This window comes from Motacilla alba, chromosome 23, assembly GCF_015832195.1.
Source record: "Motacilla alba alba isolate MOTALB_02 chromosome 23, Motacilla_alba_V1.0_pri, whole genome shotgun sequence".
In the NCBI taxonomy this organism is placed as follows: Eukaryota; Metazoa; Chordata; class Aves; order Passeriformes; family Motacillidae; genus Motacilla; species Motacilla alba.
This window is the reverse complement of record NC_052038.1, coordinates 6,386,344-6,519,294: the sequence shown is the minus strand read 5'-3', so window position 1 is coordinate 6,519,294 and position 132,951 is coordinate 6,386,344. Positions and strand designations below refer to the sequence as shown.

The window sequence follows — 132,951 nt, the reverse complement described above, 5'->3', positions numbered from 1 at the left end:
GAAAGCAGTAGGGGAGGAGGAGAGGTGCCAAAACCAACCTTTGCAAGAGAGAGCAGCTGTGCTGGAAGTGCAGGGCTGCCCTACCACCTTTGCCCTCGTGCTGGGGGCTCTTTGTCCTTGCTCCCCTTTGGTGGGGCTGGGGCTCGGGCATTTCCCAAAGCCCAGCTGTGCTCCCCCCAGCAGCTCCCCCCTTGCAGCCATTTCACCCATCCTGCGAGCGGCTGGCTGGGGGCTGCGAGTCCAGGCAGGCACAGCCACCTTCCCTTCCCTTCCCTTCCCTTCCCTTCCCTTCCCTTCCCTTCCCTTCCCTTCCCTTCCCTTCCCTTCCCTTCCCTTCCCTTCCCTTCCCTTCCCTTCCCTTCCCTTCCTTCCCTTCCCTTCCCTTCCCTTCCCTTCCCTTCCCTTCCCTTCCCTTCCCTTCCCTTCCCTTCCCTTCCCTTCCCTTCCCTCCCCTCCCCTCCCCTCCCCTCCCTCCCCTCCCTGGTTAAACATTCTCCCGGTGTCCTCGCCCGCAGCGCTTGGCTGCTGCTCCCGGCAGCCTCTCCCTCCCCCGCCGCCCTCCCCAGCCGGGGAAGCCTGGTCCCGCTCCCCGGCTCAGCCCGGAGCCGCAGCCGGTGACCTTCACTGCTTCTCCTCTGCTTATCAGAGCCCGAGCGCCGCGCCAGGGCCGGGCAAGGGGCTCCCCGAGGCCCCAGATGGCTGAGGGACCGTGCAGAGTGTCATTTCAGGGAAAGGGTAGATTGGATTTTAATTTTTTTTTTTTTTTCAGAAGGTGAACTTATTTAACGTGTTTCTTTTGCAAGTCCCTGCCCTGGAGGGGCTCTGGGACGGAGCTGCCTGGCAGGGCAGATGCAGCTGCCCCGGGTCAGGTTTCACTGCTGTTGGATTTCGGGGGTGCTTTCTTCTCTTCCTTTTTAAACAAAGCCTTGAAGTGGAAGTGGATCCGATGTTTTTATTACTGTATTAACATTCATTTTAATTCACTTCAGAAACTAACCCATTTTTCTTCCTGATTAGAATGTCATAGAATTAGACAAGCTGTAACCCCTCCTGAAGTGCCTTATTTTCCTACATGATATAAATATATTTATAAGAGTAATTATTCCACTTATATCTTAGGGGTTTATTGCTGAGCAGGAGATAAGGTGGGAGAGGAGGGATGGGAAGTGCCCTCCACGGACCCAGCCAGGCTGGGGGTGGAAGGGCGACGTTTGATGGATACTCTCAGGGTGCAGGGGGTTCCTCACTTCAGACCAAAGGAGTTTCAGCAGTGAAACTCTGCTTAGAAAGAAGAAAAAAGGACGAAAAACCCCAAACATGTGAGCAAAATACTGTAGGTTTGTCAGGTTTTTTTTTACCCCTGCAGAACAAACACTGATGGCCGGGCTCTGCGGGGAGGCAGTGGGTGCGGGGGACCGGAGCCCGCCCTGCTCCATCCTCACGTCCCAGTGCAGCCTCCCTGCCTCCTGTGTTCCCGTGTGATGTCTGTGCTTTTCCCTGTCACTTGCTGTATAAGCCAGATTTCCTGCTGCTTTGTTTTGTTGTTTTTAATAATCAGCTCAGTAACCCCTGGATGAAGATCCCAACTGCAAATATTTTGTAATGTACGTGTATAAAAGTAATAATTTTTTTGATTCTTTTTTAAAACTTGATAAAGTCTTTCTATCCGCTCGGTGCCCGTGTGTGTCACTGTGGGGGCTGTGTGCCTGGGCCTGGCATGGGGGCTGCTGTGGCTTCGTGTGTGTGGAGCCATGGGAAGGTTTGGGCTGGAAGGGACCTTAAAGCTCATCTCATTCTGGGGCAGGGACACCTCCCACTGTCCCAGGCTGCTCCGAGCCCCGTCCAGCCTGGCCTGGGATGGGGCAGCCACAGCTGCTCTGGGCACACCTGGCTCACTGCTGGGAGCGTGGGAGGTGCAGGGCCCCTGAGCCCATCGTGCCTGTCCTTGTGGCCTCGGTGCAGCCTCGGGGGAGCCCAGTGTCCTGCAGGCGCTGGCTGCCTCCTCCCAGGGAGGCTGGTGCATCCCGAGCTGTCTGGCAAGCACCGTCGGCACAGACACCTTTTCCCTGCCGAGGTGGCCTGAGGCTGTCACCGGTGGGAATTTGGGGGTCACAGCGCCAAGGAAGCCCCAGCCAGGAGCAGCCTCCGGCCTCCCTGCCGTAGGAAATGGGCCCAGCTCCATCTTGCAGAGCAGAGTGGCTGCAGCTGGGCTGGGAAGGGGCTGCAGCAGCTTTTTGCCTCCATTTCACAGCTCCAGCTCCCTCGTGCAGTGAATGTGCCTGGCAGCGGTGGCTGCTGGCCCCGAGCTCAGGTGCCTCGTCTGGCCTCGCTCCGTGGGGCTCTGTTTTCTTGCTGGTTGGTGAAAAGCAACAAAAGGCTCTGTCCCTGCTGCTCCTCGTCCCTGCTTTTACCGCGGGCTTTGCTCTGCCAAATTCCCTTGGCTTTAGGAGACACCGGTGCCTCGCTCCGCAGCGCTGTGCCTTTCTTGGCTGACAATGGTCCCTGGCTGCAAAACCTCATTAGATTAATTGGCCTTGCCAGCTCCTGAACAAGCAAGGCCTTTAGTCGTGCAGGGGCGCGGAGGGCAGGGGAAGGAGGGAGCTCTGGGGCTTCCACACTCCCTGGAGCTGCATGTCCCAGCTCTTGGCTCCCGCTGGAGCCAGGGAGGAGCAACTGGAGCTCCTGGCTGCCTTTGGACGGGCGTGGCTGTGGCCAGGTGGTGCCTTTGCTTTTCTGGGGTGCAGGACAACACGTAGCCTTGCGCTTTTGGAGCGGCAGCCCTTGGAAGTCGTCGTCAGAGTTTGGGGGGTGTTGGTGAGTTTTGTGCTGGTTTAACCCCCTGAACAGCAGGGAAATCTAAGGATCTGCCTTCCTGGGTAGCCCACAGAGCCGGGAAGCTCCTGGAGGCTGAGGTTGGCTGGGTGCAGGGAGGAGGAGGCTGGCAGTGATTGATTGTGTGAGCCCCAGCCCTGCCGGTGAGCAGCACTTTGCTGCCGCAGCTGGGGCAGCGTCTCCACAGCTCCGCAGCCTTGGCACACCCACCTTGGCCCCGGCCTTTGATCCCTCTCCGTGCCCGTGCCCGTCTGTCTCTTCCACATGACTCGGCGCAGGATCACAGCTGGCCAGGCTGCGCCTTCACAGGAGCCCCCGTCTCCAAAGACCTATTTAATTTTCTCCTTCAAGGTGGTGTTAGCAACACCCAGAAGATGCTGCCGGCTGCCTTGGACGAGTGGGCTGTGTGTCCTTTCCACCACTGACGTCAGCTTCTCTCCCTTAATTCCCCCCTCTGGGACCGAGGCGAGTGCAGGCGCTGCCAGCTCGGATCAGCGTTAGCAGCCTGCTCTCCCGGTGTGTGGCAGCGCTCCGCCGTGCCAATGTCACCCCCCGGCTCGCGCTGCCGTCCCTGGCCAAGCAGCCATGGGTGGTGGGAGAGCACTGCCCTCTCCCAGCACCCTGGGAAGGGCCCGGCGCCAGCAGAAAGTCCCCGTTCCTCGCACGTAGGTGTGCTGAGATGGCAGCTCAGCCCCTCAGAAATGGCTGACTCCTCTCTGGCGCTCTCGCTGCCTGGTGGGTTTTTTCTCTCCTCCTCCTGCCTTTGCCGTTGCCTACGCGGTTGTGTGGGGAAGGCAATCGGCTCCCGTGCTGCGGATGGCTTTATCTGTAACTCTTCCATCTGCTCACAGCAGCTCACAAATAACCACGGGGTGCCAGAGGAATTATGTTATTTGGAGCTCAAGTTTCTGCAGTCTGGCAGGGCAGCAGCTCTGCGCCGGGCTCAGCCGCTCTGCAAAGGCCAGCGCCGGCACGGCCAGGGCTCGGGGCAGGAGCTGGGGAGGTGGCCAGGGCTGCATTGCTCCCCCATTCCCCCAGACAAAGCCCCAGCCCTGAGCCAGCGCGGCAGCCTGGTCCTCGGGAGCTGCCTGGGGGAGCAGAGGGTCCTGCTGGCCCCGGCTCCCCGCGCAGCCGCGGGCTTGCTGCATGGCACGGGGCATCAATGGGATGAAACGGGAGGCTGCTGAGCCCCTCTCCTGGAACTCTGCTGTTTCCCAGCAAGCACAGCCCTTTCGGACAGCCTTCCCTCCCCGGGAAGCGCCACGGATGCCCCCAGAGCCGTGCCGGTGGTGGTGGCCGGGGATGATGCTCGAGGCCGAGCCGTGCCGGGAAATGCCTCCCGCTGCCTCCGGCATTTGGTAAAACACTTACAGCAGGGCCGTGTTTTCTTCATTTCCTGCCTGCTGCCGCTTCCAAGGAAACAAAATCCCCCAAGCTAGGGCTGAGCTTTCTCATTTAAATGTAACCCAGGCCCATAGCTGGAGCTGCCAGCGCTCCCCAAGGCCCGGCGGTCCCAGGGTGCTGCAGGGGAGGTACCTCAGGACTCGAGGTCCCATCACGGGCACTCCAGTGAGGCACCGAGGGCACAGCCCCATCCCTGGGATGGGTGTGGGAAGGGCAGCTCTCAGCTGCGCCCCAGGCAGGGCGCTTGGGGTGCGGGGTGCCAGGGGGAGGTTTTGCAGTAGCAGGAGCCTCCTTCCCCCTCCCGTCTGGCAAAACCCCGGCGGTTTTGGCACCAGGGCTGCAGCAGGGTGGTTTGGGAGCAGCCCTGGCTCTGTTGCGGGTGCTGCCAGCTCTCTCACCTGCACGGTGGCCAAGGGCAAGTGCTTGGAGCCAGCCCTGGGCTGCGCTGCTGCCAGCGGGACCGGGGCTGCTCACACCAGAGAGGGGGAGCGACCCCCAACCCGCCCCCTGCCTGCCCTGCAGCACGGGCAGCCCTGGGAGGCAAGAGCCGCCTGTGCTTGCAGCAGCTGCTGGGAGCCTGGGAAGGGCTGGCCCTGCCAGATGTGCAAGCACAGCTGGGGTGAGGCCGTGCCCATGTCTCTTAGCTCATATTTTAACCCCAAAGTTGGGCTGTTGGTCCCCCCCGAGCCTCTCCTGCACCTCCCTGGCGTGGGGGTGGCTGCTCAGCACTCTGGCACCTTTTTGGATGGATTTGACTCTTTTTTACAGCTTCATTTTCTGCATCTTCCTCCACCCAAAAGGGGAGCAGGCTGGGCCCTGCTGCATCTCCCCGCCTGCTCCGTCATCCCCCGAAGGCCTGGAGCAGCCAGGAGGGGCTCTGGGCTCGCTGCAGGGCTGCAGAGGGACCGGCGGGGCCGGGGCCGGGGATTCCTGCAGCCCAGGAACTTCCCCCATCCGTCCTGAAGCGGGGAACCGGCACAGGTAGGAGCCAAAGGTGCCTCTCCCGCCCGGGAAGGGGGCACACGGAGCTGGGCAATGGCCCCGTGGTGGCAGCAGGGGACGGGGCTGAGGGTGACATTGTCGGGGTGACAAGGATTCAGCGAGGGCTCAGCTCCCACAGCTCCCGGATTTCTGGTGCTGGGGAAACGCCTCGGGCTGAGCGGCGATGGCTTTCGATGCCACTGTGGGTCACCGCAGCCCCTGAGCCCTCTGCCTGCCCCCGGGCGGCCGGGGAAGCTCCGCAGCAGCAGCCCAGCCCTGCCAGGCGTGGGGAGGGGGCCGCAGCCCTGAGCCCGCCCCACCGCTGGCTGTGGCGGTGGGAGCTGAGGAGGGGCTCCGGCAGACCCGAACGGCGCTGCCTTTGTGCCTCGCACTCTCCGGTGCGCCACCGTGTCCCCAGGGGAAGCGACAGGGACCCCAGGCAGTGGGAGGAACGGGATGGGCTTGCGCGCCTGGAGAAGCTCTCTCTGCAGCCATCAGCAGGGGAGGCACGAGGGAGGGAAAAGCAGTTTCAGCTGCCATGTGATGTTGACATAAGAATCACCAGGTAAAAACTGCCCCTGAGCACGGCAGAGCTGGGAATTGCGGGGTTTTTCACTGCTGGGGGAGGCAGGCTTGGGAATTATCTCCGGAGGGATCTCGGCTGAGCCCTGGGGTAGAACGAACACCTCCAGCCTCTGGCTGAGCCTCACTGGGCACAGAGGGAGCCCAAAATTGACCATCCCCGGCGCTGAGCCCAGCCCCGGGAGAGCAGGGGACAACCTGTGTGTCCTTCAGCCCTCCGGCCCCATCTCCCCCCATCCCTTGCCAGCGCAGCCCCCGCCAGCGCTCAGCCGAGGGAGATCTCCCTTTCCCCTGCAATAAACAGCCCCAGCCCTCGGGGCTGCCGCCCGGCCCCCGGGCCGAGGGGCACGGGAGCCCGGGGGCCGCGCCCGTCCCTGGGCACCGAGCCGGGGACGGCTCCCGGCCCCGGGGGCTCTGCCGCATCCCGGCCCGCCGAGCACAAAGGCTGGGAGAGCCCGGCTGCCCCCGGCCGGGGCGGGCAGGGGCACGGGGGGCTCCGGGGGCGCTGCTCCCGGAGGGGCTGAGCTGCCCTAATTATCTCTGCCGTCATTAACCCGCCTTCCCTGCCACCAGCGGGCAGCCGGGGGGTGTTCAGAGCCCGTGTGAGCAGTGGCTTTTGGAATCGCAGTGAGGGGGTGCGGGGCACGGCCCCCCTGTGCCCCCTTCAGCGGAGAGGGGCTGGGGGGCAGAGGTGGAGGCAGGGACGGCGCTCCTGCTGGATGGACGCCCTCGGTGGGAGTGAGTCCTGCCATCCCTGGCCGGGGGGACATGTCAGATGTCACCAGCAGAGCTGGATGCAGCCCCGGTGCCTGCTGGGGCTGTGAGGATGAGGATGGTCCGGGGCCTCCGTGCTGCTCCCCCCGGGCCGGCTCCTGCTAACAGGATGTGATGGGCGCGGGCAGCGCTGTCACTCGGCATCTCTCACCCGGGAGCAGGGACACGGGCAGGGGGACGGCCCCGATGGGACCCGGGAACCTCCCCCTTCTCTGCCCCTCGGGAAACACCGGCCCGCCCCCTCCCCAGCATCCAACAGCCGCACCTCGTACCACAAATTAATTTATTCCCCAACCAGGGTTGTAAACAAGAAGCAGCCCCCCCACCCTGACCCACCGAGAGGTCCCCATCCCAGGGGTCCCCATCCCAGGGGTCCCCATCCCAGGGGTCCCCATCCCAGGGGTCCCCATCCCAGGGGCCCTTCACACCCATCTCCCCAGAAATGTGCAAATCCAATCCCAGTGCAAAGAAAGGCTTTGGCAGGGGAGCCCTGGGGGCCGTGAGGGGGGGTGGCAGCGCACAGAGGACCCCAAAACTTGTGGGTTTGGGGGTGCAGAGCCTCCCGAAGGCAGCGAGCACTAGAGGGCAGCAGGGCCCAGCGCTGGGCGGCGGGAGGGAGGCATAGAAATCAAATTAAATAATAATTCAAATACCAATAAATAAATAAATGGACGGCTGGGAGAAGGGGGGGAGGGGGTTGAGTCCCTCCTCCTCTGGCAACGAGTCTCTCCTCCCCTTCCCCAAATGTATAAAATATATTTTGACCATCTGAGGTAAATAACAAGGTTGTAAAAAGAACAAGAGGGGGGTGAACGTTCCTGGCGTTTCCCCACCCTTAAAAAAATAAAGCATCGTAAATAGTTTTAAAGAAAATATGAGGATCAGCCCCCTCTCTCTCACGCATAAATATAGATTACATTATGGATAAAAAATACGTCTTTCTCTCTATTCAAAAAGTGGAAAAATAGAGGAAAAGAAGGGGTTGTGCCCAAAAGAGGCCGAGGCCGGGAAGAGCCGCCTGTTCCCAAGAGCTCCTGCAGTGTGCCTCTGGGGACGAAAAGGGGGAATCGGGGCAGATCCCCCGTGGGTGCGCGAGGCCGGGGGTCAGACGTCGCTGGGGGAGCGGGCGCGGCAGGGCGGCGCGGGGCAGCAGCCGCAGCACGCGGCCCACAGCCCCTTCTGCAGCTCCTGGTTGCGGAAGGCGTAGAGCACGGGGTTCAGCAGCGAGTTGTAGGCGGCGGGCAGCAGCGCGGCGTAGGCGCACAGGCCCGGCCGGCCGCAGTCCCCCAGCAGCCCGTAGACGGCGAAGGGCAGCCAGCAGGACGCGAAGGTGCCCAGCATGACGGCCAGGGTGGCGATGCCCTTGCGGGTGGTGACGTACTGCGAGCTGGCCAGGAAGTGCCTCTGCACGGCGATCTGCTGGGCGTGCCGGCACACGATGCGGCAGATCTGCACGTACAGCTGGAGCATCACCAGCAGCACCGCCAGGAAGGAGGCGGAGAGGACGGTGAGGTGGCTCTTGGTCAGCGGTTTGACGACGCTGCAGGCGGACGGCTCCTTCAGGCAGTTCCAGCCCACGACGGGCAGCAGCCCGTGGCAGACGGAGGCTCCCCAGGCGAGGATCAGCATGATGTAAGTCCTGGTGACCGTCCTCTCCGAGTAGTAGGTCAGGGCGTTGCAGAGGGACAGGTAGCGGTCGATGGTGATGGCCAGCAGGCTGCTGACGCTGGCCGTGAAGGAGGTGACCAGCAGCCCCACGGTGAGCAGGCTGACCGCTCCTGACGGGATGAAGTACACGAAGGCGAAGTGCAGGATCAGCCCCAAGCCCGCCAGGAGGTCGGCGGTGGCCAAGCTGCCGATCAGGAGGAAGGTGGGGGCGCGGAAAGCCGGCGTGTGGAAGATGAGCACCACCACGATGGCGTTCTCGCAGGAGATGATGGTCCCCGAGATGCAGAGGACAACGTCCCACGGGTTCAAGGCCAGCGGTTGCACCACAGACTCCAGATCCAAGGAGCTGCCGCTGCCGTTCCTGGCTGAGAACCAGCCTTGCTGGCCCTCGCTGGAGTTGGGGGGCCCTTTCTCCATCATGATGGCAGAGGGCGGCCTGCGAGAGCAGCCCCTCAGCACCTGCTGCCCACGAGCTGCCCCTGTGCCACCCGCACGGGACAGCGCTGCCTGCCCCCAGGAGTTGTCCTCAGCAGGGTGGGCAGAGCGGTGGAGGTTGAGGGTGTGCTCGCTGCGGGCTCCGAGGGGATTTTTCTGGATGAGATGGTTTAGTTTTAAAACAAATAGGTGAATAAAGGGAAGGGCACACACACACACACACACACTCACACACACCACCCTGCTCCTGCCCGCCTTCGCTGCTGGGGGCTGGGCACCGCGCGATCGTGATGGTCAATCCAGGGGAGCAGGACTGGCAGTGGAAAACACCCTCCCCGGCCAAAGGGGGCCACAGCGAGGGGATCCCCAGCAGCAGGTAAAGGGGGTGACCCTGCCCCCCCGATCAGCCCCCCAGCGGGAGCAGCCGCCCTCCCCTCCCCACCGCGGCACCCCTCCTTGCCCCGGGGGTCTCCCCGTCCCCGGGCGGGCACCACAGCCCCTGCACGGGCTCTGGGGGGGCACGGCCGCCCCTCGCCCCCCTCCCCACGGCGCGGCGCTGCCCGGAGCGGGCTCCCCCCGTCCGCCGGAGCCGGGACTCACCTGCCGGGGCTGCGGGCCGGGGCTGCCGGGCCATGGGCGCCGCCGGGTTATAGCGGCCGCGGGGGCCGGGGGCCGGGGGGGCCCGGGGGTGACTCACGGCCCCCCCCCGCCCCCCCAGCCCCGCCGTGACGTCAATGGCGCGCCGGAGCCAATCAGCGCCCGCGCGGGCAGCGCGGGAGCGCGCGCGCCGCATAGTAATCGCTGCTCATTCATAAAAACAGTCAGCAACCCCCCCCCCAGCCCGGCCCCCGCCCCCCCAAACCCCCCCGAGCCCGGCCCCCGCTCCCCGCCCCCCCAAACCCACGGGACCCCCGAGCCCGGCCCCCGCCACCCCAAACCCCCGCGGGACCCCCGGACCCGGCCCCCGCCACCCCAAACCCCCGCGGGACCCCCGGACCCGGCCCCCACCCGCCTGCGATCCCCAAAACCCCCGCAGGACCCCCCGAGCCCGGCCCCCGCCCGTCTGCCACCCCCAAAGCCCCGCGGGACCCCCGAGCCCGGGCACCCCCTGCTCCAGGCAGGGACGGGGGCTGTCTCGCCCCTCTCCCCGCAATGCGGAGGTTGGGGGGCTCCTCTGGAGGGGGCGGCCCGAGCTGGGGGGACGCGGGGCGGTCGAGGATGGGTCCTGCCCGGCCCCCGCAGCCGGGGCTGCGCCGCGCCCCCCGCTCTCCCCCGCGGGACGTTCCCAGAGCGGAATCATCCCGGCCCGGAGCAGGGGAATGCCCGCCCGGGGGCTGCGGGGAGCGCTGCCCCGAGAGGAGGAGGAGGGGAGGAAGGAGAGGGCTGCGCTCCTGCGGACTCGCCCCCCGCCGGTTCCTCGAAGCCGACGCGCTTCGCCGGCGATCTGTCCCCGCCGAGGAGAGAGGGGGTCCCGGGGAGCCCGGGCACGGCCGCGCCGGCCCCTCGGAGCCCGGGGGGCTCGGTTCGGCTCGGCCCAGCCTGACTGGAGCTTTTCGCGCTGCTGAACGGCAGGACCCGGCCCCGGGGGGGTGGTCAGAGTGTCCCGGGCAGGGCCTGGACCGGGCAGGGGGCGCGGGCAGAGCGGGCTGGGGGCGCGGGGAGGGCGGTGCGCCAGGCACAGGCCGGCTGCGGGCACACGGTGCGTGCAGGTGCGTGCAGGGCGTGCAGGTGTGCAGGTGTGTGCAGTGTACACTGTGTGTACAGGTGTGTATAGCTGTGTTCAGGTGTGTGCAGGTGTGTGCAGGTGTGTACAGGTGTGTGCAGGTGTGTTCACTTGCAGTCAGGTGTGTATAGCTGTGTACAGGTGTGTGCAGGTGTGTTCAGGTGTGTTCACTTGCGTTCAGGTGTGTGCAGGTGTGTGCAGGTGTGTACAGGTGTGTTCACTTGCATTCAGGTGTGTACAGGTGTGTACACTGTGTGTTCAGGTGTGTTCAGGTGTGTACAGGTGTGTACAGGTGTGTACAGGTGTGTACAGGTGTGCGCAGCTTAGCACGGGGGGTGCGGTGTGTGCACAGGTGTGCACAGGTGTGCGCAGGTGAGCCCAGGCGGTGCAGCCCGCGCAGCCCCGGCTTTCCCACGGCCCACGGGCGGGTGCGTGGGTGCGAGGGGGGGCGCACCCCATGAGAGACCCCCGCTCCCCCAGCCGGGCCCGCCGGGGCGGGGCGGGGCGGGACGAGGCGGGGCCGCCCCCCTCCCCCGCCGCCGCCGGGGCCGCCTCCCGCGGGCGCGCATCCGCTCCGCTCTCCCGGGAGATCCGCGGACACACCTCCGCTGGGACCGTGCCGAGCCGGGCCGAGCCGAGCCGGGCCGGGCCATGGCCCCGCCGGGCCGCGGGGCGCTGCGCTGCGCGCTGCTGTGCGCGCTGCTGTGCGCGCAGGGACCCGCGCCCACCCGCGCAGGTACGGCCGGGGGCGGGAGGGGAGCTCGGGCCGCCGCAGCTTCGGGCAGCTGAACTTTTTTGTGCGGGTTGGTTTCTTTTTCCCAGGGGCTCTCTCGGCCCCGCGGGACTCGGGGGCCCGGCCTTGGCGCGGGGGAGCGGGACCCCTGCTCCGCTCGCAGCCGGGCTCGGGGCGCCGGGACCCCCGAGGGCCGGGCTGCAGCGGGTGAGCGGCGAGCAGGGTCCGGGCTGCTCCCCAGAAAGTGTGGGGATGCCGTGGAGCGGCGGGGAGAGGGGAACGGAGCCGTCCCCTCCTTCCCGAGGCGCCGCAACTCCGGGCATTAATTATGCAAACCCCGGGCTTCCTTCTGCTCCCCCTCTCCCATCCCCCGGCCGCTGCAGGGAGGCGCTTCCACCCCGGCTCACCCCACGCGTGCTCCCGGAGCGGCCCTGGGCGGGGGGCTGCCCTCAGGTGCCCCCTTCTCCCCTCCCCTCCCTCCCCACACCTGACGGCAGCAGCGGGAGCTGGCAGCGCTGGGCTCCGACGCCTGCTCCTGCGCCTGCCGCGATAAAAATAAATTATAAACCTGCCTAAACCCTTGCGAACAAAGTCCTACTTTCCCATTGGCTCCCGGCAGGTCTCCAAATGCTGGGGGGGCAGCGGCGTGCCCACCCCCCTCCCGTAGCCATGGCGATGGGGCCGCAGCATCTCCACCTCCCGCCTCACGCCGCCAGCTGCCCCCTCGGCTTCTCCGGGGAAGGAGGGAAGGAAGGGGCTTTTCTGCAGCCGCGCGTGGTTTTAGGGAGCCCCCAAAGCTGGGGGGCCGCAGTGCTGGCTCCAAAGGGAAGCGCTGCCGGCAGGGCTGCCCGGGGCCGGGTCCGTCCCCCGGGGAACGCCAGCCCGCAGCCTCTGCGAGCCCCGCCAGGAGCGATTGCCCCGGGAGCCTGCAGCACGCCCAGCGTGGGGAACGGCCCCGGCTCTGTCCCGGGACGGGGCCCAGGCGGGCAGGGCCCGGCCGCCCTCCCCGGCAGCCAGCGCTGTAAATTAACGATGAGCGTGCGGGGGAAGAGCGGCTCCGCCGGCAGCGCAGGGGCTCGCCGCCTCCCGGCCGGCGTCCCGCGGGGTGGCCTGGGCGGGCAGAGGGGCGACGCTGCTCGGTAACCCCCCCAGGCTGCTGCCGCCTCCTCTCATCCCAGCCTCCACCGAAGGATCCCTACGCCGGGGCCGGGGGAGTTTCCTGCGGTGTGGGTGATGGGGGAGCCGGGGGTGGGCTGGGGGTGCTGGCGGCTGTGGTGTCCCCTCGCTGGAGGGCTGGTGATGCTGCCAGCCCCCCTCGGGGACGGGGCCGCGGGGCTTGGTGCTGTGGGATGCGCCTTCATCCCTCCTGCTGCACCACCAGAACTGCCCCTCCGTGGGGCTGGGGGTCCAGCCCCCTCCCCAGTGCCGCGGGGGGGTGCTGGCCCTGCCCCCACGGCCTTTGCTGGCTTTGGCAGGAGAGTGTGGCTCGCTGAGGTCCTGCGAGGGGTGCACGGCCAGCAGCCGCTCCCACAACGGCACCGACTGCGTCTGGGTGGGCTGCGGGACCCCCGAGGAGCCAGGTGAGGGGCTCGGCTGGGTGGGCACAGAGAGGGGCTCTCACCAGCCCTGCCCTGCCCTGTCACTGCGCCGGGGCCGTGCCCGAGGGGGTGGTGGCTCTCGGATGCCCGGTCCCAGCTGCTTTCAGCATCCAGGCCCCGCTCAGCTGCTCAGAGGCCCTGCCTGGGGCTCTGCCCTGCGGGGTGCAGCTCTGAGCCCCCACTCCCAGACCCTCAGGTGGATGAAACCTCCTCACCCCAGCCCCTCCGGTGCCCCGGGCAGCCCTGGGCCTGGCTGCCCTGCTTTGGGATCCTGGAAAACTCTGTCCCCTCTTCCCGCAGGAGCCGGGAGCTGCGTGCCGAGGGGCTCAGCCGTGCAGGGGACCTGTGCCCTCTACAACAGCAGCGCCCTGTGCCGAGGTAACCCCCGGCCCAAAGCCCCCAGGCCCTCTGGCCTTCGGGGCAGGGGGGCTGCGGCGGGTGCCAGGGGTGAAATCCCACCATCGGGACAGGGACAGGTTGCAGGGGTGTGGCAATGTCCCCTGGCACCCCTGTTACCCCCTTCCCTCTGTCCCTGCCTGTTCCAGTGCTGAAGTCCCACACGGAAGAGCCCCCACGATCCCATAGCAAGGAGCCAGTGACACACTCCACAGGTGAGTGGGTCTGGGGAGGGGTGGGGGGCAGAGGGATGGGGGTCCTCATGCCCCGAGGACTTGTCCCAGCAAGGCTCTTCCCTCTCTGGTTCACATCCCTGCGGGAGGGATGAGCGGAGCTGACCTCGGTGTGACCGATGGATGTCCCCACTGTCCCCGGTCACAGCCCTGTCCCTGTCCCCCTCTGCAGTGGGCAATGCAGTGGCTCGTGACGCCCCCCAGCCCTCCAGGAAGGAGCCCTGATCCCACCCTAGCTGGGAACGGCCAGCTCCAGCCTGGCTGGGCGTGGGGCAGGAGCCTCTGCCAGCGAGGGGAACTGGAGAGCGCCGGGCTCATCAGCGGGAAACCGGAGCCTGGAGCCTGCTGAATTATTGATCCGCTGGGATCTTCTTGCTGCTGGCTGCTTTCCTGCGGCTCCAGCTGCTCTGCCATGGGAAGGGGCTCAGCCCATCCCCACAGCCCCTGGGGAGTGGTGGGGACATCCCAGCCCCAAGCTGGGAGCTGCCGTTCCTCCCTGAGCAGCCACTCTCTCTTCAGGACCCCAAATCCCCTCTCTTTGGTGGACACCTCTGTGGGTGGACACAAATCCCCTCTCTGGGTGGAGCCTCAGGGGTGCCAAGAGCCCCCACGGCTCCCCAAACCCCCCATTTTCCACCAGGGACCACCACCACCAGTGCCCCGCTGACGGGCAGCCCCGAGTTCCGCCCGCCCGGCTTCGACACGGCGAGCTTCGTCGGGGGCATGGTGCTGGTGCTGTGCGTGCAGGCCGTCGCCTTCTTCGTCATCAAGTTCATCAAGTCCAAGGACAGCACCTACCAAACGCTGTAAGAGCCCCGCGCTCCGGGAGGGAGGGAGGGGGGCCCGCCCGAGCCCCCCCTGCAGCCGGGGTCACCCCGCTGTGTCCCGTGGCTCTCCGTGCCGGTCTGGCCCCACGCTGCAGGGGACGATTTGGGAGATGGAGGGATTTTGGAGCTGTCCCCTTGTCCAGCTGTCCTGCCCCCTCTGTCTGTCTCTGTCTGGCCGGGTCCTGGCTCTGAGCCCCGCTGGGAGGGCCCCAGATGTGTCCCCCACGAGTGCCCCGATGTGTCCCCCAGAGCAGGAGTGCCCCGATGTGTCCCCCAGATCAGGAGTGCCCCGATGTGTCCCCCAGAGCGGGAGTGCCCAGATGTGTCCCCCAGAGCAGGAGGGCCCAGATGTGTCCCCCAGAGCAGGAGGGCCCAGATGTGTCCCCCAGAGCGGGAGTGCCCCGATGTGTCCCCCAGAGCAGGAGGCCCCCGATGTGTCCCCCAGAGCAGGAGTGCCCAGATGTGTCCCCCAGAGCAGGAGGGCCCCGATGTGTCCCCCAGAGCTGCCAGGTGATGCTGTCCCCGTGCCCCGGATCGCGGTGTCTGACGCGGGGGCCGTGCCCCTCTCTCTTTCCTTGCACGCTGCCAGAGAGGACAACCAGTAGGTGCTGGGTGTCGGCAGTGGGGAGGGGGTGTCCCCCCCACCCCCAGAGCTTCACCCTCGCCTCGCACCTCCCCGGGCAGGGGGGCGTGGGCCCTCCCTCTGCTCTGCATGACGGGTGTTTCCCAGCTGGTTCTGCTGTTTCCTGCCCGTTGTCAGGGAGGGAGAGGAAGGGGGTCCCCCCTGGCCCCCTGTCTGGCATGGAGCCCCTCAGGGGGGCAGCCCCGTACAGCCCCTTCTGCCACCCGGGGGAGGGGTCTCCAGTGCCCCCAGCCTCACCCTGAGCCTCCTTGACAGCACGGGAACCACAGGGGCCCCAGTTTGGCCCCAGTTTGGCCCCAGCAGCCCCCTTCCCACTCTCGGCACCCCCTGCCCCACTGCCTCCCCACACTCGTGGGCCCGGGGGGTCCCATTTTCCCCTCGTGGGCTCCTGGGTGCTGTTCCCTGCAGCATTTTGGCTGGAGCACCCAACCACGCCCTGCCACCCGTGCCGCCAGAGGAGCGGAGCCAGGGCCCTGCTGTGTGCTTTTGCTGTGCCTCTGTGTGCTCTGGGGGGGCTGGGGGGGTCCCTGTCCCCCACCCTCTTTCTGTGTGCTGTTTTGGGGAGGGGGCTGCGTGTCGTGTGCTGTGGGGTGACACTTGTAGCTCGGGCTGCCCCCCATTAAACTCTGCCAGGTGGCGTCTGTGTTGTTGCTGTGCCTGGGGGGGTGCAGGGGGTCCCCCCTCCCTCCATGGCGTGGGTGGGCACTGGGACACCCCCAGCGCCCCTCCCTGGGGGGCTCCAGGGGCTGGGACCCCCAGGGTGAAGCCCCCAGGACGTTTCCTGCTGCATCTCCTCTCTGTCACACACGCCAGGATCTGAGCTCCCTCCAGGCCGGGGGGTGGCTGTCCCCGCGCTCCCCCGGTGAAGAGGCCACCGCTGTGTCCCCCTCCCACGGCTGGACTGTCCCCCCTGCACGGCCCCCCACCACGACTATGCAACGCCAGGACCCCAGGGTGGGACAGTCCCCCCCCGCACGGTGCCGGGGGAGGCTCCGGGGGTTTGGGGCCCCCCGGCTGCTCCAGGGGGGGCAGCTGGGCTGGGGGGACCCCTCCAGCCCCGAATTCCTCCGTCAGCCCACCCCGTGCCCGCGGGACGCCCAGGGCACGCAGGGATCGAGGACACGGGGCCGTGGGTGGCAGTGGGGACGCTCTGCTGGCCCCAGCCCCGCACGGGCAGAGCCCCAGCCGGAACGGGGCGACAGAAACCAATAAAGGCTTTTCCTGTAGTTTCTGGTGTCCGTGTCATTGTCACCCAGCAGTGACAGCCAGCAGTGGGGCTGTCCTGGGAGATTCTGGCTGCAAAAACACCGCTGGGGATTTGGCCCCAGGTGACTCCGGTCCTCCCAGTGACCAGGGACTGGGAACCAGTCTGGGTGTCCCAGGGGGACAGGGCAGCCCCGTGGGGGGAACCCCAGTAAGAAAAGGGGCAGAGCGGCGCCCCTGTGACACTGGTGACAAGGCCACATCCAGGGGCTGGAGGGACGGCGATGGAGGGCACAGCCCCACACCGGGAGGGCACAGCCCCACCCTGGGGACAGCGGGACCCGGCTGCAGGGTGATGGAGGGCACAGCCCCACACTGGGAGCAGTGGGACGCAGCAGCTCCAGCCCCACAGCGCAGGGAGAAGTCAGGGTATGGTGGCCGGTGCAATAAACAGCCACCAGATGTGCCCACGAGAACAAAAAGCTGCCAGATGTGCCCTCTGGTGCCACTTCATTGCTGCTGGAAGGGGAGGGCACAGACCCCAGCCCGCGCGGTGACGCCCCAGGCCCCACGGTCCCGCTGGCACCAGCTCTCCCGGGGGCTCGGGGCTACCCCCGGGGCACCAGGTTGGTCCGCAGGGGCAGCAGAGCCTCCACCCAGCGCCCGGGCTGCTGCAGCAGCTGCTTCCACACGCCCTGCTCCTCGGCCGTGGAGTCCATCCAGCCCACGGGCAGCCCGTAGCTGCTCCCTGCAGAGAGAGCCCCCCGTCAGCCCCGCCGCTGGGGCCCCCCCGGGCGCTGGGGACCCCCGCTCTCACCCGTGCCCAGGCTGAGCCGGATGCCGCCCAGCTGGCGCTTGGAGAAGGCTTCGTGGTGCCAGAGGGTGAACTCGGCGCAGGCCTCGGCCAGGTCCTTGGCCTGGAAGCCGTCGTACACCATGGTGTGGTTGAAGAGGGGGTTCAGGCTCCGCTTCACCACCCGCGTCTTCTGCCGGCTGGCCTTGCTGTCATCCGGCAGCACGTAGCTGGGGGACACCGCGGTCAGGGGGCACCCCGGCTGCCCCTCCGGGTGCCCCCAGAGTCACCCCCACCCTTACCACTGCACGAAGGCGTCCACGGTGCCGCTCTGCAGCGGGACGAGGCTCTGAGCATCCTTCACCCAGATGTGCAGCTCGCCCGTGGGCGGCATCCCCGCTCCTGCGGGCCGCAAGGGTCAGGGGCACCCAGCCACGCCAGCCCCCCGCGGCCGCCCGGGGCCCCTCTCACCTTCCGAGCCCGCGGGGATGAACTTCAGCGCCAGGTTGAGGCTGCCGCGGCTGGCCAGGCCGTCCCAGGGGATGGGCATCTGCGGAGCACAGGGCGTTACGGGGGCAGCGCGCCCGCGGCGGGCTGGGGAGGCGAGGAGCTCACCCGTGGCTGCAGGCTGAACCACTCGGGCCGTGTGTTGGCCCAGTCCCAGGTGCCCAGCGCCACCTCCACCTCCCCCAGGAAGAGGTTCCTGCCCAGGCTGTCGTGGTGCCACACGGAGAGGTTCAGGGTCCGGCCCTGCAGGTCCCTCTTCTCCAGCTTGTACTGGTGGGGAGGGGACACAGGGTGAGATCACCCACGCCCCCATCCAGTCTGAACCCTCCAAACCCACCCCAAAGGAGGGCTGGAAACCTTGAGGGTCTCGTTGAAGACGGGATCCAAGCTCCTCTTCCTCACCGCCGTCTTGCGCTTGCTGCGGTTGGACTTGTCGGGCAGCAGGTAGGTCTTGATGTACCTGGGGCCAAAACACGAGGTGGGGGCAGCGGGGCCGGGGGCACCCCTGGGCAGTGCCGCGGGGGGGGGCACTCACGGGTCCGAGCGCTGCTTCTTGGCCTCGGCCAGCTGCCGGCAGCGCAGGACGTGCACCTGCAGCTCCTTCTCGGCCGCCTGGTAGCGCAGGGAGAACTGCACGCAGCCCCGCACGGGCACCCTGCCCAGCTCCCCCTCGCTGTACAGGCTCATCAGGCTCCCGCTCAGCTGCGGGGAAACGGGCAGCAGAGCTGGGGAGGTGCCCCCTGCCCGCCCAGCCCCAGCCCGAACCCCAGCCCGAACCCCAGCCCCAGCCCAAACCCAGGCCCAGCCCGAACCCCAGCCCGAACCCAGGCCCAGCCCCAGTGACCCAGCCCCAGCCCCATTCCCATTCCCATTCCCAGTCCAGCCCCATTCCCATTCCCATTACCAGTTCCATTCCCAATCCCATCCCCATTCCCAGTCCCATTCCCATCCCCATTCCCATTCCCATTCTCATTCCCATTCCCATTCCCATTCCCATTCCCAGTCCCATCCCCATCCCCATCCCCAGCCCCATTCCCAGCCCGTACCGTGGAGGAGCTGAGGCTGGACACGGAGGAGCTGGTGCTCAGCAGGCTCGGGGGCGTGTGGCCGTTCCGTGGGGACAGTGGGTCTGGGGGGCTCTGATCCGTCTGGGGGGTTTCTGGTCTCTGGAAACACAAAGAGGGGTCAGCACCCCCCTTGGGCCCCCAGACCCACCGGGGACACCCAGCTCCCAGCAGCGCCTGGTGCTGGGGTACAGCCCACGCTGTGCTGGCTTTGTCCAGAGCCCCAGACCCCCAAAACCCCACACACCCCCTCCAAAACTCCTTACAACCCTCTCCAGCCCCCCCAATCCCATACAGACCCACCGACCCCCAGAGCACCCCCAGCCCCATCCCACCTGCCCAGCGCTGTGGCTGCTGAGCGCCGAGTCCTGCTCCTCCTCCTCATCCTCCTCCTCATCCTCCTCATCCTCCTCCCTGCTGCAGGAGCCGAGGGAGGGACCTCCCGTGTCACCTGCAAGGACAAGTGTGGGAGGGGGTCCAAGCCAGCAAGGGTGGGCAGGAGGGGGATCCCTTGAAGGGCCGCAGCTGTGGGGGCAGGAGGAGGCTGGCGAGCGGTGCTGGGGGGCTCCAGCAGCCCCTCACAGCCCTGACCCCCATCCATCCCACTGACCTGGCTGTGCTGGACTGTCCCGCTCCCTCGCTGGGATGTCACCCTGCAGCACGGTCTGTGACCTCGGGGGCCCCTCTACAGCCGGGCCGGGGGGGCTGGGCTGTGAGGGAAAGGGTCAGAAGGGGACCCCGGGCACCCCCAGCTGCTCCCCCAGCCCAGCCCTCTGTGCTGCTGGGGACAGGATGAGGGACGGCCCAAGGGACACCCCGTGGGACCTTCTGGGGGACATTTCCCATCACTGAGTGCAGCACAACCTTGGGGTGGCACTGGGGATGCTGCAGCTGAACCCCACCCATCGCCGGGGTTCAGGTACTGCCCAGCCCCCAGCAGGGACCCACCTGGGGCTCAGCGGCCTCCTGCACCTCCTCGGGGGGGGAGCTGCGGGAAGAGACCACCATCAGTCTGGCCTGGGTGGTGGACAGACAGACACCAGGACAGGGGACACACTGGGATAAGGGACAGATGGACACTGGGGTGGTGGACAGACAGATGCTGGGATGGTGGGAGACAGTGGCGGACAGATGGTGGAAAGCCAGGCCCTGGAAGGACGGACAGATGGACAGATGGGCAGACAGCAGCCCTGACTGCACCATCCCCTCCGCCAGCGCTTGTGCCCCGCTCCAGCCCCCTTGTGCCACCCCAGTGGGTACCAGCGAGATGCCACCAGCCGCGGGGCACTGCGGGGTGACACCCTTCCTTCCTGCCTTCCTGCCTTCCTCCCCTCACCTCTCGTCCGTCTCCAAGGCACCATCCTCATCCTCCTTCTCTGCCAGCGGCTCATCAATGGTCTCCAGGCTGGGGCTGTGCTCCAGCTCTGCCGTTCCTGGGGACATGGGGGGCTCAGCGGGCCGACCCCGGCCCCCGTTCCTGGGGACATGGGGGGCTCAGCGGGCCGACCCCGGCCCCCCGTTCCCGGTCCCCCCGCGGCGCCCCCCCCCGCGTACCCCGGGGCCGCCTCCTGCGGCGGATGGAGGCTCGGACCAGGTCGGAGCCCAGCTGGAGCTGGTGCCGCTGGGCCCGGGCGTCGCAGAACCAGTCCCCGGTGAGGCTCCGCAGCCGCGCCGGGTCCGACACCGACTTGCGGAGTTCGCTGGTGGGCGGGAGGGGACACTGGGACCCCCGCGCTGGCACCGCCATCGGCCCCCGTGCCCCGCCCCAGAGCCTCCCCAGGGGATGGAGCCGCCCCAGCAGGGCTGGGGGATAGCAGACCCCCCCCCCCCCCCCAGGGCCGCTGGGACCCTCGGTGCCGGTGTGACACCCCTGGTGTGACACCCCTGGTGCGACAACCCTGGTGTGACATCCCGGGGGCTCCTCCCTGGCTGAGCTCGGGGTGACCCCATCCCCGGGTGAGCAGGGGTGACCCCCCCGGCTGCTCTGTACCCGGGGGGCTGACAGAGCCCAGGGGACTGCTGCTGGGGGCTCCACGCTGTCCCCAAGGGCGACACCGACAGGGACCCCCAGCGCACCTGATGCGGCCCTCCTCCCGCCGGCGGAGCTGCCAGTCCCGCTGCAGCACCCGGGCGATGCAGCTCCGCTCCTGCTCCGTCAGGAAGCTCAGGTCCAGCAGCGCCTCGGGCTGCAGCGCCATGGGCAGCGGCGGGGACAGCGCGGGGACAGCCCGCGGGGCCGGGGACAGCGCGGGGACAGCCCGCGGGGCCGGGGACACGGGCTGCTCAGCGCGCCGGGCGTGCACCAGCGAGGCCAGCATCTGCAGAGGCACCTGGGGGCCGCCGGGGGGGATCCCCCCCGCTCATCCCGCTGCAAGGACCGGCGGGGGGAGCTCAGCCCGCGCCCCCTGCGCGCCCCCGCCACCCCCGGCGCGACAGACGAGGAGCGGGCCGGTGCCCAGGGTGCCCGGAGGGGGCAGAGCCAGCCCGGGGCAGGGCTCGGGGTGCCCAGGGTGCCCGGAGAGGGCAGAGCCAGCCCGGGGCAGGGCTCGGGGACACCGGCCGCTCCTCCCGCTGCCGGCTCCGTGCCAGGCCAGCCCTGCCCGCGGCCGCTGTTTGCCCAGCGTGTTTGCTCAGGGCTGGCTCTGCCCCTGCCCGCTTTCCCAGGGATTCACCGGCTGCCAGGGCACACGGACAGATGGTAGAAGGGGCTTGGCCGCCCCCACGATGGGCTGAGCCCGAACCGGGCTGAGCCCGTGCTCCGCTCATCACAGCTCCCAGAGGGGTCTTGCCCCATGCCCGGCGCTGCCTCACCGCGGCCCTTCCTGTCCCCGGTGTTGGGAAAGCGCTGCCGGCTGTCACCGAGGGCAGGAAATTGCAGCAGCCGTGGGGCAGGACCAGCCTGAACCCCCCGGCACCCCCCGGGCACCCCCAGGTTCCTGGGCACCCACAGAGCCAAGCCCTGGGGCGTCCCACCTCCACCAGAGGCCCCGTCCCCAGCCCCAAAGGTGACTCTGACCCCGCCCCACAGGTGGCCCTGTCCCAGCCTGTCCCCAGCCCCTCCGAGGGTCCTTTCCCTGCCCCACAAGTGCCCCTGTCCCAGCCCCGGGGGTGTCAGACACTCCCCAGGGTTGGGGACCCCAGCCCAGGACCTGAGCACAGTGGGTGCCAACCCCGCAGCAAACCAGGGACCCCCCCAGGAGACGCAGGGCACCCCAACACCCCCTGCCCCCCTCGGGACAACCTGGGACACCCACCAACCCCCCGTGCCCGGCATCGCCCTGGGAGGGTCTGGGGGGCACGGACCGGCTCTCCCCGGGGCCGGGAGGGGTCTGGGGGGCACGGACCGGCTCTCCCCGGGGCCGGGAGGGGTCTGGGGGGCACGGACCGGCTCTCCCCGGGGCTGGGTGATGCTGCCGCTGTCTCCCCGCCGCAGCCGCTCGTATCCTGTTTACTGCCGGCACACGGGGGGGTCCCCCCGCCCCGGAACAGAGCCACCACCTAAAAATGTCACCTAAGCGTGAGCCGGGCGCTGCTGCGGTGCCCCGCTCCCGGCGGGCTCCCCAGGACCGAGCGAAGCCCGCGCAGGGGGGTGCTGGGCACCGGCCCCCCACCCCGCGCGGGGCACCAGTCAAACCAGTTAAACCTCCCCAGCGAGCCGCAGCTGGGGGTTGCGCGTCCCCCTTTTCTCGCTGCAGGCAGCCCGACAAGATAAAGGGGGGCTGCAGACTGCGTGACACCCCCCCCACGCCCCCTCCCCAAAATTCACCCACGGCCAGCGCCTGCCGGGTGACCCCCCAGAGCCCAGCGGCGCCAGGGCTGCCCCCCAACCCGGGCCACCCTCGCCTCCCCCCTGCACCAGGGACCCCATCCCGGGGCCTCAGAGCCCGGCCAGCCCCAGGCCTCTGTCACAGCGTGGGGACAACAAAAATCCCCTCAAAGGGGAGCCCCGGGCCCCGCTCCTCACCGGGCAGAGGGAGGGGGGTGTGCGCAGCCCCCCGAGCGGGGCCAGCCCCCCAGGCGCCCCCGCCGCGGGTTCCGCCCCACGCCCCCCTTACCTGCCCAGCTGGGGGGGTCTCCGCGGCTCGGCGCCCCCCAGCAGCCCTCGGGGACCCGATGGGTGCGCGGCGCCCCCGGCCCGGCCCGGCTGGGTGCTGCGCCCGGGGTGAGTCAAGCGCAGCCCTGCGAGCGCCTCCGCGCCCGGCGGCACGAAAGCAGGGACTGGAGCCAGCAGCACCCGCCGGACGGGACTGAACTGGGCTGAACTGGGCTGAACTGGGCTGAACTGGGAGGCGTCAGCGCCTGCGAAGGGGTGGCGCGGTGGGGGTGCGCCCCGGGACAGGGGGACCCCAAGCCCGGTGCAGACTCCGAGGGGGTGGGAAAGGGGATGGGGCGGGAGATGTCCCGGCCGGGCGCCACACGGGGGGCTGGGGGCAGGATGCGCCTCTGGGGCGCCTGGGAGAGCGCCTGGGCTGCCCTGGGGGAGCTGGGGGGGCTGGTCTGTGCTGGCCATGGGGGAGCAGCCCCTGCCCCCTGCGGCACCTGAAGCCCCCACCCCAAAAGCCCAGCGTGAGCCCCGGGTCCCTGGGGCTTTGCGGGACCCCCTCCCCCGGGGCGTCCTCGGCTCCACGGCCCCCATCCCTTAACGCATTCCCAGCCCCCTCCCCAAACCGTGGTGCCCCCCATCCCCTCCCACGGCTCCCCCAGCCCCCCATTCCCTGTGCCACGGCTCCCCCAGCCCCACATTCCCTGCCCCACGGCTCCCCCAGCCCCAAAAGCCCCACCCTGCTCTGAAGGGCCGGGGGTTCTGAGCAGCCAGGACCACCCCGGGTGCTCAGCCCCACGCAGGATGGGGCCATCAGTGCCAGGCAGGGATAAACCCCGGGCAGGAGCACCACAGCGGGACCCGTGCCTCAGTTTCCCTCGATGCCAGAGGGCGAGCCACTGGCTGGGGGTGGGGGACAGGCTCCCCCCAGCTCTAATGTGAGATGGCAGCACCTAACGAGCACAGGACCGCAAGAAAGGGGGATTATTTTTAGCCTGGTTTCTCAGGAAATGAGACTTCAGCAGTGGCTTCGTGTGTCTGTCCGTGGGCCACTCCCTCCTTCTCCCCTTGCAGGGCGCTCGCTGCTCAGCTCTGGGGGGTCCCAGAGGAGTGGGCTCCCCTCAGTCCCGGGGTGTCCCGGGAAGCAGCCAGGCCTCTGCAGAGGGACAGTGATGTGAGGACACCTGAGTCCCCACAGGGCTTCTGCGGGCTGGGGCTCAGCTCTGGGTCAGCCCGGGGGGGCACCAAGCCCTTGCTGGACCCTTTGCTCCTGCAGCACCCGGAGTGAGGAGCACCTACGGGATGGAGAAGGGCGTGAGGAGAGGCGGGACACATCCCGCAGTGTGTCCCGCGCCATCCCTGCACCCAGGGGTGCAGCTAGTGTGCTGGGCCTCAGCCACGGCCTCGGGTGCTGGGGACGGAGGCTGCACCAGCCTGGTGACAGCCAGGAGCAGCCAGGAGCAGCCAGGAACACCCTGGCCACCAGCACACCCGAGCCAGGTGCCGGGCCAGCCCCCGGGGATGGTTTTCCTTGCAGGCAGCTGGCGGGGCACAGGCACGGGGCAGGTTCTGTCTCAGCCCCGAGCCAGCGCTGGCCAGGAGCAGGTCCCGGCCTGTCCCAGCCCTCCTCCCCTGCAGGACTTGCTCCTCAGGTCCGGGAGGTACAGGCAAGTCTGGTTCTCCTGGGGGGAAACTGAGGCAGGAGCAGGGCGGAGACCCAGCGGTGGATTTTGGGCGGTGGGGAAGCCCTTGCAGCACAGCACCCCGGCTTTGACACTGCCACGTGTCCCCCAAGGCATGGGGCCACCTGGCCCCTTCCTCTCCTGGGATCTCAGCCTCCCGTGCCCTGTGCCCTCCCAGCCCGTTGATGCGGCACCAAGCGCTGCCTGGAATGGTGCCACACACAGAGGAATGGTGCCACACACAGGAACGGTGCCACACACACAGGAACGGTGTCACACACAGGAATGGTGCCACACACAGGAACGGTGTCACACACAGGAACGGTGTCACACACAGGAATGGTGTCACACACAGGAACGGTGTCACACACAGGAACGGTGCCACACACAGGAACGGTGTCACACACAGGAATGGTGCCACACACACAGGAACGGTATCACACACAGGAATGGTGTCACACACAGGAACGGTGCCACACACAGGAATGGTGTCACACACAGGAACGGTGTCACACACAGGAACGGTGCCACACACAGGAACGGTGTCACACACAGGAATGGTGCCACACACAGGAACGGTGTCACACACAGGAACGGTGCCACACACACAGGAACGGTGCCGCATCCCCCTGGGACAGACCCCAGTTCCCACAGGGATGGACCCCAGATCTCATGGTGGGGGTCTCATCTCTCTCTCCCTGGGGCTGGGGGCCCTTTGCTTGCTCCTACTTTCAGTTTTTCATTTCAAATCCCACACCGGAGCCGGGACCTGGAGGCGTTTCCAGCTGTGGCTCTGGCTGGGAATGACATCCAAGGCCGGGCTGGGAGGCCAGCGCGGGGTCTCGCCCCCCTGCCCTGCCCGGGAAACAACGGCGTGAGGATGAGGAGGGACCCGCAGCCTGGAGGCGCCGCAGCCCCCGCAGCTCCCAGCGCCACGGATTCGCTCCTGGGGAGCCTTTGATGCCCCCCCAAAGGGGGCGACCCCTGGGACCCCTCCGCTCCGGCCAGCTGCCGGAAAGTGACCCCACTTCAAAGGCGGGGACATTCCCGGCTCCCCGCGGGGACAGGGTCGGGGTCCCCAGCCCTGCCGCAGCGGGGGTCGGTCACCCCAGGCCAGGAGGGTGCGGGGGAGCAGCGGGGTCACCCCGGTTTGGGGGCTCAGGCCATGCGGCAGCCGGGACAGATCCCGACATTCCATCCTGCAGCACCGCCGGCTGCCGGGGCCGCGCTGCGAGCCCGCAGGAGCCGAGCCTGCCTGCCTGGAGGGGCTGAGCAGGAGGAGCCGGGTGGCTTTCCATGAAATGGCTGCACCACGAACGCCCCTGGCCTCGGACACAACCCGATTCTAAGGCTGATGTACTCCCTCCCCGCAGCTCCGGCCTCTGGCTGTCAGATGAACAGAAAATCAGCGGCTGCATCTGCAGGCAGCAGGCAGAGCCCTCCTGCTCCCAGCTCAGGCAGCAGACCCTGCCGGGAGAGGGGAAACGAGTCTGGCTCCTTGCTCCTGGCAGCCCCAGGGCCAGGACAGGCGTCCCCTCCCCTGGGAAGAGGGGGCTGCGGGCTGGGAAAGCAGCGCCTCCCGGAAAAAGGACACAGCACAGACAAAAGGGAAGCTGTTCACAGCTGAAGGGAATCAGCCTTGGAAAAAAGCAGCTCCCACCCCAGAACCCTTGGCTGCCCCTGCCCAGGCCTCGAGACCCGGCATTGAATCCCACGAACTCTTCCTGCACTGCAGGGACGGGGAATCCTCCTGCCCCCAAAGCTCCTTGCCAGCAGCAGGGCTGTGAGTTTCCCCTGGAGCAGGGAAGAGGGAGAGTTCATAAAGCCAAAAGTGTGGGAGCCTCAGGACCCGGCTCCCTTGGGCAGGAGAGGGGCCGGGGTTCAGCGGGGCACAGAGATCCCCACCCCAACCCCGCTCCTGGCTGAGGGCTGGGAGAGAGGAGATGCAGCACTTGGAGATACCCACAGAAATCAGTTTATTTCCCTGCCGTCGGGATTATGAAACCACAGAAGCAGAGTTTAAATATTTACAAAGAAATCCAGCGCCCCGCAGAGATGAAGGGAACAAAGGATGAGGGATGGGGGCTCGCCCTCGCCATTCCAAACTCCGCTCTGGTAAAAAGCATCAGGAGCAAACGAGAGGGGATTTCACAGTGGGGTTTGGGAGTCAGGGGCCCTCTGACACCCCCAAGTCTCAGCTTTGGCAATTCTCCTGGATAAAACACGGACGGGGTGGGCAGAGGAGCTCGAGGTTATTGCTGAGGGTGGATCCAGCCCCGCGGCCAGGGGGTCACTCTGAAGCCAGCACAAGGGAAGCACTCCTCTCTCCCGGCGGCTGCCTCGCCCCGGGCACGCTGGGCAGCGGCTCTGGGGGGAGAGCAGAGCCGGGAACGCTCCGTCCTTCCCGCCAGGCTCGCTCCGATCGGGATTCCAGCGCCCCGGCAGCCTCCATCCCCTGCTCTGCACACGGGAAGGGAAGCACTGCACACAGTTCCAGCTCCTGGCTGACGGGGAAGGCCACCACGGGGTGACAGAGGGACAGCAATGAGCAGGAGGTGCAAGGGGTGGTTTAAAAGTGACTGAGGAAAAGGGGAAAGCACAGAAACGAGCTCAAGAGGAGGGTCCGACCCTCCCACGTGGCTGGAGGAGTCGGGGAAGCGGCAGAGGCACATGGGGAGGGGTCTGAAACCAGCAGGCTGACAGTGAGTGGGCTCTGCAGTCACAGGAGGCTGCAGACATGGCAGGGACCCCAGAAAAGCTTTCCTGCTGGCCACAAGAACTCCTTGAAATGGATTCCTCAGAACCTGTCAGGTGCTGGAGTGAAGGTGTGAGTGGAAAAGCCCTTCTCCCCCCTTCACAGTCAGCAGGGACCTGCTCAGACCCTCCAGCCAGGCTGGGTTTACAATTCCCCTGGCTCAGAGCCCTCCAAAATCAGCCCCTGCAGAGCAGACCCAGCTGCAGAGGGGGTTCCAGGTCACATCCAAACTCCCTTCCTGCCTGGCACTCCGGGACCACCCCCCCACAGCCCACCCTGCCCGGGCTGCTGCCACCCTGCCCGCAGCAGTCCCTGCACAGCACCTGTGCCCAGGTGTGCTCTCCAAAGCCCCCTGAACCGTCCCTCAGCCACCACCCGGGACCAGCCCGGAGAAAGCCACGGCCCCGGTTTGCTGCTGCGACGCCCAGCCAGACAGGCAATTCCCAGGGCCTCCCCTCCCCAGCTCCAGGCTCGGGTGCTGCTCCCACAGAGGCTCTCCAGCCCCGGGCTCAGGCTCCCTGCCCCAGCTGCTGCCTGCTGGGAGCGCGGGGATCAAAGGGAAACGAGTGGCTTGTGAGCACTGCAGTGCCAGATTTAGCAACAGAGAGCCCAGGCAGGAGCAGGGAAGCGATATTTTCTCTGGCACAAGCTGAAAGGGATGAAGGGCTGCCTCCCCAAGCTGCTGCAGGCTCCTGAAGGGTGCACCCTGCCATGAGCTGTTCCCCAGCCAGCCCTCCAGCTCTCCTGCCTTGCCAGGCTCACCAGCAGGACCAGGGCAGCTGGCCCTGCCCCGGAGCGTCCCTCGGGAGCGTCCCACCTCGACGCCTCCTGCTGCTGCTGCTGGGGGCCAGCGCCGAGTGCTGGGGCACCCCACCCTGCCAGGAGAACCCCACAGCTCCCCTCTGGAACGCGTGGTGCTGGAGAGATGTGCCACAGGGAAAACTCCTAACTGGAGAGCCAGGGAATCTGAGGAAGCATCTGGTGAGGAGGAGGAAAGCAGGAGATCAGAGAGAGCCTCCCAAGGTGTGTCTGCTGGTGCCACTGCAGGAGGCAGAGCTCGCCTTGAGGCTTTGCTTGGCACTGAAAGCAGAGGTGCCCACCCCTCTCCTTCCTGGTCCCATCCCCACCTCCCCAGCTGCAGAGAGGGAGAGGGCAGAAGCTTCCCTGACAGCGGGAGACGGCACCGACAGGACAGAAACAGGAGGAAAAGAAGCCAACTCCAGGAGACGAAGACGAGCTGTCACGATGGAGTGGGGCTGCCACCTTCCCTGGAACAGGCTCCCAGAGTCCCACACCTCCATCCTGCTGGATCAGTCACAGTTTCTTCCTTGGTGTGCTCAGGCATTGGGAGGCCAGGGCTGCCATCACCGCAGGTGCAGGGTGAGAACCACGGTGACAATCACCCCCAGGAAGAGGACAAAGGGCAGCCAGGTCTTCACAAACCCCCCTACGCTGCAGGAGGAAAGGGGAAGGTTTAAACGTGAGAAACCAGCAGAGGCAAAAGGAGGGGAGAACAACTGGGGAAATCAGAGGGGGACAGATGCCTGACTGCTACTGCTGCTGGCGCTGCCACACACCCCATCCTGGGAATTTGGTGTTAAAAACTGAGACTCAGTCAGGACCACAACAAACACATCACAAACAGGGCTGGAGTCTCCTTCCAGCTTAAATGAAGTTGAAGACAAGCCCATGTCATCCCTGCACAGACAGGAATGTGACAGGGGGCCACAAAAAATGAAACCCCATTACCACAGGGCTTGTTATTCCGACTGCTGGTGGATTTAACCAAGACAGCTGGAGCTGTCCTTGCCCAAGAGCAGGTAAAGAGGCTCCTCCAGATCAGGGAAGACTCCACAGAAGTGGAGCTTCATGAGCCTTTCCTTAAGGAAAGCTCGGGGTTTCCCTCCCCACTGCATGGGAAGCTCCACAGCAGCTGGAAACCAGACCAGTTTTTATGTAAACAGGAGTCCAGAGAGGGGAGGGAAACCAGCAATCCTTGGAGAGAAGCCATCCTGTGACCTTCTGTTCTGACCTAACCCAGCCAGAAGACAACACAGAGTGAGATTTGCTGTAGCCAGCATTTCCCAAATTCCAGGCACTCCAAATCTGCAGCCAGAAACAGAATTTTGGGAGCAGCATCCTGCAACCCAGCAGGCACTCCTGCTTCCCTTGCTGAGCACAGGCAGTGACAGCACCACCCACCAGCAGCACACCCACGGCTCGGGGGGATGCTTCTCCCTTCTCCATGGCCAGGTGATGCTTCAGAGGGCTCAGGGGAAGGGAAGAGCCCCTTCTGCTGCCGAATCCAGGCCGTCCCTCAGCTCACCTGACATATTTCCCATAGAGGAGTGTGAAGAAGCACAGTTTCACCATGTTCCAGGAGGTGCTGTTGTCGTATCTCATCAGGTTTAAGGCCAGAGCCACGTGGGAATGGCAGTTGTCACAGCAAAGGTTGTGCTGGAACACAAAAAGGGATTAGAAATCCCGTCCCTGAGGTTTCCCAGTCCTGGTGGAGAGCCCCAGCTCTCACCCCCGTGGCAAGGAGCCCAGCGCTGGGGAGGGATCCCTTCCAACCACTGTGGAGATACGGAACCGTGGGACGGTTTGGGGTGGATGGACCTTGAAGCTCCTTGCTCCCACCTGGCCTTGAACACCTGCGGGGCTGGGGTATCCAGACTGTCTCTGGGAACCCCCTGGAGCCCCTGGGGGACCCTCCCTCCCTCCCTCCCAGGCAGGCCAGGCGCTGTACCATGCGGTGCTTGTACTCCTCGGAGGCGTCGTGCACGGCCGTGTCCCACGCGTTGGGGCCAGAGGCACAGACCTTGCTGGGGTCCAGCTTCCAGTACCTGCGAGGATGGGAACGGCCTCAGGAGGATGGGAACGGCCTCAGGAGGATGGGAACAGCCTCAGGAGGATGGGAACGGCCTCAGGAGGATGGGAACGGCCTCAGGAGGATGGGAACAGCCCCAGGAGGATGGGAACAGTCCCAGGAGGATGGGAACAGCCTCAGGAGGATGGGAACAGCCCCAGGAGGATGGGAACAGTCTCTGAAGGACGGGAACAGTCTCTGAAGGACAGGAACAGTCTCAGGAGGATGGGAACAGTCTCAGGAGGATGGGAACAGTCCCAGGAGGATGGGAACAGTCCCAGGAGGATGGGAATAGTTTCCTTGGCATGGTTCTACTGCTGCACCTGCCCCAGTGCTTGGAATCACAGTCTCAAAGGAGCCACGAGGGTCATCGAGCCCAACTCCTGGCCCTGCACACTCTTAAAGGACTTGGACAAATCCAGTGCCCCTGAAACGCCAGGAGCCCAGCTCTCTGAGACAAGCAGAGGCAGCAGAACGGCTGCTCAGCACCCCCAGCACCCCAGACAGAAATCACAGAGCTCAGGGGACAGCCCTGAGCTGCTCCCACATCCCAAAGGAGCTCCCCAGCCAGTGTGAACACACAGCTGAGCTGGGAGACACAAACCCAGCCCCTTCTGACAGGGCGGGAGTGACCAGCTCAGCTCACCAGCACAGCCAGGCAGTGTTTGCTCAGGGCACTTGCTAACATCACCCTAGAACGGTTTAGCCTTTTCTTTTCCTTTTCCCTAACAAAGGCTCCACACAGCTCTGGTTATTAACACCACCACGTTGCTGTCATGCTGCTAAAAAGATTTAAATTAATGTGGTTTCCTGGAAAGCAGAGACACAGCGGCCACCAAGGCGACTGAGGGCAGCTGAGCACCAGGAAAAGCAGTGCCACGGCACACCTGTCCCCAGGAGCTCAGGGCAGCTGCTCAGTTCAACACAAACACGCAGCACTTACTTCACAGGCTTCCCAAACGCCATGTTGTCTTCCTAGAAAACAAAAGGAGAACTGTCTCAGCAGGCTGAAGGCAACATTCAGGGCATGGATGGTGCTGGAGGTCCCACAGTGGCTGGCTGAGTGATCCAAGTGCCCCAGACGCCGGCCCTGGGGGCGCCTGGCTCTGGATTCCCCTTGCTCCCTGCTCTGCTCTGGGCTTGGCAGTTCACCCTCCACACACAGTGACAGCACTCACCTACTGACAGCACTCACCTACAAGTGCCTTGTCCCCCCCCCCTTTTTTTTAGTGTTAATATTTTTGTTAACTCTTGGTTGCAAATGTCCTGGTCTATTAGGAGCATTGTTTATCCCAAATTAAAACTGTCCTTACTTTCAGAATCCCCTGGCCCCTCAGCAGCTTAAGAGGCCTGGCACACACCCCACGCTGAGCAGCGCGACAGGAACAACGCGCTGAGGCAGCCGAAGGCACTCTGCTGCTCAGAATCAGCAGGCTTTACCTCCTGGACTCCCCATTTAGAGCCTGGAACACACGGCTGCTCCCCCTTCTCACCACCACAGCAGCCAATATTTACCAGGCCCCAGATGAGCTCCAGAGGAGCAGCAGCCAGGAGCCCAGAGCCGGAGAGGGCCCTGGGGGTGTCCTTTGGGCAGGGGGGCAGGGGAGGGCAGGGGAGGGAGGGGAGGGGAGGCCAGGGAGGGCAGGGAGGGAGGGCAGGGGAGGGCAGGGGAGGGCAGGGAGGGCAGGGAGGGCAGAGAGGGCAGGGTACTCACGGACACGAAGTAGGGCCCCGCGAAGTCGCGGATGACGCCGGCCGAGGTGCAGATGCCCATGTGGCCGATGATGGGGAACAGCCACCTGCGAGGGACAGGGACCTGTCAGGGACACCCGGCCCTGCCCTCAGCACGGGCAGCTGGGACACAGCGCCAGGCACGGGCTGGGCAGGGCCGGAGCACAGCGAGAACCCCGAGGGAGCAGGCTGGGAGGGAACAGCCCAGCCCGAAGCACCCTCACACCAGGGCAGGGCAGGGCAGGGCGAGCCCCAGCTGCCAGGCAAACCCCTCTGTGCAGCCAAGCACAAAGATCAGATCCTGCAGGGACTGCCTGGGCACAGAACCAGACTTTCCACTCCAGCAACCAAAAACCAGGTCGCCCTGCCCACCTTCCCACGGCGCTGCAGCTCCCCACAGCAAGCCATGCTCCAGCTCTCCAGGCAGAAAGCAGAGCTCCTGGCTCGGGGAAGAGCACTCCCTCCTCTAAAAGATCCCAGTTTCACAGACCTTCTCCCTGCTGGGCGCCTACAGCCCCAGGGAGCAGCAGGCCAATATCCCAGCCTCCATCACAGATCTACATCCAAACCCTTTCCCTCATCAGACTTACACCCCAGCCCCCTTCCATCACCAGACCTATATCCCAAACCCTTTCCCTTTCCCTCAGACCTCCATCCCAACCCCTTTCCCTCATCACACCTGCATGCCAGCCTCCTCCATCACCATCCTGCAGGAGGGAATCCTCCAGGCCCCGTTCCAGCCCTCTCCCGCCTGCTCCTGCACCCTCAGCTTTGCTGATCTCCCTGAGTCCCCTCTCCTCTCTCCCTGAGGGCCCCGGTGGCTCTGGCAGCTCCCCTCGGCACTCCCAGCCGGAGTTAGGAATGTTAAAAAGCTCTGCAAAATCCTCCAGGAAAAGGCGGAGGTGCAGGTTTTAAGCAATCAAAAAAGAAAAGAGATAAAAAGGATAAAAGAGACGGCGGGAGGGGAGGCGCAGCCTCTGCCGGGCCGTTCCGATCCCGGCACACCCCACCCCACATCTTCCGCCTGACTCTGGCCCGGCTCAGCAAACATCACCTGACGGGAACCCGGGGCAGGAGGAAGGTGGAAAAACAAGCCTGGCTGTGCCCACGCAACCCCGCAGGCACAGCTCCCGAGCTCCCACGAAAGGAGCTCCCGAGCTCTCCGGGTTCCCAGGAGCGGAGCGGAGCTCCCGAGCTCTCCGCGCTCCCGAGCTCTCCGCGCTGGGCGGGCAAGGCGAGGCCGGTCCCGGTGAGCGCACCGAGCCTCCCGCGGGGGGCACAGGCCAAACCTGCGCTCCGCCACCGCTGCCCGCGCTCCCCGGGCCGCTCCGCCCCCGCAGGGACCGACCGGGCCCTGCCCCGCCGCCCGCCGAGCCCGGCCCGGGCCGGGGCCCCGCGGCTGCCGAGCGCCCGGGAGGGCGAGCGGGGCTCGGGAGGGGCAGCGGGAACCGGGGCGGGTGAGGGGCGGCCCCGGCGCGGCCCCGGCGCCTCGCTCACGTCAGCACGGGGATCGGGGTCCACACCACGCAGTGCGGGAAGCGGCCGCGCTCCGCGTCCGGCGCGGCGCCGCCGCCGCCATTGAACTGCTTCATGCCGGGCTCCGCCGCCGCCATGCCCGGGCGCGCCCGCAGCGCGTCACTTCCGGCGGGGCCGCCGCGCTTCCGGCACCGGGAACCGGGACAGGGAACGGGATAGGGAACCGGGAATGGGAACGGGATAGGGAACGGGAACCGGGACAGGGAACGGGATAGGGAACGGGAACCGGACAGGGAACGGGATAGGGAACCGGGAATGGGAACGGGAACCGGGACAGGGAACGGGATAGGGAACGGGAACCGGACAGGGAACGGGATAGGGAACCGGGAATGGGAACGGGAACCGGGACAGGGAACGGGATAGGGAACGGGAACGGGAACCGGACAGGGAACGGGAAAACCGGGAACGGGATAGGGAATGGGAACCGGATAGGGAACGGGACAGGGAACGGGATAGGGACAGGGAACGGGATAGGGATAGGGAACGGGAACCGGACAGGGAACGGGAACGGGAACCGGGATAGGGAACGGGAACGGGACAGGGACAGGGAACGGGACAGGGAACGGGAATGGGATAGGGAACGGGAACCGGACAGGGAATGGGACAGGGACAGGGAACGGGAATGGGAACTGGACAGGGAACGGGACAGGGAACGGGACAGGACCAGGAGCGGACCCGCACCAGGAACAGGACAGGGACAGGAATGGGAACGGGACAGGGCCGGGAACGGGAGCGGGCCCCAGCCCCAGGACCAGAGCCCGGCTCCAGGCCTGGGCCCCCATCCCAGCCCGAGCCCCCCCGGCCGCACCCTGCACCCAGAGCCCCGGGCTGCCCCCAGGGCAGGAGCTGGAGGAGCCCCTAAAGCCCCGGGGGGAGCACAGGGGCAGAAATAACCTGAAATAATCTGAAATAACCTGAAATAATCTGAAATAATCATAAATAACCTGAAATAATCATAAATAATCATCCCACGGAGCCTCCGGGACGGGGCAGGAACTGCCAGAGCAGCAAGAGCCGAGGGGAAGCAGCGGCTTAGAAAAATGACAGTTGCTTTATTGGGAAATTAAATTCAGACTACAGGAGGAAGCTGCAGAAGTGTGTTTATTCCAGATTTGCACCCAGCACAGCACCCTCGGGGCACAGTGAGACCCTCGGGCTGGGGGAGCACAGGGGGCTCGGGCTGCCCCAGGGCTGCAGTGCCCACCTTCCAGCGCTGCTCCTTCCCCGTTTCCCTGGAGCTGCTGCTCCCCCTCACCCCGGGGCTGCAGCCGGGGCTCCCCAGCAGAGCTGGGGTGTCGCTGCTGCGCCAGGGCCTGGCAGTGGAAACAAACACTGCTGGCCATCGCGTGGCACAGAGGAGATGCAGGGCCCAGGGGGATCTGGGGACTGACAAACCCGCTCCCAACACTCATCACAGACTCACAGCTCCCACTTCTTACCAGCGTTCCTTCATTCTGCTTTGTGCCCTGCCCGGTCCCTGCTGTCAGGCTGAGCCTGGCGTGGGGGTTGTGTGTCCCAGGACAGAGCAGCTCTCCACGCCGAGCCTCAGAGCCCTGAGCCCCCTGGCGTGGCCTCTGCCCGCCCTGGGCCACCCCTTGGGGTCCCCCCTTGGAGGGGCCGCTGGGGCAAAGACAGCGTGGCTCCAGGCTCTGCCGGGGTGGCCTCTCCCTCCTCGGGCCACAGAGCTCCCCTCGAGCCACAGCAGCTCCCCTCAAGCCACAGGAGCTCCCCTCAATCCACAGCAGCTCCCCTCGAGGCACAGAGCTCCCCTCGAGGCACAGGAGCTCCCCTCGAGGCACAGCAGCTCCCCTCGAGGCACAGCAGCTCCCCTCAATCCACAGCAGCTCCCCTGCAGCCACAGGAGCTCCCCTCAATCCACAGCAGCTCCCCTCAATCCACAGAGCTCCCCTCAATCCACAGCAGCTCCCCTCGAGCCACAGCAGCTCCCCTCGAGCACTCCTCTGGAGGAAAGGAAGCCACGCAGCAGTCTGTCTCCAAAAGAGAGAAAGCTGAGGAGGTCAAACGCCCGAGAGCCAGGCCACGGCTGGTGCTGTGGGTTCTGCTTTCCTCTTCCAGGACAAAGAGCAACGAGTGCAAGCTGAAAGAGGGGAAATGATCGGACAAGAGGAAGAGGAAGAAATCCCTCCCTGGAGGGTGGGCAGGCCCTGGCACAGCCGGGGCTGCTCCTGGGTCCCTGGGGCTGGAGGAGTCCCAGGCAGGGGGGCAGTGAGATGCTCTTTAAGGTCCCTTCCCACCCTTAACGTTCTCTGATTCCATCTTGGCACTCGGCATGGGAGATGCACACAAAGGTTGTGTTTCAGCGAACACTTTTTGTTCGGCAAAGAAAAAAAAAAAAAAGCCTGGCATTGATTTGCTCCAGGCCAACATAAATATCAGAGATTGTGAAAAGGCACAAATGAGGGCCAATGTTCACATCAGCTAATGTGGTCCTGGCACGTCGGTCGGATTAGGCAATGGATTTGCTCTTCCTGCTCGTGGCTGGGAGGCTGCTAAGCAGGATATCACCAGGGACCAGCTCCTTGGCAGAGCCGCGCAGCAGGGACAGCTCTGGCAGCAGCGTCCCCGCAGTGCCACCTCCCGCCCGGGCAGGGCCGGCTCAGACTCCTCCCGAAGCGAGCGCAGGAAGGCAAACCCCGCTGCCGGAGCTGGGGAAGAACACAGCTTTCCCCAGGCTGGATTAAAGAAATAATAATTAAACCCCAAATCGATAGAGCGCGGGTTTGCCGCGCAGCTCTTTGTGTCTGCCGGGAAGCACGAGGGCTCTCCAGCCCGGCTGAGCTGCAGCTGACAGCAGGGTCTTCCTAGTGACAACTGGAGAGCTGCTGCTGTTGTGCTGCTATTGATCTAAGCAGAATACAAAACACCTGAAGTCAGCAGGGAAAAATAGCTGCAGTTGGAAAAGGAGCTGTGGGGGGGAGGACAGGGAGGGGAGAGCAGGTAAGAAGTTCTCCATGCATAAAATTAAAGGCCAGGGTTTTATTGCAGCTCTCTTGCCTGACTCCAGCACTGGATCGATGTGCAGAGCAGGAATGGTGCCATCATTGTTTGTGCGAGCTCTCACTTGAGGAGAAACAAAAGGGTTTGCCAGGGACTCGCCCCCGATGGCTGCTCTGGTCCCCTCAGGACAGCGGGGCCGTGTCCCTGCTCCTGGCCGGGCCAGCAGGCTCCTGGGGCCCGGAGCCTTCCTGAGGGGACAAGGGGGCACTGTGGGTCTGTCCCAGGGCAGCCTGGAGCCATGGGGCACTGTGGGTCTGTCCCAGCCCAGCCTGGAGCCATGGGGCATCATGGGTCTGTCCCAGCCCAGCCCGGCAGCGCTTCCCTGGGAACCGTCCCTGTTGTGGCAGCCCCAGCGCTGGTGACACTGCCAGAGCCCTCCAGAGGAGATCCCCTCCGCCTGGGGACACTGCCAGCCCGGGCAGCCGCAGGCCTGGAAATGTCACCGAGGCTCGGCCGCTGGAGGACACGGCCCCCGAGGGCAGCCTGCGCTGGGCTCTGCTGCTCCCCTGCCCTGCTCTCCTGGCTCGATGAGAGCCCACACGGCCCTCGGGGCTCTGCTGGTGCCACGCACAGCCCCACGGGACACGCCAGCCCCAGCCACCATCCCAAAAGCAGCCCTGAGCCACGCCGGCCCTCAGCTCCAGCCTTGGGGCTTTCCTCTCTCCTCGCACTGGAAGCTGCATTTCCTCCTCCCAGCTTTCCTCTCTCCTCTCACTGGAAGCTGCATTTCCTCCTCCCAGCTTTCCTCTCTCCTGTCACTGGAAGCTGCATTTCCTCCTCCCGGCTTTCCTCTCTCCTCTCACTGGAAGCTGCATTTCCTCCTCCCTCTGTCCCTCTCGCAGTCCCCAGGGCAGCTTTCCCAGCTGAAGGAGCAGCCACAGTTTCCCAGGGAGCAGGGGCACACTGGAAGCGCTCCCAGAGCCCAGGGCTGGTCGTGGTGATTGCTCAGCCAAGAAATCCAGGACAAAACCCAGCTCCCCTCCAGGGCAGCCCCAAAGGGGGTCCCCATCCGACTCCGGCCCTGCAGGGCACGGCCTGAGCAGCCACGAGGGCTGAACTCACAGACCCACAGCGGGCACATCCCCACTCCCATTCTGCTCACACACAGGACCCATCTTGAGCCCTCTGCAGTTTTGTCGCTGGCACTGCCAACAGTTCCATCAGAGAAAAGTGAATTTGTCAGTCAGGCTGCAAATATGTTCCTCCCCCCACATCCCAGAGCACATCCCTCCTCTGCCTCCTCAACCCAATCCTCTCACCGAATGACAAATAAAACTAATTTTCTGGGTCCTTCTACCCATTTCCACCCACAATTCAAACACTGAGCTTCCAACCACTCACTCCAAGAGCTGACCCAATTAGCTGATTGCCAATTCCAGCTATGGATGCTCATTGCTTCGTTACAGCAGAGCCGCCTTTTAAAGCAATAATTTATATCAGACAGGATTTGAAATGAAGAGGCCTCAAAAGACCTTTAGCTGAAAGGTGTCCAACAGGAATTTTTAAGAGAAGAGTTCAAATGGATTCTGAGAATAACAGCCTGGTTCTCTACCTCTCCCTTAAGGCCTGCAGATTGGAGAGCCAGGAAATACTTGGGAGGTTGTGCAGCAGGAATCCGGAGGAAGAAGCGAGGGCATGAGATCCTTCAGCAAAGGAGCCCCTCTGGGAGCAAAGGCCGGGGATGGGCGCACCATGGGAGGCAGGGAACGTGCTGCTGCTGCCACAGAGCACCTCGGCATGTCCCCAGCAAGGTGACTCAGGAGGTGAGCCCAGGGCTCCCAGCTCAGCCCAAGGGACGCCCCGGGAGCAGCTCCAGGGCAGGGAGGGCTCCTGCAGCTCTGAGCCCCCCGTGCCCCCCGGGCTCTGGGGGTCACAGCAGGGGCCTCCCCAGGGTTCCAGAGTCCTGCAGTCTCTGGGAAGGTCCCCTGAGATGCAGGGACACCCTCCCTCCCCTCCCCTCCTCCAGGCAGCTGCTCCCGCCCCTGCCCCAGCGCTGGCAGCCCCAAAGCCTCGCTCTCCTGCCAGCCCTGAGCTCCCAAACCTGGATCAATTAACTCAGCACTGGCTCCGTGGCCACCACAGCTTATGGGCCACGCTTTGGGCTCCCCAGCCCCTTCCCACGCCCGTTTGGAGCCTCTGCTCTCAGCACCTGGCCCAACCAGGCACCCTCCAGCCACCCTGGCAGAGCAGGAAGGTAGAACAAAACCACAAGGATCCCCCGAACAAAACGACACCAAGAAAGAACTAGAACAAAGAGTTGTTTAATCGCTTAACCCTTTCTCTTCCAGGGACCAGAGAAACAAGTTTTCTGCTCCTTCTAATGAGGGCAGTAAGGCTCGTGTGTTACCTCTACAACTGCAGGGGCAAAGTTTATGAGATGATCGTCTTTAGTACTCAAAAAAGCGAGAAGCAATGGTCACTGCAACACTAAGAGAATCCTAGAGTCTCCTAACGGAGAGCCCATTGCTAGAATACAAAAATAAAGGAGGCATCCCTGCATATCCCAGGCTAGAAAGAGTTAACCAGAAAGAGCAGGAAGAAGCTTTCCCAAAGAGGGGGTTGAAGTAAACAGCAGAGGTCAATAAAGCAACATCTTCTCCTGACTTCCCCAGCATGTTTTTTTTCCTTCACCAATAAATACAAATTCCTCGTTAACAAGCGACAAGCAGGTAATCTGCCCACAGCAAGGGGAAAAGGGGCTCAAGGCAGAGAGATTTTTCTCTCCCCTTCTCTCCTATTATTATTAATCTTCTTTTTTTTTTTAACCAAAGCAGCCATTAAAAACAGCAACCGACTGCAGAGGCAGGGAATCTGGTTGCTTTCACACTGCAACTGGCAGGTAAAAGAGCTGCACTGTCTCACAAGGGTAAAAAAAACCCAAAAAATAGCTGCCACAGCAAAAGGTGAATGGGGAGGGAGAGGTCTGTTCTCTTCAGAGCTTTCCATCTCAGTCTCTCAGTTTAAAAATCAAAGTCTGCAGACGTTGTCTACTGAAAGCTGAAAAAAAAAGTTTGAGTGGGAGGAGAAGAGGGAAAGAAAAAAAAAAAAAAAAAAAGAAGAGAATACGTCTAGTAGGAAGCCTTAAGCAAAAAAAAAGGAAAGGGCAGACCATGTCAGAAAGCCACCCAAGTGAGGAGAATTTTCTGCTGCCTCTGGGTTTGGAAGAGCAGCAAATGCCGGGGGTGCACCTGGCCATGCTCCCAGCCAGGTGAACTCAACAGTCACAGGTACTGCGTGGAAACCAACCAGCCTGCCCCAGGAGCTGAGGGACACCTGGCCCAGGTGAGCTGTGCTGATGCTGCCCCCCCCGCCGGGCAGAGCAGGGCAGCTGCTCCCTGCGAGGGGCTGGGACATGGCAGGAGTCACAGCAGCTCCCCCGGGACATGGCAGGAGTCTGCCCGAGGGCACCCCCAGTGCTCTCTCTGCAGGAACAGCGTCCTCAGACATGCTGCCAGCTGCCCTCTCCCGCTCCTCATCTCCAGATTGTTCTGGAAGGCAGAGGCAGCCCTGGCTCAGGCAGCCCCGCGCAGCTGCGCTCAGCGGTGCCTGGCAGCCAGAGGCAGCCGGGGAGGAAAGGGAGGCCTCTCATCTTTCCACGGCAGCAACAGGAAGACCAGGGATTGCAGCACATGGAAGAACAGCACACACACATGCGCACACACTCCCAGACACACACCTCACACCCCTGGGACCGAGGCTAACATGTTCAGACCTTCGGCAGGAAGAGACGCGAGACAGCGCAGAGCGGTTCAGATCTCCAGGGGCTCTTTGGTCTTAGTTGATAGTCCTAGAAAAAACAACCTCCAGAGGTGGTTGTAGCACAGCTGTGTAAGATCTGTGGGGTATTTAGTGTTTGGCAACTGCAAGAGGGGAAAACAGGGCTGCGTGTTACAGGAGGGGGAAGGAATGGAAGTACAGTGCTGTGTTTCCAGGTGTGCCCCTGGCTGCGCAGCCAGCCAGGGCGTGGGGAGTGGGGAGAGGAAGGAGGGTTCCTGAGAGGACCACAAATCCATCTGATGTTACACCAACAAAGAGGCAGGGAAGGCCCACCTTGGCCAAGACAGAGCAGCTGGCTGCACAAAAATGCTGCTTCTGACAACTCCAGACTGTAGCTGTATTGTTCACACGGTGACAACGCCCTCAGCTCCTGCGCAGGTGACACGGAGAGGAGAAAGTGAACACAGCTACACACCTTGGGCAATGGAGAGGTGCTGTCACCTGCCCTTTTCCTCAGCAGCTTTAGCTACACGAGTCCTGGGCCTCTGATCCAGCCTGTGCCCATTGCTTTACCTCCCTGCACGGGCTCAGGGAGCACAGGAGGCAGTATCACAACTGGGCAAGCTCGATCTGCCCCGTGGAGCTGCACACACCCAGTGCCTTCACTGATCCCTCAGCTACGACAGGGGCACAAGACAGGCAACCTCCAGCCCTCAACAGAGCACAGCTACATCTGCTGACGTGTCTGAGATGGAAGCCAGAAGGAAGATGTTATGGGACAAAACAGGTGTTTCATGGCCAACCACCGTAAGCCGGGGGCCTCTAGACAGGCTGGTAGCACAGTCAAGCTTTAAAATCACTGCAGTAAATTCATTCCATAACCCCTGCCCTAGGTTTGTATTTTATTCAGGAATTTAACATCCCCCCTGCAATGCAGGCAACAGCCCCTGTACCAGATCATACAGCAGCTCTGGAAAAATAATCACCAGTTACACTGCTCACAGACAACTCAAAGACCCCTGTTGGGACTAAATTCCACTAAAGGCAAACCCCAGACTGCACTGCCATGGAAGAGGAGGAGGAGGAGGAGGTGATGGTTTAGAGACGGCCGCTCCTGCCCCTGCCAGCTTGTCCTACCCTGTGCATAGTGCGAAACAGTGCAGTCATTCACCAGAGAAAGTTCAGGACCAAGGAAACTCGGTTCCCTTTCAGCCAAATGTTTAGAGGAAGGAGAGGCAGTTCTGTTTTAGCTGGGCCGGCACTGGACCTGCCCCTCTGAGCTGTCTTCATCGTCTGAGCCTCCAGCCCCACCACTGGTCAGTCCTGTGATCCTGTAGCCCATGTTCAGCAACATCACCTCCAGCGGGTCCGCGTTCATCCGCCGCTGGTTGGCTTGGGAAGCACCTTCCATGTCCACGACCACGCGGCCGTTGAGGGTCTCGCTCTGCAAGACACCAGGGGACAGCACTCAGGACCCCGCAGGGGCTGCTCCTGCTGCAACGGGAGATCCCAGCAGGAAAACACAGCAGGAAAGAGCAGCGGCGGCTTTGGCTGCGGCTCTTACCTCCGGCCTGGGGTTCCAGAGTCGCACCACCGGGTCGATGCCGCTGGTGGCCAGGAAGCAGTAGCTGGGATGAGGCTGGAGACAGTTCACAATGGACTCGTCTCCCTGCAGCACACGCACCAGGTTGGTGGTTTCCTTCTCCCAGATGAAGAAGGAGCCGTCGTCCGAGCCGCTGACGATGTACTGGGCGTTGCTAGGGCAGAGGAGCAGAGCCTGGGGGTCACGCTCAAGAGCCAGGCTCCAGCAGGCTGAGAATTTCACATGGCTTCTACCATCAGCAGGCTGGCACCCCTCACACCCGCACAGCCAGGTAAAGCTCCCCGTGCTGGCTCCCTGCATCCCCAGGAGCCCTGTTTGCAATCCCAAATGGGTTTCTGAACTGCTAGCCCAACCAGGCCCTCTGTGGATCTGCTCCTCACCAGCTGCTCGTGCAGCAGTGTGGGAGGGGGGTTCCTGTCAGCTCATCCCAACCCTCCAAAGCAGTGTCCGTGTCATTTTATGGACAGTAACGTGGGGCTACACGTGAGGCTTCCAGGGAACAGAGCATGCTGCTGCTGCTCGCTCCTGCCCTGCACCCCTGCTGCCATCTGCCAGCATACCTGCCAAAGAAATTGGCCTCTTTGATGTCTGTGGTGGTGTTGCAGTGGCCGCAGTACCGGAATTTGTAGTCGTAGCTGCGCTCCCTCAGCACCATCTCATCCTCAGAGATGGAGTCCTTGCGGCCCGTGGCTCGCAGCCGGATGGGGCCACCCCCCTTCTTGTCTTCAGCTGCAAGGACAACACATTTCACTCAGCACCACGGGGGAGTTCCAAGCAAAACACACCCCAGGAGCCCCCAGCAGCCTTAGAGAGGAGTTAAGGACGATTCCAGCAGGAAGCAGGGCTCAGAGCGTGAGCTTCCTTCCTTCCAGATTATCTCCTGGCTATATCAGACTCCTTTTATCACACTCTCACTCAAGAGCAAACCAGGGCCAGGCACAAGGAAAGAACAGGCTCAGGCCAGTTTTTGTGCACAGCAACAATCAATCTCTCTCAGAAGTTGGAGCTTTACTTCAGAGGGGCAGTTTAAGGAGGAAAGTCCTTGTGTGCTCATTAGATTTCAGCGTAACCTTGGAGAAGCCCGGGAGCAGCAGCACTCACCGTTATCACTCTTGGAGAAGAGGGCAGCATTGATGTCCCTGTCTAGTGCATCGCAGGCACTGCTGTGTGCTTGTTCTGGAAACTTCCCTTTAAAGTCATCCAGACACTCCAGTGCTTCTGCCACGTACTTGAGTTCAAAGAGGCAGCGGGCGAGGCGGAAATGGGCCTTCAGGTGGCATGGATTTAGGGATATGGCCTTCAGGCAGTCCCTCAGAGCGTCGTAATGGTCCCCGTCCCTGAGGAAAGCAGAGCGGTGCATTAGCCAGCCCAAGCAGCAACAGCAAGCATTTTCCACTGCTGTTTCCCAGCCCTCATTTCACTCCACAGCTTGTTGTTTCCAGCTCTCTACACAATCCCACACCCCAGGAGCTCACTAACAGCATTTGCTGCGACTCGGGGGCACCACCTGACCCAGCCCAGCCTCCCCAAGGCCCAGCAGACGCCCACAGGCAGCTCTGGGATGTGACCACACCAGGCTGCCCCGCCAGCCCTGACCTGCCATTTTAAATCCAAGAGAGCAGAGCTCCCTGCTGCAGCACATTTCGGGAAGCCCTTTGAAGATGGAGGATGCAGCAGCCCTCTGGCCAGGCAGCGCAGCCCTCCCGTGCCAGGCGGGCTCCCTGTCACAGCTCAATCGTGCCCCTGTGTGGACACACGGCACAGCTCGGGCCCGCCAGCACCTCCCACACAAAGGGACAAGCGCCTCAAGCAGGAGCCTTCCCTCACCTTGACAGGAAAAAACGGCGGAGTTTGACAAGCGGGCGTGAGAGCAGACGGGCTGCTGGGGGGATTTGTGTCCTGCTCGCAGCCTGGTCGCCCTGAGCTCAGGGCTGGGCAATGAGGTGTCTGGCTGTGCTCTGCAAGCACGAGGGACTTGTTGAGCCCCGTGTGCTGCCCAGCTCACCTGGGGTGCCAGCACTGAGCCCCGACTGCTCAGACACCACAAGCTGCCTGAACAAGGCTCCGTTTGATGGTTAATAACAGTAATATTAACAATGTTAATCTTTCATCTCCGTAACCTACATGCCCCATCCCTGGAAGTGTCCCAGGCCAGGCTGAACAGTGCTTGGAGCAACCTGGGAGAGAGGAAGGTGCCCTGCCCACAGCAGGGAATGGAATGAGATGGGCTTTAAGGCCCCTTCCAACCCAAACCATTCCAGGATTCTGTGCACTGCACCTACCAAGGTCGAAAACACTCCCAAGGAGAGGATGAATTCACAGAGCAACAACTTTAGATGATGTGAAACCTCAGGGAACACAGGAAGGCTCAGGTTGGAAGGGACAACTGCAGGTCATGCAGGACACCTTCCCTGCACAAACAGGGCTCCCTACAGCATTCCTCAGGACTGTGTCCAGCTTTTGAATATCTCCAGTAGAGGAGACTCCACACCCTCTGTGGGCAGCCCATCCCAGGGCTCTGTGACCCTCACAGTAAAGAAGCTCCTCCTCACACACAGGTGGAACAGGGAACAGGTGTCTCAGGGTCTGGCCTCATTAAGGGGAGCTCCAAATCTTGCAGGAGCATGTTTTGCTGCATCCAGCCTGCAGCTCCCTCCTGTCCAGGTGGGTAGGGCACAGCACAGCCCTGCCCGTGAGACCTGCAGCAGGAACATGGCTCTCCAGGGCTGCCTCTGCAGCACTGCCAGGGTTAAATCAGGACATGCAGCAACAGACCATTTTTACTGACAGGAAGAGGGAATGCAAGCTACCTGTTAGGATGACAGACAGATGTCTCACACTTGCACACCTGACTGGGCTTTTAAACTGCTTTGCCACCCTCAAACATCCTTCAAGCTCAACTACCAGCGCTGGCAGCCCAACAGACTGGCGTGAAAATGGACATGGTGGGATGCAAAGCAGGCTCTGCCTTCTCCCTTTGTTACAGGATTGACTCAGCTTGTGCAAAACTAGAAATCAGCTCAGTACTGCCAACGTGGACTGCTGAAAGCAATCCAGAGGGGGATGCAGTTGGCTTTTAGGAGCAAAATTTCAAAGGACAGCCTTAGAAGTGCTGGAAAATATGAGCAGCATCTTAAGGGAGATGAGCAAGGGGAGGTTAGGAAATTACAGACCTTCCTTTTCTCTTGCTCTGTTATTCAGAGAATGAGGCCAAAGCAGAACCTGCAGGGTTCTGAGGGTGGCCTGTACCTGCTCCTGCTCCAGACATCAAGAACACCTCAGAGACACATGGGGGTTCAGCCTGGGTCACTGTCTGCCTCTCCCCCTGCTCAGTGACATCCCAGCCACCTTCCCCACACTCCACAAACTGTTCCTAGCAGAAAGGTGCCCATTTTCTGCACCTGGAAGGGGTATCACCTCAGTGCTATTGAAATCCCACCCCCTGCATGCCACAGAAGCCCACTGTGTGTGTTTTCCACATCTTCCTGCTACCCAAAACTGTGGCAAAGCAGTAGCTGACACTCTGGAAGGTTCAGATGTGCCAACACCCTTCGGGAAAAACGATTCCTATAAGAAAAATGTCATTCATGAGATCAGCACTCAGCTTCTGTGCTCCATCCCTTAATCCCAACCTATTGTTCTTCTCCTTCTGAACACTGAGGTCTTTTTGAGGCAGCTCCCAAATCTCTGCTATTGCAAAACAGCCAGTAGGCCAGTTACCAACAGTCACAACAACTGCTGGCTGCTCTTTATCTTGGCAAGGAGAGAGGAGAATTCATACTGGGGATTTCAGCAGGGAGAGGAGAAGGATATCCTCACAAAGCAAATGGAGATGAAGGACCACAGCTATTTTAAATATGTTAATGGCAAGTCATGGTACTCAGTCTTACTCTGCTCAAGGGGACAGGCACTAAAATAACTCAGCTGTATCTTGCAGATGCAGCTCTGGCCACTGGTCAGAGCAGACATTACCTACTGCAGAGGCTGACAGGGTGTTTTGCAACCAGCAGGGCAGAATCCTCTCCAGACTGCAAGGATCTGCCACCTCCCCAGACCCCTGCAGAGGTTTGTTTCCAGTCAGAGGAGTGTGGGTTAACTGGGGTAACACAGGAACCACCAGGTCGGAGTGTCTGCAGTGTGAGGTACTTGGATAAAGCAGAAAAAGCAAAGCCACCCCAGCAGCCCTAAAACAACCTCCTGTCATGGGATGTTATAAAGCACAGTCACCATTACGTCATGTGTTGACAGCAGATTTAAGAGCCCTTCTTTAATGCAAATCAGAACCACCCAAAGAAACACAGACACCCTTGGAGACATCCAGAATGCTGTGAATCAGATGTGGATTCTGGGTTTCTTTTTAAACAGGAAAGGATCAGGCTTTCACAGAGCCCATCAGCGGGTGAAGCCGTGGGCTGCTAACCAGCTGTGCCTCCCCAGGATTTGCCCAGCACAGACTGCTGCACCACCCCTTTGTGCAGAGGTGCCCAGCTGTGTTTCAGTCTGATGAGCCCACCCCCCCCGCCAGAGGGACAGCAGGCCCGTGACAAGGTGGCCCTGGGAGTCCCCTGCAGTGACCCTGCCCCTTACCACTTGCGCTTCATGTAGGCAGCAGCTCTGTTCCCATAGAGCATGGCATTGTTGGGGGCCTTCTGCACAGCCTTGCTGTACAGCTGGATGGCCTGTGTCCACAGCTGGCAGGCAAAGGCCTCGTTGGCTTGCTGCTTGATCCGCTCCAGGTACGGGGGCAACTCCACCTGGGGGCTGCAGGGGAAGAAGGGAGCAGCACAGCTAAGTGGTACGTCCTTCACTCCAGGTCAGAGTCTGCAGTGCTTAGTTCCAGCTTAGCTAATGTTTGCTAAACTTCCTAATAAAAGATTCAGGAAAAGGCAGAAGGGATTCTAGACATGAAGAACCGCCGTTTAAGAGGAAAGTTTGGTTATGACCACAGAATCCCAGAATAGTCTGGGTTGGAAGAGAATTTAAAGCCCATCCAGTCCCACCCCGTGTCATGGGCAGGGACACCTTCCACTACCCCAGGGTGCTCCCAGCCCCGTCCAGCCTGGCCTTGGGCACTGCCAGGGCAGCCAGAGCTTCCCTGGGCACCCTGTGCCAGGGCCCCCCACCCTCTGGCAGTCTCACTACATCAGTGTGACCATCACTTGACTGTTTCCAATTTTTCTTCATCTACAGAGACACACTGCAAATTGAGCAGTGGATATTTTAAGCATCAGCCTTCACCAATAGGTCTTTGTTTCGACTGCATAAACAACGTTTCCAGTGCTCTTTTAGCAATGCACAACAATGCACATGCAGAAGCATCTGAGCTCAGCAGGCCCATGCTCTGCCACCCAAAATTCCAGCCCCGTTCCTGCTGCCGCGGTGGAGGGGCCATCTAGAGGAGAGGAGCTGGAACAGACCACGAAGTGGCTCTGGAGGAACCCAGACTACCCATATATGGTATTAAATAAGTGACTTGACTTGGAACCAAGTCTCATCAGCTGGAAGGAAAACAGCCACCAAGATGTGCTGCTGCTCCTTCACCCCACATGCGTTTTGTTTCAAAGACAGAAATCAGCAGGAGCAATGGAAGAGGCTCCATCCAGTCCATTCCCATGCTAGGAATGGCAGTAGTGTTCCAGTGCTGTCACAGAACAATTCTGGCTGCTTCAGTTCAGTTTGCAGCAGGCAAGTGCCCAAAAAATGACAGAGGGAAGCAAGGTTCCTTCACCTGCCAGCCTCTGCCACCACCAACACAGTTCCTGCAGGCCAGGAAGCAACCACCACTCAGGGCACTCTGCTTCCAGGCTGAAAAATCATTCCTTAGTTTTGTCCACCTTAATTCATCATAAGAGGAAAAATCCTCCCAGGACGCTCTTGCCTGGTCTGACTCCTGTTCCCAGCCCAGGCACAGCCAGCAGCCCCAAGGACAGAGGCCACTTGGCAATCCAGGAACAGGGCAGGGGATTTGCACTTCACCCCTTTCTGGCAGCTCCTCACCCTGTGAGAGGCAAAGGACAAAGGCAGGGAACCCCCAGGAGGGACAGCTGTGCCCTCACCTCACGTGCGCCCGTCCCTCGGCCAAGCGGAAGCCGTTGCTGTGCAGGTGGATCCCATTGGACACTCCATTGGTAGAGGTTTTGCCATTCTGCACTTCTGAGGGTTAGAGAAGGATAAATACAACCATACTGAGTATCAATGTCCATTACACAAACTCAGGGTTTAGTGTACAGCAGGGCCAACCCAGCACAACAGCCCCGTTCAGAGCAGAAACTAAGCTGCCATGATTCCACCTGCTCCAGCCACCTGGATTAGATTTGTCCTCTTCATTTACAAACCTCTGCAGTGTCCTTTGCAATACAATTCCAGATCAGAAAACCAGACACACACAGAACCAAGGGCTAAGGGAATTACCTTAGACTGATTTCAGGCCGTGGTTGGAGTACCATGGAATCCTGGAATGGTCTGGGAGGACCTCAACCACTGAACAGGCTGCTTAACCCTTGAGCACAGCTTTAGGCACTCTCAACTCACACCCTCCTCTCCACAGGTCACTTCTGCCCCCACGTTTTGTCCCTCTGCAGAAGGATTTTGGCACCAGGGTATGAACTGCACTGCAGAAGCAGCCCAGCAACACCCACAGCTGCTTCCCTCTCCTCCTGCACCCCGAAAATGAACTGTGCAGCACAGAACTCCCCTCTGCTGCTCGCTCCCCTTGTGACAGCATCACACTTACCCCCTGAAGTGTGGCACTTCTTTGGGAGGAGAAAAGTGTATGGTCGCTGTTTGTATGTCAGATCAAACAAATAGACCTGAGGAGAGGAAAAAAGAGCATGAGGCAAGTCTGCAAAACAGAGACGCTCAAGGCAGAAATCAGAGAGGGCTCAGTAGGTACACAGCTCCATGTTTGTGTTTGCTGTTTCCAATTTTCTCACTGGGAATCTTTCCTACAGATGGGCACACAAGGGATGGCAGCAATAACTGGGGTGTGTCCCAGTCCAGCCCAGTTCAGAGAGAAAACACTGAGAAACAGGAACCTGGTCTTACTCCACACCTGCAGGGTTTAAAGGATGACCTGAGTACTCACCAACCTGCTCAGAAAGCTTCCTATTTCCATTAAGCAACTAAGGTATTTCAATTAACACAATGATAATGAAGAGACCAAACACCTATTGACAGAAAAGAGGCGGGACACCAAGGAAAAGTCTCTCTAAGATGAAACCAGTACTTCCCAAGAAATTCCCAGGGCAGCTCTGTGAAATCCTAATTTACAGCTGTGCTGGGACAGGAATGGACAGCCCAGGCCAGACCCAGAGCTCACCCTCTCCTAAAGGGAGCGAGTGCACGTGTGAGAAAGAGCTGGAGAGGACAAGCACAGCGCAGCCTGCCCACAAGCAAAGGTCCTGTTTAATCCACGCTGATTAATGCTGTCAGGAGGATTTTCTCATTCCATTGATAGGCTTTACAAAAGATCCATGAATAACACCCAGAGCTTAAAATTAAAGCAATCAATATTCCAGGTGAAGGCCTTTGCTTCTCCAAGTTCCTCACTCACTACATTCTATTACAGAAGCAGTTTGATGTTTCAAGAATGAGTTATGAAATCCTTTCTAGGTCAACAAAGGTCAGTTCCAGAACTGGTTTTGTTTATTTTCTTTCCCCTCTTCCAGAGAGTGAAATGTGAATTGGAAAACCACAACAGAATGTGGTCTAACTTTGATCAGTGGCAGCGTAACAAATACATCCCTAATCCCAAGTATTTAGTCTGAATTAATCAGAAAGCAGTTTAAAATCAATCACATTACCCACAGAGAAGCTGCTGTACCTGTTTTCAGTGGCACACAACAATGTCCAGTGACCCAATGTGAAGCTTTTCTGGCTCCTTACCTGCTCCCCTCCCATGTTGACCAGGAGCTCGGTGCCATCGGGGCTGAAGGTGACGTACGTGGCCACCAGGACCCTCAGCCGGTTGTTGTAGTCTGGAAGCTTCACTGGGAGGTGCCCTGTGGAGAGGACAAGTCCATAATTATTGGCTTAATTCTCAACTGTTGTCTTTGTCCTACCCCAGCTGCTCCCTTTTACAAGGGCAAAGCCACGGAGCACAAGCACCTACGGGATTTTCCATTTCCCGCTGTTTATGGGATCCTTTAAGGGAACCAAAACATGCACAGGTGCCTTTTCACAGCTTCTGGGTGTTGATGTGCCTCTGGAAGTGCCCAAGGCCTGGAAGGATGGGGCTTCAAGCAACCTGGTCTAGTGGAAGGTGTCCCTGCCCACGGCACGGGGTGGAACAAGGTGTGCTTTAAGGTCCCTTCCAAGCCAAACCATTCTGTGATTCCATGGCTCCAATTCTGCACAGCCACCCCACATGAAGACAAGAATCATAACTGCCTTGTTAACAAGGAGCCTCCAGAACCCAGCAAATCTCAGTTTTGGGGATTCACTAGGATTTGGCTTTTGTGATTTGTGGCCATCTGCAAATACCTCCATCCTCAACCCTCTAATTAGGTTTCCTTAATAAAGCCCTCAGCACAAGGAAACCAAAGCTCCTAAATATTCAGCTCACACACAGGTTCTGTTCTTCAGACAGCAGATGTGTTGCATGACCAATTCAGGGGACCTGAGGAATCCTCTAGTGGGAATCATCAGGAGCAGGACTGTCAGAACTGGTCTGCTGAACATTCTGGTCTGAGATATTGTAAAAAAAAAAACAACCCAAACATTTTGGGGTAAAAGATAGTAAATAATGAGCACTGGAGAAAAATGTCATCTAGACTGCTCAGATACTGCATCACTGATTCTTTATCTGCAGGATGAGCACAAGTCACTTCTGTGCCAGAAAGATTTTGAACTGGGAGCAGTTCCAGGAAAGCCTATAGAGCCCAGGTTATATCCAATCCTTCACTTTCCAGCAGGAGTGACAAAAACATATTTATGCTGGACAAAAAGCAGCAAGGCTAGTTCACCTCCCCAGTGAAATAACCTGCAATTCCATGGAACAGCCCCTGGACGAGCTCCCTGGGCAGGGGTTTGTGTGCAGTGGGTAACTCTGTTTCTGCAGGCAGTGAAGGGCCCCAGTCACCCCAGTGCCACCCAGAGCAGGGCTGTACCTGCCACGTAGTACTGAGCCGCCCCGTCCGGGAGGGGCTTCTGCCGGTCACAGAACGTGTGCACCCCAGCCGAGGGGCTCTGCTTCATGCTTTTCCTACAGAGAGAGGAACAGCCTTATGATAACCACGGCAGCCAGCTGCTGGAAGCCTCACCTACGCTGGCTTTTCTTGCCCACCCACGAGGACGTAGCTGCCCACACAGCCCACCAGCCTCACAGCACCCCGGTGTACTCAGCCAAAAGACTTTGGGTGACAGAAAAAACGGAGCAAAACTTCCCAGAAAGAGGCGAGTGCTGGATCCCTGCAAGCCCCTCTTCCCACCAGATCCCTGCCCCAGGGTCTGCCCCAGAGGCAGGTGCTGTTACCTGTGGTTGTGGATCATGCGGATGTCGTAGAGGCGCACGAAGGGCCCGCTGGCCCCCACGGCCAGGTAATTGTTGTCCTGGGGGTTCACTGTCAGGCACTTGGCCTCCACCAGCTGCCCACAGTACTCAGTCAGGTCTATCAGGACCTCGGAACGTTTGCTGTTCTCCCGCAGGTCGTACTGCCTGCAAAGGGGGGGCCGTGAGGCAGACATACCATGGGTAACAGAAGCAGCAGGAAGAGACTCAGGCCATGTCCTGAGCTGGGACAACACTCACTAGGCCTCAGTACCAAGATAATCATTAGAAGCAGATCTACAATGTGCACAGATTTATTCAAGTTCCAAATGAAACTCCCAAGTCATGACTTGTTCCTTTCCTGGCCTCCCTTTCCAGCAGTGAGGAAAATGGAGGAGCTGAGGAGAGTATTTATGACTCTACAAGATAAATCTTTTGAGTTTTGGGAAAGGGGGAGATGAGCTGAAGCTGTTTAGTACAGAGACAGCCTCTCTTCAGGTCTGTGCACAGCACACATTGTGATGGTTCCCAAAACCAAACCAACTGGAATTCTGTACCTGATTAAGCCATCTTCTGCTGCACTCCAGAAGGTGTTTGGCCACATGGGAGCCGTGGCAATCCGCTTCACTCTGTTGGTGTGATCTCCAAACATGTGCACGGTCTCCTTGACAGTCAAGTCATGGACGTGCACCTTGGAATCTGCAGCTCCCGTGATGAGGATCCGATCCCCCGAGTGCGGCAAGAACTGCGGGACAGGGGGTGGACATTGAGCCTGGAGCAGCACTGGGGCTGCTCATGGGCACCCTGGCAGTCACAGCAGGAATTGTGCGCCAGGAACGTGGGCTCAGCCACGTTATTCCCTCTGACTCAGGTCAGTATGCACACTCAAGAGTCACCAGCTACAGCAGGACACGCGAGAGTTTCTTCATCACACATCCCAGCTTGCTACAACCATTTCCTTCCAATTCACTGAGAGAATAAGCCTGGGATCAGCATCATCTAAGTGCAATATTAGATTCAATCCTTTTCCCCCTAATTAGAAATATTAAACTTTTTGTGGGGAAACTGCTTGCAGGAAAATGTTTCCTAGCAAGGATTTATACTTTACCGCTCACGTTGCTGTTTCTGTTAGCTGCTCATTCCTTCTAAGCACATACCTTGACAGAAAAGATGTTTGCAGTGTGTCCTGTGTGCATAGAAAGGAGTTTCTTGTGGTGCAGAGGATCCCACACAATGGTATGCTGGTCATCAGAGCCAGAGGCCAACAAGCTGGAAGGAACAGGAGACAAATATGCACCATGAATTCTTCTGCTCCACACCGTGCCCAGGCCTGTGGAGCTGTTTGACCACAGACATCCAGTAAGTTAATTCACCCTAACCAGCACATTTCCTCTCTCCCCTCAGCTCTCTGTTCTTGCAGCCCACCGTGCACCCATCCCTTCAGCCAGGTCTAGGAGCTGAAGCAGACAAAAAGCAATTCCACAGAAAGCACAGCTGCCTGCAGCATCTCACCCGCATCGTGGTGGGAAAACAGGAGCGTTTGGTCAACAGCAAAATGCAGGGCCTCCACCTTCCCTACACCCTGGCTGTGTTACTGCTCCACAGCATCTCTGAAGCCCAGCCAAGGCACTCATTCCCAGGCTCCAGAGGTGCCCAGGCAGTCCCAGGGCTGAACCACAAACTGCTTTTAAAGTCATTGCAAGGTGCTCTTGGCCTTGTCCAGCCATCTGCATCTGGACCAAAGGAATCTGACATCTGCAACTCTCAGCTCTTTTAAACTTGGATTTCCTTGTAGCCATTCTCTTTCAAGCACATGAAATTTTCACTGGTAAGTAATTCTGAAGAGTTTCAGAGGGCAGACTTTGGATGTTGTAAGAGGCATGTGCAGAAATACCCACTCTTCCTCCAACCCACTCATTTCTCACACAGAAACTCTTCATTCCACTTGGTTACTGGAAGTTGCTCTTCAGTGTCCCTCTGAAACTGCAGAGGGGTGAATTCTCTACCTCCTTCCCTTGGATATCTGTCCCCCAGCAGCAGCTTGTAACAGCATGGGGAAGGGGGTGGGGAAATGTCACCACCAGCTGGGCAAATCCTAAAGAGCCATTATAATCCATAATGCCACTTAAGAGAAGAGAAGCAGCCTTCTATCTCCACTTCTTAGGCTGACCATTTCCCTTCTGAACTCACTAAAGGGGCATTTCTAATAATATCCAGATATATTTAACAAAATAAAGCTTCTTTTGAAGCGGGAGCTCTACTACAGCTCAAAATTTGAGCCTGAGCTCCACTTTACTAGAAATGGGAAGCAGCTGCTTATGATAACATGACCTACATCCTGCTCTTGGGAAAACCTGGGGTTATGGCTTTGCTGATTCCCCAAATGAAGCCACATACTTACTCTCCTTTTTCATTCCATTCCAGACAGTTGACACACCCAGAGTGACCCTGAGGGAAGGAGACAAGGGAAAATGGCATTAGTCAAACTTCAGATGTATCAAACAGAGCTGTCCTGAGACAAGGACACAGTGAGCTCCTCAAATAACTTCTTCCAATAAAAGCAGGGGGTTTTTATTCCAACCCTGCAAAGAACTCCACACACTTGGTAGATAAGCACCTCCAGAAAAGACAGACATGCTAGAGCAGCCGGGGTAGGAAAGGCAAAATGAAACAAATAGAAAAAGGTAGTGTTGAATAAAATGGCAGTTTAGTCTCAGAGGCTACAGCTGAAATCCTGCTGTACACACGGAAAGGTGACTTTGCTTCCAAAGCCCTTGGCTAGCCTGACAAATTACATGTACAGGCACTCTGGGAACACAGGGAAAATGCACTTTTGATAGCTCTGTTAGAAGCACCTTGCTGCTGGGTGACTACATCATCCATCTTCATCCACATTAACCAACGACTGCACCAGCAAGTGGGGGAGTGTCAAGCAGCATTTGATGTGGGAGATGTGACTGAAAAGGGGGACAAAATAATCCTTTTCTCCCCCAAACCAAGATAACTGATGTGTTAGAGGTTGGCTCAGTTGGGCGGAGCAGGGTGTTGATAATGCCAAGGTTGTGGGTTTGACCCCCACATGGGGCTGTTCACTTCAGACTCCAATGATCCCTGTGGGTCCCTTCCAACTCAGAATATTCTGTATAATCTCAAAACCTTTTCTATGGTATGTCAGAGCGCACTACAGCCTGCTCCTTAGGGATCCCATTAGAGCTGAGCATGTTGAACAGCTGACAATTGTCTTCTTCAGGCAGCAGTGCTGAGATGAGGTGGTGCCCACCCTGGCAAAGGTTCTCCTCTAGTGCACCAGGCAGTGCAGAAGCTCACGCAAGCTCTCACTGAGCTCTGATGCAGTTTGGGGGACCAAGAAATCAGCAGTGACCTGACAGAGCAGAGCAGTTCATCCACTCCTGCAGCAAGGGGCAGCCCAGGGAGCTGCTCTGCCCTCTCACACTCACCTGCAGCTCAGCCTCCAGCCCCAGGCGGCGGATGAAGGGGTCGGTGACGTGGTAGTGGCGCTCGAAGCCCAGCGCTCCCCTCTCCTGCAGGAGCAGAAGGCACCACACTGAGCACGACAAACAAACACTCCTCTGCCCTTTCAGAGAACACTCTTCAAGGTTAAAAATCACACCAGGTATTGGGGGGTCCGCAGGTCCCGTGCTGTAGTAGGGAGTCACAGAATCCCAGACTGGTTTGGGTGGGAAGGGACCTCAGAGCCCACGCAGTGCCACCCCTGCTGTGGCAGGGACACCTCCCACTGTCCCTGGCTGCTCCCAGCCCCGTCCAGCCTGGCCTTGGGCACTGCCAGAGGGATCCAGGGGCAGCCCCAGCTGCTCTGGGCACCCTGTGCCAGGGCCTGCCCACCCTCAGAGAAAAGAATTTCTTCCCAATATCCCATCCAACCCTGTTCTCCTTCAGCTCAAGGCCATTCTCCCTTGTCCCATCACTACATACCCTTGTGACAAGTCCCTCTCCAGCCTTGCCGTCCTCTGAACATCTCCAGGTGGGCAAATCTTAATCTTTGCCCCTGAACGGATTTAAAATGCTGCATAACTCAGTGCCAGGCTCCAGATGAGGAGCCAAAACCAGCTCTGGGAGGCCCACACTGAGGCAGAGTGAGCTGACTCTACCTGGGGCCTGAACCAGAAGATACGGCAGAACTCGGGAATGCCTGCTCTTATCCCTCGGCAAGGATTTCAGCAGGACCTCCCTCCTGAGCACAGCAGTGCTGGAGCAGAGCTGCCCGGGAGAACCGTGCCATCGCAGAGCCTGTCCCAAGGCAGCAGCAGCATGGGGTGAGGAATGGAGTGAACTGGCCAGCTGCCCTCAGGGATGGCTCTTCCTCAGGCAGGGAGCAGAGCTGCAGAGCAGCACAGGCTGCTCCAGAGGGATGGGAACAGCTGCCACAGAACTGCGTCAGTACAAATGAAGGTGAAGGAAAGCAGGACAGTTGTTTCCCCTGTGATCTCACAGGGCTCACAGATGCATCAGCAGATGGCTCTGATGAAAGAAGGCCAACTGCAGAGGCAGGAATGAAGGAGAGAGAATGCCAGGCAGATTTTGGATGGAACATCTAAATGGAGACTCTTCCCTAGGACTTGACCCAGCTGTGGTCTCACTCCATGTCACACTTGCCAACTTAATCCTGTGTCACCTGCACTTAGAGATGGGAACACCAATGCCAAAATCACCCTGGTGGTGCCCAAAACACCACCCTGGTGGTGCTCAGGGCACATCAGCAGTCCCAGAGCACGCACACAAATTCCCTTCCCAGCCCAATGTTCAGTAATGAACTCCACACACCAAAAGCTATTTGAAGACAAAATGGAGACAGACATAAAAGGACTGGAGGCAAAACAAACCAGGCTTTTTGTAGCAGCTTCCATGGCAGACTTCAAACCCCTTGATGTACTTTTGTGCAGAGCATTCCTAAAGCACTGCGAGGCCCATGCAAGGTGCTGCAGGTGCAATTCTGTGCTACTGCAGCCTTTGTGAGGAATGTGGGGTAGGATACTGCTTTTCCTGCAAGGCACTGCCTGACTCAGCCATCTTCCCAAGGTCACACGTCAAAGCCTGACAGAGCAGACAGCCTGAGACAGTCCCAGGCTAGGGCTCAAACCACAGAACCAGCCCTTCCTTGTTAGGGCAGCAAAACAAATCTTTGCACATGGATTGAATTACAAGCTTATAACTGAGTTTGGTACCAAACTGCAAAGTGAGCACTCGAGCTCCCAGTTCCTTATTCTGGCCACTCACAGATCCCTTTCCTGAATGCTGATTATCAGCAAAGCTGCAAATGATTTCAGGCCTCTGAGCCCCAGCAATAATTGCCTATTGTGTCTGCTGCAGCCAGTCCTTTCACGTTGATATTCCACCAAAGCAGCCATCAGATGACTGATCCCACCACTGCACAAGTTTTTTTTCCCCTACACAAAGGAAGCAACACAGCACTCTCTAAAGAAAAGGAGACAGAGAGGCTGTGACAGAGATCATTAGCTTTACTACAGTCAGAAACACCTCTGATGGCAAGATCACACGGGGAGAACACAGAAAGCAGAGAGGGAAGCTGGCTAAGGGCCTTTGTGGGGCCCAAACACAAGCAGCTCTATTTCTCTCTTCAACTCAGAAGGAACAGAGCTGCTGATGGCAATCCAGCCCGGGGAGAGGAACTGTGCTGCTGTCCTGCCAGACTTCATCCCAGCTCTCCATTAAGGGCAGCGACAGGTCCTGTGTGTTTGCTCTCCTAAGCTCCTTACAGGGCTTACCAACATGTAAGTAACAGAGACCTCGCTCCCAAGGAAAGGCAACGCCAGGAGTTTTCCCCACTCCAGCACTGACTCCCCTCCCTCCAGCCCACACGGGCTCACACCTACCTTGATCTGCCTGTGGATGATGTCCCTGGTGATGTTGGCTTTTGCCATCTTCTTGCAGTGGGGCAGACGAAGAGAAGCTGTGGGAAGAGCTGCTGTGCATCCGAGCATGCCAGGATCCCGCTGAGGGCGCTCAGTCACCTGCAGGACAGCACAGGGACACGGCGGGGACACCGCACGTTAGGCCACGCACACACAGCAAGCTCCAGAAACAGGGGTACTGAGAGCTGGGCAGCTTGGAATAAAGGCTCCTGAAGAACTCAAGGGAGGAACAACGAATGTCTGACTCAAGGCCGTTCCCAGTTTGTGGAGAAATTCAGGATGAGCAGAATTCCAGGACTATACCAGCCTGGAAAATCCATGTTTCCATCCCAGCAGAGACCCTGTGAGCCTGGAGCAGTTTCCTGTCCCAGGCTTCCCTCCCACCATTCCATGGCCACTCATGTCCAATGTTTCCCAAACTCTACAACCAGCAAAGGTTCCACGGTGAATGAACACAGCACTGATGCTTTTGGCCACATCTTCTGTCTCATTGACTACATTGCATTATCAGCAAAACGCCCCTAAAATATCCAAAAGGACATAAACATTCCTTGGAAATCACAACAGCTAACCATGAGGTCACAACTGAACACCTAATTACCTCAGCAAGAGAAAAGAGGTGACCAGTTAAAATTGAATTTCCAGGAGAAATTAAGAGTTTTGCACACTCTTAATGGAGTTTAATGTACTAACCTAAATAATTGAAACCCCGTGGAATTGGCTACTTCTGCTAAAAAAAACATTCAAATTGCAGAGTGATGGTCACAGCCCCGAGCTGGACAGGCTGCCTGGCAAGGGGTCAGTCAGTCCCTGAGAAATGCTGCAATTCCCCCAGTTTCCATCCCACAGCCTGGCCCATTGAGACATTTCTACAGTTCTCTTTAAAATACCAAAAAGAATAGAAATGAAATTTCAAACACCCATTTTGTCCTATGTAACCTTCTAGTTTAAAAACATTTCCAAGCAGAACAAGCCAAAATTTTCCTCTTCTAAATGAGGAAATGCTGATTCATTGAAACAAGAGCATTTCACAGAAACGCTGCAACAAACAGCAGTCCTGGCAACCCTCATCTGATTCTCTGCTGCCACAGGAGGGCTTCCACTGGCCCTCCTGTCCCACCCTGCCATGGCAGGGACACCTCCCACTGTCCCAGGCTGCTCCAAGCCCAGCCCAGCCTGGCCCTGGACACTCCCAGGGACGGGGCAGCCACAACAACTTCCCTCGGGAATGGCTGCCAAGGGCAGGAAGGGGGAAAGCAGCAGCATCTGGGCACAAGGGCAGGTGGATCTGCTGACTCTGCAGCTCCTGGGAGGTTTCTGAGCTGCCTCCCCGAACTTCAGGAGAGAGACTGAGGAGCAGGAGCGTGTCCAGGGAAGGGAATGGAGCTGGGGAATGGGCTGGAGCCCCAGGAGAGGCTGGGGGAGCTGGGAAGGGGCTCAGCCTGGAGAAAAGGGGAATCAGGGGGATCTTGTGGCTCTGCACAGCTCCTGCCAGGGGGGACAGCCGGGGAGCTGGGCTCTGCTCCAGGGAACAGGGACAGGAGAGAGGGAACGGCCTCAGGCTGTTCCCAAGTCCATCCTCAAAAGACACAGGGACAATATCCCAGCACACCTCAGAGCCTCCCACTCTCCTTAGAGCTTCCCAACAACATTCCCGGGCTCTGTCCACAGTCTCCCTCTCCAGCTTCCTCCTGTTCTTCCCTCCAGGCAGATTTCTTGTCTCCCTCTTTGAGAACAATTGGATTTGGCCCTTAGGATCCCACCACGGCAGTGCCAGGCAGGCTGTCACCTCCCCCCGACAAACACCCCACTGCTCTTTTGGGAGTATTTTTGTCATGTTTCCTACCTCTAGTTATGGCTAATTTCTAATCAGCTCCTTTCTCCTCCAACAGCACCAAACAACCTCAAGGACACACGCGGGAAAATGCACGTGCATGGAAAGATCCAGATCTCCCATACACAGCCATAAATAACCCACACCAGGAGGCCAATTTAGAGCCAGACAAGTCACTGCAAAACCATGGATACCCCATCACCCCTCTGCATAAACAGAGAGAAGGAACAGACAACCCCCCAAAACCACTGCTCCTGAACAGACCCAAATTCCCTGGTTTTTCAACCAGAGGCTCCTCTGTGGCAGCATTTTCTACCCTGTGAGCCCTGACACCCCCTGCCCGGGTGGGAGCAGCAATGCGCAGGAGCTGGCTGCTCCTGGGAGCTCTGGGGATTACTGATGTGTTGTGGAGCTTCCCAGCTCTCTGGACAAGTCACTGCCAGCTCTGGAAACCCAGAGGCGGCCCCAGGTCTCAGGAGATCAGCACATCTTAACTTTACTTCTTCAAAAATACAGGAGAGGAAAATCATCCAAGAAATCAGCCCTCGGGTAACAGGCTTGGATAAACCCCAGTCCAGCAGCAACGCAGGAGCCTAAGGTGTCTCTCTTTCCAGGAAAGTGCTTGATTTGGCAACTGCATGCTGTAGAAGGCTCAAAGGTCTCCCAGACCTTGTGCCTTCGCTTGGCCAAGAAGGCTCCGAGAGCCTTTCCTCCTTTCCCTTTGCTATTTTTTTGTTGCTCAACAGGTATTCCCCAACTACAAAGGCTCTGGCAACCTTTAAATTACCATGGAATCACAGACAAAGGATTGAGAAGCTCAAATTCTCATTCCAGATCACATTCTGAGCGTTAGCCACAACTGATCACAATCCCAGGCTCCCAGTCCCCATGGATACGGCAGTGACCTCATTCAAATATTAAACAAATAATAAACAAATAAAATAAATATTAAGTGTTCTTAACACTAAAGACTATTGACCCCACCACGGTACAGGCAGATCCAGCCTCCAGTTTCAAATTGACCCTGGAATAAAACAAAATCTCCCAAGATTTGTAGATCTCCTGCAGAATATATATAATAAAAATCAGACAAAAATCAACTTGCCTCCCAATTTCTCAGACACAAAGGCTTCCAAACATGAAGCCCCTCCAAAGAGTCTGTCTTTGTCACCACTAAAGGAATTGGAAATTCCTTGGAAACTTCCACCATGGAAATTGGTAAAGAATGTCCCTCTTTAGGCAAAACCACCGTGCAAATTCTGCTCTCACCCATCCTTGCAGCTTCTGCCTTTTAACTAACCCGGCACAACCAGCCCGGGGTGCAAGGAGGGATTAAGTCCCAGAGTGAGGGACAATTTAGGACAAATCTGCACTGCTGCTACCAGGGCTGACTCCACAGGCAGCTTCACTTTGGCTGCAGCCAGACACAACCCCACCCGTCCCTCCCTCTGCCCCAGGCCAGGCTGGACAGCCTTGGAACAACCCGGGCTGTGAAGGTGCTCCTGCCACTGCTACAAAACCACCCCGGGGTCCCTTCCAACCACCCCACTCCACGCCCCCGTGAGCTCTTCGGGGATGTCCTGGATGACACCAGGGCACGTTTCTCTGTCATCCCTCAAGGACAGCTTTCCTCATCCCTCACTGCCCCAAACCTGCCTGGAACAGCCTGGGCAGGACTAAAGCCCTGGGATCCAGGGGCTGCTGTCACCTCCTGCAGTGGCAGCCTGTCCTCACTGCTCCCTGGAGCACACGGGGGACCAGCCCACCCGCAGCTCCTGCACCTTCCCCGGTCCCCTGGCCTCTGGCACACAGGGCTGCAGGGCACAAGCGGGACTTGGCAAGGCTTAACCCACGGTCAAAAATTAACAAGGCACAGATTTCCCTGGGCTCCAAACCGGGCAGGCTCTGTTTGCACTGACAGCCACCAAAGAGCCCCTCAAGCTCCAGGGAAAGTACACTTCCAAAGGGTACTCCAGGGCATGGAGAGGAGCGCTCACTCCACACCTGGAGACAGAACCTGGACACCGATAACAGAAATAATTCCATCAGTTTAACATCAAACATCCCAACACAGCCTGGACCAGGGGCATTGCTCCTTTGCTGGATTGCATTTCCCTCTCATGGAACCACCTGAGCATCTCCCACCCACAGCAACAGTGATGGGCTCTGCACAGGGGGCAGAGCCCCAGCACCCTTTGGGAAAGCTCCATGCACCCCAAGGAGCTCCACAGAGCAGCAGCACTCCTGAAATCAGCACTCCTGAACCAGCCATCCCATTCCTAACTGCTTGGATGTGCCCAAGTGTCTCAGGCTCCACACTCAAGGTCACTGGAAAACAGCAGCACTCTGCACACACAGCTCACCCCAAGGGAAGCTTCTTCACACCCTTCCCTTCAGCACCTATAAATTATTTCACCCCTCCAAACACCACCCAGAACCCGCCCCGAGAGGCTGCTTATCCCCACAACTTATTTCCCTGCCCTCTTTACCTTGGCTTTCCAAGAGGTCACAGATCAAATTAAAATACAGAAGTATAGACAGGAATTGGTTTGTTTGTTTTGGGTTTTTTTTTAAGGAAACCTGAAAAACCAAGAGGGAATGCCCTGGTTAGCAGCAGACACCTTGCTCAAAGAAGGTTTTGCTCCAGCTGAAGGAGCTGTCGGGAGCAGCAGTGGCTCCCCAGGACAGGCTGGAGCAGGGAGCCAGGGGAAGAGGTGAGATGGGAGCCCTGGCAGAGCCAGCACAGGGCACTGTCAGGGAAACTCTGACACACTCAGGCCACACGGTGCTCAGCCCTCCCACTGCAATCCTGCCTCCCCTGACCCCAAATGACACCCCCACGGGAAAAGGGGAAAAAGGGAAGAGGCCAGGCACCCCCCAGCGCCAAGTCCCACGGGCCAGGAGCCCCAGGAGGAGTTTCACTGGCACAGGAGGAGAGGCTGACCCCCTCTCCAAGGAAAGGGCTGCAGGACAGCCAGCAGGGCAGGGAATGTCTCTGTGAAGGCTTTAGCCAGGGGACAGCGAGCAGAGCAGGGAGCAGGGCAGGGTCACAGCCAGGAAAGGGGAGAGGAACGGGAGGACAGGGCAGCGCCAGGGCTGGGAGGGGGAAAGGAAGCCAGAAAGCAGGAGCTGTACCTGGCAGGGGTGGCACCAGCAGACCATGCAGGGCTGGGGGGAAAAGGGCCTGGGGAAAACGGGGCTGAGGGGCTGGGGTGGGAGGATGGATAAAGGAGAGATCCCTGAAGGGAGTCAGGCTCCTGCTAAAGAGAAGGGGGTGACACCTGACAGAGCCTGGGGTGGGGGAACTGATGGGAAAGACAGGGGTGGGGGGAAATGTCAGGAGAGGGAGGCGAGGGGCACAGCTGAGCGGGAAGGGGGTTCGTGGGGATGCAGCTGTCAGGGAAGGGGGCTGGGGCCTACAGGGCAGGCAGCTGACAGGGAAGACGCTACAGGGGCACAGCTGACAGGAAAGGAAGTGCGGCTGACAGGGAAGGGGACGAGACGCGCTTGACCGGGGAGGGAACGGGGGCTGCAGCTGCCAGGGAACGGGGCACCGGGAGAAGAGCTGCCAGGGAACGGGGCACCGGGGCCGGCTGACACACAAGGGCCCGGCAGATGCAGCCGCGAGCGAAGCGGGCACGGGGCGCAGCTGCCAGGGAAGGGGGCACGGGGGGCGGCGGGCACGGAGGGGATCGGGGGTGGTGAGGGGGGGTGTCCGTGAGGGCGGCGCGGCCCGTCCGGCCCGCGGGGGCCCGTTACCTGTCAGGCCTCCCGGTGGCGAGCGCAGCGGGCAGCGGAGGTTTGCGAGGCTCCATCCATGCGGGGCAGAGCGGGACGCGGCGCAGGGGCCGCGGCGGGGCCCGGGCCGTGCCGTGCCCGCCGCCCCCGGCCCTGGGCACCCCCGGCAGCTGTCCGGGGCTGCGCTGCGCCCCCCGCCGCCGCCGCGCTGCGCATGCGCCACGCCAACTGCGCAACGGGCCCCCCCGCGCGCCGCCGCGCCCCGCCCCGCGCAAAAGGCGTAAATCCCGTTCGTGAATTCCGCCCCTTCCTGCCCGCCGCCGCGACGGAACTGACAGCTCGCGGAGCCAATGGAAAGGGAGGAAACTGACCGTGAGGCATCCGCCAATCGGCGCCGAGGGGGCGGGAGCGCGGCGGCGCGAAGGGGCTGCTGGGGGATGTAGTTGGGGAGGGGGGTGATGGCCCTCCCTCACAGGGAAGGATTCCTTCCCAAAATCCCATCTAAACTTACACTCCTCCAGCTTAAGGCTATTCCTCTTGTCCTGTCACTTTTAAACAATCCCTTTCCCTCTTCCTCGTCGAGCCAACCCCTGTGGGCTCCTTCAGGTGCTGGAAAGCTGCGGTTGGGTCACCCTGAAGCTCCTCTAGTCCTCAGGCAGCGCTGCCAGCGAGCCCTGCAGAGGCAGCAGCACATCCCCGCAGCCAGCAGCTGCTGCCCCAGCGGCACCCAGCCCGGCTCTGCTGCGAAATAAAACTCCAGAAAACAAAGAGCGAAGAGCCAGGGGGTGGCAGTGTTCCCTTCGCCTCGTCCTCCCCGCGGCCACCGGCCCTGGGGACACTGAGGACAAGCGAGGCTGGCTTGCCCAGTCCCAGTCCTCTTAATGAGCCCTCCCAAAAAGGGGAGGTGTGTAAAAGGAATCAAAACTTACCCATCCAGCTCCCTATGATTTATTTCCACAATTAAAGGTTCCTGAAGTCTGCTAGTGAAGTGTAATGAATAGTTTAAATTTTCATTTGGAACCTGATTCCCTGGCTCCCAGATAGTCCCAGCTGGGCAGAAGAAGATTCCTCCTTGATTGTTCCAAAAGAAGGAGGAAAAGCCCCTTAAATGAGAGGCAACAGGCCCGAGGACTCCTCCTTGCACCTCCAGCCTCATAAATGACGGCTGCAAGGATTTGTCTCCATCTCGCACGTCATTAACCTGTTCAGCTGTTGGCAAAGCCCTTTACAGAGGGTAACTGTTAATTGTTGCCTCTGCACCAGTCCAGATTCTAATTAAACAAATCATAATGGGGATCCATCCTCACAAAAGGGTTTTATCTTCTTTTCTCAGCCGCCATCTCCATGGGGACCCAAAGCTCCACGCAGAAAACCAGGCAGGCTTCAGATGCCCTTGACATGGAAGTTTTCCTCGCCGGTGGAGAGGAAACTGGGGCACGGGAGCTGGGTTCTCCCTCGGGCTGGCGACGGGAGCGGCAGGGCTCGCTGGTTCTGACTGCCAGACCCGGAGTTTCCTGGCGCAGCCTGAAAGCCGGGGAATGCAGGCACGGAGCTCTCCCAGCGGCACAGCTCCCGCGGGAGAGCCACACCTTGTGTGGATCCCGTGGAGCACACGCCTTGTGTGGATCCCGTGGAGCACACGCCTTGTGTGGATCCCGTGGAGCAGGGCCGTGGCTGATCCACAGAAAAGTGCCGGGAGCAGGGAATAAATCTGCCTGACAGCTTGCCCTCTCCACAGTGTCGACATCTAAGCGATACCAAGGGCATTTTTCATTACTATTAATCTGAAAAGGCATTTCAATAAATACCTGTCTCCTTCTCTATCCTCAACCTACACAGGAAAAAAAGGGAGTTCAGTGTGAAAACCCCACAACACGCACATAAAGTCCAATTTTACACCCTGTGCCATGGTTAGGATGTCCCAGGGTGCAAATGCAGTTTCACAGACACAGATCTTGCCCCGTGAGTGGTTTGTCCTGCAGACACCTGGAGCTGCACTAGGATTTGTCTGCCTGTTAAAACAGTCAGGCCAGAGCGAGGAGGTTTCCTCTTGGCCAAGAACCTGCACCAAGCGAGATCCTGTGCAGGGCCAGCAGGCTGGCAGAGCCTGGTCCCACCACGGGCAGCAGGAGCCCTGTGCCAGAGCCACCAGGCCTTCCCTGGGCGCTGCACGCCCCTCGAGCACCCCAGCCCCAGGAGGGAGCAGAGCCCCACATTATTCCACTCTTCCATTATTCCACAGGAGCACTGTGCCTGCCCCAGCTTCCAGGAACAGCTTCTGGGAGCCAAGCAGCCCCGTGCTTTCGCCTGTCCCGCTGCCCGAGCACAGTCCTGCCCCAGCCCAGACTCCACCAGCTGCATCGCCCGCTCAGGCCTCTCACCCAGATATGACTAAGCCCTTCGGAACCAGGAACGCGCAGGGTTCCTTGCCTGATTGCTAAAACAGATTAATTTGACTGCCCAGCACACGGCCAAACGGAAAAGAGGAATTGACACACCTAGTGGGCTCCTGCTGGGGCTGATGATCTGCTTTAATTGACGGGTCACATTTGGGGAGGATTTTCCACCCACAGGGCTGCTGGGCTCCCCTGCTGCCCGCCACATTCCCTGCAGCCCTCTGACCACAGCGCTTTGGGAGGCTTAAATCAAGAATGTAACTGATGCAAACCAGCAAACGTCACCCTCAAAGCTCGAGGCTTAGCTGCCACATGTCATGGAAAGGGCCCGTGCCTTCCCCTCATGCACTTCTCCCAAGAATTAGGGCTGCATCTTTACCAAAAGGCCCCTTGGCTCCTAAAGTTTGGGCGGTAAACCAGGCAAAAACCCGTTTGGGTGGCTCTGGTCACACACATGTGACAGTCAGGGTGATGGAGGAGAGCCAAGAAATCAGGGTGGCTGAGCCGGCCGCAGAGCCAAGCGACCCCCCCACGCCGCTCCAGAGGTTTTATTGGAGCCTTATCAGATTTCCTGGTGACTCAGAGCCAGCGGGCACCGGGGAGAAGGGCACAGCCACAGCAGCAAGCACAGGCAGGGTTACAGCCCCACCATGGTCTAGAACAGCAGCCAGCGGCCACCAGACCCCCCTGTCCCCAGGGGCCACCGGACCCCCCTGTCCCCCCGGAGCCCAGCAGCCCAGAGCTGTCCCTCTGCACACCGAGGACAAGCAGAGCAGGCTGTGCCTCTGCAAGGAGCAAGCACAGGAGGCTGCTCAGCGATGCCCAGGGAGCTGTGCCAGTGCCCCACGGCCAGGCCGGTCCCCGCAGGGTGGCTGGGCACCGCTGTCCCTGCTCGCCCCACGCTGCCGGGCACAGTGCAGAGCCCCTGTGCTCCCGACAGCAGCTCGCAGATCCTGCTGTCCTCCCGAGCTCTGGCACCCCGACCGTGCTTTGGGGCCTTTGATTCCCCAAAATCCCACTGCACTCCCAGCCCTGGCCCCGGCCCCATCCCATCCCCATCCCCATCCCCATCCCCATCCCCATCCCCATCCTATCCCATCCCATCCCATCCCATCCCATCCCATCCCATCCCATCCCATCCCATCCCATCCCATCCCATCCCATCCCTCTCCCCTCTCCCCTCACTCTGCTCCCGGTCCCATCCCCTCCCTCATTCCGCTTCCATTCCCATGCTCATGCCCATGCCCATCCCTTCTCCTCTCCCCTCATTCCACTCCCATTCCCATTCCGCTCCCATTCTCTTCCCATGCCCATCTCTTCTCCTCTCCCCTCATTCCACTCCCATTCCCATTCTCTTCCCATGCCCATGCCCATCCCTTCTCCTCTCCCCTCACTCCGCTCCCATTCCCATTCCGCTCCCATTCTCTTCCCGCGCCCATCCCCTCCTCTCCCTCGGCCTGGGCCCCGCTCCCGCCCCGCTCCCGCCTCCCTCAGCGGCTCCGCCCGCCGCTCGGTGCCGCGGCCGCTCCCGCCCGCCGTGTGGGCCGAGCCCGGCGCCGCGGCCGCCCAGCAGCGCTCGGGCTGTGGCGGGGCGGCTCCAGCCCTCGCCGCCGCGGCGGCCCCGCCGCCCCAGCCCCGGCCCGGCCCGGCCCGCGCCCCTCGCCCGCCGCCATGGGCGCCGCGGCCCTGCGCGCCCTGCCCTGGGCGCTGCTGCTGCTGGGGCCGCTGCTGCCCGGGCAGGTGCTGCAGGCCAACCCCATGCTCACCTCCGAGGGCCAGCCCGCGCCGCTGCCCGGCGGCGACGTGCCCGGCTTCACCGCCGCGCCGCCCGCCGCCCCCGAGGAGATCCACCCGCTGAAGGAGCAGCCGGCCAACGGCTCGGCTGAGGGGCACGCCAAGCACCGCAAAGCCTTCCCGGTCATCGGCATCGACTACACGCACGTCCGCATCCCCTTCGAGATCTCCCTCTGGATCCTCCTGGCCTGCCTGATGAAGCTGGGTAGGTGCGGGGAGGGGGCTGGGGAGGGGGCCCGGTGGCCTGCGCAAGGAGGGACCCCCGGGCAGCACAGAGCGGGATGCCCGGGGAAACGGGATGGAGACCCCCGGGCATCGCAAGGAGTGACCCTGGTGAGCTCCTGCCACGAGAGACCGCCGAGCATCCCGGGGCGGGACCCCCCGGGCATCCCAGGGACTCCCCAGCTGGGTGGCACAGACGCCCCTGGTCATCCCAGGGAGCGGCTCCCGTGAGCATCCCGAGGAGCGGCCCTTTCGAGCATCCCAGGGAGAGAGCCCTCTGAACATTCCAGGGTGGGACCACCCCAGACATCCCAGGGCAAAATCTGCTGCACATCTTCTGCAAACCTGCCCGGCCGGCTGGGCTGGGGTGGGCACTGCTCTCCCCACGACCTTGGCTCTCTGTCCTGGGCCTGGTGGACAGCAGCATCCCGGTTCCTCCGCTCCCCCAGACTCCTCATCTCCGTGCCTGGGAGCCGGCCTGGAGATGCTCCTGACCCCTGCTTGGACCAGGTTTGCTTTCCTGCCTGTGACACTCAGGGAGGAAGCACCCAGTTTGCTCACTTCCTCTGCAAACCACAGATGCTTCTTGTAACCTTGGAGAAGTCACTCAAAAGCCTCCCGGTGCTCGGCCTCCCCTTCCTCCCCCTCCGCAGCAAACCGGGGTGGCTCTGCCTCTGCTGCAAAGCGTCCCGAGATTCCCGCACTAAGGAGAGGGGATGGAAAAGTCACCCTCTGGGATGAGCCCGGGATGCCCCACTCTGGGAGAGCATCACTCTGTTGTTGACAAAGTGTTTTCCAAACTTCTGCAGCTGGATCAATACCAGCCGAATTAGCCCGAACCTGTGACGTGATGTAACCTGCCGTGCTGTCCCCGGCAGTGCAGAGGTTGAGCTGGCCCTGCTCCCATCCCTGGCGATAAAGCCAGGGGGACAGGTGAAATGTTTGCCTCGGAGCAGGGGAGGAGGGAAGGGAGCTCTGCGCTCCTTCGTTTTGCTCCTCAGCCACCATCCGTGGTTTAATAGCACTCACTTATGGGGCGCTCCAGGTCGCTGAGGGAAATCTTGCTTTGGGAGCTTTTTAAAGCTGGTTCCTGTTGTAGACTGTGCCCTGTGCTGCTCTGGAGGGGTCTGAGAGACCCCCAGGAGCTCAGATCCTTCCTGCCCAGCTGCTCCTCAAAATATCCCATTCCCTTCCCAGCCCAGCGTGCGTGGGCAGGTGCAGCCCCATCTCACAATCCCTCCCGAGTGCTTTATTTACGAGCAGGCGGAGGAGTGAGAACACTTCAGACCCGGAGGCTTGTCTGGGAGACGAGCAGTCGGTTCGGGCTGGAGCCAGGTGGGAGCCGTGGGGCGTGTGCCTTCCTGGCGCTCCCCAAAACCACCTCGGGCCGTTCACTGGGGGGTGCCTCTCCCCGGGGAACGCAGCTCTCCTTTCGCACTGCGCCTTCAGCGCTGCTCGGGCAGCAGGCAGTGATGAAATCAGGAATATCTGTGCGGAAGCTGGAGGAGAAAGGAGGGGCCAAAGGCCTGCGGGCCTCCGGGGCCACGGGGAGAGCGCTGGCAAGCACCAGAGCGGGCAGCGGCTGGGGGATGGAGGGACGTGTTGGGGACACACCAGGCTCTGTGGCACCGGGGCTGTGGGGACCTGCTCCTGCCGCCCTTGCCCGGAGCCTGGGCTCGTTTGTGCTGCAGGAAAAGTTGTGGCTGCCGGCTGTCAGGTCTTTGATGCTACAAGTATTATGCAAGACTGCGTGTTTTAAGGGGTGTATTTTAGGAGAGGCTGCCCTGCAAGTTTGGCAAAGGTGGCAGGTGCTCTGCGGAGCTCCAGAGATGTTGGTTATGCCAAAATCCACACCTTAGCTTACCTACAGCTGTGACAGGGCCTGGACAGCAGGGCGGTCCCGGGACACCCTTTTCCTTGGCCTCCTTTCCAGGGTTTTGTGTTTTTTGTCCGTGCTGCCTTGGCAGGTGGTTCCCAAGTTGCAGGAACAGCTCCCTGTGCTCATGAGCAGCCAAAAACCTCTCACTGCTCTGTGTCCCTATCCCAGCCCCGTCCTTCCTGCCCTGGATCACGGGGTGTTGTTCAGCAGCAGCAAAACAGGCTTTTTTCCACGCGGGGATAGCTCTTACACAACTGGGCCCTGCTGGCAGCGCAGCCTGGAGTGGCAGGATGAGGCTCACACAGCTCCCTGAACCCGACAGGGTCTGCAGCATCCCGTTTCCAGGAAGAGGAGGAGGGGGCTGATAAACAGAGCAGGAGCTCGCAGTGCTTCCTCTTTCTCCCCACACTGTCAGTGTGCGTTTGTTGATGCATCAGGGTGATCCTGAGGGGACCAAGAGCAGGAATTGCTGGGGTGTGGGCTGTGCATGACAGCTCAGCACCTCCTGCCTGCCCCCCTCAGCTCCACGGGCCTCCTTGCTGGGCTGAAGCTGGTGATTGAGCCACAGGTTGCTACAAAACTGAGTCTTCAACCCTGTGAGTCACTTCAGGGTGTCACCCTCGGGTGGTGCAGGGTGACCCTGTCGAGGAGCTCAAAGCACTCCCAGGGCTCTGCTCCAGGCCAGGAGATGCCACCTGGCCTTGTCCTGTTGCTCAGTTTCCCCCTGGTGCTCTTGATGCTTTAGACAGCTCTTCGGACTTAAATGCATCCCCCTGTCCTTTCTCCAGCAGCTCTCACTGTGAGCTTGTTTGGGGAATCAAAGGTGTGAGTGGAGCCCTTCCCCTCCTGCTGCAGTTTTGTAAAATGCCTCAGAGGGGTTGGTTTCTGGAGATTCCTCACCTGGCAGGGCACAGGGGATGTGTCTCCCCAGCATGTCCTGCAGGCGTGGGCTGTTCCTGCTTTGTTAATCCCTGTGGAGAAGGGGAAGCTGGTGCTGGCTGCTTTACTTAATACTCACATGATATTTTAAGGCTGTGCAGGGGAAGAGGGAGCGAGGGGCAGCTCCAGCCATGTGCAGATCATGCCTGGTGGTGGCCTGACTTTGCCAGGAGAAGCCTTTGAAGCTGCAAGTTGCAGCCAGCCTTTGTCTCAAGCTGTTGTATTGCTGCAGAAGGTCAGACCTTCACACAGCACCCCAGCCAGGAGCTCCGTGTGCCCTTCCCAAGGTTTTGCAGGGGCATTGTAAGGGCTCCTTCACACATTGAGGGGTTTCCCTGCAGGAAAACCTGCTTTCCTCGCTCTGAGGATTGACCTTTCAGCTCACGTGGCTCCCAGAGACGTTTAGGGGAATTCAAGTTGGACTGTAAATACCTCCTCGTTTCAGGGGAGAGGGAAGGAGTGAGTCAGGAATGTAAATAACAGATTGTGGTCAGCAGTGCCTTTGCTGCCTGTGCTGGGCCCAGCAGGCAGAGCTTCGTGCCGAGCACCAGCTCTTACCCAGCCTGGAGAAGAGCTGGGGCTGCCTGTGCCTCCAAAGCCCACGCTGGCCCTTCCTTCTGAAGCCAGAAATACTCCATTAGCCACCTTCCGTGAGGCATGTCCTGCTGTCTGTCTGCACCAAATGGCTTCCCAGCCTCCCTGGAGCACCCTGGCCGTTCCACCTCCGGCTCAAGGAGATGGCAGGGTGTGGTGGGTTCACCTTGGCTGGAAAGTAAACTGAAATGTGTGTCTTGAGCCCAAGGTTTGAAAGCTGGGTGGTGCTTTCCTTCTTTTCTCTGGGAGTCCGTGTCCCCCAGATGGAGAGAGTCTTCATACCAGGGCCTGTCGTGACAGGACAAGGGGAAGTGGTTTTATGAAGGCAGGTTTAGATCAGGTATAAAAAAGAAACAACATACTCAGGAGGTGGTGAGGCCCTGGCACAGGGTGCCCAGAGCAGCTGTGGCTGCCCCATCTCTGGAAGTGTCCCAGGCCAGGCTGGACAGGGCTTGGAGCAGCCTGGGACAGTGGAAGGTGTCCCTGCCCGGGGTGGGGGGTGTGGAACTGGATGGACTTTGAGGTCCCTTCCAACCCAGACCATTCCATGGTTCTGTGGCTCCTGGTGCCCACCAAGCTGCTCTGTCACTTCCCTCCTCGGCAGGAGAAACTAGGATGGAAAAAACCTCATGGATCAAGATAAGGGCAGTTTAATAAAGCAAAAGCAAAGGTCATGTGCAGAAACAAAGGGAAACAAAAGATTTATTCTCTACTTCCCATCAGCAGATGATGTCCAGCCACTTCCTGGGAAGTACCTTCAGGAGCGTAGCGGCTGCTCCGGAAAGCAAATGCCCTAATTAGAACTGCCCACCCTCTCTTCCTCTTCACTCTTTGCTTTGTGTGTTGTGCAATGTCCCTTTGGTCAGTCTGGGACAATGCCAGCAGTGTCCCCTCCCAGGCTGCTGCTCCTGGTGAGGGGTGAGCGTGGGGGCAGCTTTGATGCTGTGAGCAGCAGCCGGAGCACAGGGGGTTATCAACCCCTTCCAGCCCCCGCAGAGGCTCTGCGGGGTGGATGAGCTGCAGCTCAGCCAGACCCAGGTGTGGGGACATCACTCCCTGCGTCCCCAGAGCAGTGACCCTGCTGGTGTCCCACGAGGCAGCGCTTCACTCACCAGACAGTGCTCGCTGCCTTGGGAGCCTGTCACCGGGTCCCTGCTCTGTCTCTCCTTCCCCCTTGGCAGCTCTGCCGTGTCTGGGGTGTTCCCTGCCCCTCCAGACCGAGTGACGGCTGCCAGGGCCAGCCTGGCACTCCCAGAACTGTCCCCACCGTGTCCCCACCGTGTCCCCACCGTGAGCCTGTTGGGCTGGTGTAAAACGAGCTGGGGATGGAGCTGTGCTCAGCGAGCAGAGCCCGGAGCTGTGCAGGGGTGGGTTATGTGGGGACACGCCAGTGCCTTGGGGAGGTTTGGTGTCACATCTCAGCCCGCCGTGCCAGCGCAGCGCCGGTGCTTGGTGACACTGCTTTGGAGAGCAGCCGTGTCCCCAGCGCCGCTGCGCCTGCGGGGCAGCAAGATTAGGGAAGCTCTCAGGGCCTGCGAGCTGCTGATAGGAGCTGGGAGAAGAGCAGAGCCTGATGGCTGCAGGTGGGGTTGTGGAGCCCCACAGAGGCTCGGGGCATGGGGGGTGGCTCCTGCAGCTGGAGGAGAAGGGACAGTTTCAAAATTGCCAGAGAAGCGTTTGTGGAAGCTGGTTGCTGCTGGCTGGCAGCGAGATTTGGGTGCTAAAACTCTTGGGTGCTTTTCAAATGTTTTTATCAGCCCACATCCCTGCCCTGAAATCGTGGCTTTTGGAGGGGCCACCCCGAGGTCTCACAGAGCCCTGCAAGTCGAGGAACTTGAGATTGCTGTGGGCGAGGGTTGATAAGCAGGGTAGGAAACCTGCTGTGGGGGTGGCACTGGATGGAAGAGCTGGATCTTGAGACCAGACGCAGCAGAAACACCCGGAGCAAAGCCACTGGCGTGGGGACGGCTCTGCCAGTGCCACCAGCCAGGGTGGGAATGGCACAGCACAAAAACATTCCCAGAAGAGCTGGGAATCTGTGTGTGTGACTCCCCGAGCGTGCTGGGGTTATCTCTGTGGCCCTTCTGCCACCCAGGTGTGGCTTCCCTGGGCACAGGGGGCCGTGCTGGGCCGGCTTGGCTGGGCTGGCCGTGGGCAGAGCCGGGCTGGGGGAAGGGGCTGTTCCTGCTGCATCCTGGTGCTGGCTGATCCAGGTTCCCTCGCTGGGCTGGAGGGAAATGTTTGTCTCGTTCTTGGTGGCAATGTTTGTCTGATAACCTGGCTCATCACTGCTGGCTGCAGACACGGGGGTGGTGAGGGCTCGGAGATCACCCCAGGGAGCTGCTCAGGGGAGCTGGGCCTTGGGGAGTGACTGTTCAGAAAGGATTGTGAAGTGCTGCTGCAGCTGGTGCCACAGAAGTGTAAATTGTCGTGATGATGAATTTGAACAGTCTCTTCCAATGCAGACTTGTTGCATTCCCACTTCCTTGTTGGGGGATGATCTAAACATGCTCTGGCTCCCTTTTCCCCTGCTTTGCCATCTCAGAAAGAACAGCCACGGCATTTATTCTTTCCTCCCTGATCTGCCCATTGCTGGTGTCTGAATTAAAAAACATCCAGACTGTTCCTTCCATGGATCTGAGAAAACCATTAGTTTAATTATGGTTGGAAGAGTGAAAGATTCCTGCTGTGAAATACGGGAGGGTGATGGAGTGGGAAAAGCAGAGCAGGTCTGTAATCACAGCCATTCCTCCCTGGTGAGCCCTGATGTCCATTAAGGCAGGATTACACTCCGTTGCAGCCTTGGCTTTGCTCCCTGCAGGGACCCTGTTGCCTGTGGCAGCTTCTGGACCTCGAGGCCCTCAGGAACCAAAGCTTTTGTTTCATCCCATTTATCAGCAGAGGCTTGGAGACCTGCTGCTGGGGTCAGGATGGGCTGGCTTCCCTCACAGGCTGCGGGTGGAATTTGGGAGGCGGGTGCTGCGAGTCCTGTGGCAGCCAGAGCCCAGGCTGGTGCTCCCTGGCTCTCAGGGAGAGGCCGTGCAGTTGTTCCTCCCCTGAGACCTGCAGGTGGCCTGGCTGGTTTGTGGGGTGACAGCAGAACGTGTTGATATTGGGCCTGTTTGGTTCACATCCTTTCTCCCAACCTGCCCAATCACCCGACCACAGCTTGTCCACAACACCCAGAGATGCTGGAGCTCCCTTGGGAATTAGTGGGGTGGAGGACAAGTCTTCTGTCTGCAATTAATGTGGCTAAACAGTCTCCTTTGGGCTTTGGGAATTACACATGGGAGAAGGGAAAAACAGGGTCATTCTTGGGGTGACAGCAATCCTGTGGCAGAGGGACTGCACCCCTCTTGTGCAGAGGAGACACAGATGTCTCTCTAGCACTTGTACAAACCAGATGCTCGTTAGCCTTACAAATAAATACTTCTTTAACACAATCCTCCCCCTTTTGCCTCCTGCAAAGCCTGGTTTTGGCTGTGGGTGCAGGGGTGCTGGGGGCTCTGAGCCTGTCCCAGGATCCTGCAGGGCTTGGTCCTTCGTGCAGCATCCTTGGACCAGCAGAGGACAGGCAGTAATGGGGATGAATTACTGCAGCTGCCTTGTAAACATTTGGTTTCTTCTTTTTTTTTTTTTTCCTTCTGTTTTGGGTCCCCAAGGCCTAATTTGTTCAAATAAAACCCGAAATCCACAGGGAATACTCTGTGAAAACACAGCCTTGCTGAGCAGAGCTGGAGCTGGGCTGCACCTCATCCCCGTGTCTGCACTGGGCTGCCTGAGTCAGCAGCAGCTTTTTCTCACCCTTTGGGGCTCAAAACTGCCAGTGAAGGCTTGATGAAAACCTCAGTGCTCTGAGATCAGGGCCAGACAGCTTCCAAGGGAGCAGCAGAGGAACAGGGGATGGTTTGAGTTGAACCTCTCACTTGGATCTTGGTTGATCCTCTCACTCCACTGAGGTCCCACCATCCCACGGTGTTGGATGTCTCGTGGACTGCTCTGATTTCACAATGTCTTCCAGTGGTGTGTAAAATCTTGTCGTGTTCTGTTCCTTGGCTCTTTCCTGGGGCAGCAGAACTGGTGTGTTTCTGCTTGGGAAGGAGGAAACCAAACTGAAAGCTCAGCAGACGGGCGTGCACTCACTCGTTGCTGCCTGTTTGTCAGAAGGGGCAGGATCCAAGGCTGAGCCTTGCTTGGAGTGGAGCAGAGAATGAATCTGGTGGTGTGTCACCTCTGGTGGGACAAAAATCTGGTGTTACATCACCCCGTGTCTCTTGGGGCTCCTTCCCAAAACCTGCCTGCCCAAGAAGGGCACGACTGAGGCTCATTTGAAGCTGGGGTGGTGTTTTGAGTGGAAAGCTGAAGAATGCAAAGTGCTTTTTCAGCCAGAAGAGAACACACACATTTTCTTGGGTTGCCCAGGAGTGACTCACAAACATCTCAGCATCCGAGGTCTTTGTCTCCAGAAAGTTGCAATACAATCGACCTCCAGGGACAGCACTTAAATCCCACTTAACAGAGGGTGCTGCTAGGGAAATAATTCCCCTCTCTTGTGCAAGACACGCACTTGCAGAGCAGACACCCCGTGGCAGCAGTTTATTTCCAGTGCCTGGGATTATTCTGCATTTTGGAGTCACGACACGCTGAATCTTAATGACGGATTTGAGAGAAGGCAGCTTCCCACCCCACTGCTGGAGACCGAACAGCACACACACCAGGGGCACAGATTTAAGCACATACAGGCCTTTGAAGAGAAGAGCTGGTGTTTCCAGCCCTGTGAGTGCCTCAGTTTCCCTTGGGAACACTTTTCCCACAGCAGCCTTGGTCCCTGGGGGTGAGCTGGCAGGGAGCAGCTCCTCTCCTGTCTCAGCTGCTGCTCCCGGGAGCTGGGCTGGCTGTGAGGGGCATGGTGGCTGGGGATGGTGCTGGAGGGCTGGGATGGTGTCTCCGAGTGCTGGGGAAGAGGTGACAGTGGCCGGGTGCTTGTGCTGGCTCTGGACAGCTGCTGGCGTGTGCTGAGAGCGGTGTCACTTTGTCTGGGCTTGCAAAGCCCGGTAGTAATCAGTGCTAATTGCAATTACGTCCTCCCTGCTGTCCGAGTGGGGACCAACAGGTTATTTCCTGAAAAGCTTTTGTTTGTCTTTCCTGCCCGTGTTCCCAGTAGGAAATCTGCCCTTCCTGGGAAGGGCGATTGGCATCGCTCTGCCTGGGGATTTGTCTGTGGTCACCTCAGCTGGCTCAGGTTTAACTCTCCCCAAGGCTTCGAGGGTCAGCAGGAACTGGGAATTAAATGCTGTGTCCTGTGGTTGAGGGTGAGGAGCTAGGAGAGCAGCTGGGCCTTATTTTGGGTGTCCAGGCACTGTCTCTTTGCATCACCTTGAGTCCCTGCTGCTCCAGAGCATCCCTCTGCGCCCAACAGTGTGAAGTTCCCTTTGCAGCACGCAGATGTTAACTGGGAGCATTCTATTCCAGAAATCCCCTGGCACTGACCCCTCCTAACCCAGCTATTCACGGCATCCAGCGCCTTGTAGCAGCTGCAGGAATCTGGGAAGAGCGTGGCTGGTCAGAGTGAGTTATGTTTAGCTCCTTTTCCCTTTCCCTGGAGCAAAAGAAGTTTTTCTAGACCTTAAACCTCCTCAAAATGGGCAAGTCCAGCTGCTGTCACTGTTCTGAAGGATATAAACCCGGATGAGGATGCTGTTGCCCTGTAGAAAACTCACTTTTCCAGGGTAAGTGAGCTGTGCCAGGAAGATCCCAGCCTTGCAGGCCTGGCTGTGAGCTGCACCCATCCAGAGCTGGTGGGGAAAAGTCAGAATGAGTCTTGAAGCAACCGCAGCAGAAATCTGGGTGGCAGTTTGTCCCCATGTGCCTCCGTGCCCGGCTCCTGCTGGGTGAGTGCCATGGGTTGGTAAAGAGTCACGGTCCCGCCCTGGAAAGCTGTGTGGAGCCTGCCCAGAGGCTCTGAACAGGTTTGGTGATTGCGGGCTGTGGTTTGGGAGTGGCTCTGGAACATGCCCGTTAGAGGAATGCAGGCAGCAGGGTTGGGGTTACCCGAGCACCAAAGCCTGGACTGGTGTCCCAAAGCTCAGCGGGCAAGGGTGGCTTTGGTGTCTTGTCACAGCTCTAGACCTGGAGAGGGGTGGAGGAGAGCTGCTCCGTGACAGCTGTGCACAGCTGGGCCTGGAAGAGGATTTTTCGAGATGTGGTGGCCCCAAGCCTTGAAGCCTCCCGTTGGTTCTGTGCTTTCCTGCCTGCTTGCAATGCTGCAGCCCTGGGGTGGCAGTCCAAGGGCCCTGGGGCTCGCAGTCTTTAATGGCAATTAGGTCTTTCCTAATATGTGCTTTTCTTGCAGAGTGTCCTTGCCTTCCCCTCTGGTGGGAAGGAGAAGCGTTATCTAAACACAGGACTGGAAATTGGGAGCTGCTGGCTTCTCACGCCAGCTCTCACGCCGTTCACTTGGGGACGTGGGCAAGTCCATTTAATGTCTTTTGTCTCTCATTTCCTTTTTACAGCTGGGAGGAAATTAATACCAGCTCTGTAAAAGACTCCCAATTGATCTGTTAATTTCTTGTGAGTGCTTCAAGATAAAACCAGGGTACGTGCTCTTGCTGCCCTCAAAGAAAAATGTGTTCAAGTGTTTGTGCTAAAGGCCTCTGTCCATGGATTGTTCTCAGGGCACGCTGTGGTTGCCTGTGGGCACCTTCTCCTCCTGGGATGCTGCTGCTCCAGGTCTTCCCAGTCCTTCCCAGGGTCGGGGCATGAGGTTTACCTGGGAGGGATGGCTGGCAGCTCTTGGGCTGCAGGCTCGGCAGTGTGTGCCCTGCGGGGAGCGCCGGCTGTTGGATCCCACCCGAGCTCACCAGGCTGCTCAGAGCTGTCCCACGGTGTTTGGAAAGAGGGGCTCAACCCCTTGGGGTGGGGAGCAGCAAAGCAAGGAGCAGCCACCCACCCCTGTGCTGGAGGGAAGAGTGGGTGCTGAGCCTGGATGGGGCCCAGGGAGGAGCTGTCCGTGTTAATTCCCTGTGCAAACAGCTCGTTTGTGAGCGTGCACCGTGTCTGGCGGGGGGGCCGCCCATCCCGGCCGGCTGGAATCCAGGGTGCCCGCGGTGATTCCAGCCGGGATGGCTGCGTGCTCTGCCTCCCTCTCCGCAGCGCTGCAGCGCTGCCACGGGCTCCCGGCACACCTGCAGCACTCACACGCTGCCCCTGCACCCTCCAGGGGTGCGCTGGGGGAAGGACTGGCATTTGCCTTGGCAGGGGCAGCGTGCTGCTCCTGGAGGAGCCAGGCCAGGTGGGGAGCTGGGCTCATCTGCATGCAGCTCCTGGCTCCGGCTGCTGCAGTGCCTGTTCCCCAGGCTGCTCAGCTTTTTGGGGACCTTTCTGCATCTCCAGCTCCAGCCCCAGATGGGAAGGACAACCTCGGGGTTTTCTGGTAGTGCCACCATCATCATCATCATCCTTGGGATGCATTTCTCTGCTGGTGCCCGTGGCTGGGAGGGGAATGCATCGCCAGGGTTTGCAGCCTGGTCCTCCCTGCATCCCCCTGGAGCGTGGCAGTGCCTGCTGTGGCTGGCATGGGCTTGGAGGCACATTCCTGCGTGATGCTGCTGCAGGCACTGAGGTACCAGAAGAGACTCTGTCCTTGCTCTCAGTTGCCAGCAGAAGCGTTGCCCTTGCCCTGCTGTTGCTGTCTGTGCCAGGGCTCAGCTGCTTGTCCTGTTCCCGGGTGTGTAGTGCTGGTGGCTGGTGCTGGGTGGGAAGGAGCTCACCCCCTCCCCTGCTCAGCCTCCCCTCTTTGACAGCACACCAGACCCCATCCCATCATCACCATTAGCAGCTACAATGCATGAAATGGCTCTAAACAGCTGCTCTCCAACGGGCTCCACGCACAGAACAGCCCAGGCTCGTCCCCCAGACCATCTCTGAACTGTCCTTGGCACCTTGACCTTGCAGAGAGCCACACCAGCATTGCTGCTGCTGATGCATCCGTCCCCTCTGTGCCGGAGCATGGGAAGCTCTCAGCATCCTTCTGAGGAGAGGCTCTGGCTGCAGCTTGTTCTGTGTTTATCCTGCCCTGGGGTGCAGGCTTTGCTCCCCAGAGGCCCCCAGGGAACAGTGAGATTTGGGAAAGGCAAGTGCACTGCTGCTCCCTCCAGCTGCCTCAGATGAGGTGTCTGCACTTGTCCCCCCTTCCATCAGGGGATTTATTCAGGGCCTGCCAGGGGGAATTTCCTGGGAGCTGCTGCTGCAGGAGGACGGTGAAGCTGTCAGACATCACAGCCTGCCAGCCCCTCCTCTCGCAGCGAGGCAGAGGAGCATCTGTTGTTTCTCAGGGAGGAAGGGCTCTTCCCTGGTGCTGCAGTAGCCAGCCTCCTGCTCTGGCTGATGCGCTGTACCTCGAGGGCCCCACCAAGGCCACGAGTCCTCCCGTGCAGAGCCAGCTCCAGCTATGGGCTGTGGCTGCCTGGCTGAGCTGCAGCGAGGCTGGTACCTGGCAGTGTCTGCTTTTTGTCCTGTGGCTTTCAGGTTTTGAGTCACCCTAGGGCTGGCCTGATGCTATCAGCCCTGTTATCTTCTGCAAAGCAGGCAGGGTCCAGCCACCTTCCCACACACACCTGGGGGGCCGGGGCTGTACCAGGCAGCCCTCGGGCTCCTATCTGAGCACCTCCTTCCTTGTGCCCCGGGCTGTTTGCTGTAGGTGGGAAAGAGGGGTAACACCGGGGGCAGGTGGGTGGCTGCAGGGTGGGGCCCAGCTGGGGGAGCAGGGTCTGCAGGCACAGGGGTGGTAATGTCACACCAAGGGGAAATAAAACAGTCCCTTCTCATCTGGCAAGGGTTCCTATGGCTATGGACTGTGACAGCTTTTGGGGACCTTGTGTGCAGGGTCACACCAGGCTGTGCTGGGCACCTCGGGCAGGCAGGCCCGGGGGGCTTCATCCCACCCCTTGTGAATGGAGTTGATCCTGACTCCTGGAAATGCCTGGAGGCTGTGGGGCAGTGCTGGATGCTGTCCTTGCAGCCCCTGCCCACCCGAGTTTGGGGTGCAGGAGTGACCCCGAAATCAGGGCTGGGTGTTTTGCTTTTCCCTTCTGCCTGTGCTGGCTTTGCGGGCTGTGCCCACGGCGAGGTTTGGAGGGTGGCTCTGTGGCCCTCGTGTGGGATCTGCACTCGCTCAGTGACTCACAAAAAGCAGCATAAATTAATTACCTTCCTGGTTCTTGGCTTTGCTTCATAATTAGCGACAACAAAATAATGAGGCTTGAATGAAACATTTGGTTTGTTCTGGAGGAAATTGTTTTGCTTAGAAGCACTTTCTGTACCTGTGCCTTAACACAAAAAACAAGAAGTCAACTTCTCACCAGGAAATGGCATTTTGGGGTGGAAAATCAACGCTTTTCCGTTCTGGACATTGGAGCCACTGGGTGCTTACAAGGTTGCCCAAATCACGCCAAGCTGCTGAAACCAACCCAAAAAGAGCTGCAGGGGAGCACTGGAGTGACCTGGACCTGCCCTGAAACCCTGCCTGCTCCCTGGTGAAACAGAAAAGGGTTTGGCAAAGCCCAAACTGCGTCATGGCCCCACATGTGCCCTCCCAGTGGGGTGCTGTGGGAATAAGCCAGCTTGGAGCTCTGTGGGGCTGGAATTTCAGGGCACGTGGTGATGCTGGAGCTTGTGAGAGGCAGTGAGTGTAATTTAAGCACAGTGGTTTTACCCCCTCTCCTGGCAGGGTGACACCAGCCGTGGCCTCGCTCTATTTATAGGTGTAAAGCACCAGCTATTTAATTCCTTTTGAGCAAGTTCAATTTTCATCCCCTTCCCTCGAGGCTTCCCCGTTACATCTGGTGCAGCTCTCTCCGTTCTCCTTGTTCCCTGTCTTTGCAGGGAGCCGCTGGAGCCAGCTCCATTTTGCAGGGGAGAAGCAGAGCAGAGACATGCTGACATCCCCCACGGCCCTGCTGGAGGCCACGGCAGTCAGCAGAGCCCGGCTGGTCTTGGGGCAGCTGCTGCTCAGGCGAGGGAAGAGAGAAACCCACTGTGCTTTTTCTGAGGGTGAAGGATAAATGGAAGAAGCTGCAGCCAAACTCTGGAGGGCTGGGATGGATTTTCCCCTGGGAGCCAGTTGCAAAATGTTGTGTCACTGCATCGCCATCCTCACAGGGCTTTAACCCTGCTGGGGTCTTACCCCCATCCTCGACCTGCCCAAAACAGCGTGGGAAAGCCAGATCCCAGGGGCTCTGCAGACCCTGCAGCCCAGCCCTCCTTCCCTTCCCTTCCCTTCCCTTCCCTTCCCTTCCCTTCCCTTCCCTTCCCTTCCCTTCCCTTCCCTTCCCTTCCCTTCCCTTCCCTTCCCTTCCCTTCCCTTCCCTTCCCTTCCCTTCCCTTCCCTTCCTTCCCTTCCCTTCCCTTCCCTTCCTTCCCTTCCCTTCCCTTCCTTCCCTTCCCTTCCCTTCCCTTCCCTTCCCTTCCCTTCCCTTCCCTTCCTTCCCTTCCCTTCCCTTCCCTTCCCTTCCCTTCCCTTCCCTTCCCTTCCCTCCCCTCCCCTCCCCTCCCCTCCCCTCCCCTCCCCTCCCCTCCCCTCCCTGCTGCTCCTTCAGCACCAGAAAGGAGGGCATGGTGCTGAGTCACGGCTTCGTGGATCACTTGTCCCCAGGGCTGGTGACACATCCCTGCTGTTGGGGTTCAGCCAGCAGTGTCAGCGTGCGGGGCTCTCCGTGGTGCTGTGTCACACGGGAGCGTGGGAAGGTGTGCTCACCTGCTGCGTCCTCACCTGGGCTTGCTGCTGCCCCTCTGCAGGGCCACCCGGCCCCTGCGGGTCCTGAAGGGTTAAAGTGGCCTTTGGAGGGGCCCTGTGCTGTCAGACACGGGTGTCTGCTCCAGCCCTGCTCTCTGCAGTGTCCTTCAGAAGGGCAGCCCTTCTGAGCATGCCTGCTCCCCCTGCACCTCCTTCCCAGGCCCTGCGCTGCTCCAGCCACCCTGCAGCCCAAACCAGCCCCCAGCCCGGGGTCCCCAGGGCTGCAGAGAGCGTCTCCTGGGGGGCTTCAGGCTGACCCTTCATCTGCCACCTCCTTCCAGAGCAGAACCCCCGGGGGAGGGAGAGCTCCCAACCCTGGTTAATAATGGAGTGATTCCTCCAGCCTGCCTGCTGGAGCCTGCAGCTGCTCCCATAAACCTGGGCAGCAAGGGGGGCTTGGGTAAGCACTCTCCTTTCTCTGCCTCCTCTTGGCTGACAGGATCCTCCTGGAAGCATCCTGGCTCTCCCAGGCCGTGTCCCTGCGTGGGTGCTTGGGAATGCAGGGAGAAGCCTCAGGAGCATCCGGCTTAACCGTGAACGTGCCAGGCCCTTCCAGCTGTGCCCTGTCCTCCTTTCCCTCCTCCCTCCCCGTCCAGCACATCCACTGACCCCAAAATAAAGGCCAGAAACGCTCAGAAGCTGCAGAACAAACTTTGTCAGAGCCAGCTTTCCCTCCCGAGATCTCTTTAAGTGGAAGGATGGGATTTCCTCCAGATCTGCAAGTGCTCAGTCTGTGGATAAAACTGGGATTCCTGTCCCTGGTTCCTTTCTGCCCCGACCCAAGGAACTGCTGTCCACCAGTGGGTGATCCCTGTGTGTGCCTTGCTGGGCACGTGGGAGCTGGCTGCGTGATGTGGGCAAGGAGCTGCTTTCATAGGAGCTGTTATCTGCTGGATTTCCTTTTCTGTGTTTGCTCAACCTCTTGGGGTTCATGTTTAACTCAACTGTCTCTCTTTTAATGGTTCAGGTGGTGTTTGATGCTGGGGAGAGGGAGCTGCTCCCATGGAGTTTGTTTTCCAAAGGAGGAAGCTTGGGTGACTGTGCATGCCCTGTGCTGGGGATTTAGGGATCAGGGGTCACATTATTATTATTTTATTGTTATTATTATTATTATCACAATCATAATCTTTAAAGCCATTATCAAGGCTTATTCCCCTTTCTGCTGCCCCTGCGTGTGCCAGTGGCAGGGCATCCTCATCTCCCAGCATCCTGCCACAGCCTTCCTCATCTTCCAGGAGGGAATTCAGGCTCAGGGCTGGGATCAAAGCAGTTCACCCTTGCCTGGCCTCATCCTTGCCACCAGTCACCCCCATCCCAAAGTGGGATGCTGGCTCCCGCCAGCAGATTGGTACCAGTGAGCTCTGGAATGCTCTAAAAATACTGAGTGGAGCAAGCAGGGAGCAAAAAATGGCTGGGATTCAGTGAAATCAAAGGCATAATTAAAATGCAGCCCGTGTAAGTGTATTTTTAGGGCCCTACAAAAAGGCTGTAAACCACTGAATTCCCATCAGCACACGAATGTTCCAGTTTAATGGAATCCTGGGGCCTGTGGGGAAGAAGTGAGAGATGCTTAATTGTCAGTGTTTGTGTTTTATTCATGATTGAACATACTTAGCAAGCAAAAACTGATCTGCTGTTGGCTTCTCGCTGCTTGTGTGGCTTTAAGCCTTATTCCAGCCAGAAATTGCCCGGTGTGCTGGAAGGGTCGGTGGTGCCCAGGGTTTGCATGAGCTTGGAAAAGGGATTACCACCTCCCCTCCCATAGGGAGCTCCGTGCCAGGGCTGCCTTGGGGTGCTCAGAGCTTGTGTGGGCTCCAGGGGATCCAGGAAAGAGGAGAAACCCCATGGGGGTAAATCAGGAGCTGCATCCGGGCTGGGAAGTCCCTGAATGCAGGTGCCCGGGTGCTGGGGGTGCCTTGGGACACAGTTTGGATGTCCCCAGCTCCTCCTGCCTCCCCTCGTGCCATCGAGCTGTGTGCTGGGCTCGGTGCTGGGGGGCAAAGCCGGGGCAGGAGCCAGACTCCTGCCAGCATCCCTCCAGCAGCAGGGACCCTCTGGAGCAGCTGGAATGGTTCCTGGCGTGGGGTGTGGTGCATCCTCTGGGCTCGCCCATGCTGGAGCCTGTTCCTGCAGCTCGGGTGGAATCTGGGGGCTGATCCTCCCCCAGGACCTGCGTGGGGCTGGGCTGGGGGCTGTGCTCCTTGGGGAGGCCTGTTCCCGTGGGAGCTGGGGTGTCTCTGTGCAGGTGCAGGAGGGGTGGGCTGGCCGTGGCACAGATGTGGCCCCTGCGGGCTCGGGGGGGATCTGGCTCCTTCTGGAGGGGGTTTAATCTGCTGTGGGATTGCTGCAGATGGCACAGCCGGAAGGAACGGAGGAACACGGCATGCCAAGGCAGGGCTCCTTATTTTAAACTGCTTCCTCTGCCAGGGAACAAATATGCCTCACTTCAAAATAATAATTATAAAGCCTGGGAGGAGATCCAGGGAACCCGAAACCTTCTGTGGGTGTTGGTGTGCTGGCAGATGCCCGGCTGGGGGCGTTTGGTGGGAATGTCATCCCAGCGGGTCAGGGCTGGCTCAGGGACCTGCCTTTGGAGTTGTACTGTGATTGGAAAAGGGGGAAATGTGTTCCCTGTTACCGTGCACCCCAAGGATGCATCCTGACCCTGCTGCGACCAGCCATGTAAAGCCTCCAGGAAGGAGAATTGCACCCTGAAATGCACCAAGCAGCAGCTCCCATCCCTGAGCTGTGCACCCGGGGACGGGCACTGTGCCTGGCACGCTGGGAGCAGCGGCACTGGTGGGCAGGCTGCTGTCTGAGGGGAGGGAAATGCCACTGCTGCAGAGGGGAGAGCTGGAGCCAGGGACTGCTCGTGTGGGGAGAGCTGCCCGTGCTGCAGGGCTCTCACAGGCCTGGGGTCCAGGGAGAGACCCTGGCGTGTCCAAGGGTGGCTGTCACCTGCTGCTGGCACTCTCAGGGTCCTGGCCTGAGACCAGCAGTGCCACGGTCTGCTTTAGCTGCAGTTTCCACTTGACAGAGCAGAGCAGGAGGGGAAACTGAGGCACACGAGGAGTGACGGGTCACAGGGAGTGCAAGGAGGGCTGGGAACAGGTCCCTGCCTCTGGCAGGGGTGTCCCCCTGCAGACAGCATCCTCCGTTCCTGTAGCCAACATCTCTCCCTCTCTCCAGGCTTCCACGTGATCCCGTCAGTGTCCAGCATCGTTCCCGAGAGCTGCCTGCTCATCGTGGTGGGCCTTCTGGTCGGGGGGCTCATCAAAGGCGTGGGTGAAAAGCCCCCCATCCTCAAGTCGGACATCTTCTTCCTCTTCCTCCTGCCCCCCATCATCCTGGATGCCGGCTACTTCCTGCCCCTGCGCCCCTTCACCGAGAACCTGGGCACCATCCTCATCTTCGCCGTGGTGGGCACGCTCTGGAACGCCTTTTTCCTGGGGGGGCTGATGTACGCCGTGTGCCAGCTGGGCGGGCCCGGCCTCAACCACATCGGCCTGCTGGCCAACCTGCTCTTCGGCAGCATCATCTCGGCCGTGGACCCCGTGGCCGTGCTGGCCGTCTTCGAGGAGATCCACATCAACGAGCTGCTGCACATCCTGGTCTTCGGGGAGTCCCTGCTCAACGACGCCGTCACCGTCGTGAGTGGCCCGGCCCAGGCAGGGGGTTTGCTTCGTGCAGGAGCATCTGGGGGGTGGCAGCGGGGTGGCAGATGTCAGGGCCATTCCAAGCTGCCTCCTGGCAGCTCCACTGGAACCAAACCTTGTCCAGGTGTAAAGCTAAAATTAGAGGCTTAAAACACTGCAGAGGTGGGTTGAGGTGAGTGTTTCTCTTGGAGGGCTGGGCGGGCTGAGGGCACGTGCCAGGCTCTTGGTGCCATGGGCTCTGGGAATCTGCTCTCCTGGCTGCAGTGGCTGCTGTGCCCATGCCTGTCCTGCCAGGGGAAGCACGAAGGGCCGACCCTGGCTCAGGCAGAGCTGCCCTGTAGCTGCTGCTCCGTCTGTCTCCTTTCACGTGGTCACCCTTGCTGTCCTCCAGCTCCCAGGAGGTGGGAGGGCAGCACTTCAGCCGTGGCAAACGGGAGAGCTGGAGGGGCTGAAGCCAGGCTGGCAGCCCCCCTGCATCACCCCCAGCCCCAGGGCAAGCAGCAGCTTTGCAGGGACCTTTGGGAGGTGGGGCCAGGCCTGCTCCCTTTCCAAAGGACATCACTGTCCAGGTGCTGGCTTGGCCATCAGCGTGGCCTTCTCCTCTCTGCAGAGCTGACCTCTAAACTGACTCCTAAGCCACTGCTTTTTCCTGGCTCTTTTCCCATATCCCAGCTGTCCATTCCGGAGCTGGCTGCTCAGCCCCTGCTGACAAGGTTCCTGGTGACAAAGAACACTCTGTCCCACCACGGGGCGTTTTCCAGGCACTTCTCCCCCATTTTTCAGCTGAGGGGTGCCTGCAGGGTCTGTGTCCCCACTCTCATCCCTGGGGAATGCTTTTGTCTGCCCCTGCCCCTGTCCCACCCAGGGCCTGCCCCCGGCAGCAGGAGCTGGCACCCTGCCCTCTCCCTGCCTGCGAGTGCTGCTGTTCTGCAGGATGCCCTGAATCCTGTTTCCCATCCTGACATGTGCTTTAACATCTCTGCAGTGTCTGGGCGTGGGAGAAGGCAGCACAGCCCAGAGTCTTTCCCTCAGGTTTCCCTCAGCTGCCTCAAGGGTTGGGGCTCTTCTCTGGGCTGGGCAGGGCAGATGGGGGCTTTTCTCTCCGTGCATCTGTCAGGAGTCCCCCAGCCTGGATCTGTCCTGACCTGCTCGTTGGGAAAACAGGAACAGCCTCTGGCTGCTGACCAAAGGCCCTCCTGGCACAGCTGGAGAGCAGAGCTGTCCCAGACACATCTCTGTGGGCACAGAGGACAGGGAGCCGGTCCCCCCGGGTCTGTATCTGGCACAGCAAAGCTCCAGCAGCTGGATTTGGTGTGAGCCTTGGTCAAGCACCCAGTTTGGGGTCACCAAGCAGGGACACAGCTCAGGTGTGCCACACTCCCACGGGAGGTGCTGGGCAGGTCTCCTCCGAGGTGAGGCTGTCCCTTAGCAGAGGGACAGGTTGAACCCTGCTCTCCTTTCTCCCTGCCAGGTCCTCTACCACCTCTTTGAGGAGTTTGCCAGCTTCGAGCAGGTGACCATCCTGGACATCATCCTGGGCTTCCTCAGCTTCTTCGTGGTGTCGCTGGGCGGGGTGCTGGTGGGCGTCATCTACGGGGTGATCGCCGCCTTCACGTCGCGCTTCACCTCGCACATCCGCGTCATCGAGCCGCTCTTCGTGTTCCTCTACAGCTACATGGCCTACCTGTCTGCCGAGCTCTTCCACCTGTCCGGCATCATGGCGTGAGTGGCCAGCAGGGACAGGGGCCCTCTGTCCCCAGGGGCATTCATGGGGCTGTGTACCCGCAGCCTCCGGGCTGGCCCGGCGTGCTCAGCGCGTGCCCCGTGAGCCCCAGGGCCGTGCTTGGGCTGGGATATGCAAGGGGCACACGGGAGGAGCGGGTCTGGGGAGTTGTCCCGCAGATCCCGGGGTGCTGGCAGCCTGTTGCTGTTCTCCCGGGCACACAGGAGCAGGCAGGGCCTGCTGAGCACTCAGGACACCGTGGGTTTGTGCTCTAGTGCTCACTTTTGCCCTGCCAGGGGAAGGAGAAACCTCCCGTTGCCTTCTCTGGAGGCATTGAATATTTGCTGATGGTTCCTAATGCCTGTCCTGCCCTGGAGTTTGGTGTCACAACACAAAACGCTGCTGCAGGGCCAGGGCTTGGGGCTGTCCCCATGTCCCCATGGCTGCTGAGGGCCCCAACCTCACCCCCAGGCTCATCGCTGCTGGTGTGGTCATGCGGCCCTATGTGGAAGCCAACATCTCCCACAAGTCCCACACCACCATCAAGTATTTCCTCAAGATGTGGAGCAGCGTGAGCGAGACCCTCATCTTCATCTTCCTGGGTGTCTCCACCGTGGCTGGTCACCACTACTGGAACTGGACCTTCGTCATCAGCACGCTGTTCTTCTGCCTCATCGCCAGGGTGTTGGGTGAGTGTCAGTGTGGTGGCAAAGCCCTCGGGGTGCTAAAAGAATCATGGCTTGGTTTGGCTTGGAAGGGATCTTAAAGCCCATCTCATTCCAGCTGCCACGGGCAGGGACACCTTCCACCATACCAGGTTGCTCCAAGCCCTGTCCAGCCTGGCCTTGAGTGGCCACCTGGGTGATGGAGAACTCTCAGAACCGTGATGGTTTGCCCTGCTGGGGAGGCTGGAGGTGCCTGGGTGGCACTGCTCCAGCGTGGGCATCACCCATGCTGGTGGTTGGTGTTGTGGGGACATGGGCTGAGGCCAGGGTTGTGCCAGACATGGGGTGGAAGCTGCTCAGGGATGTTGAGATGAGCAGACAGCACTCACGGGCTGCAGGGTGGGCTCTTTGGGACTGGAGGGGATCCTTGACCACTCACACGGGACTGTGCTGCTCCCCCAGGTGTCCTTGTCCTCACCTGGTTCATCAACAAGTTCCGGATCGTGAAGCTGACGCCGAAGGACCAGTTCATCATCGCCTACGGGGGCCTGCGGGGAGCCATCGCCTTCTCCCTGGGCTACCTGCTGGACTACAAACACTTCGGCATGAGGGACATGTTCCTCACTGCCATCATCACCGTCATCTTCTTCACCGTCTTCGTGCAGGTTGGTGGCCCCCAGGCTGCGCTTTCAGAGGGCAAGGGGGCTCTTCATGGCCGTGTGGAGAGTGGGGAGCCCACGGCCAGCCTCCATCCCTGACCCTGTCACTGCCCCGCGTCCCCAAAACGCCACACGGTGACACCAACAGCGGCTGGGCTCTGCTGAGCCCACCCCACTCCCACGCCGTGCCTCGGGCAGAGATGTAACCCCCGTCCCCCTCCCCAGGGCATGACCATCCGGCCCCTGGTGGATCTGCTGGCTGTGAAGAAGAAGCAGGAGACGAAGCGCTCCATCAACGAGGAGATCCACACGCAGGTAACGCGCTGCTCCGGCCGCCCTGCGCTGCCTTAGCCCTCTGCTCTCTCTGCTTCTGCCACTGCACCTCTGTCACTGGGACCTGCCCCTAAATCAGAGCCCAAGGTAAGGGGGCAGAGTGAGGGCTCTCCCCTGTCTGTGTCGTCCAGTGCCCGCTCCGACCCAGACCCCCAGTGCCTGGAGAGCCAAGCCCGGTTGTGTGGGTCCATCCTGCCCTCCCAAAGCCCACCCTGGACCCACAGCCCTCATTTTACACGCCCTGAGTGCCCTCCCCGTGTGTCAGTGTGGGTGTCAGGGGAGGGAGGGGGTGGGCAAGAGCCCTCCGAGCTGCTCACACCTTGGGCCATCTCTTGCAGTTCTTGGATCACCTTCTGACAGGGATTGAGGATATCTGTGGTCACTACGGGCATCACCACTGGAAGGACAAGTGAGTGGGGAGGTTTGGTGGCTGGGGAAGGGTTTCAGTCACCACCCAGAAGGTTTCACAGCTCTGTGCCAGGCTTTACTATCCACACGCAGACTCACCACGGGGAATTACGGCCCTGGATTAGGAGCAAGGGGGGCTGCAGGGCTGCACCCCTTGGCCACACCACCCACAGGTCCATGGCGGGGTGGGAGCTGCCAGTGGCCAGTCCCTGCAGGGGCTCAGGACCATCCCTAGTGGGTGCCAGCAGGCGCTGGGTGTTGTGGAGACACCCTGGCTTGGGAGGGACTGGGGGAAGCGTGGCCTGAGCCGTGCTGGTGGAACTGGAGCCAGCGCTGAGCCCAGCAGTGCTGTCTGGGGAGTGGGGAGTGGGAGCGGGGCCGGGGCTGAGCTGTGGCTGCTCCTCCTCTGCCCTGCTGCGGGAAGGCTGAACCGCTTCAACAAGAAGTACGTGAAGAAGTGCCTGATCGCGGGGGAGCGCTCCAAGGAGCCCCAGCTCATCGCCTTCTACCACAAGATGGAGATGAAGCAGGCCATCGAGCTGGTGGAGAGCGGGGGCATCGGCAAGATCCCCTCTGCCGTCTCCACCGTCTCCATCCAGTGAGTCCCCTGCCCTGGGCACGCTCCCCTGGCACCCTGAGTGCTCCGTGCTGGTGGCCACAGGGCAGGCAGCCCTTGGGTGCTGCGTGGCCGTGGCGCGTGGCTCTGAGCCCTGTCTGTCCATGCAGGAACATCAACCCCCAGACCCTCCCTTTGGAGCGCGTCCTTCCAGCCCTGTCCAAGGACAAGGAGGAGGAGATCCGGAAAATCCTCCGCACCAACCTGCAGAAAACCAGGCAGAGGGTGAGGAGTCCCCTGGCGCTGTGCGTGTCCCCTTTGCCTCGCTGGGAGTGGCAGGGACGCTGCCCACCAGCCACCCTCAGCTGGGCCCTTCAGCCCTGCTGTCCCTGCCCTGCTGTGCCTTGTGCTCCTGGCCTGCCTCTCCTTCCCCAGCAGGCTTTTCCTCCTGAGGTTGTGCTGGGGTAGTCTGGGGGCCAGGCTGATCTGGTCAGTGGCTGAGCCCAGCTTTAAGCCCTCGTTGGGCCGCAGTGGGTCAGGATCAGGCATCCCGTGGCGGCACACGAGGGATGAGCCACAGATGAGCCACGAGCCTGCCTGGACCTGCTCTGCCCACTGGTGGCTGTTCCATCCATCTCCGGGAAGAATGGGGCTGTGACCTTTTCTTTCCCTCTCCGTGTGGGATTTTAACCCGTTTCCTTTTCTGGGGTCTCTTCCCAGCTGCGATCCTACAACCGGCACACGCTGGTGGCTGACCCCTACGAGGAGGCCTGGAACCAGATGCTGCTGCGCAGGCAGAAGGCCCGGCAGCTGGAACAGAAGGTGTGGGGGAACACCGGGGTGGGGCAGGGGGGCTTCCCAGCCTGGGAGGGCACAGGAAGGGGGCTGAGGTTCGGATGATGGGGTGACCCCAAGCCTTGGGGGTCCTGTGGTTGCCCCTGGCCCCAAGCAAGTCCCTGGAGCGTGGCTGGGAGGATCTGTGCCCATGTCCTCTGTGTCCCACTGCTGCTCCCTGCCCATCCCTGTGGCCAGTTCCCTGCCCATGCCTGTGCCCAGCTCCCTGCCCATCCCTGTGCCCAGTCCCCTGCCCATCCCTGTGCCCAGTCCCCTGCCCATCCCTGTGCCCAGCTCCCTGCCCATCCCTGTGCCCAGTCCCCTGCCCATGCCTGTGCCCAGCTCCCTGCCCATCCCTGTGCCCAGCTCCCTGCCTGCCCTCCCCTCGTGCCCTGGCCACCCGGTGACAGTGCCTTGCTCCCGTTGCAGATGAACAACTACCTGACAGTGCCAGCTCACAGGGTGGACTCACCCACCATGTCCCGGGCTCGCATCGGCTCAGGTAAGTGGGAGGGGTGGCACTAACAGCCCTTGGAGCTGTCCTGCACCTCCTCAGCTCCCTGGGGCTCTCCAGCCCCGACCGTCCCCACCCCACAGGCGCCCAGCCCAGCCCCAGAGGGTCGAGCAGAAGCACCCAGCTGGCTGCCCAGCACGATTCCCACTGGAAGTCAGGCTGGGCAGTCCCTCCGGGGCTCAGCTCGCTCCATCCACGCAGCCTCCTCTCTGTCCGTGCCCCTCCCGGCCCTCCTCAGGGGAGGGCATCAGAGCGCTCAGCCCCGCGACCCGTTGCCGCTGCATTCGCAGTTTGTACCTTTGCTTTGGCACCCTCGGTTCCTCCTGTCCCGGTGTCCCCCCGGCCCCGGGGACAGGGTGTCGGTGTCGGGTGTGCCGCGGCTGCGGAGCCCGCGGTTCATCAGCAGAGGGCAGCTTCGCCCTTCCGATGGAGCCGGGCTGCCAGCTGCGGTGCGGAAATCGGGACGAGGAATTACACAGCTGATTGGAAATCAGCGAGGCAGCCCAGGCACCCCGGCCCCAAACAAACATCTGGGGCGCATCACCGGGGGTCCCTGAGACCCCCCCTTCCCTGCCTGACCCCTCTGTGCCTCCCAGACCCGCTGGCCTACGAGCCCAAGGAGGACTCGGAGAACCTGCCCATCATCACCATCGACCCGGCCTCGCCGCAGTCCCCCGAGTCCGTGGACCTGATGAGCGAGGAGCCCAAGGGCTGCGGTGGCCTCCCACCCTCGCCCGAGGAGGATGAGGAGGGGCTGGTGATGCGGGTGAAGGAGCCTTCCTCCCCGGGGACTGACGATGTCTTCACCCCGGGCACCAGCGACAGCCCCAGCAGCCAGCGGATGCTGCGGTGCCTGAGCGACCCCGGCCCGCGGCCCGAGCCCGAGGAGGGCGAGCCCTTCATCCCCAAGGGGCAGTAGCTGCTGGCACGAAGCCTCCAAATCGTTTCTCTCTCTCTGTTCATTCATTCGTTCTTTGCTCTCCGTTTTGGTTTCTTGTCACTACACGCTGGGTTCAGGAAGGGGAGACTGTCCTGGATGGACTGGGTTTGCCAGGACAGCTCTGCCCGGCGAGCCCTGGGCTGGCCCCAGCGAGCAGGGGAGGAGCCCTGGCATGCCCCGGGCTCCTTGGGCCGCGTGGCCTGGGGGTGATGGACAATGTTCCGCCCGGGATTGGGATTTGCAGGTGCCTCACAGCCCCCGCGGGGCTCTCCCAGAGGTGCCCACCCACTCAGGACCTGCGGCCGGCTCTGACCTGGGGTCTCCACAGTCACTCCCCATGGCACAGCTTCCCCTCTCCCCTCTTGTGCTTTATCACCCCCTCGCCTTGCTCCGGAGCAGAGGGGTGGGACAGCAGGAGCTGTCACCGGGGCTGGCACACACACTCCCCCTGCACCCTCCCCGGCACCTCGGGCTCCTGCCGCTGCTCCCTCGCCTTGGCAGCTTCCCCGTGGGACCGGCTGTGCCTGGGACCCTCCCTCCTGGCCTCACATTTCATGCCAGGTCTTCTCAAAGAAATATTCTAGAGCCATGCAGGGGGGAAGCTGGGACCCCCCTCGCTTTGAGCAGCCTGTCCATCCCTCCTGGAACTGCTGTCACCTGTCCCCATGGGGACCTCTGGGGCCAGCCTCGCCCCTCGCCCTGCGCCAGCGCGGCAGCGGCTGCTCCTTAACCAAAGACGGGCCCCGGGGTGTGCCTGGGGGGATTGCTTGTCCCCCCACCAGGAGAGGAGCTGGGGAGAGCCGAGTGCCAGCTCCCCCTGTGTGGGGACGCCTTGCATCTGGAAGGTCGGCAGCAAGGGGATGGCTGGGGGTGCCGGGGGTCCTGGAAGGACTCGTCTTTCCCCAAGGCTTGGGAGGGATCACTGGGTGTTCCGGTGGCTTGCAGCCCTCCCCGGGCTCGGGGGTGTCCTGTGTCTGTCACCTTGTCCCCCACGTGCCAACCAGCTCCCGCCGCGTGCCACCTTCGCCACGGGTACCGCGGGGTGCTCACCACCCCCTCCCCGGGCACCCCGGCCGCTGTCCCCTCCCCGTGCCGTGCCTTGCCACGCTCTGCCCCGCTGCCTTGGTGGGCACCTGTCCCACGTCCCACCCGCTCCACGCCCCGCTGGGACCCCCAGGCCCGCGGGGCTCCGTCACCGGGGCGAGCGCCCGCGTCGCTGCCTGCGCCTGCCTGCTGCCCTGCTCTGTTTCCAGGAGGAAGAAAAAAGCAATGGAAATTCTCTTGTATAAAAAGGAAAAAAAAAAACCAAACCCACATGTAAAGAGATTCTTGGTTTTTATCATAAATATTCTAATAAATTAATGTTGATTTTTAGTGGGGGTTTTTCCAGCTGTTCGGACTCCCGGCTGTCCCAGAGGAACAAGGTGGCTGAGACACTTCATCCCCATCGCTGGCAGGGAGAGTTTGCCTCTCGCCCTCCTGCCTGGCTCAGGGACGACTGGAGCCCCCTCCCAGGGGGACAGTTTAAGCTGTTCCCAGCTTTGGCAAAGACAGAGGCTCAGGAGAGGCTCCCAAATCCCTCCCGGAGCTGCGCCGGTGTGAGGGTGTGCAGGGAGGGTCTCCCGGGGGAGGCTCCTTTCCGGGAGGATGGATCACCCGGCACAGCCCCGGGATGCCAGCCCGGTGTCCCTGCACGGCTCTGCCCATCCCGACCCCGGTGTGTTGTCCCAGGGAGAAGGGGCCAGCACCTGCCTTGTGCTGGCGCCGCAGCAGGGCCTGGGGGGGTAGAGGTTCCATGCCCAGGGGAGGGGTCCTGGGAACATCTGAGCTCTGTGATTTTCTTCCTGGGTTTCCCCAGGAGCCCTCCCAGAGGAGCCAGCTCCCACCAGCATCCCAGGAGTGCTGAGGATCCCAGGGTGAGGAGCAGCACCACAAGCCCCAAATGCCCCGGATCCCTCCAGCCTCAGGGACCCCGCTCGGGGGCGGGGGGTGTCCCAGGGCAGCGCAGCCCCTCGGGGGCTCTGGGGAATTGCGACGGGAGTGTGTTCCAGGGCTGCAAGCCGAAGCCCTGAGCCGGGAGCCGTGACTCAGCCCGCGGCCATCCCGCGGCGCGGCACCTCACCTGCCCAGAACACCTGAACGCCAGGGTCCCTGGCCTGGGGCGGGACTCGGCTGGGTCACCCCGCTGCGGGGGTGGCCCGAGGGGTTCCTGGGCAGGATGAGCTGGCCAGGGATGTGTGACAGGCGGTGCCGGGGGGCCCAGGGCCGTGCCAGTTACGTGGGTGCCACCCTTGCATCCCAAGCAGGGTCTGGGGTAGTTTGTCCACTGCCCACCCCGGGCACAGAGGGAGCAGCAGGAGTGTGGCTGACCCGAGCAGTGCCCAGGTAACTCACCTGGCCACGTGCTGGGGAGCATCACCTGCAGCCTGAGTTCAGTCATCGCTTTACAGCGAGAACTCCCCAAACCGAGGCATTTCCAGGATATTCTTGTTTCTGTCTCAAAGGGTGAGTAACTTCTTTAATGAGGGAGGACTAATGATCCCTCCAGGGCTGTGCTGTCACCTCTGAGCCAGTGCCAAGGCACACGCAGTGTGGGGGCTGTGGAGGGGCCCCAGCGTGTCCCCCAGCCCCACGGACAGTGATGTCTTTTCCCTGTGTGCCCCCCGTGCCCCACATCCCCCTCTCCTTCCCAAAGCTTGTTTGGACCTTGGTGGTGGCACCGGGAACAGGGAGAAAAGGGACTCTGAGCAGGATGACTTTGTCCTTCCGCGTGAGTTCCGCGGTGTTTATGCCCCTTCCACAGCCCCCATCCATGAGGGTTAAAGATCTGGAACCTGCCCCAGCCAGGACACGGGCGTTCCCGTGCCTCAGTTTCCCTCTGCGGTCCAGCACAAAGATGGGGTGCAGGGAGTGGCAGGAGGGGAGGGACTGTCCCCACGGCCCCAGCGGGCACCAAGAGCCCTCGAGGTGCCCATGAAATCCCTGCTGGAGTCACCGGCTCCAGGCTCAGCAGCCTCCAGAGCAGAGCTCCCGGCTGGCCCGGGAGGAGAGGCCGGAGCAGCGAGGGCACGGCGAGGCTGTCCTGGAGCTGCCACCGCCTGCGGCGCGCTCAGGTGTCACCCGGGGCCCAAGACCCCAAAGCCAAGGGAGCGGCTGCGCTCCCTGCCAGCCCCAAATTAGTGGCACTGGGCTGGGTCATCCCCTGCCAGCGCCGGGACGGCACGAGTCACGCCAAGAAAAACAGCACGTGGTGTCACCGGGAAGCCACCGAGCCTGGGGACACACAGGTCACGCTGCCAGGGGACAGGGATGTCCCCAGCCAGTGGCACCCCAGGGCAGATTCAAGGGAGGGCACAGCAGTGATGGGGCCACGTTGCTGCTGTGTCCCTGTCCCCACAGCCCGGCGGTGCCGTGTCACCCCCCGCTCCCCGGGCAGCATTTTGCAGCAGCCAGGGGAGGTGACAGGTGCCATTCCCGAGCTCTGTGTCACCTGCAGTAATGACACCCTGCGCTCCCTTTCATCTCGGGGCCTCGCGGGTGGCCCCTCTCCGGCAGCGTCACTCATCATCCCTTCCAGGATGGGATGTGGCCGAGTCTGGGGGTCCGGCGCGGTGACACAGGGACGCCAGGCTGAGATCAGAGAGCGGCAGCAGAGTGACACCGCTCCTGCCGTGCAGCGGGGGCTCACGACGCCCCTGATGCCAAATCCAGCCTTGCTGTGGCCAGCACGGGGAAACACCTCTTTGGAAGCTGCGGCCACCGCAGCAGCTGGTGGCACTGCCCCAGGGAGGCCAGCGAGGAGTGGTGGCACCTCTGGGACGGCGGTGTGGGAGCGAGCGGGGCTGGACAGCCAGCTCGAGTGCCTGGGAGGGGTCCGGGAGCCGTGTTTGCCCAGGGAGGATTCGGACAAGGCCGTGGAGACGGACTCCACCTCCTAAACCCACAGCGGGCACGCGGGCACGGGCATGTGCGTGGGGATGGCAGCGTGGGCGTGGGGACGGTGACGAGAGTGGGGACAGCAGCAGCTGCGCTGGGGACAGCGGCTCTTTGCCCGGCGACGGTGGCTTTTGTGCACGGGGATGTTTGTGCCTCCGTGGGGACAGTTTGTGCCCTCGTGGGGACAGTTTGTGCCCGCGTGGGGACAGTTTGTGCCCTCGTGGGGACAGTTTGTGCCCGCGTGGGGACAGTTTGTGCCCTCGTGGGGACAGATTGTGCCCTCGCGGGGCAGCCACGCACAGCGGTGCCCGCTCGGGGACAGCTGCTGCGGGCACGGGGACAGGGCCAGCCCGGGACACGGCTGACGTGAGCGCGGTGGCGGTGCCCGGGCGCTGCCGTGGGAGCGGGAACCGGCGTGCCCCCGGCCGCCAGCGGCGCTGCGGCTCCCCCGGGGCGGCTGCGTGACGTTGGTGGCTCCGGGAGCAGGGCTGGGTCCCTGCTGCTTGCTCAGGGAGGTGGCACACGCCCTGCTTAATGCCGAGTGGGACGGAGCCGTCCCACGCGAGTCACGGAGTCCCCGAGGTCCCTTCCCTGCGGGCTGAAGAGATTCTCACCCGCTGTCCCGCTCCCGGCCGCTTCCAGCTCCCGTGCCCCAGTTCCCCACTGACCGGGCTCGCCCGGGGTGCCCCGCGCCCCGAGGGGCTCCGCTCGGCGTGGGGGTCCCACCGCCGCCCCCCGTGCTCCTTCCCGTGCCCCGGGCACCGGGGGGGTCCCCGCTCCTCCCCTCGCTCCCTCCATCCCGGGGATGGAGCAGGGTCCCCCGGGCAGCCCGGGCGCTGCCGACCCCAGAGCCGCGGGGCCAGCGGGGTCTCGATCCCGAGCCGCCGCCCCCCGCCCAGCCCCTGTCCCACCCCCGCATGGCCACAGGGGCTCCGCCACCCCGGTGTCACCCCCGGGAGGCGGGATCCGCCCGCCTTTCACCCCAAGACGACGATGATTCCTTAATTGCCGACAAAACAAACGAATAAAGGCCGGGCTGGCCCTCGCTGAGCCGCAAGGAAGCGGCCCTGGTGCCATTCCCAGCGCCGGGCTCGCTGCCGGCGGCTCCCGGGGGTCATCCCTGGCCGGGGGATGGTCGGACCGAGCTTCTCTCTGGAGCAGCAGCACCTCTGTCCCCCGGGGACAGCACCAGAGCCAGCCCAGCTCATCCCGGGGGGATCTGCAGCGCCCCGACCCTGCCTGGATCCGCCAGGGCTGCCGCGGCTGGGTCCCCCCGGCCCCGTGGGGGGCTCAGCCCCGGTCGCCCTCCCTCCTGCTGCATCCCCCCGTTGGGGATCCATCCCAAAGCCATCTGGCCCTCTCAGCCTCCTGGGAAACCCTCCCCGAGCCAGCCTTTCCTCCAGCAGCGGCAAGAGGGTTTTGCAATGCGAGGCAGCTGCCTGATTTTTAATCGAGTTCCTTGGAAAATCACTTTCCTGCAGGGCTGCCCTTGCCCGGTGCCCAGGCTGGGAGCCTCGCGGGCAGCACCCGGGAGCAGCCTGGTGGAGTCACACAGTGGCACGAGGAGCACCCCAATGGGGACCCCGGCAGAGGGGGACCCCAGCCCCCCGGAGCCCCTCTGGCTGTCAGTGCATCAGGGACCGGGGAGCATTTCGGGGGGAATCAGGGCTCCGCTTCCCTTCCCTCCCCTCCGAGCCCAGCTGGACGCTCCTGAGCACCCCAATTCCCCCCGTTCCGCTCTCTGCTGCTGCCGGCAGCGAACCCCGGGGATGTGGCAGATCTGCCAGACAGACTTTGCAGCCTGGAAGAGCTCTGCAGGGCCTCCCTGGCGTGGAAAGGGCCAGGGCGGATGCTGGGGAGTTTCCTGGGCAATCAAACCCTGCGAGGGTGTGAAAAACGATCAGCACTGCTCGTCTCCTGGCGGGGCTCTGGGCCTCTGAGGATGAAGGGGATGAAGGATCCCCTTTCCAGGCAGGAGCCGGGGCAGCGGGAGGCGCAGGTGTGGGGCTGGGGTCGCTCTGTCCATCCCCGGCACCAGCTCAGCAGGGAGGGCCCTGCTGGAAACGTCTGCGGGGTGAATTCTGGAGAAATGAGCGCTGCAAAGGGCTGGGAACTGCTGGGGTGAAAGGGAACGGGCGCTCGGAGGCGGGGGACACAGCTGGCCCCGGGGGGAGGCGCTGGCTCGGCTGGGAGCTGGGCCACGCTCCGGGATTCGGGGCTGGGTCTGAGCTCCCGGGGCTCCAGCACCCCGGGGTGGCACCCTGCGTCCCCGGGGGCCAGGGCTGGCACGTGGGGACCCTTTGGGCCAGGGACAAGGGCCTGGGGGAGCCGGGCGTGTCGGGAGGGGGACACCGAGCTGTGGAGGGGCAGACACGGGGCATCTGTGGGGTGCCAGACCGCGGGCATCGCTCCAGGGAGAGTCAATGGGGAGCGATGGGGCAGCAGCACAGGGCACCTGGGGCACGGGGTGCGAATGGGCATCACCGGGGCATCACCGGGGCATCACCGGGGCATCACCGGGCATCACCGGGGCACGGGGTGCGAATGGGCATCACCGGGGCATCACTGGGGCATCACCGGGGCATCACCGGGGCATCACCGGGGCATCACTGGGGCATCACCGGGGCATCACCGGGCAGCGGGTCATGGGGCAGCAGGGGCCATCAGTGGGCTATCAGTGGGGGTACCGAGGGCGTGTCAAAGGGCACCAATGGGCACCAAAGGGAACCAACAGGACATCCAAGGGCACTGGTGTGGCACGAGTGTGACTCGGTGGGACACCAAGGCGGTCGCTGGGGTCTCACAGGAACCCCAGAGCCACCCGGGGCCACTTGGGGCTGTCCCTGTCCCCCTGTCTGTCCCTGTGCCCCTGTCTGTCCCTGTCACTCTGTCTGTCCCTGTCCCCCTGTCTGTCCCTGTCACTCTGTCTGTCCCTGTGCCCCTGTCTGTCCCTGTCACTCTGTCTGTCCCTGTCCCCGGGCTCTGTCCCTGTCCCCCTGTCTGTCCCTGTCCCCGGGCTCTGTCCCTGTCCCCCTGTCTGTCCCCTGTCACTCTGTCTGTCCCTGTCCCCCTGTCTGTCCCCTGTCCCCCTGTCTGTCCCTGTCCCCCTGTCCCCGGGCGCGCGCCCGCCCCGCCAATCACGGCCGGGATTCCCGCGCGCCGCGGGGGCGGGGCTGCCCCGCGCCCGCCCCGCCTCTCACCCCGCCCCTTTCCTCTTATCGCCGCTTTGATTGGTCCAGATCCAGCCGCGCTCCTCCCCCCGGGCACGGGCTCGGGCCGGGATTGGCGGGGGGCCGGGCCAATGGGGCGCGGCGCGGGTGCATAAGAGGCGCGGCGGGGCGCGGGCGGGCGCAGCGCTCGGCGGAGCCGGTGGCGGGCGGGGGGCGGCCGGGGCCGGTCCTGAGCGAGTCCCTGCGGGCACCGACCGCGCTCCGCCGCGCCCCGCGCACCCGCCCCTCGCCGGCCCCACTCGGGGGGTTGATTTTTTTTTTTTTTTTTTTCTTTTTGCTTTCCCCCCATTTTTAAATCTTCCTCCCGCTTTCCCCCTCGCACCGGCACTTCCGGCTGCTCTCCGGGCGCTCTCCGGGCCAGCGGCTCCGTCGGCGGCGGGGGCGATGCTGGAGGCGGCGGCGGGGGCCGCTCCGGGCGGCGCGGAGCAGCGCGGCGGCCGCTTCAGCGTCCTGACGTGGGAGCAGGTGCAGCGGCTGGACCAGATCCTGGGCGAGGCCGTGCCCATCCACGGCCGCGGCAACTTCCCCACGCTGTCCGTGCGGCCGCGCACCATCGTGCAGGTGAGGGGGCCGGGGGGCGGCCTGGGCCCCGCCGGACTCTGCCCCGCTCCTGCGGGGCTCGCGGAGAACAGAAAAGTGCTGAGGCGGCGATAAGCGGCGCGGCGGGCCCCGAGCCAGCCCCGAGCCAGCCCCGAGCCGCTGGACGGGCCGGGCGCGGAGGGAGCTGAGCGGCGGGCAGGCCGCGGGCAGCCCGGCACGGCTCGGCACGGCTCACCGGAGATCCTGCCCCAAGGCTGCCGGGCTCCTGCCGGGCTCGCAGCTCGGGAAAGGCGCCTCAGCCGTGGCAGGGACACCTTCCGCTCGAGCAGCTCGCTCCGAGTCCCGGCCGGCCTGGCCCGGCTGCCCCGGCGCGGTTAAAAGTTTTGGGGACACTGGCCCCCATGATCCCGGCGGGGCTGGGGGCTCGGCTCCCACCCCGGGGGTCCCGGTGGGGCTGGCCCTGCCAGCAGCCGCGGCAGGGGTGCCCGAAGCTGGAAGGAGCCTCCTGGGCAGTCACCCCGTGCCTGGAGCTGCTGCGGCTTGTGCCATAGATCCTGCTTGCCTTCCTCCCCTCTTACCTCGTTCCTATTCTTTTTGAGTTAATTTATTGCCCTTGAAGGCAGTGGAATGTGTGTGGCCAGGGCAAAAGTGGCTTTTTTTGGAGCTGCTTCCACGAAATGGCTTCGTGCTGGTGGACATGTTGGGCTCGTGTTGGAAGAGGCAGAGTGATTAATTCAAAGGCCGGATCAAATGTCCGTGTCCTTTGATTTCTGGGCACCCCTGGCTGAATTCTCCAGAGCCTGCCCGAGCCTTCGGCTTGTTCACGAGCTCCTCTTAGTTTAACCATCAAGTAATAGCCGTGTTTAATATTAAACTAACAATGTAGCTCCAATGAGCTGATGCATATTCATATTTGGGAGGCGACTTCATTCCTCAGTAATGACTCATCAAATGTAAAATCGGGCATGTTGGCTTCTAATTAAAAAGCCTATTCACGGTGCTAAGACCCAACTGGCTTTCACAATAACCGGGATTTTGGAGCCTCAGCTGCTTGAGAAATAGTTAGAGTGAGATGGAAAGGTGACATTTGAAGGGCTGGTCTGGAATTCCTCGAGTTGCTGCCGCATCTGTCGGGGGCAGCAGTGCTGGGCTTGGGCTGCTTTGAGCAGAATGGCAAATGAGAGCTGCAGGCAGGAGGCTGCCCTGCCTGGGGAGCCCCAAAGCCTGCAGCAGCTCTCAGTGCCACGGAGCAGCAGCCCCAAAGCCTGCAGCAGCTCTCCGTGCCACGGAGCTGCCCAAAGGATGCTGCCAGCAGCAGCCTCCAGCACGGGATAGCTGAGGGCTGTAATTGTGCCCGGCCGTGCTGGCAGAGCCTGTGTTTAGGGCTGACTAAGCTGGAACAAGTAACCCAAAAGGCAGTTATTTATCCTGTTGTTGTTGTGGAGGGAGCTGCGGAGCGCAGGTCAGGACGCAGCAGGATTTGCTCCTGCCTGGCTGTCACAGTCAATTATCCCAACCACACGGAAGGTGAGCTGCTGTTTTGGGAAGCAGGTCAGCAGCTGCCTAACCCTGGAAATATCCAACCCTCTGGGGGAGAATGCAGCCCTGAACCCACTGCCTGCAGCCAGGGGGGACGAGCTCCCGGTGAAGGTTGGTGGGTGGAAGCTCCTAGGGAATGGCCAAGTGCTCTGCTCCTGCTGCTCTGCAGGCTGGAGACTTCTGGGATGGGTTGGGATGACACCGACTGGAGCAACTGGGCCTTTCCCTGTTTTCTGAGTATATCTCACACAGACAGCCTGAGTGAGCTTGGAGCCTGTGGCTCTGGGACGCTGCAGGTCCTGAGCCGTGCCCAGGAAGGGGTTAAGCAGATGTTCTTTGGGGTTAGGAAATTAATCTGGAACGAGATCTCCTGCAAGCACTGGGCCCAGCTCTGCTCCTAAGGCTTTGTGACCTATATCCAGCCCCTGTGAGCCGGGGAGCGCCGCAGCCGGAGCGCACGAGCGGCGCTGGAGCCGTGCCCCGGTGAGTGGCTCCAGCTGGCAGCAGGGCCAGCCCAGCAGCTCCCCTGGGTGCTGTCTGCTCGCCCTGTGTGTCTTCTAGGAGCAGGTCCATCTTTTCAAACCGCCTGCCCTGGGAATCAGCCTCTTTCTCTGGCGGTGCTGGCGTGGCCTGGGCTCGCTGGTTCCCTGCTGCTGACATGTGACTGTCACCCTGGGCTTGGCCAGGAGCCCGGCTGCGCTTCCAGCCCAGCAGGGATGGCTCGTGTCAGGAGAGAGGGGAAGCACCGCCAGGGAAGCTGCCTCCTGAGCCTGGGCACCCCCCAGGTGTGCAGGCAGCCGTGGGTTTGTTCTGGGGTGTTTTTGGGAAGCAGCAGAGCTTGCTGGTGGCCTTGGCGTGGTCACCGAGGCTCAGGGATGTGATGAGGGCTCTGTGCTGCAATCCCTGACCTTTTTGTGTTCTTCCTCCCAAACAAAACCCATGCAGGGGCAGTTTTACTGCTGCTGGGACCAGAGCTGCTCGGGCCCAGGGCAGCCGAGAGGGCTTGGCCCTTGTGATGCAGCTTGGATTGAAATTCACGTTTTGGGCAGCCGAAATGCAGAGTTCGTGGGGCCTCTCAAACTAGGGCAGGCTCCCAGCGCCGAAGGGCCCGGTCAGACTGGCTCTTGATGATCCAATTTGTCCATTTGTGTCCCAAGCTTCGGCTCTTTCAAGCCGTGGCCTTGCTCCAGGCTGGCCGGTTGGGACTCCCAGGAAAATGGGAAATGGCTGGAAGGGAACACGAAAGCAGGATGAGAGGATGAGACGTGGGAAGAGCTTCTGCTGGAAGGTGCAAACCTAATCTTCCTGGGATCTTTGAGCTGAGTTAAACTCAAATTATAAGCTGGTGTGCAGATAGTTTATTTTATGGTCTTGGGGGTTATTTTAGCCTCCTGCTTGTTAAGTAATCAGGCAGGTGATTCAGCTTCCCAGTAAATGAACAAAGCTTTGGAGGGGCTGCTGGGTGTGCCAGGACTGAGCAGGCAGCATTAAAATCACCGGAGTAACACCCGTAAGATGAAAGCTGCCTCTTGTGCTTGATAGCACGCCAAGCTCAGCACCAAGCTCTGACACACTGGAAATTGTTAGGATACACTTACTAGTTGGGACATGAACTCGCATACGCCTGGCTGGGGCCTTTGAGCTGCTCTGGCATCTTGATTTGCCTTTAATGAATCTTGACAGGCCGAAGGGATGGCTAAAAGGAGCGAGCCGCCCTGATTAAATCCACAGGGACTGCTGCAGGCTGTGCTGCCACCTCCTCCTTGGGGTCACTTTGGGGTCGGCTGGTCTTGGCTGGGTCACTGGAGCCGGGAGGGGATGTGGAGGGCAGAGACTACCCCGAAAAATGGGCTCAGGAAGGCTGTCCAGGCCAGAGTGGGGAAGGCAGGGAGAGCAGACCCTGCATTGAAGCAGAACAGCTGATCGTGTGCAGTCAGATCTCTAATGCCAGGGAATAAGTAAAGGAGAGCCACCCCCAGCTGCTGGCAGGAGTCGGGATGCTTTCCAAAGTGACCTATTTCCTGTGGATTAGCTTTTTGTTTTACTGCCTCGCACTGGAGTGACCCGTGTGAGCGCTCCCGCTGTCCCCAGGCTGCTCCGAGGGCTCCCTCCTGCCCCTCACTGACTCTGCCTCTGTCTCAGGTTGTCCGCAGCCGCCTGGAGAAGAAGGGAGTCCCCGTGCACAACGTCAGGCTGAACGGCTCAGCGGCCAGCCACGTGCTGCACCAGGACAGCGGGCTGGGCTACAAGGACCTGGACCTCATCTTCGGCGTGGACCTGAAGAGCGAAGACGTTTTCCAGCTGGTGAAAGATGTGGTCATGGATTGCCTGCTGGACTTCCTCCCCGAAGGAGTCAACAAGGACAAGATCACGCCGGTGACCCTGAAGGAGGCCTACGTGCAGAAGCTGGTGAAGGTGTGCAACGAGACCGACCGCTGGAGCCTCATCTCGCTCTCCAACAACAGCGGCAAGAACGTGGAGCTCAAGTTCGTGGACTCGCTGCGGCGCCAGTTCGAGTTCAGCGTGGACTCCTTCCAGATCATCCTGGACTCGCTCCTGCTCTTCGGGGAGTGCTCGGAGAACCCCATGGCCGAGAACTTCCACCCCACGGTCACCGGGGAGAGCATGTACGGCGACTTCGAGGAGGCCATGGAGCACCTGCGGCACCGCGTCATCGCCACCCGCAACCCCGAGGAGATCCGGGGCGGGGGGCTCCTCAAGTACTGCAACCTGCTGGTCAGGGGCTTCAAGCCCAAGTCCGAGGTGGACATGAAGGCCCTGCAGAGGTACATGTGCTCCAGGTTTTTCATAGACTTCTCGGACATCGGCGAGCAGCTGAGGAAGCTGGAGTGCTACCTGCAGAGCCACTTTGTGGGCATGGAGAGCAACAGATATGACTATTTGATGACCCTGCACAGGGTGGTCAACGAGAGCACGGTGTGCCTCATGGGACACGAGAGGAGGCAGACCCTGAACCTCATTGCCATGCTGGCTGTGAGGGTCCTGGCTGAGCAGAACATCATCCCCACCGTCACAAACGTTACCTGCTACTACCAGCCAGCCCCTTATGTCAGTGAAATTAACTTCAACTACTACGTGACCCACGTGCAGCCCTTCCTGCCTTGCAATCAGTCCTACCCCACGTGGCTTCCCTGTAACTGAGCCGGGACAAACTCCAGGGTCTGTCCTCCAAGGTATTTCCTTGCCTTGGGGGGTTGGGAGGGTGGGGAGGGGGAACAGAATAAAACCTACCAACCTTCCTAGAACTGCAACAGAAGGAAACTTCCTGGACTCTTGCTCGAGTGTCTCGTTCCCGGGGCTGCTGGAACGAGCCTTGTCTGCTGTACACTGTGATGGGAAGTGCAGTGTTACGGGAATGACTCCTTGTGGAATTGTGGAGGCAGTGGGGTGGGCGGGGTGTGTGAGGGGAGACTGTAGAATTACGCTAAGGTAGAGCTGCACTGCCCTGAAATGGATCTGAATTGTGGTTTTTTTTTTTAGTGCAGGAGGTGTTATGGGTGTGCAAACTTGTGGTTTCTGCCGAGAGAAGCCAGGGTGGCTAATTCCTTTGAAGGACCAAAGAATCCTGTTTAAGTGCCTGTAACAATATAAACACAACTGTACTGTAAACCTTTATTATTTTTTGCGGGGGCTGATGGCCCAGAGCTTGACTGGGGAATGTCTGAAGGGGAAAACGTTTCTGTCGTGGGCGGGGAGGGTCGCAAGATCATTTCTTATCCTGGCTGAGGCCAGAGCAGGTTCTGTGTGGCTGAGGGGTTTGGGCACGGCTTGCTGCCTGTGGAGGACCAGCTGGAGCAGAGAGCTGCCCAAGTGGGGCTGCCTGAGGCTGGGAGCACGGGGCAGGGGGTGGGGGAAATGCTGTGCAGGGCTTGCTGGAAGAAAGGCAGCAGGGACCTACACTTGGATCTCTTCAAGCTCCCAAGTCTGCAGTGCCAAAATGTAGTAGAGTTCCTGAATGATGAGGCAGATGATTTGTGCAGGAGCCTGCCCCAGGCTGCCATACCTATTCCTGTTTTTCCTAGGGGAATTTGAAATGCTGCTCTTCTGACCTTTTTTTTTTTTTTTTTTTAATTTTTTGACATGCAGTGTGATTTTAAGGCACAAAGCCACAGGCCAGCTGGGCCATCGGGGAAGGTGAGGCTTGTCCTTTGAAGCACAAACCATCCAGGTCACTGGTCAGTCATTTCCAGCTGTCACTGTGTCCTCCAGGGAGGTGGACAGACCTCTTCATGCTGGAGATCATCCCTTGGGCAGGCCCTGCCTCCAAAGCAGCCTATTCCCAGCTCTGTGATTCCCTGTGTGAGCCACTGACAGCATTTGAAATTCATTCTCTAGCTAGAAATGGAGCCTGGGGGCGGAAGGGGGGTGAAGTTAGTTTGCCTTAGGGAAAAAACGTCTTCTAGGCAGACCCTCTGGTGCTTTGAGGGTCTGGCTCTCTCAGTCCTGCGTGGCTTTGAGCTCTTGAGTGTCTGGAGCACAGAAGTTTTTCACGGAGGTGCCTGGGCTGCCCGCAGAGGTCTCAGGTTTCATGGGCAGGCAGCAGGCATTCCCCAGGGATGCTGCTCCAGGGGAACAGCTCAGCCTCCCGGTGCTGCCTCCCTCCGAGGCCGACCTCCTCCAGTACCTTTACTAACTTGTGTTTTTTGGGGTTTTTTTTTGTTGTTTTTGTGACGAAACTGTAACAGCCGGGCAGATTGAAATAAAGACTAGATCCTTGGAATGTGTATAGCCAGATTGGTACCTTTTTTGGGGTAGGGGCAATGTGAGGGGGGTGGGGGTGGCTCTTCCACTTGCCATCAGCTGGCCCAGCAGGAGCTGGCGGAGTGGCGCTGACCCTGTGCTTATTGCAGGTTCTGGCTGCCTCCTGCAGCTCAGCTCAGCCTTCGTGGCCCTCCCCAGCTCCCCAGAGCCTCATCCCTGTGCTGGGAGCTTGGGATTTCCCGTGCAAGGTCAGACTGGTTTGGGGCTGCTTTTGGGAGCCTGACTGCGCCGCTCCTGCGGCTCTGAGCGAGATGAGATTTTTTTCCTTGCATTTGAAACAGAACAGAGATGCCATGTAGCATGTTTTTTACAGGCTGCTCCTACCCACAGACACACTAAATGAGATTCCCTCCTTCCCTCTGAGGTGTCCAAACAGATCCCCTCCAGCCAGCAGCTCGACAGGGCGACCTGCCATTGAGATTGCACTTTGGATTATGGAGTGTGTGTGGTGGGACTCTTGTGAGTGGCTTGAACCTGAATTTTTCTAGACCTTGCAGTGATACTGTGCTGCCTCCTGTGAGGGGGCAATTGGAAGATTCCAGTAGCTTGAATGGCACTTGATTTCTTTTTCTTTTTTCGTTGTTTTGTTTGTTTTAAATGTCTTTTTTTTTTCCTACACCTGTATCACTTGTCATGCGATGGGCTTGACATAGACTCACTAGATTCTTTAGAATCTGTTACGAATAAATACAGTGTATTCAAATTTGTTGGGTTATTTTTATTTGCTTGTCCATCTGGGTGGTGTGACCAGGAGGTGACCCAGCCCTGTTCCCACTGAACTCCCGGCCCAGAAGCAGCTGGGCGCCTGGCAAGGGGCAGGCTGAGCCCCTGCTCCAGTCCAGAGCAGCTCTGAGCCCTGGCAGGTGCCGTGGCTGCTCTCAGGTCCCTCCTGCAGCTGAGGGAGGTTTCTGGTTGAAGCAGAACCCTGCTCTTTGCTCTTGTGCCTCTTCCCTCTCCCTGCTGCTGGAGCGGGAGGTGCCTGGGGTGGCACCAGGACCCTCCCTGCTGCTTTCCACAGCTCCATCCCCGCTGCCGAGAGCAGCAGGCGGTGCCTGAAGCCTCGGGCTTGGTTCTGACCCACCTGCAGGCTGCTTCCCCCTGGAGGAGGGCAGGTGAGGGCTGGGAGGGCTCTGTCCCAGGACGAGCTGCGTGCCGCGGGTGGCACGGCTGGCACTGGCTGCAGCTCCTCCAGCCCTGGCTGCCCTCCAGCCCGAGATGAGGTTTCACTTCCCCCTGTCAAGCTCCAGGCAGTTCTGGTTCCACTGCAACAATGGAGCTGACCGTGTGCCAGTCCCTCTTTGGGACAAACTCGCTGGCTCTGCATCTCCAGATCTTCACAGGCCTGGGCCAAAGCTTCCCTCTGACAGCAGGGCTGGGCTGGCACTGTCACAGTCCCTGTCCCTGCTCGGGCAGGCTCTGCCTTTGCAGGGCTCGTTTCTCTCCAGGCCTGCTGGGTTTAGAGATCTTTGCCTCTTTCTGGCCCAACCCCAGCCTGATCCCTGCCCTTTCCAGGTGTGTCTCCCCTGTGGGAGCAGCTCTGCAGTGCCTCAGTCCCTCTGCTGTCTTCTGCTCCTGCTGCGGGTGTGTGGTGCATGAGCTGCCTCTGGGTTTGTGACCTGAGCAGAGCAGCAAAAGCCCTGACAGAGTCGGCTGGGCATTGTTGGGTGGATCACAGCATACAAAGGGATGTTGGTGGAAAGCACTCGTTGTGATCAGAAAGGAGCTATCAATGTTTACAGCCCAGATTCCCATCCCTCTTTTGTTAATTGTCAAATAAAAAAAAAAAAAAAACAACTCTATATTTTGTCACAGCCTGGAGTCTGTCATTATTTTCCTCTTTGAGCAGAGGGGGCGATGGATAAGTCAGGCTGTGCCTGAGGCTCTGCTGGGTGAAATTCAGGCTCAGGTGCTGCTGCAGTGCTCCCTCTGAGGCCGGGGCTCTGTGGGGTGGCTGTTCCTCCCGAGCTGTCAATACATAAATACACCCGAGCCCCTGCTCTGGGCAGTGCCAGCTGGGAGCAGGGAGCAGGGATGGGGGCACGGCGCTGCCCGTGGCCCCTCTGCCCAGGGCGTGCCCGCCCCAGGCTGCAGCAGCGTCCAGACCCGCTCCTGGGGCTGCCTGCGGCTTCTGCAGCTGCAGCTTTTTCTCCTGGAAGGACACCTGGCCGTGCTCCAGGCTCACTGAAACGGCAGGAATTTGTCTTGACTCCAGCGTGCAAGAAGCATCTTGCTGCAGCCCTGCTGCTTCCAGCCGTCCCCGCTCTGCTGGCCCGCCGCCCGGGGTGCCACCAGCTCCGTGAGGGCGGCTTGCTAGACCCAGCCTGGCATTTCGATTTTATTTTAATCTCTCTATTGAGCTTTTTCCTTGCGGCGTGCCAGTGTTTCTCCCTGGCTGCCCTCCTCCTCCTCCTCGTCCCGGGTGTGAAGGCTGCCCCTGGGGCTGCCGCAGAGGAGAGAACAGCCTGTCTGTGTGCCTCCTCTGGCCATTTATAGCCGCGCTCGGGGCTCAGCGCCCGCTGCCAAGCACGGGACAAACGCTCCATTGATGTGTCCCTTCCCCGAGGGCTCCCGGGCCGGGCTGAGCTGCCCAGGATGGCACAGCCCGCTGTCTGCCCCAGGCTGGCACAGCCCCAATGCCTGTCCAGGGCTGCCACAGCCCCCTGCCTGCCTGTCCCACAGCCCCAGTGCCTGTCCAGGGCTGGCACAGCCCCCTGCCTGCCTGTCCCGAGCCCCCTGTCTGTCCCAGGGCTGCCACAGCCCCCTGCCTGCCTGTCCCGAGCCCGGGGGAGGCTGCGGTGGGGATTCTGCTCTGTCCCTGACTCTGTTCCCATCTCCCGGCCCTGCTGCCAGACCAGGCTCAGCCTTTTCTGCTCCACAGAGGGTTTGGGCTCCTGCTGGAACTGTGGAATACCCTGGCTTGGAATGGAGCCACACAGAGCATTAAGGACGAGCCCAGGTGTGCTTCTGAGAGTTTCCAAACCCTTCCTGACCTCTGGCAGACTCGGTGCTGTGACCACTTCCCTGGGGAGCCTGTTCCAGTGCCCAGTGCCCCTGGGTGTACACCCTTTGTGTGCACAGGCAGAGGAACCTTTAAAAAGCTTTTCCCCCCTCTGTACGTGGAGTATTTGTTCTGTTCAGCTCTAAACACAGGTTGCCACAGACTTCTTGGCCAGCAGCTCCGTGATTTCCCTGACAACCACCTTCTGTCACCTCTGGCCTCTTGGATCCAGCCTGGAATGAGCAGCCCAGGCATTCCCGTCCCTCCTGAGCCATCACAAGAAGGGATCAGCTCGTGCAGAGCCTCCCGCCTGCTCCGCAGCATTCCAGCTCGCCCCAGACTGCCGGCGTGCCGGATGCCTGCTCTTCCCTGCTCCTTTCCTCCGGGGATGACCCACACGTGGCCGAGCCGCTGCTGGGCTGGGAGCCGCGGGTGGTTTGCTGCTCCCTCACCTGGGCGGATCCCCGGGCCCGGACACACATTCCAGCCTGCAGAAACACGACGGCCCTGACAAATTCGATCGAAATCCTCTGCCGGCATCCCGAGGTGCTCAGGGGAATGACTGACAGCCGGGGCAGAGGCGTTTCCTGAGGAAAGGAGGAAAAGAAGTCAATTGCCCTGTCACCGCAGCCTCGGGGTGTTGCACAAGGGAGAGGCCAAGGACGGGGTGTCCTTGCTCTCCGGCACCCAGCCCCTGTCCTTGCTCTCCGGCACCCAGCCCCTGCTCGTCCCACCGGGGGGAAATGCCCGGGGGATGCCGGGGGCAGCAGCGACATTCCCGGCAGGGACGAGGGCTGCAGGTGGGACGGCGGCTCTGGAGCGAGGGCGGTGTGAGATGTGTTATCTCTCCCTGTGCAGGTGAGAACTCGCATTTTCGCTGCCAGCTCAGAGCTCCCGTGTCCCTGCCAGCAGCTCGGTCCTGTCCCAGCCGCGGCCGCTCCCACCCTGCCGGGCACGGGACGGGACGGGGACGCAGCCCCGGCCGTCGGGGGGGTTGATCCTTGCCCTCCCCAGCACACGGCGTGTTTACCGTCCTTATCTGGGCCGGAGCAGTGTCACCCTGCCTCCCCAGGGGAAGCCAGCGCTGCCGGGCTGTTTGTGTGCCCCATATTTCTGCCTGTAATCCAAGGAGGGGTTGGAGGCACGGACACCCCGGCAGCCCTCCTCCCTTCCCCCCGCACCGGCGTGGCTGGAACAGCTGATTACTTTAAGCATCCCTCTACTAATGTGCAATTAGAGGAGCTTGGGCTGAAATCCCGGCTGAATCCGCGTGTCCGTGCCCTGACTCACCTAAGGACTGCTCCCCCGAGGATCCCGGGTGCATTCCTTAGGGGCTGGACACGATGCTTAGCGTGCCACCCTTCCCGAACGTCACCGGTGGAGCGAGTCCGGCCGGTTCCTGCCCTGCTGCTCCTTCCCCGAGCCCTGGCCGGGCTGGCCGGGTCCGCGGCCGGGCTGACACCGGGCTGGGATCCCCTTCCAGGGGCTTTGCTGGCAGGGCTCGGCAGGAACCAGCCCCTCCAGGGGTGCTGCTCTGCCCGGGGCTGCTCTGGCTGCCATCACAGACTAAAAACCCCAAAGTGTGGACGGTGGGAAGGCAGGGCAGGGCCAGCCCTTGCCTGGGGTGACACTGAGCGCTGGGGAGCGCCTGTCACCTTCTCCCAGCGGGGCTGCTGCCAGCACCAGCAGCTCTGGGGCTGGGAACGTGCCCTTCCAGAGAACAGGGGAGCCTCTGGAGCCAGGCTGCTCGTTTGGGCAGGGTGCTGCTGCTCTGCTGGTGACGTGAGGAGGGCACAGCGTGAGTAAGAGCATCCTCGGCAGGACCCACGTCAGAGCTGAGCTCAGCCGGGAGGGGCCGGGCCCTCCACCCCACTAACGCCCAGGGACTGGAGATGGTGGCACGGCTAATGGCAGTAATTGCCCGGTGGTTATTCAGCAGGTGATTTGTTTAATCCAGGCGAGCTGAGTTACCCCATCGGGCCCGAGGCCATCCGGGCGTGCAGAGAGCCAGGAGGGAGCAGGGGATGGCACAGGCAGGGCTGGGCTGGAGGGACAGCAGCGCTGGGAGGAGGGCCTGGGGCTGTGGCGGGTGAAAGATCAGCAGGGGCTGGGAATGTGCAGCCCAGAAATGCAGCGGTGCCCTGGAACGTGCAGCCCAGAAATGCAGCAGTGCCCTGCAATGTGCAGCCCTGAAATGCAGCGGTGCCCTGCAATGTGCAGCCCTGAAATGCAGCAGTGCCCTGGGGCACCCCACAGCCTGGGCAGCAGGGGAGGGGGTTCTGCCCCTGTGCCCCCTCAGGTGAGAGCCCACCTGAGAGCTGCTCCAGCTCTGGGCCCCCAGCATCACAGGGATGTGGAGCTGCTGGAAGGAGCCCAGGGGAGGCATGGAGATGCTCCAAGAGCTGGAACCCCTCTGCTCTGAGCCCAGGCCGGGAGAGCTGCAGGTGTTCAGCCTGCAGAGGAGAAGAGTGTGCGGTCATTGTGTGGTCACTGTGTGGTCACTGTGTGGTCAGTCTATGGTCACTGTGTGGTCACTGTGTGGTCAGCGTGTGCCCGTCCCCTGCACAGCTCCTGGCGTGTCCCCAGGGTGATAAGGGCAGCCGAGATAAGGACACTCGGGTGTCCCTGTGCTGTGCCCCAGCTGCCTGGCCCCAGCACGGGGGTCTGACCCAGCCTGTCCCCCGTTCCAGCCGTGCCCACAGGTGTCCCCTGGGTCCCCACTGTCACAGCCCCTGTGCCCATCCTGGTGTCCCGGCTCATGCCATCCCTGCTTCGTGTGCCCAGTGCCGTGCCCTGCTGCATGGGGGGGTGAGCTGAGCCCTGAAATTCCCCTTCCCACCCCTCTGAGCCCCAGCCCGGCAGGGCTGCTGCTGCTGAGTGCCATTCGGCCGCAGCCTCTCCTCCAGGCAGCTGCTTCCCCCCTCGCACGGGGTTATCAGAGCTCTGCGCCGGCAGCGATAGCGCAAGGACACGGCCGGCTCCTGGGGACACGGGGACCTCGGGACGGGCTGCCGGCTTTGCCTATCGCAGGGAAAGAGCCGAAAACAGGCGAGGAAAACAAACCCAGGGCTCCGTGTGGGAGCCCCGCTGGCATCAGCAAAACTTTCCATGGAAATCGGCGGCGCCCGGGGACAAAGCCTCGCCTCGGGGGCGCACGGAGGGGACACACCTTGTCCCCGCATCCTCCGGCTGCTCTTTGGGCACCCAGGGGACCGAAGCTCTGCTGATGGCTGGGGTGGCGGCGTTCCCCACGGGAATGGGTTTTTATGGGATGGAGAAGGGGCGGAACCCCAGAGCCGGGTGCGGTGCCCACCCCGGGGAGCCGCGGTCCCGCCGCCGTCCCTGCCACCCCGGCGCTGCCAGCCGCGGTCCCTCGTGTCCCTCGGGCGCGGGTTTTCCTCGGCAGCCCCCGGGCAGGAATGTTTCCCGCTGCCGAGAGAAAGTGGAGGCAGGAATTGCTGGAATAGCGACAGGCTGAGTAACAGCGCTAACTTTATTCTCTGAAACAAAGGGCAGTGTCCGGCTCCGAGCTGCTCCGCTCCCGGCCGTGCGGGGGCCGGGCCGGGGTCCCTGCTCCGAATTCCTGCCCCGGAGACCCCCCCGGGCCCAGCCCCGGCACAGCCCCCTCCGCTGCCGCCGCAAAAGAGCATTTCCAGAGGCGAGGAGAGGCGGCGAAACAGCCCCGAAAGGCGGGGGTTCCCTCCGGGACTTCCGAGCAGGGCTTCTCCCGCTGCGGGTGCATCCCCAGCCTGCCTGCCGGGATTGCGGGGGGCTGCGAGCCTGGTGTGGACATCAAAGAGCCCTGAGCACCCCGAGCTGCCCCAGGGCCGGGGCGCTGCAGTGGGGCGCTGCAGTGGGGCGCTGCCCTCCCCTCTGCCCCTCCCGGGGATTCCTCATGGGAAAGGGGCCGAGGGGGATCCCCGGCAGAGCCCAGCGCCGGGGCAGCACCCCTGCACCCCTGCACCCCTGCACCCCTGCCCTGCACGCAGCCCCGGCCGGCTGCTCCCCGCGGCACAGCAGGGCTTGCCAGAGCAGGATCCATCCCTGCGAGCAGCCTTGCTGCCAGGGCCGGCCTTGGCTGGGGGCTCGGGGCAAGGCAGCGCTTTCCAGAACAAATATTTGTCCAGCGCAACAGCACGTGGGAAAGAGCAGCAGGATCTGCTTGCCCGGCCCCAGGGGGAGGCTCCCAGGGAGCTGGACGCGGCCGTGGGGGCTCAGCCGTGCCCTGCCCTGCCGCTGAGCTGAGCTGCCCGGGTTGTCAGCCTCTTTGTGCTCCGTGGGTTTGCGCAAAATGGGTTTTAATTTGCAACCCAGAAGGGAAATCTCTCTTGGACGGACTCAGAAAGTCCTTCTGGACACGAGGGAGGACTGGGTCTGTACCGTGCCAGGCTCTGCCCTGCCCTCCGTGTTAAAGAATCCCAAAGACCCCAAATCTCCCCCAAATGCTCCTGTGCGTGAAGCTGGGCAGGGCTGTGCCCTGGCAGCCCCAGAACACCCAACAGCTCCTGAGCTCCCCAGCTCCTTCTGCTCCTGCCCGGCCAAGGGACGTGAGCCGGGAGCACCGAGGGTCAGAGCTCTGGGAAGGGAGGCACAGAAAGCCCGGGGTGAGGCCAGGGCCCATCTCATATATTGAATTATGCATATCCATTATGAATTGATGGCCTGGCTGCTCCCACCGAGGCACCAGAGCCTGGTGTGAGCCCTTCCTCCTCCTCCTCTTCCTCTCCGAGACGCGTCACTGTAAGGGGGGCGTGTGGGTTGTGTGACCCCGCTGGGCTTCAGCCCCCGTGTGCTTCACTGTGATTGTGCCTCTGCCCCTGCGGGGGTCCCACGGCGCCTGCTGCCCGTCCAGGGACCCCCCGGACCCCGGGCAGGCCGCCGGCTGCAGCCCGCGTGTCCCGGCTGTCCCCAGGGGCGCTGGCATGTCGCAGGCACGTTGTTCCCCCCGTGCCCCGCTGGGCCGAGCCAGGGTTTCCCCAGGGCTTCTCCATAACGGGAGCTGCTCCCGGCCCCTCTTCCCTCCTGCTCCTCTCCATAAGAGGCGAGGCGGGAGAGCCGAGAGGAGCCCGCGCCTGGCTCTGCTCCCTGGATTCCTTTCCCGCCCGTCACCGACCGATTTAGCGCCCAGCGTCAGCCCGGCCGGGCCGCTGGGAGCGGGGCTGGCACGGCCCGGGGCTGGCACGGCCCGGGGACACCGCTGGGACCCGGTGGAGCCACTCGTGGGGCTGGTGGGCACACCCCGTGGTTGTTCCGGGGGTCCTGGTGCCCCCCATCCCCCGGCACGCCCAGGGAAGGGTGAGCACCCCAGGATGGAAAACCCAAAGCCCCAAATCTGTCCGTTCCCAGGACCGTGCTGCTGCAGTTTTTGGGAAACGCTCACCCCGAGCACACCAGGGATCTCTGGATGCTCCCGAGGGAAGGGCTGCGAGCAATAACTGGTGCTTTTGGCAATTAATCTCATTAACCCTCTTAATGAACCGTGATCAGGTTGCAGGGCTCCTGCCAGCCCAGAGTGCTGGGGATTAGCAGGGGCAGGGGAGGAAGCAGGCAGGGGAGGGGTGTGCCTGGCGTCTGCTCTGGGCATCCCTGCAGGGCTGGGAGTTGGGCTTCACAGCGACCCACTCCATTTCACATACTGAATTTTACAGATTTATTACAAATTACATATTTATTATAAATTACATATTTATTATAAATTAGTGTCGGGGTTGCAGGGGGATCTGTCCCGCTCCCCCAGCGTGAGACGGGACAGCGAGCAAGGCAAAGCCACTCACCAGCACCTTGCCCTTTGCTGTACACGTCATGGAGCTATTTTGGGGACCATCCCTCACTGCTCTGCCCTTCCCAGGACTTGCCAATCCAGGGATTTGGCTGCTGGGGGTGGAGGGAAGCCCTGGTGCTGAAGGGAAGGGGCAGGTGCGGGTCCCAGGGCGCTCGGGATCCGCGCCGGGGAGGGGCAGGGGGAATGTTCCCCTCTGCTGGGCACACAGTCCCTGGATCCTGCCCGAGCTGGGGACGGGGAGCAGCTGTGGCTTTGGGAAGGAGCAGCCGTGGCACGGGCAGGGCCCGTGATCAGACTGGGGCAGCCAGCACTGGGAACAGAGAGGCTGCTCTGCGCTGGGAAACTCGGGGGTGGTGCAGGCAGCCCTGGGGTGGAGGTGACAGGCAGGGCTGCCTGGACCTGGAAAATCGTGGCTTGGACACTCCTGGCTGTGCCCAGCTCCAGCCCGGCCTTCCTGGAGGGGGAAAAGCCCCAAGAACCCACCTGTGGTGGCATTAATTACCCCGTTTAATTAATTACCCCCTTTCCCTTAAAGGATTCCTTTGAAAGGGATGGACAAATCTCTTCTGAACACCCAAACGCTGGGAAAAGGGGTGTGAGGCTGACTGAGCCATTTTCTGCTGCTCGTCACCCAGGAGCAGAGGGTCCGTGTGGGGACCCCAGGAGCAGCTGTGCCAGGGTGGGCACCTCCCCGAGCCCCCTCCCAGCCCTGCGGGGCCGAGCAGGGCACGGGCAGAGCCCGGGAGGGGTGGCAGGTCAGCCTGGTGCCGGGGCACCCAGCAGGCTCACGGGGACCCCTCTGCACCCTGCTCCAGCCCTGCCCAGCTCTGCAGCCCCCCGACCCCTCCCTGCCTTGGTCCTGCTGCCAGCCCAGGGGCACAGCAGCACCCAGAGCTGCCACCAGCCCTTGGGGACCCCCAGGACCCCACTGCAGGGGGGCCGAGCTGTGCTGGGACAGTGGGTCCGGTGTGGGCACAGGGATTTGGGATGGGCATCGGGAGTCAGGGGCAGGAATTAGGCACATTGACTTGCAGGGCAAAACAACCCGATTGCTGGGGTTTAACGAGATCAGTGACTCAAAGAGCTTTAGCGGGGAAGGGAGAAGTGGACCAAGAGGAGCTTAACACAGCGAGGCGGGCACGGGGCAGCCAGGTGCCGCGGGAATGGCTCCCGAGGCTCGGGGCGGGAAGGGGCGAAGCAGAGCCCGGGGGGCAATTCCCACCCTCCGGGGCTCTCTGGGGCTGGGATCGCCGCTCGGAGGAGGAAGGGCTGGAGCGGGGCCGGCGGGACCAGCGGGACCAGGGGGACCGGGACCAGCGGGACCAGAGGGACCGGGACCAGCGGGACCAGGGGGACCGGGACCAGCGGGACCAGGGGGATCGGGACCAGCGGGACCAGGGGGACCGGCACCAACGGGACCAGCGGCACCAACGGGACCAGAGGGACCGGGACCAGCGGGACCAGGGGGATCGGGACCAACGGGACCAGGGGGATCGGGACCAACGGGACCAGGGGGACCGGGACCAGCGGGACCAGGGGGATCGGGACCAGCGGGACCAGGGGGACCGGGACCAGCGGGACCAGCGGGACCGGGGCTGCTCCGGCGGCTCCCGCAGCGCCCTCTCGTGACCGCAGCGGGGACAGCCTCGGCTCCTGCCGCTGTCCCCTGTCCCTTGTCCCCTGTCCCTTGTCCCGTCCCCTGTGCCCTTCGCCCTGTCCCCTGTCCCCATCAGTCTGGCACCGTCCCTGTCCGACCCTCTCCATCACCCTCGCCCCGTCCCTTCACTGCCCTTCATCACATTTGCACCAACCCTGTCCCCTCTCCATCTCCCCCCTGTCCCTCTCCCTTCTGCATCACTCTTGTACCATCTCTATCCCTCTTCTGTCACCCCTCCAATGTCCCTGTCCCCCCTCTATCACCCTCCCACCATCTGTGTCATCCCCTCCACCCGTCTCTCACCATCCCTGTCTCCTCTCCATCACCGTCCCACATTCCCTGCCTCCCCCCTCTGTCACGCCAGCCTCCGGAGCCGCTCCCGCCCCGGGCAGTGTCTGTCCCTGCCCGTGGGTGCCTGTGCCCCTCTCCCCCTCACACCAACTCCCTCCACCGGGCCCAGCCCGCAGGAATAATCAGCAGAAAGGGAGAAGCCAGGCTTAGGCATTAACACGCCGCATTAATTTCATTTTTCCCAGAAAGTCTGTAACAGGGTAATCCCATAAACCCAACAAGTGTGGGTGCTGTTATGTAACACGGGAGCTGGGCTCGTGGGAATCCCTCTGCTGCCCAGCCTGGGGCTGTCCTGGCGCGTGGAGGGGCCTGGCTGCTGTCCTCTGCTGCCGCTGCTCTGTGCTTGTCCCCCCGGGCGGGCCCAGGACCCCCGGCAGTGACGGTGCCAGCTGGGATTCCCTGCAGGATGTGCTGGCTGCTCCCGCCGGGGAATGCAGCTCCGGGCCAGCTTCCCTTCCCTTTCCGCTCCTCTTCCTGAGACTCTCACTCCAGCATCAGCCTGGGGAGCTGCTCCAGTGCGAAATCCACAGCCACAGCTGCCCTCCCCTCGCTGGTGCAGCTCAGCTGCCCTGTCTGCCCCTCGTGCCGGGCACGGGCACATCCCGGTCCCCAGGAGATGGAGAGGGATACGCTCCTGCCTTTCCCCATCCTTTGAACTCCTGGCGTTGGCATTCCCTGGGCGCCGGGGCAGACAGGGACCCTCACTCCAGCCCTTTGCAGGGTGCTGAGGAGCCTTGGGCTCTCCCTGCCCTTCCACCACCCCTCCCGTGCTCACGGACTGCATCAGCCTCCTGGTCCTGGAGGAAAACGGGAATGAGTGGGAGAATTGTAATGGATGTCATGCTCCAGCTGAAGATCCTCCAGGAATACAAAGCGGGATGAGACTGTATCCTTGCTGAGACTGAAGGGCGGGGAGCAACCAGCACACAGAGGGATTTTTAATGATTTTGGCCTTCCTGGTTTGATGGAGTTGATTTATTATGCATTTAAGGTCGTTCCCTGCGTTTCCTCTAAGTCGGTTCCACTCTAATCAGGTCAAAAGCTGATTTGCAAATAATCACCACGGAAAGGGAAAAAAAATCAAGGGATTTAAGGCCAAGCTGTGCATTCCATACTATTAATTGAAAGCTAGGAGAGATAATGTGTCTCTTCTCCTGGCTGAGACCCCTAAGCTGCTCTTAGCAGCCAGCTCTGCTCTCAGCTCTGGGAATCACCTTCCGGCTGGGATTACACACGGGAAAATCTCCCCAGCCCTGGGCAGGGAAAGGGCAGGAGCTGGGGAGCCCCAGAGGTGTCAGAGCATTCCCAGCTCTGCACCGGGCAGCACAAAACCAGGAGCTGCTGGAAACCTGGGATTAAAGGGGAAAAGGCAGAGCTCTTGAGCGTGGGGCTGCAAGGGCAGGATGGGAGCTTGGATGTCCCTGCCACCTATTTTCTGCCGATGTTTGTGTGCAAGCTGTGCCCTCTTTGTCACCCAAGTTTGCCGTGTTTGTTCCTTGTGTGAGTTTTTCAGGACAGACCATGTCTGTAGTCATATACAAATATATTTCTATATATCTATACAGGGGTATCCTGCTGCAGGAATTCTGAACAGATTCCTCCACATCTCCCCACACACTCAGAGGAGGGAAGAGGTTGATAATCAGAGCAATCCACTCTGCTATTAATTACGTGCCATTACCAGGGCTTATTTGCTAATCCCCATTCTAATCACCCTCCCGGTTACATTTCAACCAGCACTCCAGGACACGGCACGGAATGAATAAAATATATATCAAAGTTTATTCTGGAGCACGGGCAGCACAGCGCAGCCAGGTTACACAACAGACCTGCTGTCACACCAGCGGAGGCGCAGCACATTCGGGCGTCAGAGAAATCACCCACCCCAGCCCAGACCCGGGCCTGGGGCTTTCAATTTAAATAAATAAATAAATAAACAAATAAATAAATAGCAGGGAGTCCGTGAAATCTCCCCCCCACCCCCACCCCAGCCCAGCCCAAGCCCGGGGTTTTGGTTTTTTAAATTTAAATAAATTAATTAATAAATAGCAGGAGGTCAGTGAAATTTCCCACCCCCACCCCCGCCCAAGCCCGGGGTTTTGGTTTTTTAAATTTAAATAAAGAAATAACAGGGGGTCAGTGAAATCTCCCCCCACCCCTGCCCAAGCCCGGGGTTTTGGTATTTTAAATTTAAATAAAGAAATAGCGGAGGGACTTAGTTTTTCCGCGGGATTCATGCAGCTTCTGGGGAGCGCCACTGCGGCAGCTTGGCACGGCAGAGCGGGACGGTCACCCTGGGCTGGCGGCGGGGACGGAGCAGGAGCGGGATGGGGACCTCGCCAGCCGAACCGCGGCGACTCCCGGCGGGGACGGGCCGGTTCCGTGCGCTCCGAGCCGGTTCCGTGCGCTCCGAGCCGGTTCCGTGCGCGCCGAGCGTCCGTCCTGAGGCCGGCTCAGGCTGGGGGACAGCGACGGGGACAGCGACACCAGGGCCCTGCACGGGCTTTCAGTCCGGAGAGAGATCCTTCATCCCGGACAGAGATCCTTCATCCCGGAGCGGGATCCTTCATCCCGCAGGGGGATCCTTCATCCCGCAGGGGGATCCTTCATCCCGAGCCCATCTCCGCCTCCTCGTGCCTTCCTGCCAGCCCGCAGCCACGGCTCTGCCCCCAGGTGACATTGGGTGTCCCCAAGGACGCTGCTGGAAGCGCCGGGAGCCTTCGGTGTCCCCGCGCGGCTGGGTCAGTCACGGAGCAGTCCCGGGCTCCGCTCGCTGCGGGTGAGCGGTGCCGGCCGATCCCGAGCCCCGGGCCCGTCCCGCTCTGTCCCGAGCCCCCCCGGGGGGCTGGAGCTGCGGTGGCCCCGAGCCCCTCGACCCTCCGCCGAGGCTTGCAGGGGCACGCCGGGGCTGCCCGTGCGAGTCACAGTCCCAGCAGTGTCCCAAGGGCTGGGGTCCCCTCCCGGGGGCCGAGGGGCCCAGGCGGGGAAGGGGCCCTGCCCCAGAACCTGCTGCCTTCAGAGCGGGCTGGGGGTGCTGGCGGCAGCTTTCTCCATAAACACCCCCAAACCTGGCAAGATCCCCCAGGGATCCCAGACTCCGAAGGGTCTCCCAGGCCCGGGGAGGTTCCCAGAACCTGCTGGGTCCCCCAGTATCACTGTGTCCCCCCAGTATCACTGTGTCCCCCCAGTCTCACTGTGTCCCCCCAGTCTGCTGGTTCACTGCACACCCCGGACCCTGACCCCGCAGGGCACCACAACCCCCAGGGATGCTGTCCCCACCAAATCCCGCAGGGCACCCCAAGGTCCCCAGACCCTGCTGGGTCCCCTGGAGTGCCCGAATACCACAAGGTCCTCCATGGAACCCCAAATACCTCAAAGTCTTCCCCCATCAGACCCCTCGGGCCACTGCTGGGGTCCCAGACCCTGCTGGGTACCCCCACCCCACAGAGTCCCCAGGACCCTGCAGCATCTCCCTGGCACCCTCAAGGATGCTTAAGCCCTCCCAGCCCACTGGGTCCCATCCCAGTGGATCCCTCAGACCACCTCCAAGACATGGCCCCAGACCTCCCCCACCCTGCAGGATCCCTCTGGGACCCCCAAATCCATTGGGATCCAGCCCATTGGATTGCCCAGACCCTGCTGGGTCTCCCCACCCCATAGGGTCCCCCGGACCCTTCACACTCGGCAGAATTCAGCTATAACCCTCCAACCCACCAGTTCCAAACCAACCAGACATCTCTAAAGGAGCCCAGACCCCACTGGGTTACCCCACACCAGGTGGTCCCCCAGATCCTGCAGGGTCCCCTTGGCCCCTCACACTCACCAAGGTGCCTCCGACCCCAGGACTCCCCAACCCACCAGGTCCCATCCCTTCAGACTCCCCAGGACTCCCTGAACGACCCCAGGCCCTACAGGACCCCCACAGCACTGGCTCCCTCAGTGAGCCCACCAAGGTGTCCTTTCAGAGCCCCCAAACCCCCTGGATCCCCAAGATCAAACCCCCCCGAGCACCCCAGAGCCCTCCATCTCCCCAAACCTCCCGCATCCCCACCACTTACACTCCCCAAAACCCTCTGAAGGACCGCATCCCCCCCACCACGGGGTCCCCCAGATCCTGCAGGCTCCCCCAGACCCACCAAGGCATCCCCCACTTCCAGAACCCCCTGATCCCCACCCATCCGACCCCCCCGGGTACCCCGCAGCCCCGCAGCTCCCCGGCAGCCCCGCAGCCCCCCGGCAGCCCCGCAGCCCCGCCGCCCCCCTAGGCAGAGGCGCGGCCGGCGGCGGGCAGGCGGCGCACGGGGGTGCCGGCGGCGGCCCCGCGGCTCCGTGCGGGGGCCCAGGGCACGCAGCTGCGGAGAGCGCGGGCGGCGGCGAGCAGCGCCCCGGGCCGGGGCCGCGGGCGGCGGCGCAGCCCCTTCTGCAGCCGCTGGCTCTGGGCGGCCAGGGCGAGCTGCGCCTGGGCCACGCCGGCCCCGAGGCGGCCCAGGGTCTCGGCGCGGGCGGCCAGGCGCAGCTCGGCGTGCAGCAGCGCGCAGTGCACCTGCCGCACCCGCCCCTCCAGCTCGGCCGCCGCCCGCCGCCGCCCCTCGGCCGCCACCAGCCTCCGCCGCGCCGCCGCCAGCTCCACCGCGCCCGGGCCGCCGCTCTTGCCGTCGCCGCCGCCGCCGCCGCCGCCGCGGGACGGGCGCTGCGCGTCGCCGCCGGTGGGGCTCGGAGGGGCCGGTGCCGCCGCCGCCGCAGCCATGGGAGCGGGAGCGGCGGCGGAGGGATGCGGCGGGGATATATAGCCCGGGGGCGGTGCTGGCGGCGGGGCTCGGCCCCGGCGGGGGCGGCTCCGGGACGGGCTCCGCACCGGCACGGGGGAAGGGGGTGGGGGACACGCGAGCCCGGACCGGGACGGCGCAGCCCGGGGCTCGGTATGGCCGGCGCTGCACCGGCACCGGGCTCGGCGCGGCACCGGCGCGGGACCGCTATGGGCTCGATGCTACACCGGGCTCGGTGCCAGCATTGACGGGAGCCCGGGCTCGGTACGGTACAGCCCTGGCCCGGTATGGCACCGTCAGGGCTCCGGGCTCGGTGCCAGTCCCGGGCACCCGGCTCGGTACAGCTCGGCACGGCACCGGCCCCGGGGCGTTAGTGGTGCTGGAAAAACGCCCTCCCTTGGAGGGGCCGGTGGGAAATGCGGAGCTGGGGATGGGTGGGATCGCTGGGAAAGGCCGAGAAGGTCACCGCGGGGTCATTGGGAAGGTGGCCTGGCAGGGGCTGTCCCGGGCACGGGGGCGTCCTTGGTCGTGCGGCTGTCGCAGCATCATCGCTGTCATTGTCCTTCACACGGCATTAGTAAAGCTGGGAGTGGGCTGGCGGGGCAGGGGGCTGCAGCGGGAGGGGCCACTGCCACCCCGCTCCCCCCAGAGCCTGGTTTTGGGGTTCCTGCTGCTGGAATGTCATGCTGTTGGATGTCACGCTGCATCTGCGTGCTGCTGCGTGGGTCTCACAGCGGAGCAGCGGAGATGACAGAAACCAGGTGTCAAGGTTTCATCCCACCCCCAGACTGGAATAAAAGCCTAAGCCAAAAACAAAACCCAGCCTAAATCTGTTTCAGGCAGAGCCGCATCCAGGCCTTCAGTGGATGTCGCCCACGGGGCTGGTGACATTTTTGCTTCCCTTACCTTAGGAGGGAAAAAAACCCCATCTCTTGTGCTTTGCATCACATTCCTGCTCCTGCCAGGCTGCCACACGTCTGCCAGGCACCGGAGCAGCGTCAGCGGCTGCTGCGTCACTGCTCCGGCCCCCGCGGCCGGCCCGTCCCATCCCATCCCATCCCATCCCCCGGCCCGGCTGGAGCGCGGCCGCAGCGCTGCCGGGGCTCCGCAGGCGGCTCTGCACGCTGGGGGCAAGCCGGAGGCCGGGCTGAGCCGTCACCTGTCGGATAGAAATCCGCTCGAGATGGGGTGTGGGAGTTGAGGGGGGCTGCTCCACCGCGGGGTTAAAGCTCTTTCTGTGCTTCCCCTGCCCCCTGCCCAAAAACCTGCGGGGACGGGCAGGAATTTATCAGAGCATCCTCCTCTCTCGGTTTTTTTTGCTCTGATCTGGTGGAACTGGACCCTCAAGGGTCCCCCCTAAAGGGGTCAGGGCCGGGGTGGGTCCTGCCCTGAGCTTCCCCCGTTCCCCCAAATGAAACCGCGGGGTCTCAGAGGTTGGAGGGAGCTCAGGAGGCGCCTGCTCCGTCATTGCCTGCCCAGAAAACAATCGCTTTTTTGGGTCACCCCCCAAGTCCGCGCTGCCTGACGCCTTCCCAGCCCCAGTCCCTGCTCCAGGGAGAGAAAAGGACGTGGAAAGGGGGAGCAGCTGTGCCTGGACGTGACTTCGAGAAGGTGAGCTGGGGACGCTGGGCAGTGAGGCTGAGCCCCCCGAGCAGCCGCGTCCCCAGGCTGTCCCAGCAGCGAGGACAGAGTCTGGTAAAGGCAAATCGTAGAAAAAGACAAGAAATGTCCCTGCCCTGAGGCCAGGCACAGCCTGAGTCCCCAGAACCCCCCGGCACTGCAGGATTCCTGCTCGGGCTGTGGAGCTGTTAATGATTTAGCAGAGGAGGCTGCAATTAGCAGCGCTCAGAATAAACCTCGGTGGTACGAAAGCCCGGTGAGAGCTTTCTTCTCCTTTTGTTCTCCCTTTGTTCTCCCTTCCCTGGCGGTGCCGCTCTGCCGAGGCACAGGCACCGGGACGGGACACCGGGACGGGACACCGGGAAGGGACACCGGGACGGGACACCGGGACGGGACACCGGGAAGGGACACCGGGACGGGAGACCGAGACAGGACACCGGGACGGGACACCGGGACAGGACACTGGGACGGGACACCGGGAAGGGACACCGGGACGTGGTCCCGCCTGTGTCCCGCGGCCAGCGCAGCCCCCGGCATTCCCCCGGGACACGGGCATTAGGGATGCAGGAGGACGGAGCCGAGGGATGTGCAGCGGCCTCCGTAAAGCCCCGCGCTGGGATGTGCTCCAGAAAAGCCGAGCCTTATTACCGGCAGCAATAATTAATGTCGGTGCCCTCCCTCCCAGCCTCTCCCCGGGTTTTTTCCCGGGTGTCCCAGTTACCAGGGCAGGAGGCGCTGCTCTTTCGTCCTGGCAGTTTTAGGGAAGGAATCGTGCATCAGGATCTCAGGTTTAACCCCAGGAGTCCCGGGCTGACCCAGCTCCCTGTCCCACCGTCCTCTTGGAACGCGGCAGCAGCCTCAGTGCCCGATGCCATTCCAGCAGGGGCATTCCCTCCCTGCTGCCGCTTCCCGGGGGTTCCTTTCCTTTCCTCCGAGCCTCCGGGGCAGGATCCCACCCCAGGAGAGAGTCACCAGCTCTCTGGGATAGGGACACTTCGGGACAGGGATCCTCGGGGGTGGGAACACTGATCGGGCCCGGCAGCGATCCCTGACACCCGCACCTGGCACCGGGGGCTGCTCTGGGGCACACACCCCCGGGGCCAAGGCTCGGCTGCTCTGCCCGGCCCGAGGGGCCCGGGGTTCGTGACATGGCTTGAGCCCGGGTTTGTGCTGGGTTTACGCCGGGTTGGTGCTGGGTTTGTGCCCAGGTTGGTGCCGGGTTTGTACCCAGGTTGGTGCCGGGTTTGTGCCAGGTTGGTGCCGGGTTTGTGCCCAGGTTGGTGCTGGGTTTGTGCCGGGTTTGTGCCAGGTTTGTGCCCGGGTTTGGACCGGGGTTTGTGCCCGGGTTTGTGCTGGGTTTACGCCGGGTTTGTACCCGGGTTTGTGCCGGGTTTGGACCGGGGTTTGTACCCGGGTTTGTACTCGGGTTTGTGCCGGGTTTGTACTGGGGGTTCTGCCGGGTTTGTGCCGGGTTTGTACCCAGGTTTGCCCGGGTTTGTGCTGTGTTTGTACCGGGATTTGTGCCTGGGTTTGTGCCAGGTTTGTACCCGGGTTTGTGCCGGGTTTGTACCCGGGTTTGTACCCGGGTTTGTACCCGGGTTTGTGCCGGGTTTGTACCCGGGTTTGTACCCGGGTTTGTGCCCGGTTTGTGCCCGGTTTGTACCCGGGTTCGTGCCGGGTTCGTGCCGGGTTTGTACCCTGGTTCGTGCCCGGTTTGTACCCGGGTTTGTACCCGGGTCCGTGCCCGGCCCCGTGCCCGGCCCGGCCCAGCTTCGCCCGCCGCGCTCTGCTGTCCCTCGGCGCGGCCCGTCCGGGTCACGTGGCGCACCTGGCCCAGGTGAGGCGGGGCCGGACGCGCTCCCGGCTCGCAGGTAACGAGAGCCCGGCCCGACCGACCGACCGCGGCCCGACCGACCGACCGACCGACCGACCGACCGACCGCGGCCCCGGCCCCGGCCCCGGCCCCGGCCCCGGCCCCGGCCCCGGCCCCGGCCCCGGCAGCAGCCCCGGCCCGGCCCCACCGCGCCGCCGCCGCCCGGCGCTTCCCGGCCCGGCCCGGCCCGGGGGCAGCCGCAGGCCGCGACCGGCACGGAGCGAGGCACGGAGGGAGGCAGGGAGGGAGGCAGGGAGGGAAGGAGGCACGGAGGGAGCGAGGGAGGCAGGGAGGGAGCGAGGCAGGCACGGAGGGAGGGAGCGAGGCACGGAGGGCAGCTCCGTCGCCCCGCACCGGGCTCCCCTCGGCCCCGGGCTGCCCCCACCTCGGCGCCCTCTCCCGCCCCGCTCCCCGGCCCCGGGAGCCCCGGCGGGGCCAGCCCCAGCCCCAGCCCCATCGCCTGTGCTCCGTGTCCCCGCGCTGTCCCTTCCCCGCCGCCCGGCCCGGGGCGAGGCTGGTGGCGGTCGGAGCTCTCCCGGGGGTTTTGGGGTCTGCTCTGCTTCCCGGGGCTGGAAAGGGAGTGGGGGGCGCGGGGGGAGCTGAGCAGGGCAGGCAGGGATGGGTCTGCTCCTGCTGCTCCTGCTGCCAGCTTCTCCTCTCCCCAGAAATCCCCTGCCTGGAGGGCGTGCTGGGGGCCCCAGGTAGGCACAGGGAGCTCTGTTTGGTGCCCAGGTGGGTCTCCCCTTTTCCTTCCCTTTCATTTGGGAGGGAAAAGGGTCAAGCTTTGTTTGCCTGCCCCGTGGTGGAGCCCTGGTTGTCGGCTGGAACGGGGTGGGTGTTTAGGGCCGGGGGCACGGGAGGGTTTGGCAAGAGGCAGTCCCTCGGGCAGGTTGTTGGTGTCCCAGAGAGCTGCCAGAGGGATGCTGGGTCCCCAGGGATGCACAGGGACGATGCTGGGTCCACATTTACCCCGGGTCTGGGTCTCCATCCCCCCTGACAGCAGAGCAGGAGCTTAACAGGGGACTTCCAGCTCCTGGCAAGGCTCCTTAGGACACTTCCCAGCTGTGGGTGCTTCCACAGAGCTCAGAGGAGCTGCATCAGTGTGTAAATCCTGCCTCCTGAATTCAGGAGACGTTCCCTAGCTGCAGCAACACCAGCAGTGTGCTTGTTGCTGGATGTGATGTTGTTCAGGAGGTCCACAACTTAACTGAGCTTTTTTAAAACTTTCCAGGGAAATCCCGCCCTCTGAACAATGAAGATCTTAGACCCTGGCTAACTCTGAGTCCTGCAAACCCCGCGTGGATCCTTCCTGGCTCCCCTGGAGCAGATGCTGAGGCTCTCTGGAGGGGCCTGCAGTCACTCACAGTGCCTGTGTGAGAGCAGAGGGAGCTCCCAGCCACCGTGTGAGTAACATTTGCATGTGGCTTTTGGTCTGAGCGTTTATTTATGGCTGGGGCTTTGGTCCAGCCCGTTCCTGTGCTGGGGGAGCTGCTGGATGAGGAGCTGTGTCCTGTCTGTGCTCCTGAGGAGCTTTTCCGTGTGGCCCAGAGGTCCCAGGGTGTGAGCTGTGATGGGAATGGGCCAGCCCGGAGGTGTCTGACCCCTGTGCCTGCAGGTCTCCTCCTCAGAGCTGAGGTGATGCTCCTCTCTGTCCCAGGTGCTCTGAGATCTCAGAAAGGTGGCTGTTGGTCTGTAAAGGAGTGCTGCTGTTGGGCCTCTCAGCGAGGCCTTGGAATGAAAGAAACATCCCAGTAAGCAGTTCCCAGTTCAGCTCAGATGTTTTCATCTCACTTCATAGTTTTTTTCAGTCTGTTTTTACGTTCTGAACTGCATTACAAAAACGAGGAAGTTGAGGGGAATAACCCCTGACTTTTCTGAAGTGAAAGCAGTCAGAACTCTGCAGCGATGCTGAGGTGAGGGAGCTCTGCCTGCTCTGCTCTGGAATTGGAGCATCTGGGGCTTTTCGTTTTGCATATTGCCCAGGAATGTGCAAAGGGAGCTCCCGGGATGAATTTTCATAAGGTCACAGAGCCAAGATGTTCCTGGAAAGCAGTGGTGTGCTGTAAGTGCCTGGCTTTCAGTCTGGGCCTGTTTCTTTGTGGGGAAAATGTGACTCTTGGTTTAAGAACCAGGGAGAAAGAGGCAGTGCTCTAACAAGGCCTGACAGATTTATTTATTCATGCTTGAGGTGCCCTATAGAAAGTCCAAAGTAAAACAACAAGCACAGCCCTACAACGCTCACACTATGGCTGGGCTCTCACTGCTTATTAATTACCCTAATTAGTATGTGAAAGGATCTCTTGGAGGTGCAAGCAGCGTTAGCCAAGGAGCCTGGAAACCATGGAGAATTCCAGGACCCACCACAGCCTGGGATAAAGGCAGAGCAGGAGTGGAGAGTGACAGCCCTGGCCTGACTTTCCTCACACCACTCCAAGCCGAGCTTTAATAACAAAAAGATTAAAAGCAGGGAGAATCAGCGTGCCAGAGTGTGAAGGCTGGCTCTGAGCAGGGAGAGCGTGAGAGGGCTCACTGTGGAGCAGTTCCCTCCTGCCTGCAGGCCTGTGGGAGCTGTGCTGGCACACACGGCTCCGGGGCTTCTGTTTCTGGAGGGTTTGTAAAGGTTTTGTTCCCGTGAGGGGTGATTTGAGACCGACTTGTTGACAAGGTCTTTTCCTTAATCCAGATGAAGACGTTGGGTTTTCATAGGGAAGTCTTTGACATCGCCCGACCTTAGCATGACTGGCAAAAATCATTAGTGTTGGTAATGCTGTCATTGCTAAATCCTCTGAATTGGAGTAGCAGCAAATAACGTGGAGCTGGAATTGGCAGCTTGCATAATGATGGATTGCTTGTCATCTCCTCCTGGGCACACTTGTTTTGAAATGGATAAGTGCTGTCAGGGCCCAGCCTAATCCTGAGGAATGCAAGACAAAGGGAAGTTGTTTAAAAAAAGATACTTTCCCTTTGGAGCCTGTCAGTGCCTCCACCTCCAGCTGAGCTGCTCCTGCCTTGCTCTGGAGCTGACTCCTCTTCCAGCTGCCTGGAGGAGACTCTTCTGAAGGTTGCAGGGATTTTGATGTCTGCAAATAGCCCTTTCAAAGCATCTCTCTTCTGATGAGAGCATCTACCCAAAGGAAGCAGCAAGGCTGGGGTGGTGGGAGACCCCCGGAACGTGGGCCCGAGCGAGAGCAGCACGAGTCCTGGCACAGAATATCCTGTAAATCATTGCAGTGCAATCTCTGGCTGTCAGATCCCTCGGTGCTGATGGGAAGCTGGCTGAGGTAGGGCCGGTGCTGGTGGATTGCTCTGATTTGACCCCCTGTGCCCCGCAGGTGCCCGAGAGCCGAGCCATGCTGGGCCGGAGGAGCCGCCTGCCCCCCGAGCTGAGCGGCGCCCGGCAGCGGGAGCAGCCCTGCCCGGAGGCCGTGCCCCTGCGGGCCCGGGCAGCCAGGGACAGCAGGGACAGCAGGGACACGGATGTCAGCCTGGAGGTGTTCAGTGGCTCCACGCCCGAGATCAAAGCTGGCCGCGGCCGAGCGCAGCAGATGCGGGACAGGAAAGGGCGCAAGGCCGAGCTCAAGGACCCCAACGGCCGAGAGGCAGAGACCATCACCTTCATCTCCGGGACAGCAGAGGCTCCCCCAAACCAGAGCCTTTGCTGCTCCTCCCTGTCTCAGGCCTGGAACACGTACAAGGCTGTTTTCTGTTGCATAGTGACGTGTGGGGGCTGCTTCCAGGACTGCAGTGTCTGCATTCCCTACCCGGGGCCCGCCGAGACCTCCACGGATGATGGGAAGAACGGAGACTACAACGGGCGGCTGCCAAACAGCCCCGCCAACACCTCTCCTGCTGAGAAGAACGGGAACCAGATCAAAAAGTCCAGCATGGGCAGCAGTTTCAGTTACCCAGACGTGAAGCTGAAGGGCATCCCTGTCTATCCAAACAGGAACACCAACCACCACCCGGAATCTGATTCCTGCTGCAAGGAGCTGCTGGAGAAGCCCTTCAGGAACAGCATAGAAAAGCCACCGCTCCCCAGCAGCCACCGGAGCTCGGAGGAGTACTATTCCTTCCACGAGTCCGACGTGGACATCAGCGAGCTGAACGGCTCCATGTCCAGCCGGCAGATCGACGTCCTGATCTTCAAGAAGCTCACCGAGCTCTTCAGCGTCCACCAGATCGACGAGCTGGCCAAGTGCACCTCGGACACCGTCTTCCTGGAGAAGACCAACAAGATCTCGGACCTCATCAACAGCATAACTCAGGACTACAACCTGGACGAGCAGGACGCCGAGTGCCGGCTGGTGCGGGGCATCATCCGCATCAGCACGCGCAAGAGCCGCGTGCGGCCCCACATCTCCCTGCCCGCCAGCCAGGCCCACGAGGAGAAATCCAGCCGGGGCACGGCGCCCGACAGCGGCAACGAGACCATGCTGGAGTCCATGGTCATCAGCCAGGACGGTACGGGGGGTGCCGGGGGTCCCCGGGGGCTGCAGGAGGGCTGTGTCACCAACGCCGCGGAGGCGTGGCGCTGGAAGCTGCTCTGTCCCCAGTGGGCTTGCTCTGCTGGGGTGTGTGAGTGCAGAGCTCTGCTTCTCACCCTCCTCCCTGTGCTGTGGCTTTCTCGAGCCTGTCTTTCCTTGCCCGTGAGGTTTGTGCTGAGCAATAGATGGGTTTGTGCTGCTGCTGCTGCTCCTGCCTGTGCTCATCTAAGGGAGGCAGGACAACGGTGAGTCAAACTGAACTGGTAGGACCAGACGAGCTGCTCGTGCCCGAGGATGTCCAGTTACTCAGCTGGCTCTCTCCCATGTGCTGCCTGGCTCATGCCACCCTTAGACTCCGGTGGCAGTGTGTCCTCAGAGCCCAGAGCTCCTCCACACAGTGCATGTCCCTGCAAAGAGCAGGGAAGGGCTGTTCCACAGCACCAGAGCTTCTGCTTCTTCCTCCTTGTGGCAGCAGCCTCGAGCGTCTGAGCTCCAGAGCAGCTTAGAACAGAGCTTGTCGTAGAAAAACCTTGAAAAGCTGAGTGTGGGGGCAAGGAGATATCCAGAAGTACCAGAGGAAACCGTGTGGGTGTTGTGCTTCCCAGATTAGCAGAGAGGCTGCTCCTGGGATTTAAGGACACAGCTCAGACTACCCGGACCATGGCGGAAGCAGTGGGAAGAATCAGACTCAGCCTGTCCTGCTCCCTGAGGGTGTTCCCTGATCCCTAGTGCTGAGTCATGCTTTGCACCCTCCTCTCCCGTCTCAGGCCCTCTTGGTTTGCTTTGCAGAGCTGGCCGTGCAGATCTCGGAGGAGACCCCGGCGGATGTGATGGCCAGGAACATGAGGCGGCACAGCAGCGCAGGTAACGCCCCTGGCCGGGCCCGCCTGCAGGGGAGAGCCCTGAGCCCGCCCCGCTCCGTGTCCTCGCCCTCCTCAAAGGCTGAGCCCGCCCTGCTCCTCAGGTCCCCTCAGTTCTCCTGGGCTTTGGGAGTGATGGAGCTCGGACGCTGCCTGGCTTGGGGGATCTTTCTGAAAAGGGTGAAATCCAAGCGTGGCACGTTGCCTGTCCTTGCACAGGACCTGACTGAGAGCTGTCAGTCTCTCTGTGCCCTGACCAAGTCTGGGGCTGCATTTGGGGTGTGACAGGCAGAGGGCACAGCTGGGTGAGACTGGGAACAAAAGGAGCTGTGCAGAAGGGAAGCAGCAGGAGTGACGGGCTGCCCCGGGCTCTGTCCTCCCAAAGAGCAGCCCAGGGCTACAAGACAAGTTTCCTCCTGCACAGCAGCTCTGTCCTGGGAGATGGCTGCAATGCAGGCAGGGCTGTTCCCCGCCGTGGCTCTGTGTGGCTTTCTCCTCCCTCATGGTACACAAAGCCTTTTGTGGCAGCTGCTTCCCCAGTGCCAGGCTGCTGTGCTTCCCCTGGGCTAATGGCAGCGTCTCTCCTCTTCTCTTTCCTCCCAAGGCTCTCCAACCAGCAGAGATTCCTCCTTCCAGGACACAGAGACTGACTCGTCCGGGGCTCCTCTGCTCCAGGTGTACTGTTAAAGGACCCGAGCTGCAGGGAGGCATTCCAGGCCTTTGCTGCAGTCACAATCCTGCTCCTTCCATGTGGAGTGTGCTGTGCCACGTTGGATTTTTTTTCCCCTGTCTACCCTGATCCTTATTGAAGCCAGATTCGTCCTGCTCTCTGAACTTCAGTGGATATTTTGGTTTTTTTGGACAATCAAGGAAGCGAACTGCGGAGCTGATGAACTTGGGAGGTGGAATGTGTGCTCAGGGAGGAGAGGATGGACAAGGAAGTAGCAGGGAACCCGTGCCTCTGTGATTTCTGTAAATCACATTTAGCTCCAGCAGCCTGTGGCTCGGCCCTTTCCCTGCTTAGAGGACCTGTTGGACAGTTCTGCTTCCTGCCATTGCCTGAGTGGACTTGCACAGGGAGTAACTGTGGTGTCCCTGTGCTGGTGCTGAGGTGCAGGCTGAGATCCTGCTCTGCAGGGACCCAAATCTCTGTTTAAAGTGCCTGTCTTGGTCCCACCAACCCAAAGTCTCCTACCCGTGGTGTTTCCAGTGGCCAGATCTGCCTTCCCTGCTGAGCCTTGGTGCCACCTCCTGCTGCCTGAGGAGCAGGTTCAGGCTTCTGGGGTTCATTTCATGTGTGGCCTCTTGGCCCATCTCCTGGTTCAGGTCAGTGCTGGGGGCTGGGGTGGCTGCTGGGCTGCCCCTGCCTGAGCAGAGCGTGGGGATCAGCTCTGCTGGGGTCCAGGAGCACACACTGCCCTGCTGCCAGCAGCTCTGCTCCCTCCTCTCTCCAGGCTTCCCCTGGGAGAGCCTGGAGCAGGGCTGTGGCAGGTGAGGGGAGCACTGATTCACTCCTGACTTGCTGTGCTTCACAACTGGGCTGTTTGACTCCTCTGCCAAAAAATCCCTTCAATCCCTTGGTTTGCCTGGAAAGGAAAGGCTCCTGAGTGTCAGCAGAGGTTTGTGGGGCACTGCTGGTCCCTGCCTTTCCCTGTGGGCACTCAGCAGCTTGTCCTTCCCTTGGCTGCTCTCTGGCAGGCAGTGGAGCCAGGAGATGGGCACTGCTGTCCCGAGGGCTCAGTGCCAGCTGACCCGGGGGCTGCAGCAGGGGGAAGCTGCATCTGTGGTGTTGGTTGTTTATCACAAAGCAAACACGTCAAGCCGTGGGACCTGTTTGGAGCTTTGGGTGCCCTTGGACATGAACAGAAAACGCTTCATTGAATTTACCAGCCATGGGATAAACACACCCACTGGATTTTGGGGAGAGGGAAGCCCAAATAGGCCCTGGGCTTCGGTGTGGACCATGGTTTTGTGCCTTAGATGAACTGAAATGTGCCTGAGTTGAACTGAAATGTGCCTGAGTTGAACTGAAATGTGCCTGAGTTGAACTGAAATGTGCCTTTATTTTATAGCTTGTGATTGCTCTTCAGAGGTTTGGGCAGGGAGGAAGGATTTCATTCCTCTCATGAGCTCTCAGGCTTCTTTAAAAGGCCAAAGCCCTTTGAAATGGACAGTTCCAGTCCCTGCTAGAGCCCGTTGCTGTAAACCACTGGCTGTTTCCAGAGTGAGCTTCCAGGAATCAGGGGCATTACTGAGACACTGACAGAGATGTTTCAAAGAAGAAGGGAAGGGACTGAGCCTTGGATTTGGCTTCCCCTCCCTGCTTTGTGTTTCGAGCTGTTGGTTGATGAGAAATCGAGTTTATGCAAGGAGAAGACTCGAAGCAAGGCCAGGCTGGGACTCCCAGGGGAGCTGTGTGAGGTCACCTCCTTCCAAATGCTGCCCGTCCTGAGGGACCTGCTTGGCTTCTGCTTCTCCTGGGTTTGTACTCTGCTGTTTGGACAAGGTCCCTCAAAGCTGTGCGCTGCGGTGTCGCGTGGCTCGCGCTGACACAGCTCCGTGGGCTGTGCTGGAGACCAGGGTGAGCTGGGAGCGCTGGTACGCAGCAGGTACGTGTTTGTAGTGCCTAGTCTGGCTGTGAAGAGTGAGCATGAGGGGATTAGACCAGCAGAAAAAAGCCCAAGCCCCCCGAAAACTCACTAAGAGGAAGACTGTCAACTCGATGGTCCCTGAAGCTGGTTCACCTGTGGTGTCTTACGGGATTCTTTTGCACTCATTTGCCCTAAATGTTCTGGTTTGGTGTTTTTTATAAAGTAAAAGTTGTGCTCTTTACTGTGCTGTGACTTTCACGTTCCTGTTTGCATCAGCTTGGGGATCCCGGGGTGGGGGCTGCACAGAGGGTGGCGATTCCTGCACTCCCAGAGGGACACGGACGTTTTCATCCATTTGGTAGCTCCGGGGGGATCCTGAATGCCAGGCTGGTGTCTGGATGCAAATGAAGGAGCCTCTGGGGAAGTGTTCGTTGTCCTGCAGGGAAACCTGGACCTTCCCTGGGCGTGATGCTGGAACTGAGCTCTGGAAAAGCTGAGCCTGGGGGGGAGAATTCCCAGCTGGTCCCTGTGATGTCACCAGCTCGTGGCAGCAGATGTGGGGTTTGCTGCACAGGATCAGCTCAGGGAGGGAGGGTGGCCCAGCCTCTGACCCTGGGACTGGAAGGACCAGTTCTGCACTCCCCAATTTCAGCACAAACCTGCAGGGCTCCGTTCCTGGCCGCTGACCTTCCCTCACCCTCCTGGGGCAGGGGCTTGG

At 61.3% G+C, this 132,951-nt stretch overlaps 10 protein-coding genes across 17 annotated transcripts; 5 read left to right on the top strand and 5 right to left on the bottom strand.

The window, feature by feature from the left end:
* Positions 1-6,890: 6,890 nt before the first annotated feature.
* Positions 6,891-9,323, bottom strand: GPR3 (G protein-coupled receptor 3). Its single transcript, XM_038161057.1, has 2 exons — positions 9,277-9,323; positions 6,891-8,832 (listed from the first exon to the last, which is right to left on the bottom strand). The coding sequence occupies exon 2, from the start codon at positions 8,659-8,661 to the stop codon at positions 7,678-7,680; it is 984 nt and encodes a 327-aa protein (XP_038016985.1). The 5' UTR covers positions 8,662-8,832; positions 9,277-9,323; the 3' UTR covers positions 6,891-7,677.
* A 1,365-nt stretch (positions 9,324-10,688) lies between these two features.
* CD164L2 (CD164 molecule like 2) lies at positions 10,689-16,055 on the top strand. 2 transcript variants are annotated; one of them, XM_038161058.1, is made up of 6 exons: positions 10,921-11,135; positions 12,608-12,712; positions 13,031-13,108; positions 13,276-13,341; positions 14,000-14,165; positions 15,643-16,055. In XM_038161058.1, the coding sequence occupies exons 1-6, from the start codon at positions 11,051-11,053 to the stop codon at positions 15,647-15,649; spliced, it is 507 nt and encodes a 168-aa protein (XP_038016986.1). In that variant the 5' UTR covers positions 10,921-11,050; the 3' UTR covers positions 15,650-16,055. The 2 variants fall into 2 exon arrangements, with proteins under 2 accessions (XP_038016987.1, XP_038016986.1); XM_038161059.1 differs by lacking the exon at positions 15,643-16,055 and having other exon boundaries at positions 10,689-11,135; positions 14,000-14,169.
* A 395-nt stretch (positions 16,056-16,450) lies between these two features.
* Positions 16,451-22,648, bottom strand: SYTL1 (synaptotagmin like 1). 5 transcript variants are annotated; one of them, XM_038161136.1, is made up of 16 exons: positions 22,452-22,647; positions 21,741-21,894; positions 20,473-20,764; positions 19,951-20,096; positions 19,733-19,829; positions 19,345-19,384; positions 19,007-19,106; positions 18,732-18,847; positions 18,379-18,498; positions 17,868-18,034; positions 17,690-17,792; positions 17,441-17,602; positions 17,297-17,375; positions 17,128-17,227; positions 16,850-17,055; positions 16,467-16,780 (listed from the first exon to the last, which is right to left on the bottom strand). In XM_038161136.1, the coding sequence occupies exons 3-16, from the start codon at positions 20,712-20,714 to the stop codon at positions 16,641-16,643; spliced, it is 1,818 nt and encodes a 605-aa protein (XP_038017064.1). In that variant the 5' UTR covers positions 20,715-20,764; positions 21,741-21,894; positions 22,452-22,647; the 3' UTR covers positions 16,467-16,640. The 5 variants fall into 5 exon arrangements, with proteins under 5 accessions (XP_038017066.1, XP_038017065.1, XP_038017067.1 ...); XM_038161135.1 differs by having other exon boundaries at positions 16,468-16,780; positions 21,782-21,894; XM_038161138.1 differs by having other exon boundaries at positions 16,451-16,780; positions 17,868-17,944; positions 20,473-21,894; positions 22,452-22,648.
* Positions 22,649-26,072: 3,424 nt separating this feature from the next.
* TMEM222 (transmembrane protein 222) lies at positions 26,073-33,126 on the bottom strand. The gene is made up of 6 exons (XM_038161013.1): positions 32,973-33,126; positions 31,459-31,543; positions 30,688-30,719; positions 29,625-29,721; positions 29,202-29,332; positions 26,073-28,327 (listed from the first exon to the last, which is right to left on the bottom strand). Exons 1-6 carry the CDS (start codon positions 33,086-33,088, stop codon positions 28,240-28,242), a joined length of 549 nt encoding a protein of 182 aa, XP_038016941.1. The 5' UTR covers positions 33,089-33,126; the 3' UTR covers positions 26,073-28,239.
* Positions 33,127-38,274: 5,148 nt separating this feature from the next.
* Positions 38,275-62,565, bottom strand: WDTC1 (WD and tetratricopeptide repeats 1). Of its 2 annotated transcripts, XM_038160869.1 has the most exons (17): positions 62,342-62,565; positions 61,072-61,162; positions 56,710-56,847; positions 54,295-54,378; positions 53,238-53,284; positions 51,994-52,105; positions 51,394-51,581; positions 50,822-51,004; positions 50,457-50,551; positions 49,234-49,349; positions 48,083-48,158; positions 47,406-47,502; positions 45,937-46,110; positions 42,451-42,686; positions 41,910-42,078; positions 41,311-41,503; positions 38,275-41,190 (listed from the first exon to the last, which is right to left on the bottom strand). In XM_038160869.1, exons 3-17 carry the CDS (start codon positions 56,815-56,817, stop codon positions 40,993-40,995), a joined length of 2,076 nt encoding a protein of 691 aa, XP_038016797.1. In that variant the 5' UTR covers positions 56,818-56,847; positions 61,072-61,162; positions 62,342-62,565; the 3' UTR covers positions 38,275-40,992. The 2 variants fall into 2 exon arrangements, with proteins under 2 accessions (XP_038016797.1, XP_038016796.1); XM_038160868.1 differs by lacking the exon at positions 61,072-61,162 and having other exon boundaries at positions 62,342-62,564.
* Positions 62,566-66,255: 3,690 nt separating this feature from the next.
* Positions 66,256-92,586, top strand: SLC9A1 (solute carrier family 9 member A1). The gene is made up of 12 exons (XM_038160909.1): positions 66,256-66,715; positions 84,126-84,586; positions 86,064-86,314; positions 86,787-87,004; positions 87,443-87,645; positions 87,865-87,954; positions 88,311-88,381; positions 88,805-88,978; positions 89,107-89,221; positions 89,657-89,758; positions 90,200-90,272; positions 90,881-92,586. The coding sequence occupies exons 1-12, from the start codon at positions 66,388-66,390 to the stop codon at positions 91,201-91,203; spliced, it is 2,409 nt and encodes an 802-aa protein (XP_038016837.1). The 5' UTR covers positions 66,256-66,387; the 3' UTR covers positions 91,204-92,586.
* Positions 92,587-98,522: 5,936 nt separating this feature from the next.
* Positions 98,523-106,110, top strand: LOC119711175 (terminal nucleotidyltransferase 5A-like). The gene is made up of 2 exons (XM_038161018.1): positions 98,523-98,951; positions 102,612-106,110. The coding sequence occupies exons 1-2, from the start codon at positions 98,775-98,777 to the stop codon at positions 103,629-103,631; spliced, it is 1,197 nt and encodes a 398-aa protein (XP_038016946.1). The 5' UTR covers positions 98,523-98,774; the 3' UTR covers positions 103,632-106,110.
* Positions 106,111-117,801: 11,691 nt separating this feature from the next.
* LOC119711046 (translation initiation factor IF-2-like) lies at positions 117,802-120,033 on the top strand. 2 transcript variants are annotated; one of them, XM_038160724.1, is made up of 2 exons: positions 117,802-119,191; positions 119,230-120,033. In XM_038160724.1, exons 1-2 carry the CDS (start codon positions 118,275-118,277, stop codon positions 119,276-119,278), a joined length of 966 nt encoding a protein of 321 aa, XP_038016652.1. In that variant the 5' UTR covers positions 117,802-118,274; the 3' UTR covers positions 119,279-120,033. The 2 variants fall into 2 exon arrangements, with proteins under 2 accessions (XP_038016652.1, XP_038016651.1); XM_038160723.1 differs by having other exon boundaries at positions 117,803-119,209; positions 119,248-120,033.
* Positions 120,034-120,300: 267 nt separating this feature from the next.
* LOC119711245 (TMF-regulated nuclear protein 1-like) lies at positions 120,301-120,786 on the bottom strand. Its single transcript, XM_038161182.1, has one exon. It carries the CDS (start codon positions 120,784-120,786, stop codon positions 120,301-120,303), a length of 486 nt encoding a protein of 161 aa, XP_038017110.1.
* Positions 120,787-124,256: 3,470 nt separating this feature from the next.
* LOC119711219 (keratinocyte differentiation factor 1-like) lies at positions 124,257-130,433 on the top strand. The gene is made up of 5 exons (XM_038161130.1): positions 124,257-124,296; positions 125,530-125,701; positions 127,631-128,759; positions 129,572-129,646; positions 130,247-130,433. The coding sequence occupies exons 3-5, from the start codon at positions 127,649-127,651 to the stop codon at positions 130,327-130,329; spliced, it is 1,269 nt and encodes a 422-aa protein (XP_038017058.1). The 5' UTR covers positions 124,257-124,296; positions 125,530-125,701; positions 127,631-127,648; the 3' UTR covers positions 130,330-130,433.
* The last annotated feature ends 2,518 nt before the right edge of the window (positions 130,434-132,951 follow it).

Excerpts from the sequence above, each read along its gene's own strand:
- TMEM222 (XM_038161013.1), bottom strand. The coding sequence starts at position 33,088 with ATGGCGGCGGCGGAGCCCGGCATGAAGCAGTTCAATGGCGGCGGCGGC. Across the intron at positions 31,544-32,972 it reads ACCCCGATCCCCGTGCTGAC|GTGGCTGTTCCCCATCATCG; the intron begins GTGAGCGAGGCG and ends TGTCCCTCGCAG. Across the intron at positions 30,720-31,458 it reads CGGGGCCCTACTTCGTGTCC|GAAGACAACATGGCGTTTGG; the intron begins GTGAGTACCCTG and ends TTTGTTTTCTAG.
- LOC119711219 (XM_038161130.1), top strand. The coding sequence starts at position 127,649 with ATGCTGGGCCGGAGGAGCCGCCTGCCCCCCGAGCTGAGCGGCGCCCGG. Across the intron at positions 128,760-129,571 it reads CATGGTCATCAGCCAGGACG|AGCTGGCCGTGCAGATCTCG; the intron begins GTACGGGGGGTG and ends TTTGCTTTGCAG. Across the intron at positions 129,647-130,246 it reads GAGGCGGCACAGCAGCGCAG|GCTCTCCAACCAGCAGAGAT; the intron begins GTAACGCCCCTG and ends TTTCCTCCCAAG.
- CD164L2 (XM_038161058.1), top strand. The coding sequence starts at position 11,051 with ATGGCCCCGCCGGGCCGCGGGGCGCTGCGCTGCGCGCTGCTGTGCGCG. Across the intron at positions 11,136-12,607 it reads ACCCGCGCCCACCCGCGCAG|GAGAGTGTGGCTCGCTGAGG; the intron begins GTACGGCCGGGG and ends TGGCTTTGGCAG. Across the intron at positions 13,109-13,275 it reads CAGCAGCGCCCTGTGCCGAG|TGCTGAAGTCCCACACGGAA; the intron begins GTAACCCCCGGC and ends TGCCTGTTCCAG.
- SLC9A1 (XM_038160909.1), top strand. The coding sequence starts at position 66,388 with ATGGGCGCCGCGGCCCTGCGCGCCCTGCCCTGGGCGCTGCTGCTGCTG. Across the intron at positions 66,716-84,125 it reads GGCCTGCCTGATGAAGCTGG|GCTTCCACGTGATCCCGTCA; the intron begins GTAGGTGCGGGG and ends CCCTCTCTCCAG. Across the intron at positions 89,222-89,656 it reads TGCAGAAAACCAGGCAGAGG|CTGCGATCCTACAACCGGCA; the intron begins GTGAGGAGTCCC and ends GTCTCTTCCCAG.
- LOC119711245 (XM_038161182.1), bottom strand. The coding sequence starts at position 120,786 with ATGGCTGCGGCGGCGGCGGCACCGGCCCCTCCGAGCCCCACCGGCGGC.
- WDTC1 (XM_038160869.1), bottom strand. The coding sequence starts at position 56,817 with ATGCTCGGATGCACAGCAGCTCTTCCCACAGCTTCTCTTCGTCTGCCC. Across the intron at positions 54,379-56,709 it reads TCATCCACAGGCAGATCAAG|GAGAGGGGAGCGCTGGGCTT; the intron begins GTAGGTGTGAGC and ends CTGCTCCTGCAG. Across the intron at positions 42,079-42,450 it reads CTTCTCCAAGAGTGATAACG|CTGAAGACAAGAAGGGGGGT; the intron begins GTGAGTGCTGCT and ends TTGTCCTTGCAG.
- GPR3 (XM_038161057.1), bottom strand. The coding sequence starts at position 8,661 with ATGATGGAGAAAGGGCCCCCCAACTCCAGCGAGGGCCAGCAAGGCTGG.
- LOC119711175 (XM_038161018.1), top strand. The coding sequence starts at position 98,775 with ATGCTGGAGGCGGCGGCGGGGGCCGCTCCGGGCGGCGCGGAGCAGCGC. Across the intron at positions 98,952-102,611 it reads GGCCGCGCACCATCGTGCAG|GTTGTCCGCAGCCGCCTGGA; the intron begins GTGAGGGGGCCG and ends CCTCTGTCTCAG.
- LOC119711046 (XM_038160724.1), top strand. The coding sequence starts at position 118,275 with ATGCAGCTTCTGGGGAGCGCCACTGCGGCAGCTTGGCACGGCAGAGCG. Across the intron at positions 119,192-119,229 it reads ACCTGCTGGGTCCCCCAGTA|TCACTGTGTCCCCCCAGTCT; the intron begins TCACTGTGTCCC and ends GTCCCCCCAGTC.
- SYTL1 (XM_038161136.1), bottom strand. The coding sequence starts at position 20,714 with ATGCTGGCCTCGCTGGTGCACGCCCGGCGCGCTGAGCAGCCCGTGTCC. Across the intron at positions 19,830-19,950 it reads CCGCAGGAGGCGGCCCCGGG|GAACGGCAGAGCTGGAGCAC; the intron begins GTACGCGGGGGG and ends CCATGTCCCCAG. Across the intron at positions 18,848-19,006 it reads GGACAGTCCAGCACAGCCAG|GTGACACGGGAGGTCCCTCC; the intron begins GTCAGTGGGATG and ends TTGTCCTTGCAG.